The sequence below is a fragment of the Pristiophorus japonicus genome, chromosome 4 (assembly GCF_044704955.1).
Source record: "Pristiophorus japonicus isolate sPriJap1 chromosome 4, sPriJap1.hap1, whole genome shotgun sequence".
In the NCBI taxonomy this organism is placed as follows: Eukaryota; Metazoa; Chordata; class Chondrichthyes; family Pristiophoridae; genus Pristiophorus; species Pristiophorus japonicus.
Window position 1 is genome coordinate 12,996,231 of NC_091980.1, and position 144,179 is coordinate 13,140,409.

At 42.3% G+C, this 144,179-nt stretch overlaps 4 protein-coding genes across 5 annotated transcripts; all 4 read left to right on the plus strand.

The window, feature by feature from the left end:
• Positions 1 to 19,071: 19,071 nt before the first annotated feature.
• Positions 19,072 to 21,567, plus strand: LOC139262419 (protocadherin-10-like). The gene has a single exon (XM_070877614.1). The coding sequence runs from the start codon at positions 19,072 to 19,074 to the stop codon at positions 21,565 to 21,567; it is 2,496 nt and encodes an 831-aa protein (XP_070733715.1).
• A 541-nt stretch (positions 21,568 to 22,108) lies between these two features.
• LOC139262420 (uncharacterized) lies at positions 22,109 to 63,138 on the plus strand. Its single transcript, XM_070877615.1, is given in 8 exon segments — positions 22,109 to 22,164; positions 33,570 to 35,506; positions 35,509 to 36,041; positions 50,112 to 50,156; positions 52,787 to 54,020; positions 54,023 to 54,175; positions 54,178 to 55,379; positions 62,890 to 63,138. Coding segments are annotated over 8 exon segments (5,409 nt in total).
• Positions 63,139 to 71,317: 8,179 nt separating this feature from the next.
• LOC139262421 (protocadherin-10-like) lies at positions 71,318 to 73,955 on the plus strand. The gene has a single exon (XM_070877618.1). It carries the CDS (start codon positions 71,391 to 71,393, stop codon positions 73,953 to 73,955), a length of 2,565 nt encoding a protein of 854 aa, XP_070733719.1. The 5' UTR covers positions 71,318 to 71,390.
• Positions 73,956 to 91,387: 17,432 nt separating this feature from the next.
• Positions 91,388 to 101,783, plus strand: LOC139262842 (protocadherin-10-like). Of its 2 annotated transcripts, XR_011592984.1 has the most exons (3): positions 91,388 to 93,865; positions 97,009 to 98,302; positions 101,450 to 101,783. XR_011592984.1 is itself a non-coding variant. In XM_070878022.1 (2 exons), exons 1-2 carry the CDS (start codon positions 91,400 to 91,402, stop codon positions 97,156 to 97,158), a joined length of 2,616 nt encoding a protein of 871 aa, XP_070734123.1. In that variant the 5' UTR covers positions 91,388 to 91,399; the 3' UTR covers positions 97,159 to 101,783. The 2 variants fall into 2 exon arrangements, 1 of the variants encoding a protein (XP_070734123.1); XM_070878022.1 differs by having other exon boundaries at positions 97,009 to 101,783.
• The last annotated feature ends 42,396 nt before the right edge of the window (positions 101,784 to 144,179 follow it).

The following is a 144,179-nucleotide window of genomic DNA, read 5'->3' on the forward strand; positions in this document are numbered from 1 at the left end:
AGCCAACAAAGTCTTCAGTTGTACCAAATCTTGTGGCACTGAAACGCGGCTTCTGCGGAGGAGAGAGTGGGATCGCCCCTGTGCACCAGCCTTCTCACTTTAAAAGCATCTATGCACAGGTTTGTGCTAACCATCATTCAACACACCAAGTCCTGCGGCGATGGGTGAGGGGCAAAGCGACAGGTGGAGGTCATCACTGCGAGTCGTAGCCTCAAACCTCCACGGAGGCAGCCTGTGGGCAAATGGTCGCTCGACTCTGTATCCAGGGCAGCAGAGGAGCCCGGCAGCACCCCAGGCGCTGAGCAGCCCTCTTTAGGACAGCACTGCTCACCCTTTATAAGGGAGGGGCCTAGAAAAGGTGGCCCAAACATTGCCTGCCCTTCTTTCAACTGGCCAGTATATTTCGGCTGGCAGTTCAACCCATTCTGCGGTCGAAAATACAGCAAGAGTCGAAAACTTCATAACACAAGAAAACTTTTTCTCAGACAACAGGACGTTCGCACACTCTTAGACAGAGCTGACACTACAAGACCGGAAAGAAGGACTGCCCTTATTGCAAGAGAGCTGCAGCGTTATAACATCAATATAGCGGCTCTGAGCGAGACAAGACATGCAGAGTAGGGCTGCGTAAGTGAACTATGTAGCCGCTACACCTTCTATTGGAAAGGCAAGGCAGAGAATGAGAACAGGATCAATGGAGTTGGCATAGCAGTGAAGACATTGCTTGTACAAGAGTTTCCGAATCTGCCTGAAGGGAGTAACGAAAGACTAATGACACTGTGTTTCCCCCTGAATGCCAAGCGCCACATTACCATTATAAGTGCTTATGTATCCACCCTTACAAGCCCCGATGAGATGAAAGAGAGATTCTATGAAGATCTAGACAGACTAGACAGGTCCACAACTGCTGGAGACAAGTTGATCATCCTGGGTGATTTCAACGCACAAGTTGGAAAAGGCAGCAAGCACTGGAAGGGAGTCATTGGACAGCATGGCTCAGGACAATTAAACAGTAATGGTCTCCTCCTCTTGAGTATGTGTGCGGAGAACGACTTGACTATCACAAATACTCTATTCAGGATGGCTGACAAGTAAAAACAACTTGGATGCACCCAGGTCGAAGGCGAGACATTAAGGATGTAAACATCACACGAGCCATGTGGGGACCAGAATGCTGGACAGATCACCGTCTAGTCAGATCCGCCATCCAGCTGCACATTGCTCCACTTCAGCGCAAGCGTCCAAAACCGAGCAGAAGTGCCTTTAAACCTATGCCCCCGAGTTATTGACCCCGTTACTAATTAACATAGGAGCTTTCTACCCACTCTATCCTGGACCCTCATACTTTAATACAACTAAATTAAATCTCGCCTCAGAACCAATGTTCCCAGTAAAACTATCACAGCCTATTTAATAGTTGCTCGTGACGAAATTTCTCCAGTCCTGGCAACATGCTCTTAAATCGGCTCTGTACCTCTCTAGAGAAATCATGTGGTGAGCAGACTTGTACGCAATACTCTAGCTGTGGCCTAAGTGGTGTTTATACAGTTCTACCATAAACTCTCTACTCTTATGTTGTATGTCTCATCTAATAAAGGAAACCCTCCCTTATGCGTTCTTAACCACCTAATCTACCTGTCCTCCTATCTTCAGGGATCTGTGGACATGCAATCAAATGTCCCACTGTTCCTCTACAATTCACAGTATCCTTGTGTATATTGTATATTCCCTTGCCTTTTTAGCCCTCCACAAATGCATTGCCTCATATTTCTCCGCACTGAATTCCATTTGCCACTTTTCTCTCCACCTGACCAGTCCAACTACATAACAATTCAAATCTGGACTATTTCACGAAGAAAGGTCCTGTATATGGCGATTATATAGATTGCATCTAAAGTATAATTGCCTTAAAAATATGCACTAATGATTCTTTAGGATTAATAACGCATTATATTGCAAATCAAAAGGGGAAATAGCACAAAGGAGGAACTGCACTGATATGTTAATGAAGGGTCAATTATTAATGTGTATGAGAGATGGGGTAGAAATAAATTAAGAGAAGGGACAATAAAGTAAATTAGCAAAGTATGCAGACGAATATAACAAGAGGTAAGTAGAAAAGAACGGAGAACAATTAAGAAAAAATTAATAAATAAAGTAAACAAAAAAAGCAAGGAAAATGCGTTGGTCCAGAATAAATCTGTCGATGTTGAAGTGTTTGCACTTCAACGGATGTGCAAAGCATCAGAACTGACGTTGGGTGTTAGTGACACAGTGACACTAATTAGGGTGGCGGGACATTGGTTTATTTCATTTCAAATAGTTTGGCTTCTTCCGCAGAGAGCACGGGACCAAATTTTCAAAGATATCAAATTTTGAGCTTCCAATCACTTAATGATTTTGAGGAAAAAGGCTTATCATACATGTCAACTGTATATTCTATATGTTGCACATAATTCCGTTCTTTCTCAATTTGTACAATTGTCACCAGGGCCAATGCTGTTGTAGAATGTATCAACAGTAATAATCCAATTATTGTGCGTAAAACAGAAAAAAGTTTCAGTAACCATGTTATCAATGCAACTGATATAGAAACATAGAAACATAGAAAATAGGTGCAGGAGTAGGCCATTCGGCCCTTCGAGTCTGTACCACAATTCAATATGACCACGGCTGATGATGAAACTTCAGTACCCCATTCCTGATTTCTCTCCTTGTGCCTTAATCCCTTTAGCTATAAGGGCCACATCTAACGCCCTTTTGAATATATGTAACAAACTGGCATCAACTGTGGTAGGGAATTCCACAGGTTCACATTTCTCTGAGTGAAGAAGTTTCTCCTCATCTCGGTCCTAAATGGCTTACCACTTATCCTTAGATTGTGACCCCTGTTTCTGGACTTCCCCAATATCGGGAACATTCTTCCTGCATCTAACCTGTCCAATCCCGTCAGAATTTTACATGTTTGTATGATATCCCCTCTCATTCTTCTAAATTTTACTGAATATAAACCTAATCGAGCTAGTTTTTCTTCATATGTCAGTCCTGCCATCCCGGGAATCAGTCTGGTGAACTTTCGCTGCAATCTCTAAATATCCTTCCTCAGATTAGGAGACCAAAACGATACACAATATTCAAGGTGTGGTCTCACCAGAGCCCTGGACAACTGCAGTAAGACCTTCCTGCTCTTATACTCAAATCCTGTCACTATGAAGGCCAACATGCAATTTGTCTTCTTTGCAGCCTGCTGTACCTGCATGCCAACTTTCAATGACTGATGTAACATGACACCCATATCTCGTTGCACCACCCCTTTTCCTTATATGTCACCATTGAGATAATATTCTGCCTTCTTGTTTTTGCCACCAAAATGGATAACCTCACATTTATCTACATTATACTGCAACTGCCATGCATTTGCCCACTCACCTAACCTGTCCAAGTCACCCTGCAGCTTATTCCCATCCTCCTCACAGCTCACACTGCCACCCAGCTTAGTGTCATCTGCAAACTTGGAGATATTACATACAATTCCTTCGTCTAACTCAATAATGTAAATTCTAAATAGCTAGCGTCCCAGCATTGAAACTTGCCCTACCCAACTAGTCACTGCTTGCCATTATGAAAAGTACCCGTTTATTCCTACTCTTTGCTTCCTGCCTGCCAACCAGTTCTCTATCGACGTCAAAACACTAACCCCAATACCATGTGCTTTAATTTTGCACACTATTCTCTTGTGAGGACCTTGTTAAGAGCCTTCTGAAAGTCCAAATACACCACATCCACTGGTTCTTCCTTGTCCACTCTACTCTCATAAAATTTTAGAAGATTTGTCAAGCATAATTTCCCTTTCATAAATTCATGCTGACTTGGAACGATCCTGTTACTGCTTTCCAAATGCGCTGCTATAAGGTCTTTAATAATTGATTCGAACATTTTCCCCACTACCGATGTCAGGCGAATCGGTCTATATTTCCCTGTTTTCTCTCTTCCTCCTTTTTTAAAAAGTGGGGTTACATTAGCGACCCTCCATAGGAATTGATCCAGAATATATAGAATGTTTGAACATGACCACCAATGCATCCACTAATTCTAGGGCCACTTCCTTAGTTTCACTGGGATGCAGAATATCAGGCCCTGGGTAATTATCAGCCGTCAATCCCATCAATATTCCTAGATGAATAAGGAATTCCTTCAGTTCCTCCTTCTCGCTAGACCATCGGTCCCCTATTATTTCTGGAAGGTTAACTGTGTCTTCCTTAGTGAATACAGAACCAAAGTATTTGTTCAATTGGTCCGCCATTTCTTTGCTCCCCATTATCAATTCACCTGATTCTGACTGCAAGGGCCCTACATTTGTCTTCACTAAACTTTTTTTCTTCACATATCTATAGAAGCTTTTGCAGTCAGTTTTTATGTTACCTGCAAGCTTACCCTATTTTCCCCCTCCTAACTAAATCCCTTGTCATCCTCTGCTGAATTCTAAATTTCTCCCTGTCCTCAGGTGTGCTGATTTTTCTGGCCAATTTATATGCCTTTCCTTGGTTTTAACACTATTCCTAATTTCCCTTGTTAACCACGGTTGAGCCAGCTTCCCTATTTTCTTTTTACGCCAGATAGGGATGTGCAATTGTTGAAGTTTATCCATGTGATAGTTAAATGTTTGCCATTGCCTATCCACCCATTAAGTATCATTCGCCAGTCTATCCTAGCCAATTCATATCTCATACGTTCGAAGTTACCTTTTTTCAGTTCAGGAGCCTAGTCTCTGAGTTAACTGTGTCACTCTCCATCTTAATGAAGAACTCTACCATATTATGCTCACACTTCCCCAAGAAGATTGTGAATTAATCCTCTCTCATTACCCAACTCCCAGTCTAGGACGGCAAGCTCTCTAGTTGGTTTCTCTACATATTGGTGTCGAAAACCATCCCTTATACACTCCAGGAAATCCTCCTCCACCTTATTGCTACCAGTGTGGTTAGCCAAATTTATATATAGATTAAAATCACCCCCGATAACTTGCTGTACCTTCATTGCACGCATCCCTGTATAATGCTATCCCCAACCTCACTACTACTGTTTGGTGGTCTGTACAGAACTCCCACTAGTGTTTTCTGCCCTTTGGTGCTCCGCAGCTCTACCCGTACAGATTCCACATGATCCAAGCTAGCATCCTTCCTTACTATTGTGTTAATCTCCTCTTCAACCAGAAACGCTACCCCACCTATTTTACCTTTCTGTCTATCCTTCCTGAATATTGAATACCATTTGATGTTGAGTTCACAGCATTGGTCACCCTGAAGCCTTGTCTCCGTAATCCCAATTATATCACATCTGTTGACAGCTTCTGTGCAGTTAATTCAACCACCTTATTACGAATGCTCCTCGCATTGAGACACATAGCCTTCAGGCGTGTTTTTTTTAACACTCTTTGACCTTTTAGAATTATGTTGTAATGTGGCGCTTTTTGTTTTTTAATTTTGGTTTCTCTGCCCTCCACTTTTCCTTAACGCCTTTCTATCTTTTGCTTCTGCCCCCTTTTTACTTCCCTCTATCTCCCGGCATAGATTTCCATCCCCCTGCCATATTAGTTTAAACACTCCCCAACAGCACTAGCAATCACTCCCCTAGGACATCAGTTCTGGTCCTGCTCAGGTGCAGACCGTCCGGTTTGTACTAGTCCCACCACACCCAGAACCGGATCCAATGTTCCAGGAATTTGAATGCTTCCCTTGTGCACCATTCCTCAAGCCACATATTCATCTTAACTGTCTTCCTATTTCTATTCTAACTAGCACGTGACACTGGTAGCAATCGTGAGAGTACTACCTTTGAGATCCTACATTTTAACTTAACTCCTAGCTCCCTAAATTTAGTTTGTAGGAACTTATCCGTTTTTGTACCTATATCATTGGTACCTATATGCACCAGGACAATTTGGCTGTTTACTCTCCCCCTCCAGAATGCCCTGCAGCCGCTCCGAGACATCCTTGACCCTTGCACCCGGGAGGCAACATATCATGCTGGAGTCTCGATTGCGGCCACAGAAACGCCTATCTATTCCTCTTAAAATAGAATCCCCTACCACTATAGCTCTCCCACACTTTCTCCTGCATTCATGTGCAGCAGAGCCACCTATGGTGCCATGAAGGTGGCTGCTGCTGCCTTCCCCTGATGAGCCATCTTCCCCATCGGTATCCAAAGTGGTATATCTGTTTTCGAGGGAGATCACTGCAGGGAATCCACCGAACTACCTTTCTACTCCTGCTGTACCTGTTGTTCACCCATTCCCTATCCACCTTTGTAACCTTTACTTGCGGTGTGTCCAACTCACTAAATGTGCTATTCACAACATCCTCAGCATCGCGGATGCTCCAGAGTGAATTCATGTGCCGCTCCAGTGCCGCAATGTAGTCTGACAGGAGATGCAGCTGGATACACTTGCTGCACATGTAGTAGTCAGGTTCATGGAAGTGTCCCTGATTTCCCACATAACACAGGAGGAGCATGATACAGGTCTGGGCTCTCGTGCCATGACTTAACTCTTAAACTAACTTAATTTGGCAACGATGCCAAAGGTTACCTACTGATAAGGAAATAAAAAGAAAAAGATAAAATATTCGCCAATCCACCAGCCAATCACTTGCCCGCTTGGCTGTGATGTCACACTTCGATTTATTTTTACTTCTTTGTTTACTTTCTGCATCTGCTGCAGCTGGTCTTAGCCCAACTGCTGCTGCTCCAAGCTGCCGTCGCCCCTTGTAGTCCCGCACGTGCTCCACTCTCACGATGATGCCCTCCTCCCGTCTGCCACTGATCTTAGCTGCTGCTGCCCTTGGTACTTCCACACCGGCTCCGCTTTCACGATGCTGGCCTCATCCCGACTGCTGCTGCTCCAAGCTGCCAGCGCCCTTTGTATTCCCGTGCCCACTTCCCTCTCACGATGGCATTTTTATATATTTATATTTATATAGTTATGCAAATTAGACAGTCACTGAAAATATGGAATATTCATAGAAACATAGAAACATAGAAAATGGGTGCAGGAGTAGGCCATTCGGGCCTTCGAGCCTGCACCACCATTCAATAAGATCATGGCTGATCATTAACGTCATCACCCCTTTCCTGCTTTCTCTCCATACCCCTTGATCCCTTTAGCCTTAAGGTCCGTATCTAACTCCCTCTTCAATATATCCAATGAACTGGCACCAATGCATCCACTATTTCTTGGGCTACCTCCTTAAGTACTCTGGGATGCAAACTATCAGGCCCCAGGAATTTATTGGCCTTCAATCCCATCAATTTCGCGAACACAATTTCCTGCCAAATAAGGATTCCTCCTTCTCACTAGACCCTTGGTTCCTTATTATTTCTGGAAGGTTATTTGTGTCTTCCTTCGTGAAGACAGAACCAAATGATTTGTGTAACTGGCCCGCCATTTCTTTGTTCCCCATTATAAATTCACCTGACTCTGACTGCAAGGGACCTACGTTTGACTTCACTAATCTTTTTCTCTTCATATATCTATAGAAGCTTTGGCCATCAGTTTTTATTTTCCCAGCAAGCATCCTCTAATACTCTATTTTCCCTCTCCTAATTTAACCATTTTTCCTGCTCTGCTGTATTATAAAATTCTCCCAGTCCTCAGGTTTGCTGCTTTTTCTGGCCAATTTATATGCCTCTGCCTTTGATTTCCCTTGTTAGCCACGGTTGAGCCATCTTCCCCATTTTAGTTTTACTCCAGACAGAGATGTACAATTGTTGAAGTTCATCCATGTGTTGTTTAAGTGTTTGCCATTGCCTATCCACTGTCAACCCTTTAAGTATCACTCGCCAGTCTATTTTAGCCAACTCACGTCTCATACCATCGAAGTTACCTTTCCCTAAGTTCAGAAGCCTAGTCTCTGAATTAACTGTGTCACTCTCCGTCTTAATAAAAAATTCTAGCATATTATGGTCACTCTTCCCCAAAGAGCCTCGCACAACAAGATTGCTAATTAGTCCTTTATCATTACATATCACCCAGTCTAGGATGGCCAACCCTCTAGTTGGCTGCTGGACATATTGGTCTAGAAATCCGTCCCTAATACACTCCACGAAATCCTCCTCCACCGCATTGCTACCAGTTTGGTTACCCCAATCAATATATAGATTAAAGTCACCCATGATAACTGCTGTACCTTTATTGCACTCATCCCTAATTTCTTGCAACATGCTGTCCCCAACCTCACTACTAATGTTTGGTCGTCTGTACACAACTCCCACTAGCGTTTTCTGCCCTTTGGTATTCCGTAGCTCCACCCATGCCGATTCCACATCATCCAAACTAATGTCATTCCTTACTATTGCATGAATTTCCTCTTTAACCAGCAATGCCACCCCACCTCATTTTCCTTTCTCTCTATCCTTCCTAAATGTTTATGTTTTTAACACCCCTTGCCACTTTAGAATTCTGCTGTAATGTGGACCTTTTTGCTTTTTGCGTTGGGTTTTTCTGCCCTCCTCTTTTACTTTTCATCTTGCTATCTTATGCTTCTGCCCGAGTTCTATTTCCCTCTGGCTCCCTGCATAGGTTCCCATCCCTCTGCCATATTAGTTTAATCACTCCCCAACAGCACTAGCAGACACTTTCTCAAGGACATTGGTTCCAGTCCTGCCCAGGTGCAGACCGTCCGGATTGTACTGGTCCCAGCTCCCCCTGAACCAGTTCCAATGTCCCAGGAATTTGAATCCCTCCCTCCTTCTGCACCACTCCTCAAGCCACGTATTCATCTGAGCTAGCCTGCGATTTCTACTCTGACTAGCACATGGCACAGGTAGCAATCCTGAGATTACTGCTTATGAGGTCCTACTTTTTAATTTAGATCCTAGCTCCCAAAATTCGTCTTGTAGGACCTCATCCCGTTTTCTACCTATATCTTTGATACCTATATGCACCACGACAACTGGCTGTTTACCCTCCCCCTTCAAAATGTCCTGCACCCGCTGTGAGACAACCTTGACCCTTGCACCAGGGAGGCAACATACCATCCTGGAGCCTCGGCTGCAGCCACAGAAACGTCTATCTATTCCCCTTACAATAGAACCCCTATCACTATAGCTCTCCCGTTCTTTTTCCTGCCCTCCTGTGCAACAGAGCCACCCATGGTGCCATGAACTTGGCTGCTGTTGCTCTCCCCTGATGAGTGATCCCCCTCAACAGTACCCAAAGTGGTGTATCTGCTTTGCAGGGGGTTGAATGCATGGGACCTTACTGCCACTGCTTTTCCTGTTGGTCACCCATCCCCTTTCTGGCTGTGTAACCTTTACCTGTCGTTAGACCAACTCACTAAACGTGCTATTCATGTCATCCTCAGCATCCCGGATGCTCCAGAGTAAATCCACCCTCAGCTCCAGTGACACAATGCTGTCTGTCAGGTGCTGCAGGTGGATGCACTTCCCGCACATGTAGTCGTGAGAGACACTGGAAGCGTCCCTGACTTCCCACATAGCACAGGAGGAGCATAACATGTGTTTGAGCTCTCCTGCCATGACTTAACACTTAAAGTAACTTAATTTGGCAACATTAATGCTAAAGGTTACTAACTGACAAAGAAAAGAAAAAGAAAAACTGCTCACCAATCACCAGCCAAAAACTTATCCCTTGGCTGTGAAGTCACCTTTCGATTTCTTTCTACTTCTTTGTTTGCCTTCTGCCCTTGTAGTTGCACTGGCTCGCCTCCCGACTGCCTCCTCGATCTCCCGCTGGGCCTTTATAGGCCTCTCCAAGAATGCTACCCAAATGCCTCCTCCTCGAACTGCCTCTCGACACTGCTGCTGGGCCATTATAAGCCTCTCCGATGATGCTCCCCGACTCCATCCACCTCCGACTGCCTCTCGACGCTGCCGCTGGGCTATTTATAGGCCTCTCCAACGAAGCTCTTCGACTCCCTACTCCTCTGACTGCCTCTCGACGCTGCCACTGGGCCTTTATAGGCCTCTCCAACAAAGCTCCCCGACTCCCTCTTCCGACAACTGCCTCTCGACTCTGCCACTGGGCCTTTATAGGCCTCTCCCACGACTCTCCCCGACTCCATCCTCCTCCTCCTATTCAAGATCACATTTTGAAGAAGATACAGCAATGGCATTAAGTATCAATAATTTATGTTACGAGTAAATTCTAACGATTCTGTTACCTTATTGAAAAATATGAGATACAAGCTGACATTTTGTTAAGGAGCATAACTGATCTGCAGTTACTAATTCGAAAATTTCGAGAGAGTAGATAATTCAGGCAGATATTTGCCATTCAAGTTCTCGAGTAAGTTCTCAGTTAATGCTAATGAAGCAGATAATTTGAGTGCAATGAAGGAACTCATTATTTCCTTTATAACGAGAAACGAAATTCAGAGAAATCAAGACATTGATTATGTAGAATTAATGTATAAAACTGCTCGAGTCTACCTTTTATTATGTTAAAAAGCTGAACATTGTTACAGTCTCTACAATGCTCTGTGATTAATAGGTGGGATTCTGAAAGAGTTGTTTCAAATTTCCTCTCTCTGATATTTCAGCAAAAGTGCTGCTCTCACTGTAGCGCTAAATTGTTGTTCGGGTGTTTAGCAACAACCTAGCTATTGCTCAAAGCAGTGGACAATGTTTCATTGCACTCATAGATTAGCTAGCAATTCCAGATATGTTTATGTATTTAAATTTAATATTTGAAATAGAAATATACTCCAAGGTGCATAGAAGAAAAGGGGCACAGATACTAACAAGTACGAGCAGGAACAAAAAGCTGGTGTAAGGTGATCCTTTTCAGAATTATCTTGACGGATAGTGGAGGTTTTAAGGAATGATGTCCAATGCGTGACAGATAACGCACCATAATCAAAATAATAAAGAATGGCTTTCAAGACTTTGACCAGAGCAGTTTCGATTTCATGGGAGGGTGAAAACCTCATTAGATGGATTCAAACAGAAAGTTCAACATAGATAACTTATGGATTTCAGCGATATTGGCGATAAGAGGGAAATTGGAGATGGGTGCTATTTTTAATAGCAGAGCGTCCATGGCTGGATGTCTTAAGGAGTGGGGCAACACTGGTTACTTTAAAAGTTAAAGCCTTAATGCTTGTGGATAGAGGAACCATTTACAATAACAGCTAAAGGGAGAGCCAAGACGTACAGTGGTTATTTGGTTAGTAGTAAAACGATGGAATTGAATGGAGGAAGCATGAGATGTCGCTGGAAATAAATTAGGTTTCAGCACGGTTGTGTGTAAATGAGAGAAGAAAAATGGACAGATAAATGGTGGCGAGATGTTGAGGAATGTCTGGTTTCGTGGCAGGGGTATGGAGGAAGCCGGACACACAGCTGAAGGGATGGCGTCCATGTTTTTAATTAACATACCCACATGTTCCAGACACTTCCAGTTAGCTGTGAGTTTGTATTTCCATGGCAGATAGGTTTAAGGAGGTTGTTTAGAATTGGCGAATGGAACCAGAGACTGTCCTGACACTCAAAGATGATTCTAGACTACTGCACTTTCGGAATAGGAGATGCAACATATTGGGTTGGATGTGTTGCAGCCATATCTGGTAATGTTTTGCTAATCCACGTTTGTGCCAGACATGCACAGGTTTCCAACCGTTGGACTTGTGGGAGCAAAGATGTATGTAATATCCCGGAGAACGACAGCAATAAGAGTCAATGAGGAATCGTCTGGGGACTATATTGTCTAAACTGCCAGTAAAGGAGTTGTTCAGCAAATCAACAGTTGTGGAGGTGTCGCAATGAGCAAAGGGCCAAAGCTAAGGTAGTTGCGAGTGTGCAGGTGCAGCTGCAAATTACATATATGTAAAGAAGCAGCGTTGAAAGTGACTAGGGTTGTGTAGGTAATAAGCGATATGAGGAAGGGGTTAGGGAGTGTTTCTTCATGGTCAACACAATGGAAGGATATTGGACACGAAATCTGGACATTTCGTGGCCACCTTCAAAGCTTCCTTGATAAAATGCAACATCTCCAATGATACCTGGGAGTCCCTGGTCAAAGAATACCACCCAAGCCACGAGCAAATTTACATAGGTTAAATGAGATCAGAAATATAAACTCGTGGTTCAAAGACTGGTGTGGATGAAAGGTGACCTTATCGAAACGTATAAGATTATGAGGGGACTTGACAAGGTGAATGCAGAGAGGATGTTCCACTGATGGGGGAGATTAGAACTAGAGGGCATGATCTTAGAATAAGGGGCCGCCCATTTAAAACAGAGATGAGGAGAAATTTCTTCTCTGAGGGTTGTAAATCTATGGAATTCGCTGCCTTAGAGAGCTGTGGAAACTGGGACATTGGATAATTTAAGACAGAAATGGACAGTTTCTTAAATATTAAGGGGATAAGGGGTTATGGGGAGCGGGTGGGGAAGTGGAGCTGAGTCCATGATCAGATCGACCATATTTTATTGAATGATGGAGCAGGTTCGAGGGGCCGTATGGCGTACTCCTGCTTCTATTTCTTATGTTCTTATTAAATGGGTTTTGGTTCCTGAGGAACTGACACCAGGCTAAGAGAGAGCTGTTCTGTTGGGACAGAGTCCACTTGGAATGTGCTGGGGCGCAGGTCCTGGCGAACCAAATAACTAGGGATGCAGAGAAAGCTTTACAGCAATTAGTGGGGAGAAGGGTTTAGGTGAACAGAAACCTAAAAGCTCAAGGAACAAGGTGAAGGCAATAGGGCAGGATAGAATTGGGGAAAACGAAAATCAGAGCGTGACAGGAAGGGAAAGAAACTATAACATAAGTATGTTTTAGAAACTGGGGCCATAACAGTAGAAAATGATAAGAAAACACTTTTAAAATGTATTTATCTAAATGCACGCAGCATCCATAACAAATTAGATGAGCTGTCTGCAAAAATAGTTAGAAATGGTTATGATCTGGTAGCAATAACAGAGACGTAGCTAAAAGGTGACCAAGATTGGGAACTCAACATTCAGGGGTACTTGACAATTTGGAAGGACAGACAGAAAGGAAAATGAGGTGGGGTAGCTCTATTGATAAATGATGCAAACACTGCAATTGTGAGAAATGATATTGGCTCATATGATCAGGATGTTGAATCAGATTGGCTGGAGATAAGGAATATTAAGGCAGAAAAGTCACTGGTGGGCGCAGTCTATAGGCCTCCTAACTGTAGCAACTCTGTTGGTCGGAGTATAAATCAAAAAATAGTGGGGGCTTGTAAAAAGGGAACAGCAACAATCATGGGTGATTTTAACCTTCATATGAATTGGAGAAATCAAATTCGTCAGGGTAGCCTTGAGGAAGATTTCATACAGTACATAAGGGACGAGTTCCTTGACCAATATGTAATGGAAACAACAAGGGGGCAGGCTACCTTACATCTGGTCCTGTGTAATGAGATAGGATTAGTAAACAATCTCCTAGTAAAGGCTTTCCTTCGAATGAGTGATCATAGCATTGTTGAATTCAAATTCAGATGGAAGGTGAGAAAGTTGGAACTCAAACCATCGGACTTAGCTTAAATAAAGGAGACTATAAAGGTATGAGGGCAGAGTTGGCAAAGGTGGACTGGGAAAATAGATTAAAGTGTAGAATGGCTGAGCAACAGTCGTGTACATTTAAGGAGATATTTCATAACTCTCAAGAAAAATATATTCCAGTGAGCAGGAAAGGGTGTAAAAGAAAAGATAGCCATCCGTGGCTAACTAAAGAAAGAAAGAGTGGTATCAAATTAAAAACAAGGGCATACAAAGTGGCCAAAACTAATGGGAGGACAGAAAATTGGGAAATTTTAAAAGCCAGCAAAGAATGACTAAAAAAATAATTAAGAAAGAGAAGATAGACTATGAAAGTAGACTAGCACGAAATATAAAAACAGACAGCAAGAGTTTCTACAGGTATATAAAAAGGAAAAGAGTGGGTAAAGTCATTGTTGGTCCCTTAGAGGGTGAGACCAGGGAATTAGTGATGGGAACTTCGAGATGGCAGAAACTCTGAACAAATATGTTGTATCAGTCTTTATGGTAGAGGATATTAAAATATCCCAATGGTGGATAGTCAAGGGGCAATATCGGAGGAGGAACATAACACAATCACAATCACTATGGAGGTGGTATTCAGTAAGCTAATGGGACTAAAGGTGGGTAAATCCCTTGGACTTGATTACTTGCATCCTAGTGGTTAAGAGAAGTAGTGGCAGGGCTAGTGGATGCATTGGTTGTAAATTACTAAAATTTCCTGGATGCTGGTGATTCTGCAGATTGGAAAACTGCAAATGTAATGCCCCTATTCAAAAATGGAGGCAGACAAAAAGCATGAAACAATCGGCCAATTAGTCTAACATCTGTTGATGGGAAAATGTAGGAGTGCATTATTAAAGAAGCAGTAGCAGGACATTTGGAAATGCATAATTCGGTCAGGCACAGTCAGCATGGATTTATGAAGGAGAAATCATGTTTGACAAATTTGTTGGATTTCTTTGAGGATGTAACGAATAGGGTGGAGAAAGGGGTTTCGTGGACCTGGTATATTTGTTCATCCAGAAGGTATTTGACAAGGTTCCACATAAAAGTTTGCTGCAGAAGGTAAAAGTTCACGGCGTTGGGTGGAACTATATTAGCATAAATAGAGGATTGGATAGTTAACAGAAAACTGAGAGTCGGGATAAATAGTTCATTCTCGGGTTGGCAATCAGTAACTAGTGGGGTGCTGCAAGGATCGGTGCTGGGACCCTAACTATTTACATTCTATATTAATGACTTGGATGAAGGAACCCAGTGTCACGTAGCCAACTTTGCTGATGGTACAGAGATGGGAGGAAAATCAAAGGGTGAGGTGGAAACAAAAAACCTGCAAAAGGACATAGACAGGCTAAGTAAGTGGGCAAAAATTTGGCAGATGAAGTATAATGTTGGATAGTGTGAGGTTATGCACTTTGGCAGAAAAATTGAAGAGCAAATTATTATTTAAGTGGAGAAAAATTGCAAAGTGCTGCAATACAGCGGGATGTGGGGGTACTTGTGCATGAAACTCAAAAGATTAGTATGCAGGTAAAGCAATTGTTCAGGAAGGCCAATGGAATCTTGGCCTTTAGTGCAAAGAGGACGGAGAATAAAAGCATGGTAGTCTTGCTACAGTTATACAGGGTATTGGTGAGGCTACACCTGGAATACTGCATACAGTTTTGGCAAGAAAGAATAGTCCTGCTTTGGAGGCAGTTGATTCCGGAGATGAGGATTGATGTTTGATGAAAAGTTCAGTAGGTGGGCATCTACTCATTGGAATTCAGAAGAATGAGAGGTGATCTTATCGAAACATATAAGATTATGAGGGGGCTTGACAAGATGGATGCAAGAGGATGTTTCCACTGAGAGGGTAGGCTAGAACTAGGGGGCATTATCCTAGAATAAGAGGCCGCTCATTTAAAACTGAGGTTCTTTAGCGTTCTGAAGCGTTCTCCAGCGTTTGAGCGGTCCCTCTCTGTCTCTTGCTCCACCAAGACCGACGTGACAAAAACAAGGACCAGCTGAGTGACCGAGACCAACTGCTGAACATGGTTGCGAGTGTCCCAAGCCAGTAACCAGAGCGCCAGGCGAGCTGTGTGGGATGTAAAGGACTCTGAGTTTTCTTTGAAGTGAAGCTTTTCGGGCTATTCTGGCGGGGGAGCTTCAAGCGACTGGGTAATTCGTTTGCAGACTGGGGGGGGGGGGGCGGAGTTAGACTCCACCATAGCAACAAGGAAAATACTGCATGTCTCTACATCTCAGTGTTGTATTGTATGTTGTTTTAACCTGGATCTTATTTTCCACAGCGACAGTGATTTAGTTTAGTACTGCAAGTTTTAGCCAGTGTATGTGTGACCAAATAAATAAGTGCAATTTTTCAACGAAGCATTCCTGATCGTGACTTATTCCATTTACACTCAGAATAATAATCCCCAGATAAAGAATTCTCGTAAGGTGGGGGTGATTCGAACGATCCGTCTAGCCATTGGGCTAGGATCAAAACCGCTTACATCTCACGAGGAAAAGCAATGTGTGAGGAGGAAACAAAGAATGTGCAAAATGACATGGAAAGGCTAAGTGAGTGGGCAAAAATTTGGCAGATGGAGTATAATGTCGGAAAGTGTGAGGTAGAGCGCATTATTTTAGAATAAGGAGCCGCCCATTTAAAACAGAGATGAGGAGAAATTTCTTCTCTCAGAGGGTTGTAAACCTGTGGAATTTGCTGCCTCAGAGAGTTTTGGAAGCTGGGACATAGAATACATTTAAGACAGAAATATGAACATAACAACATAAGAATTAGGAACAGGAGTAGGCTATCTAGCCCCTCGAGCCTGCTCCGCCATTCAATAAGATCATGGCTGATCTGGCCGTGGACTCAGCTCCACTTACCCGCCCTCTCCCCGTAACCCTTAATTCCCTTATTGGTTAAAAATCTATCTATCTGTGCCTTGAATACATTCAATGAGCTAGCCTCAACTGCTTCCTTGGGCAGAGAATTCCACAGATTCACAACCGTCTGGGAGAAGAAATTCCTTCTCAACTCGGTTTCAAATTGGCTCCCCCGAATTTTGAGGCTGTGTCCCCTAGTTCTAGCCTCACCTACCAGTGGAAACAACCTCTGTGCCTCTATCCTGTCGATCCCTTTCATGATTTTAAATGTTTCTGTAAGATCACCCCTCATCCTTCTGTACTCCAACGAGTAAAGACCCAGTCTACTCAATCTATCATCATAAGGTAATCCCCATCATCTCCGGAATCAGCCTAGTGAATCGTCTCTGTACCCCCTCCAAAGCCAGTATATCCTTCCTTAAGTAAGGTGACCAAAACTGCACACAGTACTCCAGGTGCGGCCTTACCAATACCCTATACAGTTACAGCAGGACCTCCCTGCTTTTGTACTCCATCCCTCTCGCAATGAAGGGCAACATTCCATTCGCCTTTCTGATTACCTGCTGCACCTGCAAACTAACTTTTTGGGATTCATGCACAAGAACCCCCAGGTCCCTCTGCATGTCAGCATGTTGTAATTTCTCCCCATTCAAATAATATTCCGTTTTACTGTTTTTCTTTCCTAAGGTGGATGACCTCACACTTTCCAACATTGTATTCCATCTGCCAAACCTTCGCCCATTCGCTTAACCTATCCAAATCTCTTTGCAGCCTCTCTGTTTCCTCTACACAACCCGCTTTCCCACTAATCTTAGTGCCATCTGCAAATTTTGTTACACTACACTCTGTCCCCTCTTCCAGGTCATCTATGTATATTGTAAACAGTTGTGGTCCCAGCATCGATCCCTGTGGCACAGCACTAACCACCGATTTCCAACCCGAAAAGGACCCATTGATCCCGCCTCTCTGCTTTCTGTTCGCCAGCCAATTCTCTATCCATGCTAGACAGTTTATTAAACGATAAGGTGATAAGGGTTTATGGGGAGAGGGCGGGGAAGTGTAGCTGAATCCATGATCAGATCAGCCTTCATCTTATTTAATGGTGAAGCAGGCTCGAGGGGCCGTATGGCCTACTCCTGATCCTATTTCTTATGTTCTTATGTTCTAATGAATTTCGTCTCAGTGGCTTGTAAATCTGTCGACATCGCTGCCTCAGAGAGCTGTGGAAGCTGGGTCATTGAATAAATTTAAAACAGAAATAGACGATTTCTTAATCGATAAGGGTTATGGGGAGCGGGCAGGGAAGTGGGCCTGAGTCCATGATCGGATCAGCCATGATCGTATTAAATGGCGGAGCAGGCTCCAGGGGCCGTATGGCCTACTCCTGCTCTTATTTCTTATATGTTTCTTATATTCAGAGTAAATAGATTTCAGGTCAGTATCTGCAGCCGCAAAGATATTACCATTCCTCGCTCTATGCTGGATCCAATATTCCGGTACATATGCCAGCAGCAATGAGCTGTTGTATTTTTTTTTCCTTTTTGATAGATCTATAATCACCTTGGTTGGTGATGGCAACATGTTCAGTCTCACAGAGACCTGCAGACGCCAAATGTGGAATATAAATTAAAATGCATGAGGTTAGGCAAACATTACCTGGAATGATCTATGTGCAGAATTAATTCGTAATGATGCTTAGCTAGGTAGAATTGAATATTTCAACAACGCATATTACACTGCAGGCTTCAATCGTCGTGTACAAACGAGTAAGTCAGTAGTTCCTGCCCATCGCCAGATGTGCTGTAAAAATTATAGTGGGTCTTTTTCTTGAAATTCTCGTAACGCAAGAGTTGTTATTGTATATAAAACTGCCAAAAGAAAAAATCTGTTTTTACTGATGAATAATTACCTGCTTATTATTTTAAACACCTCCACTATATTTTGTTTAAACTGGTAAAGCAGCCAGTCAGGGAGGATAAACGTTTTACACTAAAAATCTCGCATGCACAGACCGATGTTAAAGTGAAAAAATAAATAAGCCTATAAATCATCTGCCAAAGTAACTCGAAAATATATTTTCATTCACCAGATCGGTTTTAGTTGAAATACTAAATGATGAACAACTTTACTCTAAAGGAATGGTGTTCAGATACGTAAAATATAGTACTAACTATATCACACATTAATGCGGAAGTCACTTAAAGCAAATAATTAATGTTGCAGAGCAACATTAATTAAAGTTGCACAACTTTAAATGCACAAAGCAATTCATCCGGTGCTCGGTAGAGGCAGTATTGCTTTAAGAATGGTTGCTGTTATTATTGGCCGAGTCTCTTTGTGTTGCTGTCAACCAATGAGATGAGGATGTGTGGCTGAGGATCCAGCACCAAACTCCACCCCTACACCACACATTGCGCAGTGTCGCAGAAACAAGAAGCATTCATCTTCCACTCTGTCGATTCGCTTGTAAGAAAGGGCCCGCGAAAATCTAAGAGAATTTGGACGAATTTTCTTGGCTACTTTGTCAAAGATCTCTTGGCGTTGTGCGAAATATAAAGCTTTTCATCTGGATAAACAAGGTAATAAACAATTACGTTCTCGTCGTTACATCAAGCGGCCTAAAATTCATCTGAGAATCTGGCAGTTATATTTGCAATACTTTGATCAAGAATGGCCTTCTTGCTAAACAGCCGAATCTCTCAATGGCTCGTTCTTTCTCTGGTACTCATATATCTTTCCGATTCAGTACGTGGGGACGTTCGCTACTCAATTCCTGAAGAATTAGATCTCGGTGGCTTTGTTGGAAATATAGCTACAGACCTGGGTTTAAATGTTAAACAGTTACGCGTGCGCAGGTTTCGAATGGTAACTGAAAACAAAAAAGAATATCTAGCCGTGAATTTAAAAACGGGAATTTTGTTCATAAAAGAAAAAATAGACAGGGAACAGCTTTGTGAACAAGGCCTCACTTGCGTATTAATCTTAGAGGCTGTGATGGAGAGTCCTTTTAAGATATATCGTATTGAAGTTGAAATTCTAGATATCAATGACAACGCTCCCGCATTCCAGAGAAGCGAGGTTGACCTAGAAATATTAGAATTGACACCAGTCGGAACCACCTTCCCACTCCAGAGTGCTCGGGACCCGGACGCTGGGACCAACAGTGTTCGCTCCTACCAACTGAGCCCAAACGAGCATTTCACTTTAAAATCTTATTCGGACAGCGAAACAACTGGCATCCCAGAACTGTTGCTGGAACGGCCTCTGGACCGAGAGCAACAACCGACTCATCGATTAACACTGACGGCGTTTGATGGTGGAAACCCGGAGAAATTCGGTACTGCCCAGATTATGATCACTGTGCTTGATGTGAACGACAATGCTCCGGTTTGCGAACAAAACATTTATCAAATCACCACTGCCGAAAATGTACCAAAAGACACGTTGATTGTGAAAGTAACTGCGGTGGATATCGACGAAGGCCAAAACGGTGAGGTAATCTATTCGTTTAGCGACCACACCCCTGAGAAAGTGCGTGAGGTATTTAGTTTGGATTCAACAAACGGAGAAATCAGAGTAACCGGCCGTGTGGACTTTGAAGAAGCAGATAATTATCAGATGTCGGTACAAGCTAAGGACAGAGGTCCATATGCAGTGGCAGTATACTGTAAGGTTTTGCTAATGGTAACTGATGTTAATGATAATTATCCTCAAATAATAACAAGTTATACGTCGAGCACCATTCCAGAAGACGCTTCGCCGAACACTGCAGTAGCTGCTTTAAGAGTTACAGACCGTGATTCTGGAAATACAGATGTTGATTGCAGCATCCCCAGAGATATACCTTTTAAACTTAACAGCTCTTCCAATAAATACTACACATTAGTCATCCATGGTGATATAGATCGTGAAAAGGTGTCAGACTACAACATCACCGTTACATGCACGGATACAGGCTCCCCTCCCCTCTCGACCAACAAAAATATCAGAGTTCAAGTCTCAGATATAAATGACAACGCGCCAGGCTTTACGCAGCCTTCCTTCACCATGTATGTGACGGAAAATAATGTTATTGGTGCTTCAATTGGTTCTGTGTCAGCTTTTGATCTAGATTCCAATCAGAATGCGAAACTGACATATTCTATTTTGCAAAGCCTGGTACACGGTTTGCCTGCATCCACACTCGTCTCAATCAACTCGGAAAATGGTGTGCTGTTTGCTCACCACTCATTCGATTATGAGCAACTTGAAACGTTTCAAGTCCATGTCCAAGTCAAGGATGCTGGATCCCCTCCGCTCAGCAGTAATGCAATTGTGAATCTGATCATCGTAGATCAGAATGATAATGCCCCTGTGATCGTGTCACCTTTGCCAAATAAAGGGTCTGCAGCAGAGGACACAATTCCAAGATCTGCGGACTCGGGTTACTTCCTTACAAAAGTGATAGCCACCGATGCCGATTCTGGAGAGAACGCTGAACTTTCCTACCAACTCCGTGAGCCCACTGATGAAAGTTTGTTTACTGTGGCTGGTGAAACTGGGGAAATCTGGACTATTCGGCGCTTTAAGCATAAAGATTCACTGAGGCAAAGCATCGTAATTTTGGTGAGGGACAATGGAACCCCATCCCTTTCATCTACACTCACCTTCACTGTGTCAGTGCAGGATGATACTACAGAAAACGCAAATAATATCGGTATGTTGCGGACCTCTGGCCCATGGAAATATGATTTAAAATTTTACTTAATGGTTGCATTTGGCTCGTCCTCATTCGTGTTACTTGTGGTGATTATAATCCTCGTTATTAAGGTGCAGGGAGATAGAAATGAAATGAATAATTACTGCTGTTGTTGGAACTCCTCATACCTTGCGAGAAAAGACTCGCTCCATGATATTCAAAAGGCTAGTGTGCATCTTCAAATGCCACCCAATTACACAGATGCGTACGATAGCGAGACTCTCCCACAACAATATCGCTATGAAGTATGTCCAGATCCAGCTATGAATGATTTCATGTTTCTAAAGTTACATGATTCGGTCGCACCCATGATTAATATTAAGAATGGCTCATGTATCACCGCAGAACATGGAAAGTCATCACAATCTACGAGAAAAGACACTCCTGGATTTCACGAGGTGAGAGGCATGTTGACTCTAAAAAGTTAAGGAGACATAATGACATATATAAATAGGGAGATCTGGTCTTACAATTTGAAGCAAAATTTCAGGCATGTTGTAAAAAATGTTGGTGGTGGTGCTCAACCAGATTCTGTAAGAAATGTAGAATCTGCTCGGATTATTGACCTGGTTCAAGTATACATTGGTTGCTATCATCATCAAAAACAACATAGCAATTGAAACATTTACATTACGTGGAAGGCACGAACTTGTATCCATAGAAATAATTAGTATAAGTGCCATAACTGCTCAGCTTCATTAAGATTATATACTTTACTGGCCTTAATCTGGCAGTGTCCTGAATACAAACTATAACAATAAATATATAAGTCTAAACGATCCAACTAAATAAAAACAAACTAAATTTAGAGATTGCATTGTTTGAAATTACAACGAATCTGTTGACACAAATACTATTTCAGGACTTCAAATAAAGTTACATGTTAAGTGCACGCACCATTTATAGTAGTGAGAAGGTATAATATTAAAAGAGAAATTAGGAAGGAATAATATTACAAGACAACCTATCATGTCACCGATAGCAGCTGGGTTCAGAATAAGCATTGTAAAGGTTGAGAAGGTAAGGTAAATGAGAGGGATATGGAGGGAGATGGAGAGAGCTGTCTCAGTCAGGTAGGGGAGAGATTAAGGACAATGACTCTGAACAAAGAAATCGGAAACATAAAATGGAAATTTGCTGATGATTCTAAATTGTCAGCATTGAAAGTATTCCTGTGCATGCACAAAGCATGAGACAAAAGTTTGGGGAATCCAAGCATAATTAGAATTAAACAGTTGACAGAAACTTGGTTTTGACAAATAGACTGTGATAGACAGATAGACAGAGAGAATGTATGGATATAAAATGTTGAGAACATATAAAAAAGCAAAAGGTGAGGAAGCGTTGCCATATTAGTTAAAACAAATTTCCAGCCATAAAAGGTAGGGATTTTTTAAATTAACAGCAAAGGTGCTCGGACAAAGTCTGTCCCGTAGGAGTTCACAAATAATCTCGGGTTTCTGGTGATTAGGCAGATATAAACTGCAACAAATAGGTAAAGATAAACGTGTCAATGAGAGGCATATGACAACAAACAAAATTTGTTAGAAATTTTTGCTTTACTTACAGTGCTATATTTCCCAAATAGAATTAAACCGAACTCAAAGACTTCATAGGTTAGGAATTCGTATCACCCCGATTGGGGCATTAAGTTCTGCGAAGTTAACAGGATAGCTCGAGGCACCAATCAATCCCGCTGTCTGCTAAATTGAGTCTCAGCGCTCAAAGAATGGAGTAGAGCACTAAATCATGCGTTAATGGCATTAGTGAGTTGTCTTAGGCTCCAAGCAATAAATAGATGGGGTGTTGTTTAACAAGAGTGAGGTTTGGGGACGGTGCATTCAAGCCATTTAAGGGGAGGATCAATGGAGTCTAAACACCAGCTCCCAATAATCCTGGGAGTGCGGAACAGTGACATGCAGAGGGTTGAATTGTAAAGTCCTTCGATGTCCCGCAACACTCTGGGGACTAAGCAGCCTTTAATTAGCTGCAGAAACATCCTGTACTCTCAGCCACTCATATTATTTTTGGGACCTAAGGTCCTTGACAGCTGAGACGCATCTCTTTAAGTAGCGTCCTGTCAGCTACCAGCCAGCTGATTCAAGCCTCCAGCTCCTGGCGCTGTTGGCATGAGGGAGTAAGGTGGAAGAGGCACCAGTGAAGTTTGAAGGTCGGGTGCACAAGGAGCGTTGTATGCTCGCTGACATTACGATCTGCTTGGCGAAAGTCGCTGAAGTGCTCAGCGTTATCACTGGCGCTACAAGGCCGGCGAATTTGCCATGTGGAATGGGATTTGCACCGCTGCAGTGCAACGTTAGTAGCCTCATCAAGCGCTAACTGGGGGCGCTAAAATGCCGAATTTCTCCTGCCATAATTTTGGCGCATTTGTATATCTTCCCTCTGTTCACTATTTAAATGAAAACATTATCTCAGTAAAATTAATCTGAAAGTGATTGGATTAAAATAACATGTAACATGACATTTTTAAATCTTCGCTCATTGCTTTATTTAAAAAGTCATTTCATGGCGTCTGAGATAGTGACTAATAGCTTCCTGTATGAAGAAAAAGGAATAGTTTTGGTTTGAGTCTTTATTGGGTGACCTCTTCAACATAATTCATGTCAAATTAATTAAGCATATGACGTTTTCCAACCAAACATTCCAATTGTGTAAGCTTGCTGTAAGAGAGGAGAGAAGCTTTATTAAGTTATGTTAGATAACTTTGTGCTTTCTAAGTACAGGACATCTATATTATACTGCCTAGATGTTTATCCTGGTCTTTTCCAAGATCAGTGCTCATTCATTGCCATAATCATTCACTATCATGCGCACATGATTGTGCGAATGTACTTATCAACCTTGCTGTTTCTAATTCGATGAGCTGGTTAAAAATATTGCAGCATTTTAAGGAACCTACATTTTATCTCTATAATGTAAAACATTTCATATTTGCAAAATATATTTTGAAATACCAAAATATTTTGGATTGAATTTAAACCTATTTATAACAACTAACTAATCACACTTTCGAGAACACATGAACATAGATTATAATTATAACAATACAGTGCATATTCATAGAAATATAGAAAATAGATGCAGGAGCAGGCCATTCGGGCCTTCGAGCCTGCACCACCATTCAGTATGATCATGGTTGATCATGCAACTTCAGTACCCCACTCCTGCCTTCTCTCCATACCCCTGATCCCTTTAGCTGTAAGGGCCACATCTAACTCCATTTTGAATATATCAAATGAACTAGACGCAACAACTTTGTATGGTAGAGAATTCCATAGGTTCACAATTCTCTTGGTGAAAATGTTTCTCCTCATCTCGGTCCAAAATGGCTTAACCCATATCCGTAGACTGTGATCCCCTGGGTCCGGACTTCCCCAACATCGGGAATAGTCTTCCTGCATCTAACCTGTCCAATCCCGTCAGAATTTTATCTGCTTCAATAAGATCCCCCCCCCCCCCCCACCATGCTTCTAAATTCTAGTGAATATCAGACTAGTCGATCCAATCTTTCTTCATATGTCAGTCCTGCCATCCCGGGAATCAGTCTGCTGAACTTTCGCTGCACTCCCTCAATAGCAAGAATGTCCTTCCTGAAATTAGGAGACGAAAACAGCACACAATACTCAAGGTGTGGTCTCACCAAGGCCCTGTACAACTGCAGCAAGACTTCCCTGCTCCTATACTCATATTCTCTCGCTACGAAGGCCAGCATGCTTTCTTTATTTCCTGCTGTAGCTGCAATCCTACTTTCAATGACTCATGTACGATGACACCCAGGTCTCGTTGCACATCCCCTTCTAATAAACTGTCACCATTCAGATAATAATTTGCCTTCGTGTTTTTGCCACCAAAGTGGATAACCTCACACTTATGCACATTATACTACATCTGCCATGCATTTGCCCACTCACCTAATCTGTCCTAGTCACCTTGCAGTCCCTAAGCATCCTCCTCACAGCTCACATTGCCACCCAGCTTAGTGTTATCTGCAAACTTGGAGATATTACATTCAATTCCTTTCTTCTAATTCATTAATATATATTGTAAATATCTGGGGTCCCAGCACTGAACCTTGTGGTACTCCACTAGTCACTGCCTGCCATTCTGAAAAGCATCCATTCATTACCTCTCTCTGCTTGCTGTCTGCCAAGCAGTTCTCTATCCACATCAATACACTACCCCAATCCCATTAATTTTGCACACTAATCTCTTGTGTGGGACCTTGTCAAAAGCCTTTTGAAAGTCCAAATAAACCACATCCACTGGTTCTCCCTTATCCACTCTTCTAGTTACATCCTCAAAATATTCTAAAAGATTTGTCAAGCATGATTCCCTTTCAGAAATCCATGCTGACTTGACCGATCCTGTCACTGCTTTCCAGATGCGCTGCTATTCCATCTTTCATAATTGATTCCAGCATTTTTCCCACTACCGATGTCAGGCTAACCGATCTATAATTCTCTGTTTTCTCTCTTCCTTCTTTTTTAAAAAAGTGATGTTACATTAGCTACCCTCCAATCCATAGGAACTGATCCAGAATCCATGGAATGTTGAAAAATGACCACAATGCATCTACTATTTCTTGGGCCATTTCCTTAGGTACTCGGGGATGCAGACTATCAGGCTCTAGAAATTTATCGGTCTTCAATCCCATCAATTTCCCTAATACCATTTCCTGACTAATAAGGATTTCTCTCAGTTCCTACTTCTCGCTACACCCTCGGTCCCCTAGTATTTTCGGAGGTTATTCGTGCCTTCCTTAGTGAATGCAGAACCAAAGTATTTGTTCAATTGGTCTGCATTTCCTTGTTCACAATTATGAATTCACCTGATTCTGACTGCAAGGACCTACATTAGTCTTCACTAATCTTTTTCTCTTCACATATCTATAGATGCTTTTGCAGTCAGTTTTTATTTTCCCTGCAAGCTAACTCTCAAACTCTAATTTTCCCCTCCTAATTAACCCTTTAGTCCTCCTCTGCTGAAATCTTAATTTCTCCCAGTCCTCAGGTTTGCTGCTTTTTCTGGTCAATTTATATGCCTCTTCATTGAATTTAACACTATTCCTAATTTCCCTTGTTAGCCACGGTTGAGCCACCTTCCCTATTTTATTTTTATGCCAGACAGGGATGTACAATTGTTGTCGTTCATCCCTGTGATCTTTAAATGTCTGCCATTGTCTATCTATGGTCAACTCTTTACGTATCATTCGCCAGTCTATCCTAGCCAATTCATGTCCCATACCATCGAAGTTACTTTCTTTAAGTTCAGGACCCTAGTCTCTGAATTAACTGTGTCACTCTCCATCTTAACGAAGAATTCTACCATATTATGGTCACTCTTCTCCAAGGGGCCACGCATGACAAGATTGCTAATTAATCCTCTCACGTTACACAAGACCCAGTCTAGGCCTGGTCACTAGTTGATTCCTTGACCTATTGTTCTAGAAAACCATCCTTTATAAACTCCAGGAAATCCTACTCCACAGTATTGCTACCTGTTTGGTTAGCCCAACCTATATGTAGCCTAAAGTCACCCATGATAACTGCTGTAACTTTATTGCACGCATTCATAATTTCCTGTTTGCTGCCATCCCCAAACTCACGACCACAGTTTGCTGGTCTGTACACAATTCCCACTAAGGTTTTCTGCCCTTTGGTATTTCGTAGCTCTACCCATATAGAATCCACATCATCCAAGCTAATGTCCTGCCTTACTATTCTGTTCATCTCCTCTTTAACCAGTAACGCTACCCACCTCCTTTTCCTTTCTGTCTCCCCTTCCTGAATATTGAATAACGCTGGATGTTGAGTTCCCAGCCTTGGTTAACCTGGAGCCATATCACTGTAATCCCAATTACATCATATCCGTTAACAGCTATCTGCACAGTTAATTCATCCACCTTATTAAGAATGCTCCTTGCATTGAGACTCAGAGCCTTCAGGCTTCCTTTTTTTAACATTCTTTGTCCTTTTAGAATTATGTTGTAATGTGCCACTTTTTGATTTTTGCCCTTGATTTCTCTGCCCTCCTCTCTCTTTTCTCCTTCCTATCTTTTGCTTCTTTCCCCTTTTTATTTCCCTCTGCCTCCCTGCATAGATTGACATCCCCCTGCCGTATGATTTTAAATGCTCCCCAACAGCACTAGCAAACACTCCGCCAAGGACATCGGTTCTGGTCCTGCCCAGGTGCAGATCGCTCAGTTTGTATTGGACCCACCTCCCAGGAATTTGAATCCCATCCCCTCGCACCATTCCTCAAGCCTCATATTCATCTGAACTGTCGTGCTATTCCTACTCTGACTAGCACGTAACACTGGTAGCAATCCTGAGGTCCTACTTTTGAAGTCTTACTTTTTAATTTAACTCCCAGTTCCCTAAATACAGCTTGTAGGACCTCATCCCATTGTTTACCTATATCAGTAGTACCTTTATGCACCACGACAGCTGGCTGTTCACCCTCCCCCTACAGAATGCCCTGCAGCCACTCTGAGACATCCTTGACCCTTGCACCAGGGAGGCACCATACCATCCTGGAGTCTTGTTTGCGGCGGCAGAAATGCCTATCTATTCCCCTTACAATAGAACCCCCTATTACAAGAGCTCACCCACTCTTTTTCCTTCCCTCCTGAGCAGCAGGGTCAACCCTGGTGCCATGTACTTGGCTGCTGATGCCTTTCACTGATGAGCCACCTATCTCAACAGCTCAACAGTATCCAAAACGGTATATCTGTTTTGGAGGGAGACGACCACAGGGGCCCCTGCAATACATTCCTTCCCATGCTCTTCCTGATGGTCACCCATTCCCTATCTGCGTGGGTAACCTTTACCTGCGGTGTGACCAACTCATTAAACGTGCTATCCACGACGTCCTCAGTTTTTCGCATACTCCAGAGTGAATACATGTGCAGCTCCAATGCCGCAATTCTTATAGGTTTTTCAATCAGCCTTTGTATGAGCAATGGTGAGGCGGTTGGGTGGAAGCTTCCAACTGATCGTATGCCCTCTTGACCATCTAGCATTAGTTTTGGCCTCAAATATAATGCTATAAGTGAGGAGCGTTCACGACCCTTCACATAAATGTGGCATCATTTTGGCGATAGAAACGTACTGTGTCCTGCTACACTGGGACGAAGAAAGGAATTAATACTCTGGCTGCGCTAAGAAATATGTATTCACCTATTTAAATTTGCAATGCTTTTAGCGTGTCCTGCGATTGGCAAATTTCTAAGAGCATAAATATGGGGTTTGCTCCCAGTTATGGATATGCAGCGGTTTGCATTCCAATTTGCTACCACTCTTCCCCAATCCCACCGAAAAATTGGCGAGCACATATTATAAATTGGGTTAGTGAAAGGCTAATTGATTCGACAGAACTCTGTGGAGTGTAGATTGTTTTTATTATTAGCAATTGGAAGGAACAAAAGGAATAGCGGAAATTTAGCAGTTGTGATTTGCAAGTAACATGCTGCAGCTGCATCACGATTTTACTTTTGCGAATGTTTGGATTGCAATAGGCCGTTTCGCTATATTATATTTCTGAATGAGAATGCATAATCAGTAAGTTGCGGGAAACCAGTGCTGGGCATTGGAACTACTGTTACAATCCAGTCCCAATCTAACATTATGTTCTCAAGCTACGAGACATGTGCAGTCCCGAGGAAATACACACTGACGGTTCCAGTGCTATCTTTCTTGTGTCGTTAACTAGAAAGAACAGAAGTGTCTAATGTGTGACTCTCAGCTCCCAGCATAGTCTTCCCTGGTGAGCCTTTGGTCTACAAGGTTGAGAGAGCCAATGGTGTAGTACAGTACTCGAGATTGTATCCATTCTTCCTCCATGGCACTGAATCTTAACCATCGAACTATTCCAAATTAATTGTTTGTTGTTTCCACATCAACAAACCAAGTGGTGTGTCACTACGAACCGGCAAGTTTAACTGAACATTCGGTCATCTGTGAGGTTCTGGATTCACCAATATCATTGCAAGTAATTATCATTCAGCTGACAAGAGAGTTAATTTCTTGAACTTGCCTTAGACTAGGTAATTGTATACAGCTTATTCGAACAGTAACTAGTTTGTACACTGAGGGACAGCATCTGATGGCTTAGCAGCTGAAGTCGACATGTCACAACCATATAAAAGTTTTCTTGTTTCCTTTCGCAATTCCTCCTGAATTAACTTTTCTTAGACATGCACTGTGGGAGGTCTCAAACCATTGTGGAAAACCAGCATACCACTTTGCATTCCTTCCGATATCTTATCAATGGTACTCGAGAATTTGTGCATGCAAGGTGAGCTCAACACAGAGCTAGTCGTTGATGAACTCCATCTTCAGTTACTTTGCCAGATCTAAGTTCACACTTGAAGGTTGACACGTTGGCAATATAGCAGTAGACGAGACAATTTCCTTAACTACTTACGCACATGAGTCAGGGACTTCAGAAGCGGGGAGGAAATTGAAGATATTTATATTGGGTTCAATTGCGCCTCCTGTTAATGCCCGCAGGGGCCATAATGGGCAGCAAACGCGTTTGCGACTGCGCATGTTGTGATCAGTGACTCCTGCTATATTCAGCAGGATTTTGTGGGGCGCTACGGCATTGTGCCTATATCTCCTTCACTCGGACATCGTGACAACATCGCTGTGCGCATCGCTCCCGTAGCACCCGGGGCTTGAGATTGTCTTCCGCCGCCTCCCGTAACACCGGGTGAAAACACCGACAGTTGCAAGAGGCATGAATCGAGCAGCCGGCTGCTTTGCGGGGAAATGCTTAAAAGCAAAATGGCCGAGGTAAGTAAAAAAAAAGTAACTTTTCTCTTGCGTTTTTTGAGGAAAATCCTGCCCGCGATCGATCAGGCCAGCACTCTGCTTGAGTTTTGGGCTGGTCGCGCTGCCGTCGTGGTCCAGTTAAGTTGTTTTTTACGTTGCAAGAGCATGCAGCGCTGGCCCTTCTCTTTAAGGGAGGGAAGGTGCCTTTCAACGCGCCCCATACACGGCCCAGATTGCAGTGCTGCTGAACTCACTGCGTCGCCTGCTGCCAAATGCCCTTCAAGGAGGAAGTTGAGTGCTTGGCTTAGCACTCTACTTTCTTCTTGGAGTGCAAACATCGAATGTTTTAACGTTTGAAGTGATTAGCGCCTGGCACTAATTCTTCAAACTTGTAAAAGGTAGCATTCCAAACGAGTCAATACTGAATTTCTCACTTATTATTATACAAAACGTCATTGTAGTTTGTATAATACAACTAAAATGTGAACATCAATTAATACGTCAACCTTTCATGGCGGTTTGGCTAAGCAGGGATATATCAGTTGTAGTGTGAATGCAGCTAGATTTTGAAACAAAAGAAAATATGTTGTAAACAGACAACAGGTCAGTCGGCATGTGTAGAGAGTGCAGATTGGTTTATATTTCAGATGTAACCTTTCTCCAAATTGAAAATTGAACAATTAACAGATATGCTAATATCAGTTTAAGAGGGAAAGAAAGAAGATTTCGTGGTGGAATGGTTACTAACTTGCTTACAACAGTAGAGGAATCGATGACTGCGGTGATCCTTACATAAAATAGTAGAAACACATTAAATGTATTCGAGAACCAACAACAATAACTTGCAGGTATATAGCGCTTTTAACATAGTAAAACTTCCCAAGGTGCTTCATAGGAGTGGAATCAGATGAATATTGGGAGTAGCTTCACGACAAGGACTGCAGCTGTTTAAGAAGACAGCTCACCACCCGCTTCTCTCGGGCAATTAGGAATGGGCAATGAATGCTGGCTTTGCAAACGATGCCCACATCCCAGGAACGAATATTGTTTTTAAAACGGCAAAAGAGATCATATTAGGACAGGTAGCTAAAGGCTTGGTCAAAGTGCTGGATATTAAGCAGCATCTTAAAGAAGGAGAGAGAGGTGGAACGAAGGACAGATTTAGGGATGACATTTCTTAGCATAGGACCTAAACAGCTGCAGTAACATAGAAACATAGAAATTTACAGCACAGAAGGAGGCCATTTCATCCCATCATGTCCGCGCCGGCCGACAAAGAGCTGCACGGCCCTCGGTCAACAGAACTGAAGGTTACATATAATGACCAGCAATAATGGACAAAGTAAGTTAGAGATGTACTGGCGTACATATTTGGGAGAACACACTGTTTTGGGAGTGTACGAGAGCCAGCGGTGGTTACAGTGATATTGACGTGAAGCCTTGGAGGGAGTTGTGCAATGAAGATGATAATTTAAAACCTAAACAAGTCTTATCAAGGTGTTTCTGAACCTGGATCTAATGTAAGTCAATGAGCACTGTGAGCATGGATACGTGGGATGTGATGGAGCAGAGAGGTCGGATGGGGATACTTTCGTGTGGTTGCAGATAATCTTAGGGAAGGAAAAGGACGAGGACATGAATGGATTGAAGCACAACTCTGAGCACTTTAAATGTATTGCGTTAAATGACTGGAAGCTCTGCTAGGCAGCGATGACAGGCAAGCACGATTTGTTGCAGCATAGGTTATAGAGAGCTTTGGATGAGTAAAAGTTTATGCAGGCTGGATGAGAGGAGGCTGGCCATAGAATATCAAGTCTGTAGGTGCCAAAGACATGGATCATGTTTTCAGTAGTTGATAGAGTGAGGCAGGAGTTGAGGCAGGTAATAGTTTGCAGGTGGAAGTAGGTGGCCCTTGTGGAAATGAAAGGAAAACCTGATTATAAAAAATGAATGTCATTATCTGTGTAATACTGCCTGCAATCAGACTATCCCTGATATTCCACAATTACAGTAATCGGTGTAAAATTAAATTCATTATACCAATGTCGTCCGTAATTGAATCCATGTCGAGGACATGTAAAGAAAATGCTCAAATCTTGTGCGCCATGTAGGTCCCTAATGAGTCCGTCTAATTAAATGCATCAGTTTAGGTAACCTTTGTTGTGGATAGTTCTATATTCATAATAATTACGCAGATAGTTAGCAAGATATAACTTGATAATGCATTGATTCTTTTATTAGTTGTAGATAACTATAACTCTCGCTCTAATTTAATACTATGCTTGAAGAATTTTCAGATAGCCTCAGAGAATTAATCCTTGTACGGACAAGTGAAGGCCAGCCATTGAATTGTTCTGATTCTGATTATGCCACAGGCTAAAGTATACAGCCATTAAACCAAAAGAAAATAAATAACTTCTAATTATATAGCACGTTGCACTTCCTCAAGACATTCCAACACGACAATTAGTTACCTTTGAGGTGTAATCATTGTGATAATGCAGCAAAATTTGGCAGCACAACAATTTCCCAAAAACAGCAATCCGATAATCACCAGCCAATCTATTTTCCAATTTCCCTTCATATTCAATGGCATTACCATCAGCCCACTGTGGCTGCAGTGTGTTTTCACAAAGAATCCAATGCAGCATCTTGCCAAGGCTTCGTCGGTAACACCTCGCCCATTTGCTAACTCAACCAACTAGAAGGACAACGGTATCAGGTACATGAGGACACCATCACTTCCAAGTTGCCTTACAAATCACAAACCATCCCGACATGTACATATATCACTATTCTATTTTTGTCGCCTGGTCAAAATCCTAGATTTCTCCAGCCAATTGCACTGTTGGAGTCATCACACGGACTGCAGCTGTTCAATAGCAATGTGTACCATCACCTTTTACAGGATGAATAGGAAAAGGCAATAAATGCTGAACTTGCTAGCGACTATCCGGAAATGTTGTTTTTTTATTCACTTAAACCTGGATGAGCAGTCAGTTAGAACTGTAACCAAATTGTTATCGCCACATATTTACGTTGTATAGAGACAACTAAGTTAAATGAGCTTCAAAACAATATATCAAGGCTAATTGAACAGATGTTTTCTTTCGCAAGATTGTTTTGATTGAACTACCTGAGAATCTAGGAAGCAAATACTGTATAGGTGCATTGGTCAAAAAGAGAGACATCCAGAAACGAGTAATGTTATGCTCATTAATTTTCACACGCAATGAAGAACATAAGAAATGTATAACATAAATATTTCAATTAAAGTTGTTCAACGTTAAATGCACAAAGCCATTCTCGCTGCGTTCAGTGGAGGCACTATAGCTTTAAGAGTGTTTGATGTTATTATTGGCCGAGTCCCTTTGTGTCGCTGTCTACCAATGAGGTGAAGAAATGTGGCTGGAGATCTATCACCACTCCCCCAGCAACAAACGCTGCGCAGTCTCAAAGATACGAACACATTCGTCAATCGATGTTCATCTGTTCACATCAAAGAAGAGGTTTGAAGCATTCCAAGGTCTTTGTGCAATAATCGAGGCGATCTTAACAACACCGCATCTCAGCCCTGTATGTACTATGCAGCTCTTCATTTAGATAAACCAAGGAAATGTGCAATTACGATCTTGAAGCAGCCGTAGAGGCCGTTTAATTTTACGTGGAAACGGACATATATATCAGCAGCACTTTCGCCTAGAATGGCCTACTTGCTATATTGGCGTGTCGCACATTTGCGTTATTCCTTTTTCATATTCACATTTTGTTTTGGATTCAATCTGCGGAGATGTTAATTATTCGATTCCTGAAGAATTAGAGCCTGGTGCCTTTGTTGGAAACATTGGAAAGGATCTGGGGTTAGATGCAAAGCAAGTAGTGGCGCGCAGGTTGCGGATTGTATCTGGGCGGAAAAAGCAATATCTTGATGTGGATTTAAACACCGGAATATTATTCATCAAAGAAAAAATAGACAGGGAGCAGCTTTGCGAACAAAGTCTCACTTGTTCACTGACGTTGGAGGCTGTGATTCAAGAACCGCTAGAGGTGAATCGTGTCGAAGTTGACATTCTCGACATAAATGACAATGCGCCTGTATTTCAAAAAAACGAGTACCGCCTCGAACTTTCGGAAAAGGCTGCGACTGGAGCGCGCTTTTCGCTACAGAGCGCGCATGACCGGGACGCTGGAATCAACAGTGTACGCGCCTACACACTGAGCCAAAGCGAACATTTCACTTTGAATTCACAGTCAGACAGCGATCAAATTGGCATGCCAGAACTCGTGATTGCACGACATCTGGACCGAGAGCAACAACCGACGCACCGGTTAACACTGACGGCCTTTGATGGCGGATATCCGGAGAAATTCGCAACCACCCAGATTATAGTCGCTGTGTTTGATGTGAACGATAATGCTCCGATTTGCGAACGGAACCTCTATCAAATCGTCACTGCCGAAAACGTGCCCACTGGCATTGTGATTGTGAAAGTAACTGCGGTGGATATGGACGAAGGCCTAAATGGTGAAGTAATCTATTCTTTCAGCGATAACACTTCTGAGAGAGTCCGGAAATTATTTAGCTTAGATCCAGCAAACGGAGAAATCAGAGTAACCGGTATCGTGGACTTTGAGGAAGCAGAAAATTATCAGATTTCGGTACAAGCTAAGGACAGAGGTTTAAATGCAGTACCAGTATACTGTCACGTTCTGTTACAAGTTACTGATGTTAATGATAACGCTCCGGAAATAATGATAACTTCAGCATCGAGTTTGATTCCAGAGAACGCCCCTCCAGAAACAATAATCGCCGTTTTGAGAGTTACTGACCGAGATTCCGATGAAATGGGAAATGTCTATTGCCACATCAACAGAGATATCCCCTTTAAACTTGAAACTTCTTTTAATAACTATTACACAATGCTCACTGTTCGCCGTATTGATCGTGAAGAAGTGTCCGAATACAACATTACTGTTACATGTACGGATGCAGGCTCTCCTGCCCTCACTAGCAACAAAACCATCCGAATTCAAGTCTCAGATATAAATGATAACGCGCCACGCTTTACCGAGCCTTCATTAATCATGCATGTGACAGAAAATAACGCTGTTGGTGCTTCTATTGGTTCTGTATCTGCTTTTGACCCAGATTTTAGTCAAAATGCGATTCTTTCTTATTCCATTACGGAAAAGCTCCTTTTTGGCATGCCTGTGTCCACTTTCGTCTCAATTAATTCAGCCAGCGGTGTGATGTTTGCGAAGCGCTCTTTCGATTACGAACATATCAGCAATTTTCAGTTTTCTGTGCAAGCAAAGGATGCTGGATCACCCCCGCTTAGCAGCAACATAACTGTGAACGTGACTATCATCGATCAGAATGATAATGTCCCTGTGATCGTATCGCCTTTATCACCAGCAGAGGAGAACATGCCCAGATCTGCTGATCCGGGTTACTTAGTTGCTAAGGTGACAGCCACAGACGCTGATAGTGGTCAGAACGCCAAAATATTTTACCAACTTGATCGGCCCACCGATAGAAGTCTGTTTACTGTGGCTTCTGAGAGCGGAGAAATTTGGATTTTCGCCGATTTGGGGTCAAGGATTCTCTCAAGCAGAAACTCATAATTTTGGTGAGGGATGATGGAAAACCCTCGCTTTCTACTACAGTCATTTTTAACTTATCGGTGCTGAATGTTGATGCAGAAACTGCATCGAATGTCAGCATATTTGGGAACACTGGAGCATCGACATCCGATTTAAGAATTTATTTAATCATCTCCTTTGGAATAATCTCGTTCGTTTTGTTAATAGCCATTATAATCCTTGCTATTAAGGTCCCTACAAGTGGAAGTGGAATGAAGGGTTACTGTTGCTCTGAGAATACGCTATATGAAACACAGAAGTCCAGTGCGAATATTCAAATACCACCTAATTATATGGAAGCGTACGAAACCGAATCCCGTCCTCAATCATTTCGCTATGGAGTTTATCCAAGTTCAGATTCAGCAATGAATTATTTTATGTTTAGAACATTAAATGATCCTGCCACAACCATGGTTAATGGGACGGCATCACAATGTACGAATAAGGAAGTAATTGAATCCCATCAGGTGAGGCATATGTGTTTTTTTGGGGTTCCCTTACTTGTAATCCACTTGTTACCTCTATTTATAATAGTAACTGCAATCGCTTGAATGTTACAACAAAGTAACAGTCGTGCACAGATTTCTGGCCGTCGGTCATCGAACTTTTATTAACAAGCAGAAAGGCATCAGGCGAATGTTGAAAATCTGAAGTGAAAAGAGGAGCAATTTAAAATGTATCACTGGTCAATAGGATATGAGAAAGAAAGATGGTTTAAATTACCAACGTAATACACTTTCCCAACAATATTGATGATGGATTGTATAGGAAATCTAGAGCGATATAACTTTTCAGATGCTGACCAAGATGCAGTACATAGAAACATAGAAACGTGGAAAATAGGTGCAGGAGCAGGCCATTCGGCCCTTCGAAACTGCACCGCCATTCAATATGATCATAGCTGATCATGGAACCTCAGGACCCTCCGCTGCCTTCTCTCCATGCCTTAGCCGTAAGGGCCACATCTTACTCCCTTTGGAATATGTCCAACGAACTGGACTCAACAACTCTCTGGGTGAAAATGTTTTTCCTCATCTCGGCCCTATATGGATTACCCCTTATCTTTAGACTGTGACCCCTGGTCCTGGACTTCCCCAACATCGGGAACATTCGACCTGCATCTAACCTGTCCAGTCCCGTCAGAATGTTATGTTTCTATGAGAGCCCCTCTCATTCTTCTAAATTCCAGTGAGTATAAGGCTAGCCAATCAACTCTTTCCTCATATGCCAGTCCTGCCATCCAGGAATCAGTATGTTCACCTTCGCTGCACTCCCTCAATAGCAAGCACGTCCTTCCTCAGATTAGGATAACAAAACTGCACACACTACTCACATTGTGGTCTCACCAAGGCTGTGTAAGACCCCCCTGCTCGTATACTCAAAGCCCATTGATATGAAGGTCACTATGCTGCCTTTACTGCCTGCTGTACCTGAATGCCTACCTTCAATGACTGCTGTACCACGGCATCCAGGTCTCTTTGCTCCTACCCTTTTACCAATCTGCCACCATTCAGATAATAATCTGCCTTCCTGTTTTTGCCACCAAAGTGGATAACCTCACATTTATCCACATAATATTACAACTGCCATACATTTGCCCATTCACCTAACCTGTCCAAGTCACCTTGCAGGCTCTTAGCATCCTCATCGCAGCTCGTGCTGCCACCCAGCTTAGTTTCATCTGCAAACCTGTAGATATTACCTTCAATTCCGTCATTTAAATCATTAATGTATATTGTAAATAGCTGTGGTCCCAGCACTGAACCCTGCAGCACTCCATTAGTCACTGCCTGCCATTCTGAAAACAACCCGTTTATTCCCACTCTTTGCTTCCTATCTGCCAACCATGTCTCTATCCACATCAATACATTATCCCCAATACCATGTGCCTTAATTTTGCACAATAATCTCTTGTGTCATCATCATCATCATAGGCAGTCCTTCGAAATCGAGGAAGACATGCTTCCACTCTTGGCTTCAGTTCTTAGGTGGCTGTACAGTCAAATACGAGAACCACAGTCTCTGTCATAGATGGGGCAGATAGTCATTGAGGGAATGGGTGGACAGGGAGCCTGGTTTGCCGCACGTTCCTTCTGCTGCCTGCGCTTGATTTCTGCATGCGCTCAGCGACGATACTCGAGGAGCTCAGCGCCCTGCCGCATGCACTTCCTCCAATTAGGGCGGTCTATGGCCAGGGACTCCCAGTTATCAGTGGGGATGTCACACTTTATCAGCGAGGCTTTGAGGGTGTACTTGTAACATTTCCTCTACCAGCCTTTGGCTCGTTTGCCATGGACGAGTTCCGAGTAGATCGCTTGCTTTGGGAGTCTCGTGTCTGTCATGTGAACTACGTGGCCTGCCTGGCAGAGCTGATCAAGTGTGGTCAGTGCTTCAATGCTGGGGCTGTTGGCCTGGTCGAGGATGCTAACATTTTCGCGTGTCTCCTCTCAGGGGATTTGCAGGATCTTGCGGAGACATCACTGGTGGTATTTCTCCAATGACTTGAGGTGTCTAATGTACATGGTCCACGTCTCTGAGCCATACAGGAGGGCGGGTATTATTACGGCCCCGTAGACCAAGAGCTTGGTGACAGTTTTGATGGACTGGACTTGTGTGGGGCCTTGTCAAACGCCTTTTGAAAGTCCAAATGCACCACATCCACTGGTTCTCCCTTATCTACTCTACTAGTTACATCCTCAAAAAACTCTAGAAGATTTGTCAAGCATGATTTCCTGAATGTACAGAAGAATGTAATCTTACCTGTTTTACACTTTAGGAGTTTTACTGAGCTTATTCATAGAAGGAAAGCAATAATAAAATGGGGCGACTGTTCCAGATTAGAACGTGTTTATAACTAGTAAGTCTGATTTTTGTGGTTTAATTTTCAGTAAATTAGTTTAAACATTCATGTAGAATCAGTTTTTTTCAATTCCTGCTTTACGAATATTGGGAACATAAATAGGCCATTCAGCAGATCAGGCCTGCTCTGCCATTCAATTAGATCATGGCTGATCTACATTCGACTCATTTTCCCGCATTGGCGCATTTGATTCACTTACCTAACAAAAATATATATACCCTCAATGCATAAATCTCAAATTATCCTCGCCTTTTGGGAGTGAAAATTCGAAAGTTGTACTAACATTTGTCTGAAATAGGGCTTTCTAATTTCACAGCTGAATGGCCCAACAATAAATTAAAGACTGTCTCCTTGTTTTGGATTTTCCCACGAGGGAAAATACTTACTCTCTATCTATCCTATCAAATCATTTTACCATTTTAAACACCTCGATCAGATCGCCCGTCAATATCCCATAACCAAGGGAATAAAAGGCAAGTTTAAATCCTCAAAATGTCACATTTTAAGCCCTAGTTTCGTACTGATGAATCTATGCTGCATATCTTCCAAAGCCAATCTATCCTTCCTATCACATATGACAGCTACAATATGCCATCCTTACTGTTTCCTATTTTCATTAAACCAAGTGTTGGTAGTAAACCTGAGGTGATAATTATCAGGTTTAATGTGATAAAATCAGAAGGGTTATTTACAAACAAATATGAGAAAAAAAGAATGGACAAAAGGAAAATGTAAAAAAGGAAAACTATTATATATCAATACATCAATGAAGTTTGGGGAATGGATGTAATATTGTGCAAAATGGTGCAAGAATTGTGAATAACATAGATGCCTTGAAACTTGAACATTGAGTTAACAGTTACAATCCCAACTAATGTAACGCGCAAAGGGAAGCTGATGATGCATTACTAATATAGGGAAAAGGCAACAATACACATTTAATGAACATGCCAACTGTCCTGTTATTGGTTGGGAAAAGCTCGGAGGTAATATTATTTTGCTCAAAATATTGAAAACACTCAGCAGGTCAGGTACCAGTGGAGAGAGGGACAGAGTTAAAGTTTAATTCTGATGCAAGTTCATCGACCTGAAAAGTTAAGTTTGGTTTCTATCTCCACATACACTACTGACCTGCTTCGTGCTTCCAGCATTTCCTGTTTTTATTTAAAATACCCAGCATTCGTAGTATTTTTTTTTGTTCTTTTTGTTTTCAAGATGTTAGTGATACTGGAAAGGCCACATCTATTGTCCATGCCTCGTTGCTCTTAGAGAGTTGGTCTGTTTCTTCTGCTTAAAACACTACCGTTCATGTCATCTCCGATAAGGAGTTGCAGGATAACAACTCAACAATGATTAAAGAACAATGATACCAGTCCAAGTCCTGCTGTATGCTTTGGAGGCGCACTTGGAGGAATTGTTCGCACGATCTTGCTTCTCTTTTTCCTGTCCGTGGTAAATATTGAAGAGGAAAGAGTGATTGTTTTTGCGACCATAGTGTTGCTGCCACTATGTTTCCTGTAGATCGTACAACTTTCATGGACTCAGGGTGCCATTAGTAGTGGTGGTGGCTTTTGAAATTTGTCGCATGAACACTGATCACCGAATTGCTCCATTATTCATGTTTTTGAGATTCTTGAATATTGTTTCGGGTACATCAACCCTGTCTTATGCATTGTAAGCGGTGGTGAGGCTTTGAGTATTCAGGAGTTGTGCCATTTATCACAGAGTGTCTAGCCGCGTCCTTTTTTCTTGTAGCGACCGGATTGATATAAGCCTCTGGTCATTGGTAAATCCCTCCAATGAAGTTCAAGGGGCGTTGGCTGGCATTTCTGCTGTTTAGCATGATCCTTAAATAACCCTCATGTGGCATAAGTGTTACCTGAAACTTCTGAGCCCAGGTAATTATGTTGTCAAGATCTTGCTCTGCGCCACATGGACTGCATTGTTAGTGCAGTGGAACACAGTAGAATCATTAGTAAATATCGCAGTTCATATGTCATGGCGGAAGAAAGAGGATTGCTCAAGTAGCTGATTATGATTGGGCCAAAGAGCTTTCCGATGCGAAGCCTGGGATGATGTCCTGGGGCAATGAATAATAACCTCTGATAACAAGAACCATTTTCCTTGCTGTCAAGTTTCAATCGAGCTATTGGAGTTTGTTCCCTTTGACCCCCCATGAACGTTAGTTTTGATAGGGCTCTTTAGCGCCATACTCAATCGAATGTCAAGGGAATTACTTCACCTCTACCTCTGGCATTTCATTATTATAATTAAGAGGTTTCCAGATATGGTATGTAATTGCTTCAATTATTGCTTTCTACAGTAGGTAGCATGGTTATTCTGAATCTAATATTTAGTAGTAATCATTTTTTGATGGAAGTAGAAGCCCACTTCGAAAACAATGATCATATCATCATTACATATGAAATGTACACGATATTCCGCATATTTCAATTCCATTGCATTATTGCACTATAAATGTCCACTTTAAAGTCTATTAACAAAGGTAATTCTGATCTTTAATAATTACATTATGGAGATCTGGTAAGCAATATCATATGTCTAGTGTTTTAATGCAGGAAAACTGCCGGGTCAACTCATAAATGCAGGGGAGCAGAAATTGAATGTGAACCAGTAGGAGAGATTAGGAGGATTGACCAAAAACCTCATCAGTATGGATTGAGTATGTTCTAGGACACAGAGGGGCCTAGGTGGATAGTTTGGGAAAGATGTTCCAGAGAGTGTGAAATGGGTGGCTGAATCACAGCCGCCAATTATGGAATGAAGGTAGGTTAGGATGCTGAAGTGGCTACAATTAAAAGAATCAAGATTTAGGGAAAGAGATCTAGACCAGAAGTTGGTTAGAGTTATGGATGAGCAAAGCCTTGGCTGGAATAAACAGAAGAGGCCAGGAATTTATATCTGCATTCACCTTGAAACAGACCACAATTTTGGGTTTTGCACATGCACAGACACATGCGGAAATCCTGAAGTTGCGGTCCATTATTCTTTGGTCCCACAAACCCTGTGCTGAGCACAAAGGTACCTCTCCACACACCAACCTCCCCCCGTCCAACCCCTGCACCCGGCCACCTCCACCCAATCTGCAACCCAACACGAAGCTGGCAATCAGCATAATCACTCAAATCAGTGAAAATGAGAAAAACCTCGGATTTTCCGCAGTAATTACGCTGTTGAATAGCCATTAAAAGTTAGATCCAAAGGGTGTATTTGTGACTGGGGTAGTAACAACGTATTTACTTCTAAACAAAGGATACAGTCATGAAAAAGTAACATAGAAACATAGAAACATAGAAAATAGGTGCAGGAGTAGGCCATTCAGCTCTTCTAGCATGCACCACCATTCAATGAGTTCATGGCTGAACATGCAATTTCAGCACCCCCTTCCTGCTTTCTCGCCATACCCCTTGATCCCCCGAGTAGTAAGGACTTCATCTAACTCCCTTTTGAATATATTTAGCGAATTGGCCTCAACTACTTTCTGTGGTAGAGAATTCCACAGGTTCAGCACTCTCTGGTTGAAGAAGTTTCTCCTCATCTCGGTCCTAAATGGCTTACCCCTTATCCTTAGACTGTGACCCCTGGTTCTGGACTTCCCCAACATCGGGAACATTCTTCCTGCATCTAACCTGTCTAAACCCATCAGAATTTTAAACGTTTCTATGAGGTCCCCTCTCATTCTTCTGAACTCCAGTGAATACAAGCCCAGTTGATCCAGTCTTTCTTGATAGGTCAGTCCCACCATCCCGGGAATCAGTCTGATGAATCTTCGCTGCACTCCCTCAATAGCAATAATGTCCTTCCTCAAGTTAGGAGACCAAAACTGTACACAATACTCCAGGTGTGGCCTCACCAAGGCTCTGTACAACTGTAGCAACACCTCCCTGCCCCTGTACTCAAATCCCCTCGCTATGAAGGCCAACATGCCAGTTGCTTTCTTAACCGCCTGCTGTACCTGCATGCCAACCTTCAATGACGGATGTACCAGGACACCCAGGTATCGTTGCACCTCCCCTTTTCCTAATCTGTCACCATTCAGATAATAGTCTGTCTCTCTGTTTTTACCACCAAAAATGGATAACCTCACATTTATCCACGTTATACTTCATCTGCCATGTAATTTTAATTTTATACACTTTGAACTTCATCCATTTTAAAAATAAATAATATATTTTAAAAACTTTTTAAAAATTATATATTTTAAGGTTTGTTTATTATAATGTAAGGTATATTTTTTCCAGATGTGAGAGCGCCAATCTTTATTATGCTCTCGCTATCACATTTTAAATGTTGGATTTTTAAGAGCTCACTTGTTCGCTGTCTGTGAAAATTCTGCCTTTTGCCTGGCTGCTTAGAAAGCTTGTTGATGTCAAAGCAGCTCGCACAAGGGCACCCCCACTATACTCCATTGATTTGAATTGAATGTTGGAAAGCCAGAACTTTCATACACAGAGCACGCAAGGCCTTTGTGCGACGCGCAATTCTGCAACAGCAGCAAATAGAAACATAGAAACATACAAAATAGGTGCAGGAGTAGGCCAATCGGCCGTTCGAGCCTGCACCGCCATTCAATTAGTTCATGGTTGAACATGCAACTTCAGTACCCCATTCCTGCTTTCTCACCATACCCCTTGATCCCACTAGTTGTAAGAACTACATCTAACTCCTTTTTGAATATATTTAGTGAATTGGCCTCAACAACTTTCTGTGGTAGCGAATTCCACAGGTTCACCACTCGCTGGGTGAAGAAGTTCCTTCTCATCTCGGTCCTAAATGGCTTACCCCTTATCCTTAGACTGTGACTCCTGCTTCTGGACTTCCCCAACATTGGGCACATTCTTCCTGCCTCTAACCTGTCTAAACCCATCAGAATTTTAAACGTTTCTATGAGATCCCCTCTCATTCTTCTGAACTCCGGTGAATTCAAGCCCAGTCGATCCAGTCTTTCTTGATATGTCAGTCCCGCCATCCCGGGAATCAGTCTGTTGAACCTTCGCTGCACTCCCTCAATAGCAATAATGTCCTTCCTCAAGTTAGGAGACCAAAACTGTTCACAATACTCCAGGTGTGGCCTCACCAAGGCCCTGTACAACTGTGGTAAAACCTCCTTGCCCCTGTACTCAAATCCTCTCGTTTACTATTGACTAACAAATTCCGGGCTGATAAATTTAAATTAAGGGACTGAGATCAAATGTAGATGTCCCCCATGTAGGAAGCATGGTTGAATAGGACTTGGTGCAGGGTAGAGTATGAGTGGAAGAGTCTTAGATGAGTGGGAGCTCGTGGTGCGCTGACAAAAAAGAGGTTGCCCAGAATTGTAAACTGGAATAGTCGAGTTCAGTTGTGAATCTGGTATAGATCATTAAAGTATATAATAGCACAGAACTGATGGACGCCATGCGGCCCATCGAGTCAGTATCGGGTCTTTCGAAGAGCAATCCAGTTAGTCCCACTCCCCAGCTTTTCCCCCATATCCGTGCATTTTGTTCTCCTTCAAGTATTTATCCAATTCCCTTTTGAAGGCTACTATTGAATCTGTATCCACCAGATTATGAGGCAATGCACTCCAAATCCTGACCACTCATTGTGTAAATCTGTTTTTTTTTTTTGCTCCTGTCGCCTCTGGGTTTTTTTTAACCGATCATCATAACTCTGTGTCCTCTGGTTATCAACCTTTCTGCCATTGGAAACCAGTTATCTTTGTTCACTCTATCTAAACCCTTCATGAATTGAAACACCTTTATCACATTTCTATTTTACCTTCTGTGCTCGAAGGAGAGCAATTCAGCTTCTCCACTCTATCTACGTAACAATCATTCATCCTTGGAACCATTCTAGTAAATATCTTATGTACCCCCTCCATAACCTCACATCCTTTCTAAAGACAAAATACCCGAACTAGTACTTTATATAAGTTCAGCATAGATTTCTGGCTTTTGTAATCTAAACCTCTATGTGTAAATTCCAGAATCTCACAAGCTATGTTGTATGCTTTGTTAAACTTTGCTGCCCCCATCAAAGATTTGTTCACAAACACCCACAGATGTTTTCTTCCACCAGTTTAAAATTGTACCTTTTTGCATGTATTGTCTCTACTCATTCTGCCAGCAAAATTTAAAACCTCACAATTCTCTTCATTGAATTTCATCTGCCAAGTGTCCGGTCATTCCTGTCTGCATACTGTTGAAATCTATTACTATCTTCCTCAGGATTTATGAGACTTCCAAATTTCGTGTTATCCTCAAATTTCGAAATTGTGCACTGTGCGTCCAGGTCCAAGTCATTAATTTACATCACAAATTGCAGTGTTCCTGATATGGAACATTGGCAAATCCACTGTATACCTCCCTACAGTCTGAAAAACAACCATTCACCTCAACCCTCTGGTTTTAACTCTTAGACAACTTTGTATCAAAGTATAATAAAAAAGCAAGCATTAAAGCTCGGTGCCTCAAGGCAAGGAGTGTTCGGAACCCAGGAGAGGGCTCTGAGCTAGTTAGAGTGGGTGAGAGCTCAGATGAACAGGACCCCAAGAAAGAATGCAAAAGGCAGGAGGCAGCAGAGCAGAGTAGCACTGGGGTAAGTGTAAACCACAAGGTGATAGGAAGGGACAATATGTATGAATATAAAGGGGCTCCAGGAGGGGTGAAACCAAAAATCTTGGTTTAGAAACTAGAATTAAAACACTCGACCTAAACGCACGCAGCATTCAAAATAAAGTAAATGAGTTGATGGCTCAAATCAATACAAATGGGTATGATTTGGTGGTAATTACAGAAACCTGGTTGCAGGGTGGCCAAGACTTGGAATTAAACACACAGGGGTATCTGACAATTCGGAAAGATAGACAAGAAGGGAAAGGAGGTGGGGTAGCTCTGTTAATAAAAGGATGATATCAGGGCAGATGTGAGAGACGATATTGGCTCTAATGAACAAAATGTTGAATCATTGTGGGTGGAGATTAGAGATAGTAAGCGGAAAAAATCACTGGTGGGCGTAGTTTATAGGCCCGCAAATAATAACTTCACGGTAGGTCAGGCAATAATTAAGGGAATAATGGAGGCATGTGAAAAAGGAACGGCAGTAATCATGGGGGATTTTAACCTACATATCGATTGGTCAAATCAAATAGCACGGGGTAGCCTTGAGGAGGAATTCATAGAATGCATACGGGATTGTTTCTTTGAACAGTATGTTACAGACCCTACAAGGGAGCAAGCTATCTTAGATCTGGTCCTGTGTAATGAGAGAGGAATCATAAATGATCTCCGAGGAAAAGATCCTCTCGGAATGGTTGGTGGCCAAGGTTAGTGGGAAACTAGCAGATTGGGAAAGTTTTAAACAACAGCAAAGAATGACTAAGAAAGCAATAAAGAAAGGAAAGATAGATTACGAAAGTAAACTTGCGCAAAACATAAATAGCTTTTACCGATATATAAAATGGAAAAGATTGACTAAAGTAAATGTTGGTTCCTTAGAAGCTGAGAAGGGGGATTCAATAATGGGAAATGTAGAAATGGCTGAGACCTTAAACAATTATTTTGCTTCGGTCTTCAGAGTGGAAGACACAAAAACCATGCTAAAAATTGCTGGTCACGGGAATGTGGGAATGGATGACCTTGAGATAATTACTATCACTAGGGGGTAGTGCTGGACAGGCGAATGGGACTCAAGGTAGACAAGTCCCCTGGTCCTGATGAAAAGCATCCTAAGGTATTAAAAGAGATGGTGGAGGTTATAGCAGATGCATTCGTTATAATCTACCAAAAATTTGTGGGAGAGCGGGTTGTGTAGAGGACAGAGAGGCTGCAAAGAGATTTAGATAGGTTAAGCGAATGGGCTCAGGTTTGGCAGATGGAATACATTGTCGGAAAATGTGAGGTCATCCACCTTGGAAAAAAAATCAGTCAACGCGAATATTATTTGAATGGGGAGAAATTACAACATGCTGCGGTGCAGAGGGACCTGGGGATCCTTGTGCATGTATCCCAAAAAGTTAGTTTGCAGGTGCAGCAGGTAATCAGGACGGCGAATGGAATGTTGGCCTTCATTGCGAGCGGGCTGGAGTACAAAAGCAGCGAGGTCCTGCTGCAACTGTGTAGGGTATTGGTGAGGCCGCACCTGGAATACTGCTTGCAGTTTTGGTCACCTTAATTAAGGAAGGATATACCAGCTTTGGAGGGGATACAGAGACGATTCACTAGGCTGATTCCGAAGATGAGGGGGTTACCTTATGAAGATAAAATGAGTAGACTGGGTCTTTACTCTTTGGAGTTCAGAAGGATGATGGGTGATCTTATAGAAACATTTAAAATAATGAAAGGGATAGACAAGATCGAAGCAGAGAGGTTATTTCCACTGGTCGGGGAGACTAGAACTAGGAGGCACAGCCTCAAAATATGGGGCAGCCAATTTAAAACCGAGTTGAGAAGGAATTTATTCTCCCAGAGGGTTGTGAATCTCTGGAATTCTCTGCCCAAGGAAGCAGTTGAAGCTAGCTCATTGAATGTATTCAAATCACAGAGAGATAGATTTTTAACCATTAAGAGAATTAAGGGTTACGGGGAGCTGAGTCGACGGCCAGATCAGCCATGATCTTGTTCAAAGGCGGAGCAGGCTCCAGGGGCTAGATGGCCTACTCCTGTTCCTAATTCTTATGTTCTTATGTTCTTTTGTATGCATGTTGCTACTGCGCCTTTTATTCCTTGCGCTTTAAGATTCAGGACACATCTAATTTGTGGTACTTTATCAAACATCATTTTGAAGTTCATATACACAATACCAACTGAACTAACCTGATCCACCCTATTAGTTAAACTTTCAAAAAAATCTAGCTATTTTGTCAAACAAAATTTTCCCTCAACAAGTCCGTGTTGGCTCTCCTTCATTATTCCAGGCCTGTCCAAGTGGCTGTTAATTTGCTCCCCGGTTATTATTTCATAAAGCTGCCCCATCACTGACATTAAACTGACTGGCAGGTTAATAGGCTGAAATGTAATGGAGAAATGGGCTGTATTCAAATAGGAGAAGGTTCAGGTACAATCTACGCACTTCAAAAGGGGAAACGGAAGGCAGCCAACGTCAGCACTTCCTGGCTGCTCGCAGAATTAGACGCTAGAATGAAGGAAAAAATGGGTAGTATGACAGAAGTCAATGTGTTAATATAAGGAGAATCAGGGTGAATATAAAACGTACAGAGGAGATGCAAAACGAAATAAGAGGGACAAAGAGACTGTAAAAAATAGATTGAGTGTTAGATTTATCCTTTGTCCCTCTTTGGAACAAGTGTGTAACATTTGCAATCTTCCAATCATTTGGCACCACAACTGCATGTAACGAAAACTGGAATATTGAGACCAGCACCTCTGCAATTTCTACCCTTACATTCCTCAGCAATCTATGATGCATCCCATTCGGACAGGCTGACATTTTTATTTCCTCCACAGGATTTGGGTGTCGCTGGCAAGGCCAGCATTTATTGCTCATCCCTAACTGCCCTTGATTTATCCAGGTTAAGTACTGCCAGCCTTTCGTTTACCTTCTCTTTCTCTATTTTAACTCATCCAGCATGCCGGCAACCTCCTCGTTTACAATAGGTTTGAAAAAGTCCTCCTACATACTAAATAAACACTGATGCAAAGTACTAAGTTAATACCTCACCCATGCTGTTTACTTCCACGAATAGGTCTCCACTTTCCTCCCTAATTGGCCCACCGTTCCTGACAACCAATTTACTGTTAATATGCCTACGGAACACATTTGGATTCACATTTATGTTAATCATCAATCTATTTTTTAATGTCTCTTTGCCCTTCTTATTTCGTTTCGCATCTCCTCAGTACATTTGATATTCACCCTGATTTTCCTTGTATTAACAAATTGACTTCTGTCATACTACCCATTTTCTGCTTCATTCTACCGTCTAATTCTGCTAGCATCCAGGAAGTGCTGACGTTGGCTGCCTTCCGTTTCCCCTTTTGGAGTGCGTAGATTGTACCTGAACCTTCTCCTATTTGAATACAGCCCATTTCTCCATTACATTTCTGCCTGTTAGCCATTGAATCCAATTTACCCGTGCCAGATTCCTCCACAATTCGCCGTTATTAGCCCTCCTGCAGTTAACTATTCATATTGTAGAAAGCTTCTTCTCCTTCTCCATCACTAATCTAAAGCTTATGATACTATGATCATTATTTTCTGCATGCTCTCCTGACTGTGACACTCTACACTTGATCCCATTCATTCCCGAGTACTATATCCAGAAATGCTCCTTCCTCCTTGGACAGGAATCATGCTGACAAAGATATTTCAATTCAAGAGACTTTAGAACTTCCTTCCTCTCCCTTCCCTTAACAACATCGCTGGCGCATTAAATATTGGGTAGTTAATGTCTCCCAAAATCAATAGTCTAAACGTCTTCCACCTCTCAGTAATGTCTTTACAAATCTGCCCCTTTCTCTCATTCCCACTATTTGGTGGTCTATAACATACACCAAGTAGCGTAATATCTTCTTTAAGTGTTTTATTTCAACCAAATAGATCTGCCTTTGACCGCTAAAGGATATTACCTTTTTAACACTGACATTTTTTTGTTAATCAACAGTGCTATAGCTCTTCCTTTTTTCTTGCCCTATCATTCCTGAATACCTTGTACTGTACTCAGCATTGAATCCTCCTATTTCTAAAGCCAGGTCTCGGTTTTCGACACTACGTCATATTGCCACATAGTTAGTTGCACCTGCAGCTCACCGACCTTCGTATCAACACATCATATATTTACACATATGTACTCCCAAAGTAACTTAAATCTATTTGTATTTCTTTGTATTCCCACCAAATTCTGTGTTACTTTTAACTTAAACTGTGTCTCCCACTTCTCTGCACATCTCGTTTATAGGTTTGGATCCTACATCATGGTGCCCAGCCTCTGGAAAATTACTTTAAACACTTCCCCACAGCACTAGTAACGTGCCCGCAAGTACATTGCCCCCATTTGCGTTCAGGTGCAATATTTCCATCTTGAACAGTTGTCTCCTGCTGCAGAATTGGTCATAATGTCCCCGAACTCTAAATCCCTCCCTCCTGCACCATATGTCTCGCCACGCACTAAACTGCCACGTCATTTTATTTCTACTCTCACCAGCGAGTAGCACTGAGACTAATCCACAGATTACAGCCTTCAAGATTATGTTTTTTAACATCCTCCCTAGCTAATTAAATTCTGGCTGCAGAACCTCAACCCTTTTCCTCTTTATGCTGTTTGTTCCAATAAAGACTACGACTTCTATATTTTTCATTTCCCAGCAGAATCTTGTGTCCCTCTCCATGATACCCCTTACCCTTGCACAAAGGAGGCAACATAGCATACTGGTTTCACGTCGATGGTAGCAGATTATCTGTCTGTCTCGCTGACTATGTAATCTCCAATTACTACTGCTTTCCTAAACGTCGATGTGCTCCCCTGTGCAGTCATTTAGCGAGCAGTGCAGGGCTCGGGATTAAATTCCTTCCAGTTATCGTCACCCTCACCGGTTTTAAATGTTGAATATCCGGTTGATAGTGCCACACTCCTGGAGGATTCCTACACTGCTGCTTCTTCCTGAACCAGTTTACCACCCATTTATTATTCAAATCTCTATTTGTGTGATGCTTTCAGCATCAGGTGACCTACGTGGACTTGTATGTTCCTGCAGAGTTGGAGGTACGTGGTCTTTGTGATGGAGAAGCTATGGAATCACAGGCTTATATCAGGGCCAAACTTACTGAGCATTCAAATTACCTGGATTAGGCTGATACAGTGAACACAAAGAAACCTGGAGTCAGTGCCAAGATTGTCGAGTTGAAGAAGTGGTTTGTATTCGATTGCTTCAGTCTTCCTAAAGATTCGAGGGCATAGGTTCTAGCTAACGTAACATTGAATGTTGGACACAGAGTATGACTGCCCAGAAGCTGTCGAAGGAGCGAGGCACATAGTGAAAAGTTGGGTCTGGGTTACAGTGGTGTGCATGGAAAAACTGACTGCAGGTCTGTCACTGACGCCATCAAACGACAACATGCAGATCAGGAAAAGAATGGGGGCCATAGATCTTTCCTTGGGAGAGATCCTTTGGTTATAATCATATAGGCTGAAGTGGAACCACAGGGAAGTGCGCAGTTAAGGAGCAAAGTCATAAAGTCATAATACGACAATGTGGGCGGGGTTATAAATGTGTTTATTCGAAAAGTAGAACATTTGGGATGATCAGATTGATGTTTTGACGTTTACCAAGGGAATCGAAACCATTTTATTGAGGAATTTAGTGGACCGGTTAAAAGTTCTGCTAAGCAAGGAATAAGTAGAATGTTTGGGGTGAGAAGAGAAATATAATGAAATATTTGCACGAATTGAATTGTGGAATATACTTCTTGAGAACGCTGGATAAGCAAAAATTATAAATGAGATCAAGAAGCAATTGGGTGCGTTACTGGAAAGATAAATGATTACAGAAATAGGGAGCAGGCGGCACTGAGAGATTGATTTGTGAAAAAGACCAACCGTTTCTATGATGTTGTTTGGAGGTTTTATGAATTCTTACACGGGATGTAGCTGTCGTCAGCAAGGCCAGAATTATTCTCATCCCTACATTCCCTCGACAATGTGGTGGTGAGCCATTCTTGAATGAGTGGCATTTCAGAAGGCAGTTAAGAATCGACCACTTGCTGTGGGTCTTGAGTGAAATATAGACCCGACCAGGTAAACGGTAAATTTCCTTCCTTGAAGGTCATTAGTGAACCAGTTGGGATTTTATGACAATCCGGTAGGTTCATGGTCAACGTTGCTGATACGATCTCTCTATGCGAGATTTTGCTCAATTGAAGGTAAATTCCCCAATTACCGTGATAGGATTTGAATTCATGTCTCCAGATCATTCGTCCAAGCCTCTGGATTACGAGTCCAGAAATATAACCACTATATTAACCTTAGTCAGGTTATACAAATGGCTAAAACGAAACATGCAATTTGACACGAGTAGAATTTATTTTTATTTTCTGTAGTATAATTGTTAAATTCCATAAATCGGTCTCAACACATTATATTTTGAACTGACTCCAGGTCACGTTTATTTTAGTTGTATGAATTAAAATCATTGTGCGAAAAGAGCCTGCAATCCAGACTGTTAATAGAAAAACAAGCCCTGTGATGGTCCGACGTTCAGAACAAATATTCAAATCTTTACCTAGTTGTAAGTTATATCGCCAATTATTTAATCTGGCTGTCGTAAAAGGAACACTTATTTTCAATGCTAAGGTTTCTTACTGGAACATGCATATGATCTCACATTTTCATTTCTTGTGGAAAAAAAACAATTTTCTGATTTAGATTTATAGGAAGTTGAAGACTACCGCTCGTTAAACAGTACTATGTTACGTTTGATCATTTTCCCATAAAAATGTGAATATTATAACAATAGGGATGCGCTTTGTTCTGATTAGAAATACAACAGTTATTGAGAAGTGTTCTGCTCCAGTTGACGTCAGGCAGAACATATAATTGTGGAAACTTACGATAAAAACACACAGTTAATTTATATCATAGGCTGCATCGTTCTTTCGGGCATGCTCTTAAGCAAGGCAAAAATAAATGCATGCCATTACTGAACAATAATTCTCAGAATTATTCCAAACAAATATACGAAACTGTATTTACTGTTGGTTAAGCATCCACTTAGCACAGGAAATATTATGTTATCTTTGTCAGAGGTATAACTGAACGTTAAAGTTAATGCTGCCGGTTGAATAACAAGAAATATATGTACGCCATAAAATCATGTTCACAATTATCGACGCAACATACACAATTTTTTTTTGTGCAGAAGGAATTATTCATTCTCTCCTAAACCTAGCAGAAATTAGATTAAACATACGGAGCATGAATATTTTTTATACCTAAGAACTATGAGCAGAAGATTCCAGTCAAAGTCAGGGTAAGTTACAGGAGGAGCAGCAATGTCGCAGAATTATTAAATCATGAAATAGAAAACCAACGACAATTAAAGTTGCACAATGTTAAATGCACAGAGCAATACTTCTGGCCTTCATTAGAGGCATTGTTGCTTTAAGAATGCTGTGATTATTGGTCGGGTCTCTTTGTGTCGCTGTCAACCAATGAGGTGAAGATATGTGGCTGGAGATCCAGCGCCACGCCCCCTACGCCACACACTGCTCAGTATCGAGGAAAGAAGCAGCACTCGTCAATCCACGGCCTCCATTCAACTCCGAGAAAGGGTCGCCGAAATTAAACGGTATGTCTACAATATTTCTCGGCGATTTTGCCAAAGAAAATCATCTCAGCGCCGCAGGCAAAACATACGTCCTCATCTGCAAAACCAAAGAAATGAAGAAATCCGTTCCAAACACAGCAAACTTCGTATAATTACTCGGAGAATCCGGCACTTAGATTTGCAGTACGTTCCTCCAGAAATGGCCCACACGCTACACCACCATGTGTCGCAGTGGCACGTCCTTTATGTAATGCTGATCTACACCTCGGATTTAGTTTGTGGGAACAGTCGTTACTCAATTTCTGAAGAATTGGAGCTGGGTGCCGTTGTCGGAAACCTTGCTAAGGACCTGGGTTTAGATGCGAGGCTGCTTTCAGCGCGACGGTTTCGGATTGTAACGGAGTACAAAAGGCAATATCTAGACATCAATTTAAAGACCGGGATATTGTTCATGAAAGAGAAATTAGACAGGAAACAGCTTTGTGAACAACGCCTCACGTGTGTACTGATTTTGGAGGCTGTGATCGAAAATCCATTAAAGCTCTATCGCGTGGAAGTTGAGGTCGTCGACATAAATGACAATCCACCCATCTTTCAGAGTAAGGAGTTACACTTAGAAATTTCCGAATTTTTGCAGCCTGGAGCAGAATTCCAACTCCAGAGCGCGCATGATCCCGACGCAGGAACAAACGGTGTCCGGAGCTACCGACTGAGCGAAAATGAGCACTTTATTTTAGAACTAAAAACAGGCAATAAAGAAAATGTCACCCCGGTATTAGTACTTCAACGGTCACTCGACAGAGAGCAGCAGGCAATTCATCAGTTAACGCTGACTGCAATTGATGGTGGGAACCCTGAGAAATCCGGAACCACCCAAATTATTATCAGTGTATCTGATGTGAACGATAATGCTCCTGTCTTTGAACAAACCGTGTATGAGATCATTACAACAGAAAACGTACAGAACGGTTCTTCAATAGCGAAGATAAACGCCATTGACACAGATGAAGGCCTAAACGGTGAGATAATCTATTCACTCAGCGACAGAACTCCAGAGCGAGTGCGTCGCCTGTTAAGGGTAAACCCCCAAAATGGGGAAATCCGTGTCGCTGGTATTGTGGACTTTGAAGAGGCAAATGCTTATGAAATATCGGTACAAGCGACTGACAGAGGTCCACATGCTGCGCCAGTTTACTGTACCGTCCTGATAAAGGTCATGGATATTAATGATAACGCTCCTGAAATAACTGTAACTTCTAATTCCAGCCCGATCCCAGAGGATACTCCTTTAAAAACGGCAGTGGCTCTTTAAAAATAACAGATCAGGATTCTGAAGAAAGGGGAAAAGTTCACTGTTATATCACGAAAAACATACCCTTTAATCTTGACAACTCATACAATAACTATTACACAGTGATGGTTGCTGGTCACATAGACCGTGAAAATGTGCCTGAGTACAATTTACAATCACATGCAGGGATGGAGGCTCCCCTCCGCTCTCTAACCACAAAATGATCCGAGTTCAAGTCTCAGATGTAAATGATAACCCGCCACGCTTTACGCAGCCTTCCTTTACTATGTATGTGACAGAGAATAACCGTATCGGTGTTTCTATTGGATCCGTGTTAGCCTTTGATCCAGATTTCGGTGAAAATGCCAATCTGTCTTATTCCATTTTGGACAGCCTAATACATGTCTTGCCTGAGTCTACTTTCGTCTCTATAAATTCAGCAAGTGGGCTGCTGTATGCTCAGCGATCGTATGATTACGAACAACTGAAGCATTTTCAGCTTTCTGTGCAAGTAAAGGATACTGGTTCCCCTCCGCTCAGCGGCAACGTAACACTCAATGTGATCATCGTAGATCAGAACGATAATGCCCCTTTGATCTTATCACCCTTGGCAAATAGAGGATCGGAAACAGAGGAGACAATGCCCAGATCCGCTGATCCGGGTTACTTAGTTGCTAAGATCACGGCCACCGATGCACACTCCGGGCAGAACGCGCAGCTTTTTTATCAACTTCATCAGCCGACTGATGAAAGCCTGTTTACTGTATCCCCGGATACAGGTGACATCTGGACCATCCGACGTTTTGCATTCAAAGATTCATCCAAGCAAAAACTCGTAATCTTGGTCAGGGACAATGGAAAGCCATCTCTTTCATCCACAGTCTGTATCAACTTATCAGTGTTGGAGAGTAATACTGAGAATGCATCAACTATCGGCAGGTTGGGGGATTCCGAACCATGGACGTCCGATTTAAAACGTTACTTGATTATCTCGTTTGCTGCCATCTCGTTAGTTTTTCTAATGGCTATTATAATCCTCGCAATTAAGGTCCACAAAGGCCGAAATGGACTGAATGATTGCAGTTGTTCTTGGCCCGCGGTGTTGCAGATGGATTCGCGACATGGAATGCATAAGGCTGGTGTGAATCTTCAGGCACCACCATCACATTTAGCAGGTGTCTTCGAGAGTGACACCCTCCCTCAAGCGTTTCGCTACGAATTATGCCCAGATCCAACCATGAATGATTTTATGTTTCTAAAATTGGACGGCGCTGCTGCACGGACGATTAATATCAAGACGGGGTCCTTGGTCGCGCAAGAAAATGGAAAGACGCAGCATTCTGCAATTAAGGGAAGTATGGAATCGGCTGAGGTGAGACATGTTTTTAACCGTTTCCGAATCAATGACCGTATTCATACTATTAACTAAACATGGCACTATTGTTGATCTTAATGAAAAACTTCAGATTGTATTGTTCAACTAAGTCGTTACAACCAAAAATTTATATTGCCTGATTGCATCGATTGAATTAGGAAAGTAGTTAAAACGTAAATCATTTTTATTTACACAAGAACTAAAGACCCAGCATGTTATCACGTGTAACATTTTATTATTATACTTTTCATGTTTGACATTTGAACGATTGTAGCCTTCCAGAGCCAAAACGACAAATTTTCCATCACGGCAAAGGAAATTGCTTTAGAAAATTGATGCTGAAAATTCTGCTTACTGTCAAATAATTACGCAATTCCTCTTGTTCATTGCAATTTCAAAGAATTATAGAATGAAACAGCACAGATGGAGACCATTTGGCATATCGCGCCATTTCTTTTAAAGAGCTATACAATTTGCCCTGCTCTCCTGCTCGTTCCCCATAGAGCACTGCAGTTTTCCCCATTCAAATATGTATTTAATTTGCCTTTGAAATTTACTATTAAATCCATATCCATCAGGCTTTCAGTCAGTGAATTCCAGATCATAACAACTCATTGTGAAATTGTTTTTTCCTGATATCGCCACTGTTACTTTTGCAAATCTCCTTAAAACTTTGTCCTCTGGTTACCGACCCTTCTACCACTGGAAACAGTTTTTCATTTACTCTATCAAAACTTAACAAGATTTACATGAAATTTTTAATATTTGGCTATAAATTGCGCCAGAAAATTAAAACTGTTTAATATAGTATTTTTATGTAAAGACGTTCATGGGAAATCCTGATCTTACAGATATAGTTTGCTTTAAAGAGTGCAGTAGATTGTGTGGAAATCATACTAACACAAAACAATGCTCAGATTAAACTGTAGAAATGCAATTTATTCTAAAGTAGGAAATGAATGTCATGACGCAAAATAAAGTACATTCTAACAATGAACATTAAGTATAAAAAAATCAATCGCCCATTATGCTCATCCCTGTACTACTCTCGCTCCATAACCAATATACAACTGTATTTTGAAAACCCCTGATTGTGATAATTAACCGCCTTTTACAGGCAGAATGTTCAAAACATTTATGTTTTTTTAGATTAAAACAGTTATAACTCGGAATTAAATACACTAATTTTCATTTATACACTAATTGTCCTACTAATCTGAATTATTGTCTGGTAATGTTCTGAGTTAATATATGTATGCAATTTAATATTAGGTAAACGTCAGTTATGTTCTAATCGTCATCACTTTGCAGCTAGTTTTACGTTCCTCTAAAATATACCAGTTAAATCACACAGAAAATGACAACACGGAAACAGATCATTTGAACATAAGAAAATAGGAAAATAAGAAATAAGAGCATGAGGATACAATTTGGCCCTTCTAGCCTGCTCCGTCATTTAATCAGATCATGGCTGATCTGATGATGGAATCAGCTCCACTTCCCTGCCCGCTCTCGATAACCCTTTATTTCCTTATGCTTAAAAATCAGTCTCTCTCCACATTAAATATATTCAGTAACCTAGCCTCCACAACCGTCTGGGGCATAGAATTCTACAGATTTACAACCCTCTGAGAGAAAAAATTCCTCCTCAAATCAGTTTAAAATGAACAGCCCATTATTCCGAGACTATGCCCACTTGATCTCGTTTCCCCTATTAATGGCAATGGACTCACTGCATCCACCTTGTCGAGCCCCCCCATTTTCTTCAATTTTTCGATAAGATCACCTCTCATTCTTCTGATCTACAATGAGTATAGGCCACAACCTACTCAACCTATAAGTCAACGACCACATCTCCGTAATCAACCTATTGAACCTTCTCCGAACTGCATCTGAATCACATACATCTTTTCTTAAGTACGGAGATCCAAACTGTATGCTGTACTCTAGGTGTGGCCTCACCAACACCGTCTCCTATTGTAGTAGGAAATATCTGTTTTTATACTCCATTCCCTTGCAATAAAGGCCAACATTCCATTTGCCTTCCTGATTACTGGCTGTACCTGCAAACTAACATTTTGTCTTTCATGCACAAGGACACCCACGTCCCTCTGTACTGCAGCACATTGGAATTTTACTCCATTTGAACAATAATTTGCTTTTATATTCATTCTACCAAGTTGCATAACCTCACATTTTGCCACGTTATACTTCATCTGCAACTTTTTTACCACTCACTTAGTTTTCTATATTCCTTTGCAGATTTTTTGTGTCCTCCTCACAGTTTGCTTTCCCACCGATCTTTGTTTCATCAGCAAACTTGGCTACATTACACTCGGTCTCTTCATCCAAGTAGATTGTAAATCATTGAGGCCCTAGCACTGATCCCTGCGGCACCACACTGGTTACTGTTTGCCAAGCAGAAAATAACCCATTTATCTCTGTTAGTTAGCCAATCCTCTATCCATGCTAATATATTCCCCACAACCCCGTGTCCATTTATCTTGTGCAGTAAACTTTTATTTGGCAGCATATCGAATGCCTTATAGAAATCCAAATACACCACGTCCACTGGTTCTCCTTTAACCATCCTGCTCGTTACATCCTCAAAGAATTCCAGCAAATTTGTTAAACATGATTTCCCTTTGATAAAACCATGCGGAGTCTGCTCGATTGAACTATGCTTTTCCAAATGTCCTGCTACTGCTTTATAAAAATTGACTCCAGCATTTCCCAACTACAACTGTTAGGCTGACTGCTCTGTAAATTTGTCCTTTCTCTCTGCCTCGGTTTTTAAACAGGGGTGTTACATTTGCTGTTTTCCAATCCGCTGAGACCTCCCCAGAATCAAAGGAATGTTGGTAAATTACAAACAATGCATCCACTACCTCTGCAGCCACTTATTTTAAGACCCTAGAATGCAAACCATCAGGTCCACGGGACTTCTCCACCATTAATCCCATTATTTTGCCCTGTACTGCTTTTTTAATGAAAGTGATTGTTTTAAGTTCTTCCTTCCCTATAGCCCCTGATAAACCACTATTGAGGATGTTTCAGTGTCTTCTACCGTGAAGACCGATACAAAAAGGAAAAGAGTGGCTACAGTAAATCTTGGTGCCTTACTGGATGAGACCGGGAAATTAGTAATCGGGTACATGGAGATGGCAGAAATTCAGAACAAATATTTTGCAACAGTCTTTAAGGTAGAGGGCACTCCCAATGTTGCAACAGTGGATAGTCAAGGGGTATATAGGACGAGGAACTTAACACAATCACAATCACTAAGGGGGTGGTACTGAGTAAGATAAAGGGACTAAAGGCAGATAAATCCCCGAGGCCTGATGGCTTGCATCCTAGGGTCGTAAGAGAAGTAGCAGCATGGATTGTGGATATTTTGCTTGTAATTTGCCAAAATTCCCTGGATTCTGGGGAGGGCCCAGCAGATTGGAAAACTGCAAATGTAACACCCTTATTCTAAGCAGGAGGCAGACAAAAAGCAGGAAACTATAGACCAGTTAGCCTAACATCTGTGTTTGGGAAAATGTTGCAGTCCGTTATTAAAGAACAGTAGCAGGACATTTGCAAAAGCAAAAATCGGTCAGGCAGTGTAAGCAGGAATTTATGAAGGTGAAGTCATGTTTGACAAATTTGCTGGAATTCTTTGAGGATGTAACAAACAGGGTCAATAAAGGGGAACCAGTGGTGCAACATAAAAGGTTACACCACAAGAGATCAGTTCACGGGGTTGGTGGTAATATATTAGCATGGATAGAGGATTGGCTAACTAACAGAGAACAGAGAGTCGGGATAAATGGTTTATTCTCTGATTAGCAACCAGTAATTGGTGGGCTGCCGCAGGGATCAGTGCTGGGTACCCAACTATTTACAATCTATATTAACGAATTGTAAAAAGGGGCTAAGTATAACGTAGCCATGTTTGCTGACGATACAAAGCTGGGAGGAAAAGCAAAGTGTGAGGAGGATACAAAATATCTGCAAAAGGACATAGACAGGCTAATTGAGTTGGCAGAAATTGGCATATGGAGTATAACGTTGGAAACTGTGAGGTCATGAACTTTGGCAGAAAAATCAAAGAGCAAGTTAATGGAGAAAGATTGCAAACTGCTGTAGCAAAGCAGGACCTGGGGGTACTTGTGCATGCAACACAAATGGATAGTATGCAGGTACAGCAAGTGATCAGGAAGGCCAATGGAATCTTGGCTTTTATTGCAAAGGGGATGGAGTATAAAACCAGGGAAGTTTTGCTACAGCTATACAGCATACAGTTGGTGGGGCCAAACTTGGAATACAGCGTGCAGTTTTGGTTTCCATATTTACGAAAGGATATAATTGCTTTGGAAGCAGTTCAGAGAAAGTTCACTAGGTTGATTCCAGGGATGAGGGGTTTGACTTATGAGGAAAGGTTGAGTAGGTTGGGCCTCTACTCAGTGGAATTCAGAAGACTGAGAGGTGATCCTTTCGAAACATAAGATTATGAGGGGGCTTAACAAGGTGGATGCAGAGAGGATGTTTCCACTGATGGGGGAGACTGGAACTAGAGGGCATGAGCTTAGAATAAGGGGCCGCCCATTTAAAAGAGAGATGACGAAAAATTTCGTTTCTCAGAGGGTTGTAAATCTGTGGAATTTGCTGCCTCAAGGATCTGTGGAAACTGGGACATTGAATAAATTTAAGGCAGAAATAGACAGTTTCTTAAACGATAAGGGGATAAGGGGTTATGCGTAGCGGGCAGTGAAGTGTAGCTGAGTCCATGATCAGACCAGCCATGATCTTAATGAATGGCAGAGCAGGCTAGAGGGGCAGTATGGCCTACTCCTGCTCCTATTTCTTATGTTCTTATGCTCTTAAAATCTTGGTTCAAAGTCTCTGCCATTTCCCTGCTCCCCATTATTTATTGCCCCGTCTCATCCTCTTTGGGACATACATTTGCTTTCGCCACTCTTTTCCTTCTTATATACATGTAGAAACGTTTACTATCTGATTTTATATTTCGTAGTCGATTACTTTCAAAATCTATCTTCCATTTCCTTTTTATTGTTTTAATCGTTTTTTGGGCATAAATTTCTTTCCAATACTCTGGCTACTTTGTATGCCATTGTTTTCAATTAGATACCCTCCTTTATTTCCTTAGTTAGCTAGGGATGGTTATCCCTTCTCTTACAGTCCTTACTTTTCATTTGAATATATTTTTGTTGAGAGTTATGAAATATCTCCTTAAATGTATGCCACTGCTCATCAGCTGTCCCACACTTTAATCTATTTTCCCAGTCCTCTTACGCAACTCTGCCTTCATAGCTTTGCAGTCTCCTTTATTTAAGCTTAGGACACTGGTTTGAGATCCAAATTTCTAAGCCTCCAAATGAATTTCAAATTCAATCATGCTATGTTCACTCATTCCAATAGGATCCTTTACTAGGAGATCATTTATTAATCGTTTCTCACTACACAGTACCAGACCGAAGATAGCCTGCTCCTTGTTTGGTTCGCAAAATTATGTTCAAGGAAACTATCCCGGATACAATTAATGAAATCCTTCTCAAGACTACCCTGGCTAATTTTAATTGTCTAATAAATATGAAGGTTAAAATCGCCCATGAATAATGCCATGCATTTTTTACAATGCTCCATTATTTCTTGATTTATTCTCCGTCCAACAGTGTAGCTACTTTTAGGGGCTTATAGACTAAGCCGAACAATGAATTTTTCCCTTTATTATTTATCATCTCCACCCAAACTGATGCAACATCATTCTGTTTTGAGCCAATATCGTTTAACACTATCACACTGATCTTATCCTTTACTAACAAAGCTGCCCTCCCTCCTTTTCCTTTCTGTCTGTCCTTCTGAATTGTCAAATATGCCTGAATATTTAGTTCCCAGTCTTGGTCACCTTGCAGTCACGCCTCTTAAATGGCTATCAGAGCATACCCATTTGTAACTAATTATGCCATCAACTCTTCTATATTCTTATGAATGCTGCGTCTATTAAGATAAAGAGTTTTACATTTGAATTTTTTATCATTTATTCCTGCATTGACATCACTTTCTAATACAATTTTATATTTATGCATTCTGTCCCTTCCTGTCATGTTCTGGTTTCCATTCCCCCCAGTGTTACCCTCCTCTATTGCCTTCTTCTTATTCTTTGACTTTTTAAATTTCTGCTCACATGAACCCACCCTCCCCTTCCCCCCATGCACCCCCACCCCCACCACCATTATTTACTTTAAAGCCCTATAGCCCTAGTTATTTGATTCACCAGGACCCTCGCCATAGCACGTTCTAAATGGAGCCCTTCCTAACGGAACTGCTCCCTCTTATCCCAGTACTGGTGCCAGTGCCCCATGAACCAAAACCATTTCTTCCACACCAGACTTTGTGCCACGTGTTTAACTCCTAGGTCTTATTTAGTCTATGCAAATTTTCTCACGACTCAGGAACTAATCCATAGATTATTATCTTTGTATCTCTGCTTTTTAATTTGGCCCCAAGCTGCTCAAATTCCAGCAGCAGAACTTATTTTGTGCTATCTGTGTCGTTGGTGCCCACATCCTCCATGACAACTGGGTCTTACCCCTCACACTCCAAGTTCCTCTCAATCCCAGAGGAGATGTATATAGCCTGGCACTTGTCAGGAAACACAGCCTTCACGACTCATGCTCTCGGCTGCAGAGAAGGTTATCTATCCCCCTAATGATACTGTTCCCTACCACTACAACATTTCTTTTCACTCCTCCCACTTGAATGATGCCCTGTGTCACGGCGATGTTGTCAGTTTGCTCATCCTCCCTTCAGCCCCACATTTATTGAATCTATGCTAGTGCTTCCTCCGCCATGTTATTACTACCCCACTCTCCTGGTCGTTCTCTATAACCTTTAGGATTCCAGGTCTGCAAGAAACTATATAATGCTTTTTCAAAATAGTGAGAACTCGACTTCAATAAAGTTGTTGCAGGGAATGCAATTTCCTCAGCAGAGGCTTTGACCATCATTTTCGAATCCTCTCTAGCTTGAGGTATGGTGCCAGAGGACTGGAGGACTGCTAATATGGTACCTCTGTTTAACAAGGAAGAAATGGAATGGACAAATTAATTTCAGGCCAAGTCAGCCTAACCTCGCTGGTGGGAAAATTATTGGAAAAAATTCTGAAGGACAGGAGCAACATTCATTTCGAAAAACATGGATTAATCAAGGAGAGTTAGCATGGATTTGTTGAAGGAAGGTCATGTCTGACTAACTTGATTGCATTTTTTGAGGAGGTAACAAGGAGGGTCGATGAGTGTAGCGTGTTTGATGTAGTGTGTATGGATTTCTGCAACGTTTTGAAAAGGTTGCACATGGCAGACTGGTCACGAAAATACAAGCACATGGAATCCATGGCAAAGTGGAAAATTGTATCCAAAATTGGCTCAATGGTAGGAAGCAGAGAGCAATGGTTGACAGGTGCTTTTGTGACTGGAAGGCAGGTTCCAGTGGGGTTCCATAGGGCTCATCTCAAGTTTCCTTGCTTTTTGTGGTATACGTCAATGATCGGGACTTGAATATAAAGTGTATGGTTAAGAACTTTGGAGATGATACTAAAATCGGCTGTGTGGTTGATAAAGAAGAAGAAAGCTATAGACTTCAGGAAGATATCAATCAACTGGTCGGCTTGGCAAAACAGTGGAAAATGGAATTTAATCCAGAGAAGTGTGAAGTAATGCATTTAGGGAGAGCTAACAAGGAAATGGAATAAACATTAAATGGTAAGGTACTGAGAAGTGTAGAGAAAAAAAGGGACATTGAGTACATCACCACTGATCCTTGAAGGTAGCAGGCCAGGAACATAAGATGATTAAGAAGGCATACAGAATGTTTGCCTTTATTAGCCGAGGCACAGAATACAAGAGCAGCTGAGTTAAGCTTGAACTATATAACACACTAGTTAGGCCACAGCTAGAGTACTGCGTGCAGTTCTGGTCACCACAGTACAGAAAGCATGTCATTGCACTGGAAAGGGTACAGATGAGATTTACAAGGATGTTGCCGCAAGTGGAGAATCTTAGCTATGAGGAAAGGTTGGATAGGCTGTGTTTGCTTTTCTTGAAACAGACAATGCTGAAGGGAGACGGCATTGAGGTGTATAAAATTATGAGCGGCCCAGATAAATGGATAGAAGGGTCTATTTCCCTAGAATAAGGGTCCACAACTAGGAGATAGACAGCTAAAGTAATTCATAGAAAGTTTGGAGGGGGTTTTAGGGGATATTTCTTTACCCAAAGGGTTGTGGGGATCTGGGATTCACTGCCTGAAAGGGATTTAGAGGCAGACACCGTCACCACATTTAAAAAGAACTTGGAAGTGCTCTGGAAGTGCTGTAACCTGCAGGTCTATGGACCTAGAGCTGGAAAGTGGGATTCGGCTGGATAGCCTCTAGTTGGCTGGTATGCACATGATGTGCTGAAATGTGTTCCTTCCGTGCTGTAGCTTTCTATGATTCTATGCTATTTAGTTAAATTATTTCTAACTTCCTTTAAATTTGTGTGCTCTTATTATGATCTGTCCTCCAATAGAAAAAGGTCCTCACTGTTTTCCTTATCATGACCCTTCATAATCATGACGACTTTGATTGCATCATGCTCATGACAATCTACCCCATTCTAGGGCAAGACAACCCCTACTTGTCCAATCTATTTTTTAAACCACAACCATTCATCCGCAGTAGCATTTAATTTACAAATGCAATGGCTCCCATTTTTGTTCACCCTAATAAATACACATCCTCTTTTTCTAGCCTGGTGAATATTTCACATATCACTGCAGTTGTCATTCAGCTAGTATAGTGTAACACTTAAAATTAAAGTTGTAGAATTTACCAGTTCCAACCCCCTGCGCATTGCAAAATTCTAGTAGCATTGAAGCATTGATGACAGCAGATCCTTTTCACTGTTAGTGTCTGTGGTTACTGCCCTAAAAAGATTAGTATTGCTGGTGTACTCTTCATCTTAACTTTACAGTATTGGATGAATTGGTTCACTCATCAAGTTGAGGTATGGCGATGCTGGAGAAATGCCAGTGTTTCCAGTTTGGCCCCAGTACATGACGCAGTCCCAGATCAGCAACACTGCAGCCAGGTGTAGAATGAATCTTTTTCCACTTTGTTACTGCAAAAAAACCTTACATTCAAACCAAAAAGAAACAAACACTTTAATAACATTCCTCATCTGTTAAGAAGATTACAGCTCATTATATAACCTGTGCTTTATCCACATGGATAAACATTTGATGTTGCAATATATATAATGGTGGTAAATGTAGGAAAATCCGATTGCAAAACATGAATCAGTGATGTTCCTACATGCGCTTATCTGAAATGTATGTTTTTACTACAACTATACGGCTGCTTTCCTAAGGTTCTGCATCGTTTGTGAAACGTTGTCGAATGATAGCAATGCAATATTGGCCAGGATTTTCCAACCCTTTGATGGATCATGTACATGCCTTGTTAAAGGACTCGCAAGTTCCGGGTTTCAATATACTTTGCACATTCCGCAAAAAACTAGAAATTTTTATCGGTCAAGGTATGCCTTGACAGATCATATGAACTGACCCAAAAGCCAATTTTGCTGCCACTTACCTAACTTCTGCCAAGCAAATGCCAACAAAACCCTAGTAAAAGCAGTGTAAGGGCTAATATAAATGTTAAAATTTTTAACCTAAAAAATCGTACTCACACATTTAAAATTATTTTATGTAAATTTTGGTCTGGATTAAAATGTTTTATATTATTTTTCAAAAAAATTAAATTTTTATTGTAAACACTTCGGTAAAGAGACTTTTAACTAAATTTGATTATGGGAACCTTTTTGTTATTTCAAGTTATGTAAATGTGTTAAATAATTCGGGATTGAGGTCATGCTTATGAGGATTCCATCATTAAATGTAATTCCCATAAGCATATGAGGAATCCTCATTTCTGCTAGGAGGACCTGGCCCATGTGATCCCAGGGACGATTCCGAACAGCCTACATTCCTGGGATCTGTGAGCCATTACACTGGCATGTGCCTGCCGGCCCAGGACACAAAGTCTCAGAAGCCTGGGAGCCACCAAGTAGGTGCAGATGTTTTTTTATTCACTTGGAAGCATACGCCAGAGGTACCCATCCAAACCCAAATTCCAGCAGTTTATATTTGCTGAGAACCCAAATCTTTGTGGGTAAATTACAGAGGAAAAGAGATTAATATTATTGAGAGAATCTTAGCCCAATTAGTCAGCAAGCTTGAGAAGTGGTAGTCTGAATTTAATATAGGTAAATGTAAGGTTCTGCCAATAAAAACAATAAGTTAAAAACGTGTTTAGCAATAATGGGCCCTATGTTAAACAATATCCTATATCTGTCACCACTCTCCGCTTGGTGCACGTAGTAGAACACATGCTGTAACTCCACCGTCAATATAAACAAGATATGTTGACAGAAGAAATGCAGCTTTGCCTGTGAGATAGCCATATTGTATAGAGCTCAGAACCAAATTGAACACAAAGCCATCATACGATCTGTAACAAGAATGGACCCTAATTTACAGGGAAATCACTCAAACCTGGGAAACTGTCAAAAACATTGTCTTTCCATTTTAAATTCCCACTAAATGTTCGAGCCAAAGAAATTATATGTAACTCGGGTTTTAACTGTGTATTTACTGTTAAACAAAGATTACGGTCCTGCAAAAGTAAGTTCAATCTTGTACGGTGTGAAATGTATCAATTTTAATTAAAAAAATATATTTTTTAAAAGCATTTACAAAATTATAATTATGTCAGGTTTGTTCATCTTTATTTAATGTATGCATTTCCCCATGTGAGAGCCCGACTATTTATTATGCTCCCTGAAACATATTGTAAAAGTTTTAATTTTAAGTGTTTGTTTGTTCGATGTTCCTGCGAAATTTGCCTTTTGATTGGCTGCTTAGAAAGCTTGTTGATGTCACAGCAGCTCACACAAGATGACCGCTATTATACTCCACTGATTTGAATTAAATGTCTGAAAGCCCCAACTTCTAGATGCAGAGATTGTGAGATCTTTGTGCGAAGTGTAGTTCGGGGCGAACAGCAAATGCCTTTCCTTTGCCGGCAACTATAAATTCCAGGCACGATAAATTTAATTTAGGGGAATTAGATCCAATGTATAAAACATTAGTGAGCAGGACTTGTTGCAGGATAGAGTGTGAGTGGAAGCGTTTTGGATTAGTGGAAGCTCATATTGGGTGAACAACAAGAGGTTGGCCAGAATGGTAAATTGCAATAGTCGAGTTCAGTGAGAATATGGTATAGAATAAGAAAATCATAGAATAGTAGAGCACAGAAGGAGGTCATTCGGCCCATCGAGTCAAAACCAGCTCTTTCAAAGAGCAACCGAGTTAGCCCCGCTACCCTGCTTTGTCTCCATATCGCTGCAATTTTTTCACCTCCTGGTATTTAAGCAATTCCTCTTTTAAGGCTACTATTGAATCTTTATCCACTGTGGTATTAGGCAATGCATTCCGAATCCTAACCACTCATTGCGTAAAAAGTTTTTTGCTCATGTCGCCTCTGATTCTTTTACCAATCACCCTAACTATGTGTCCTCCGGTGATCAATCTTTTTACCATTGGACCAGTTTTACTTTATTCACTCTATCTAAAGTCTTCATGAATTCAAACACCTTATTGAATTTCCTCTTAGCCTTCTCTGTTCTAAGGAGAGCAATCTCACGTTCCACAGTTTATTTACATAAATGTAATCATTAAATCCTGGAACTATTCTCGTAAATATCTTTCTACCCTTTACAAAGGCTCAAGTCCTTTCTAAAGGAAACAATACTCTAGCTGGGACCAAACTAGTGTTTTATATAGATTCAGAATAGATTTCTGGCTTTTTAATCTAAGCCACTAAGTGTGACTTACTTGATCCGAACGGCTATAATGTGTGAAATATTAACATCCTGCCTCGTTCAAAGATTTGTACATAAACACTCCCAGGGGTCTTCTTCTATCTACTTTAAAGTTGTACCATTTTGCATGTAATGGCCCTGAAATTCCGTTTTGGCCTACCCGCGGGCATGTTGGAGAAAAAATATGCTCCTACCTTAAGCTGCTGGCCATGTTCGACTTTCCGATGCTGAGGACTCCTCTGACTGTCAGTCGCAGCGCGTGCACGTTGAAGCATGCACAGGCCTACAGCTGGAGTCACATGGCTCTGGGCAGCCAATTCGGTAATGTATCATAGTAATTGGAGTTCTGCAGGGTCCAGAAATTTGACAGATCAGAAATGACGGTTTCAAGCGCATGCGCATTGCGCGCTGGAAACCAGCATTTCCGATGCCTTCCCCGGTCTGTAGGAACTCTGTACGGACCTGGGGAGGCCGGAAATGTTGGCCCATTGTCTCTCCTCGTTCATTCTACTATCATATAACACCTCACATTTTTTCTGCATTGAATTTCATCTTCCAATTTCCAGCCATTCATTTTGCCTGTCTAAATACTCTTGAAGTCTATTACTATATTGCTGAGTATTAATTACACTTCCAAATTTTGCGTCATCTGCAAATTCCGAAATCTTGTCTCGTATCCCAATCCAAGTCATTAATTTACATCAAAAACTGCTGTGGTCCTGCTATTGAACATTGCACAAATCCAATATGTACCTCCCTCCAGACCGAAAAACAGCCATTCACCTCAAACCTCCGTTTTGAACACTTAGCTAATTGTGTCTGCATGCTGCTCCTGCGCCTTTTATTCCTTGTGCTTTAAGTATTCTGATATCTCTAATATGTGATACTTTATCAAACACGTTTTTGAACTTCATATATACAACAACAACTGCACTCTCTCGCCCACTCTCTCTGTTAAACCTTCAACAATATCTATCAATTTTGCCAAACACAGTTTGCCCTCTACAAATCTGTGACGGCTCTCTTTTATTATTCGATGCAAGTCCAAGTGACTGTTAATTTATCCTGGATTCTTATTTCTCAAAGCTTTTCCACCATCGACATTAAACTGCATGGCATATAGTTGCAAGGTTTATCCTTTCCTCCTATTTGCAATCCTCCAGTCCTTTGGCAACACTTCTGCTTCGAAGGAATATTGGATGATTGATAACAGCACCTCCACAATTTCGACTCTTACATTCCTCAGCAAACTAACATGTATCCCATCCGGACCGGCTGACATTCTTTATTCATTCACGGGATCTCTTTGTCGCTGGCAAGGCCAACATTTATTGCCCTCCCCTAATTGCCTTGATTTATCCAATTTAAGTAATTCCAGCCTGTCTCATACCTCCTCTATCTATTTTAACTCATCCAGCATCCTGGCAACTTCCTTGTTTAACATAGCTTTGTGAAAGTCCCCTTACTTGCTAAACATGATGCAAAGTACGAAGTTACTACCTCAGCCATGCCATCTGCCTCCACCAATAGGTGTCCACTTCTGTCCCAAATAGGCCCAGTGCTTCTCTCACCTCAATTATTATTAACTTGTCCACAGGTGTTTGTATTCCCTTTTATATTAGTCACCGATCTTATCTTGTACTGTCCCTTTGCCCCTGTTATTTCGTTTTGCAATTCTCCTCTTTACTTTTTTAATATTCAGCCTGATTCTCCCCAATTTAACAACTGATTTCTGTCATATTCCCCATTTTTCTGCTTCATTTAGTCTCTAACTCTTCCATCATCTAGGAAGCTCTGGCATTGGTTGCCCTTCCTTGCCCCTTTTCGAATTGTACCGAGACTTTATCCGAACCATCTCCTGTTTGAAGGCAGCCCATTTGTCCATTACAATTCTGCCTGCTAGACTTTCAATTCAGTTTATCCGTGCCAGATCCCTCCATAATTGGCTGAAATTAGCCCTTCTCCACTTAAGTATTGATATTCTAGATTTGTCTTATCCTTCTCCATAACTAAACTAAAGCTTACCCTACTATATTCATTATATCCGGGATTCTCCGACTGTGACATTCTACACTTGACCCACTTCATTCCCCATGACTAGATCCAGAAGTGCCACATTCCTCGTTGAACAGAAAACATACTGATCAAGAAGGTTCTCCTGAACACACTTCAGAAATTCCTCCCCTTCGCTGTCCTTAACACAATCACAGGCCCATTCAATATTGGGGTAGTAAACGTCTCCCATTATCAATACACAAAACATCTTCCACCTGTCAGTAATGTCTCTGAAAATCTGCTCCTTTATTTCCTTCTCATTATTTGATGGCCTATATAATGCAGGAAGTTGCATAATAGCGTCTTCATTGTGTGTTATATCCAAACCATTTGATTCTGCCGTTGACCCCTCAAGGATATTCTCTCTTTTTAACACCATAATATTTTCCTTAATCAAAAGTGGTATCGTTTCTCCCTATCTTTCCTGAATACCATGTAGCAAGGAATATTTAGCATTCAATCCTTTTTTTTAACCAGGTCACAGTTTTCTATGCAAAACGCCAAACCGGCATGTCATTCCTCAGAAAATTATTTTCTGTCTCTGATGTTACTTGGAGGGAGATTATATAAATGGCAAAAACGATGGATGATATTTCACATGAGTAGAATTTTGTTTAATTTTCTCTAGTATGATTGTTCAATAATGTAAAAACGATCTCACAACATTATAGTTCGAAAGTACCTCTGGTCAGATATATTTTTAATTCTAAGATACAATATGATTGTGACAAAAGAGGTCGTAATCCTGCCTGTTAACAAAAAAATGACGCCACTCAACCTGGCCCTGTGAAGGTCCGACGTATAAATAATTATTCAGATCTTTAGCTGGTTGTAAATTATTTATTCAATTATTTAATGTGGCTGTAGTGTACTGTAACCACTGCTTTCAATTCTAAGCTTTATTAGTGGGGTATGCTTGTGATCTCAGAAAGTTTCCTTTTTATTGGAAATAGTTATATTTTCTGAATTTATACATATCAGATGTTGGAGACAACTGCTCATTAAATGCTGCCAAGTTATGGTTGATTATTATTCCAATGAAAATGTGAACTTTATTACCAATAAACGAGCACGTTGTTCTGATTAGCAATACTATGTTACAGGAGAAGTCTTCTGCTGCAGTTCACGTTCAGCATAACATATACTTGTAGAAACATAAAATAAATGCACAGTTAACTTATATCATAGAATGTACCCTCCGTTCCGGTGTCTTATAAAGCCAAGCAAAAAAATCGAATGCCATTACTGAACAACAATTGCACTAATTATTCAAAGGAAACATACAAAACTGTATTTATTTCTGGGTAAGCATCCACTTAGCTCAGGTAATATTATACATTGTTGTTGTCAGGGATATAAATTAACGCTAACTTTACTGCTGATTGTTTTAATAACAAGAAATATAAATACGTCATGAAAGCATCGTAATTAATTAACGACACAAATTAAACAGTTATTTGTGCAGAAGGAATTTTTTTTCTACTGGACCTGCCAGACGTTAGATGAAGGATATGCTCCGTGATTTTTTTCTTCAACAAAGCATGTGCCAGTCAAATTCAAGGTAAGTTAAAGGAGCCAGCAGCAACGTCGCAGCAGTAGTACATCAGGAAATAGAATAACAACAACAATTAAAGTTGCACGACTTTAAATGCAGCGTAATTCCTCCTGCCTTCAATGGAAGCACTGTTGCTTTAAGAGTGGTTGCTGTGATTATTGGCCGAGCCTCTTTGTGTCGCTGTCGACCAATGAGGTGAAGATATGTGGCTGGAGATCCAGCGCCACTGCCCCTACACCATACACTGCGCAGTATCGAGGAAAGGAGAAGCACTCGTCAATCCACGGTCTCCATTCATCTCCGAGAAAGGGTCGGCGAAATTATAAGTTATTTGTACACATTTTTCTCGGCGATTTTGCCAAAGCAAATCATCTCGTCGAACGCACGTACAACTTAATTCTTCATTTACAAAATCAAAAAAATGAACAAATCCGTTCTAAGCACACAAAGCTTGGTACAATTATTCGGAGAATGCGGCAATTAAATTTGCAGTACGTTCGTCCAGAAATGGCCTACACGCTAAACCACCGTCTGTCGCATTGGTATGTCCTTTATTTAATGTTGGTCTACATCACGGATTCAGTATGGGGGAATAGTCATTACTCGATTCCTGAAGAATTAGAGCTGGGTGCTGCTGTCGGAAATCTTGCTAAGGACCTGGGCTTAGATGCGCGGCAGCTTTCAGCGCGCCGGTTTCGGATTGTATCGGAGAATAAAAGCCAATATCTAGACGTCAATTTAAACACCGGGATGTTGTTCATAAAAGAGAACTTAGATAGGGAACAGCTTTGTGAACAAAGGCTCACGTGTGTACTGATGTTGGAGGCTGTGATGGAAAACCCATTAAAGCTCTATCGCGTGGAAGTTGAAGTACTCGACATAAATGACAATCCACCCGTCTTCCATAGAAAGGAGTTCCACTTAGAAATCCCCGAAATTGTGTCAGCCGGAGCGCGATTCCAACTCCAGAGCGCGCATGATCCCGACGCTGGAAGCAACAGTGTTCGGACCTACAGACTGAGCACAAATGAGCACTTCACTTTAGAATTAAACACGGATAATAACCATGATATCACCCCAGAGTTAATACTTCGACGTTCTCTGGACCGAGAGCAGCAGGCAATTCATCAGTTAACGCTGACGGCAATTGATGGTGGGAATCCTGAGAAATCCGGAACCAGCCAAATTATTATCAGTGTATCTGATGTGAACGATAATGCTCCTGTCTTTGAACAGACCGTGTATGAGATCACAACTGCAGAAAACGTACCGAACGGTTCTTTAATAGCGAAGGTAACCGCCATTGACACAGATGAGGGCCTAAACGGCGAGATAATTTATTCTCTCAGCCATCGAACGCCAGAAAGAGTTCGTCGCCTGTTTCAGGTAAATTCCAGAAATGGGGAAATTACAGTCGTTGGTATTGTGGACTTTGAAGAGGCAAAGGATTATCGGATGTCGGTACAAGCTACTGACAGAGGTTCACATGCTGTGCCAGTACACTGTACCGTCTTGATTAAGATTATGGATGTTAATGATAACGTTCCGGAAATAACTGTAACTTCTAATTCCAGTCCGATCCCAGAGCATTCTTCTTTAGAAACTGCAGTGGCTCTTTTAAAAACAATAGATCTGGATTCAGAAGAAAGGGGAACTGTTCACTGTTATATCGCGAAAAACATTCCATTTCGTCTTGACAACTCTTTCAATAACTATTACACAGTGGTGCTTGCTGGTCACATAGACCGGGAAAATGTGGCAGAGTACAACATTACAATCACATGCAGGGATGGAGGCTCCCCTCCACTAACTAACCACAAAACGATCCGAGTTCAAGTCTCAGATGTAAATGATAACCCGCCACGCTTTACGCAGCCTTCCTTCACCATGTATGTGACAGAGAATAACCGTATCGGTGCTTCTATTGGATCCGTGTCAGCCGTTGATCCAGATTTCGGTGAAAATTCCAACCTGTCTTATTCCATTTTGGACAGTCTGTTACATGGCTTGCCTGCATCCACTTTCCTTTCAATAAATTCAGCCAGTGGGGTGATGTTTGCTCACCGCTCGTTTGATTACGAACAACTAAAGCTTTTTCAGCTTTCTGTGCAAGTAAAGGATGCTGGTTCTCCTCCGCTCAGTGGCAACGTAACAGTCAATGTGATCATCGTAGATCAGAACGATAATGCCCCTGTGATCCTATCACCCTTGCCAAACAGAGGTTCGGAAACAGAGGAGACAATGCCCAGATCCGCTGATCCGGGTTACTTAGTTGCTCGGATCACGGCCACTGATGCAGATTCTGGGCAGAACGCACACCTTTTCTATCAACTTCTTCAGCCTACTGAGGAAAGCCTGTTTACTGTATCACCGGATACAGGTGACATCTGGACCATCCGACGTTTTGGAGTCAAAGATGCACCCAAGCAAAAACTCGTAATCTTGGTCAGGGACAATGGAAAGCTGTCTCTTTCATCCACAGTCCGCATCAATTTATCAGTGTTGGAAAGTAATACTGTGAATGCAGCAACTATCGGCAGGTTGGATTCCGAACCGTGGACCTCCGACTTAAGACGTGATTTGATTATCTCCTTTGCTGCCATCTCGTTAGTTTTTCTAATGGCTATTATAATCCTCGCAATTAAGGTCCACAAAGGCCGGAATGGACTGAATGATTGCAGTTCTTCTTGGCCCGAGTTGATGCAGAAGGATTCGCGATATGGAATGCATAAGGCTGCTGTGAATCTTCAGGCACCACCAGCACATTTTACAGGTGTCTACGAGAGCGAAACCCTCCCTCAAGCGTTTCGCTACGAAGAATGCCCAGTTCCAACTATGAATGATATGTTTCTAAAATTGGATGGCCCTGCTGCACCGATGATTAATATCAAGACGGCGTCGTGCGTCGGGCAAGAAAATGGAAAGATTCAGAATTCTGCAATTAAGGGAACTATGGAATCGGCAGAGGTGAGATGTGTTTTTAATCGTTTCCGAATCCATGACCATATGCATACTTATACCAAAACCTGCTACTAACCCCTGCTGATCTTAATGCAAATGTTCAGATTGCATTGTTCAACTAAGTCGTAACAATCAATAAGTTATGTTGCCTGATTGCATAGATTGAATTAGGAAGGTAGTTAAAACCTAAAACATTTTTATTTACAGGAGAACTAAATACCCAGTTTGTTTTCAAGTGTAACATTTTCTTATTATACATTTCATCTTTGACATTTGTATGATTATAATCTTCCAGAGCCAAAACGACAAAATGTCCATCACGGCAAAGGAAATTGCTTCAGAAAATTGATGCTGAAAATTCTGCTTGCTGTCAAATAATTACGCAATTCCTCTTGTTCACTGCAATTTCAAAGAATAATAGAATGAAACAGTACAGATGGAGAACATTTGCCATATTGCGCCATTTTTTTTAAAGAGCTAGACAATTTGCCCTGCTCACCTGCTCGCTCCCCATAGAGCTCTGCAGCTTTCCCTATTCAAATATGTTTTTAATTTGCCTTTGAAATTTACTATTAAATCCATATCCATCAATCTTTCCGGCAGTGAATTCCAGATCATAAAACTCATTGTGAAATTCTGTTTTCCTGATATCGCCATTGCTACTTTTACAAATCTTCTTAAAACTTTGTCCTCTGGTTACCGACCCTTCTGCCACTGGAATCAGTTTTCCATTTACTCTATCAAAACCCAAAAAGATTTACATGAAATTTGTAACATTTGGCTACAAATTGCGTCAGAAAATTGAAAATGTTTAGTATGGTATTTTTATGTAAAGACGTTCATGGAAAATCCTGATCTTACAGATATAGTTTGCTTTAAAGAGTGCAATAGATTGTGTGGAAATCATACTAACACAAAACAATGTTCAGATTAAACTGTAGAAATGCAACTCATTCTAAAGTAGGAAATGAGCATCATGACGCAAAATAAAGCACATTCTAAAAATGAACATTTAGTATAAAAAAATCAATCACCATTATGCTCATCCCTGTACTACTCTCGCTCCGTGACGAACATTCAACTCTATTTTTAACACCCCGGAATATGCTAATTCATCGAATTTAACAGGCAGTCTGTTCCAAACATTTATGTTTTTTTTGATTAAAACAGTTATAATTCGGATTTAAATACACTAATTTTCATTTGTGTAATTGTCCTACTAATCTGAATTGTTGTCGGGTAATATTCTGAGTTATTATATGTATGCAATTTAACATTATATAAACGTCAGTTATGTTCTAAACGTCATCACTTTGCTGCTGGTTTTACGTTCCTCTAAAATATACCAGTTAAATCACACAGAACATCACAGCACGGAAACAGGTCATTTGAACAAAAGAAAATAAGAAAATAAGAAATAGGAGCACGAGGAGGCCATTTGGCCCTTCTAGCCTGCTCCGTCATTTAATAAGATCATGGCCGATCTGATCATGAAATAAGCTCCACTTCCTTTCCCGCTTCTGATAACCCTTTATTTCTTTATCGCTTAAAATTATGTCTCTCTCCACATTAACTATATTCAATAACTCAGCCTCCACAACCGTCTAGGACAGAGAATTCCACAGATTTACAACGCTCTGAGGGAAGAAATTCCTCCAAAACTCAGTTTTTAATGGGCGGCCCATTATTCTGAGACTATGCCCAGAAGATCTACTTTCGCTTTTAATTGAGTGAAATATCCTCACTGCATCCACCTTGTCGAGCCCCCTCATTAGCTTATATTTTTCGATAAGATCACCTCTCATGCTGCTGAACTCCAATGGGAATAGGCCCAACCTACTCAACCTATAAGTCAACGCCCACATCTCTGGCATCAACCTAGTGAACCTTCTCTGCACTGCATCCTATTCAACTACCTCCCTTCTTCAGTACGGGGACCAAAACTGCATGCAGTTTTCTCGGTGTGGTCTCACCAATAGCCTCTACCATTGTAGCAGGAATTTTCTTCTGTTGTACTCCATCCCCCTTGCAACAAAGGCCAACATTCCAGTTGCCTTCCAGATTACTTGCTGTAACATTTTCTGTTTCATGCACAAGGACACCCACGTCCCTCTGGCCTGCAGCACTTTGCAATTTCTCTCCATTTAAAAAAAATTTGCTTTTATATTCATTCTGTCAAAGTGCCGAAACTCACATTTTCCACATTAACCTTCATCTGCCAACGTTGTGCCCACTCGCTTAGCATGTTTATATTCCTTTGCAGATTTTTTGTGTCCTCCTCACAATTTGCTTTCCCACCTATCTTTGTTTCATCAGCAAACTTGGCTACATTACACTCGGTCTCTTCATCCAAGTCATTAATGTATATTGTAAATAGTTGAGGCCCTAGCACTGATCCCTGCAGCACCACACTAGTTACAGTTTGCCAAAAAGAAATTGACCCATTTATCCCGGCTCTCTGTTATCTTTTGTTAGCCAATCCTCTATCCATGCTAATATATTACCCCCATCCCCGTGAAATGTTATCTTGTGCAGTAAACTTTTATGTGGCAGCTTACCAAATGCCTTCTAGAAATCCAAATACATCACGTCCACTGGTTCCCCTTTAACCATCCTGATCGTTACATCCTCAAAGAATTCCAGAAAATTTGGGAAACATGATTTTCCTTTGATTGAACCATGCTTTTCCAAATGGCCTGCTTCTGCTTCATAAAAATTGACTCCAGCATTTTCCCAACTACAGCTGTTAGGCTGACTGGTCTGTAAATTCTTCCTTTCGGTCTGCCTCGGTTTTAAACAGGGGTGTTACATTTGCTGTTTTCCAATCCGCTGGAACCTCCCCAGAATCAAAGGAACACTGGTAAATTACAAAAAATGCATCCACTATCTCTGCAGCCGCTTCGTTTAAGACCATAGAATGCAAACCATGAGGTCCAGGGGACTTCTCCACCTTTAGTCCCATTATTTTGCCTCCTACTAATTCTTTAATGATGGTGATTGGTTTAAGTTCCTCCTTCCCTATAGCCCCTGATGATCCACTATTGGGGATATTTTTAGTGTCTTCTACCTTGAAGACCGATACGAAAAGGAAAAGAATGGGTAAAGTAAATGATGGTCCCTTAGTGGACGAGACCAGGGAATTAGTAATGGGGAACATGGAGATGGCACAAACTCTGAATAAATACTTTGTATCAGTCTTTAAGGTAGAGGACACAAACAATATTCCAATAGTGGATAGTCAAGTGGCTATAGTGGGTGAGGAACATAACACCATCACAATTACTAAGGGGGTGGTACTCGGTAAGATAATGGGACTAAAGACAGATAAATCCCCTAGACCTGATGCCTTGCATCCTAGGGTCATTAGAGGAGTATCGGTAGGGATTGTGGATGCATTGGTTGTTATTTACCAAAATTCCCTGGATTTGCACATTTAAAAACTGCAAATGTAACGCTCCTATATTAAAAAGGAGTCAGACAAAAAGCATTAAACGATAGACCAATTAGCCTAACATCTGTGGTTGGGAAAATGTTGGAGTCCATTATTAAAAAAGCAGTTACATGACATTTGGAAAACCAAAATTCGATCAGGCAGAGTCAGCATGCATTTATAAAGGGGAAGCTTGACAAATTTGCTGGAATTCTTTGAGGATGCAACGAACAGGGTGGATAAGGGGAACCAGTGGATGTGACGTATTTGCACTTCCGGAAGGCATTTGACAAGGTGCCACATAAAAGCTTACTGCACCAGATAAAAGGTCATGGGGTTGGAGTTAATATATTAGCATGGATAGAGGATTGGCTAACTAACAGAGAACAGAGAGGCGGGATAAATGGTTCATTCTCTCGTTGGCAACCAGTAGCTAGTGGTATGCCGCAGGGATCATTGCTGTAACCTCAACTATTTACAATCTATATTAACGAATTAGGAAAAGGGACTGAGTGTAACGTAGCCAAGTTTGTTAATGATACAAAGATGGGAGGAAAAGCAATGTGTGAGGAAGACACAAAGTATCTGCAAAAGGACATAGACAGGCTAAATGAGTGGGCAGAAATTTGGCAGATGGAGTATAATGTTGGAAAGAGTGAGGTCATGCACTTTGGCAGAAAAATCAAAGAGCAAAGATATTATTTCAATGGAGAAAGATTGCAAAGTTCTGCAGTACAGTGGGACCTGGGTTACTTGTGCAATTAAGACAGAAGGATAGTATGCAGGTACATCAAGTGATTAGGAAGGCCAATGGAATCTTGATCTTTATTGCAAAGGGGTTGGAGTATAAAAGCAGGGAAGTCCTGCTACAGCTAGACAGGGTATTGTTGAGGCCACACTTGGAATATTGCGTGCAGTTTTGGTTTCTATATTTACGAAAGGATATACTTGATTTCGAGGTTCACTACGTTGATTCCGGGGATGAGGGGTTTGACTTATGAGGAGAGGTTGAGTGGGTTGGGCCTCTACTCATTGGAATTCAGAAGAATGAGAGGGGATGTTATCGAAACGTATAAGATTATGAGGGTGGCGTGAAAAAGTGGATCCAGAGAGGATGCTTCCATTGATGGGGAAACTACAACTAGAGGGCATGATCTTAGAATAAGGAGCCGCCCATTTAAAACAGAGATGAGGATAAATTTCTTCTGTCAGAGGGTTTAAAATCTGTGGAATTCATTGCCTGAGGGAGCAGTGGAAGCTAGGATATTGAATAAATTTAAGGCAGAAATAGACAGTTTCTTAAACGATAAGGGGATAAGGGGGTATAGGTAGCACGCAGGGAAGTGAAGCTGAGTCCATCATCTTTCGAGCCATGATCTTATTGAATGGCGGAGCAGGCTCATTGGGCCATATGGCCTACTCCTCTTCCTATTTCTTATGTTCTTATGCTCTTAAAATCTTTGTTTGCTATCTCTGCTATTTCCCTGTTCCCCATTATTTATTGCCCCGTCTCATCCTCTTTGGGACCTACATTTGCTTTAGCCACTCTTTTACTTTTTATATATCTGTAGAAATATTTCCTATCTGTTTTTATATTTCGTGCTAGTATACGTTCATAATCTATCTTCCCTTTCCTTGTTATTGTTTTAATCGTTTTTTGGCTTAATTTTTTTCCCGATACGCTGGCTACTTTATATGCCATTGTTTTCAATTAGATACCCCCTTTATTTCCTTAGTTAGCCAGGGATGGTTATCCCTTCTCTTACAGTCCTTCTTTTTCATTGGAATATATTTTTGTTGAGAATTATGAAATATCTCCTTTAATGTACGCTACTGCTTATCAACTGTCCCACACTTTAATCAATTTTCCCAGTCCCCTTATGCAACTCTGCCTTCATACCTTTGTAGTCTCCTTTATTTATGCTTAGGACTCTGGTTTGAGATCCAACTTTCTATCCTTCCAACTGAATTTGAAATTCAATCGTGCTATGCTCACTCATTCCGAGATGATCATTTACTTGGAGATCATTTATTAATCGTGGCTCATTATATAGTACCAGACCTAAGATAGCCTGCTCCTTGTTTGGTTCCACAAAATAATGTTCAAGGAAACTATCCCGGATAAAGTCTATGACCTCTTTTTCAAGTCGACCCTGGCCAATTTGAATTGTCTAATAAATATGAAGGTTAAAATCGCACATGATTATTGCCATGCATTTTTTACAAGGCTCCATTATTTCTTCATTTATATTCCGTCCAACACTGTAGCTACTTTTAGGGGACCTATAGAATACACCTAAAAATGCATTTTTCCGATTATTATTCCTCATCTCCACCAAACCTGATGCAACATCTTGCTGTTTTGAGCCAATATCATTTAACATTATCGCATTGATCTTAGCCTTTACTAACAGAGCTATCCTCCCTCCTTTTCATTTCCGTCTGTCCTTTTGAATTCTCAAATATCCCTGAGTATTTAGTTCCCAGTCTTGGTCACCTTGCAGCCAAGCCTCTGAAATGCCTATCAGAGCATACCCATTTATAACTAATTAAACCATCAACTCATATCTTTTGTTACAAATGCTGCGTGCATTAAGATAAAGAGAATTTAAATGTGATTTTTTTTACCATTTATTCCTGCATTGACATCACTTTCTGAAACAAATTTATGTTTATACATTTTGTCCATTCCTATCATGCTCTGGTTTCCATTTCCCTCAATGCTACCCTCCTCTATTTGCTTCTCCTTATTCTTTGACTTTTTTCATTTCTGCTCACATGAATCCCCCCTCCACCTCCCCCATTATTTGGTTCAAAGCCCTACAGCCCAAATTATTCAATTCGCCAGGACCCTCTTCGCAGTACGTTATAAGTGTACCCGGCACAATGGAACAGCTCGCTCTTATCTGAGTACTGGTGCCAGTGCCCCATGAACCAAAACCAATTCCTCCCACACTAGTCTTTGAGCCACGTGCTTAACTCCCTGATCTTATTTATCCTATGCAAATTTGCTCGGGGCTCAGGAAGTAATTCATAGATTATTACCTTTGTGTTTCTGGTATTTAATTTGGTCCCAAGCTGCTCAGAATCCATCAGCAGAACTTCTTTTTTTTGGCCTATCTATGCTGTTGGTGCCCACGTTGACCAGAACAACTGGACCTTCCCCCTCCAAATCTTCCTGTCCAGCCCAGAAGAGATATACTTAACCATGGAGCTTGCCAGGCAACACAGCCTTCGGTACTCACGCTATAGGCTGCAGAGAACCTTATCTATCCCCCTAATGTTACTGTCACCTACCACTACAACATTTCTTTTCACTCCCTACACTTGAATGGTCCCCTGTATCAATACGCTGCGGTCAGTCTGCTCATCCTCCCTTCAGTCCGACAGTTACTAAATCTGTGCTGGTGCTTTCTCCGCCATGTTATTATAACCCCACTCTCCTGGTCGTTCTCTATAACCTTTACTATTCCAGCTCTGCAAAAAAATATATAATGCTCTTTCAAAATAGTGAGAACTCGACTTCAATAAACAGTTGTTGCACGGAATGCCATTTCCTAAGCAGAGGCTTTGACCTTTATTTTCCAATCCTCTCTGCCTTCAGGTATGGTGCCAGAGGACTGGAGGATTGCTAATGTGGTACCTCTGTTTAAGAAGGGAGAAAGGGATGGGCCATGTATAACACGCCAGTCAGCCTTAACTCGGTGGTGGGAAAAATATTGGACAAAATTCTGAAGGGCAGGATAAATATTCATTTAGAAAGACACGGATTAATCAAGGACAGTTAGGGTGGATTTGTTGAGGGAAATTCGTGTCTGACTAACATGATTGAATTTTTTTGAGGCAGTAACACGGAGGGTCGATGAATGTAGAGTGTTTCATGTAGTGTATATGGATTTCAGCAAGGCTTTTAATAAGGTCCCACATGGCAGACTGGCCATGAAAATATATACACATGGAATCCAGGGCAAAGTGTCAAGTTGGACTCAAAATTGGCTCAAAGGCAGGAAGCAGAGAGTAATGGTTGATGGGTATTTCTGTGACTGGAAGGCAGCTTCTAGTGGGATTCAGCACTAATCCCCTTGCTTTTTGTGGTATACATCAATGATCTGGACCTGAATAGTATATGATTAAGAAGTTTGCAGATGGTGCTCAAATCGGCTGTGCAGTTGATAAAGGAGAAGAAGGCTATAGACTGCAGGAAAATATCAATCAACTAGCCTGGTGAGCAGAACAGTGGCAAATGGAATTTATTACACAGAAGTGTGAAGTAATGCACTTGGGGAGGGATAACAAGGAAATGGAATACACATTAAAAGGTAGGGTGCTGAGAAGTGTAAGGGAACAAAACGACATTGAAGTGCATGTCCACAGATCCTTGAAGGTAGCAGGCCACGAACATAAGGTGTTTGAGAACGCATTCGGAATGCTTGCCTTTATTAGCCGAGACTTAGAATACAAGAGCAGCTGAGTTGTGTTTTAACTGTACAAAACACTAGTTAGGCTACAGCTAGGGAACTGCTTGCAGTTCTGGTCACCAAAGTACAGGAAGGATGTGATTGCACTAGAAAGTGTGCAGAGGAGACTTACAAGGATTCTGCTGGGAATGGAGAATCTTAGCCATGAGGACAGACTGGATAGACTGTGTTTGTTTTCATTGAAGCAGAGGAGGCTGAGAGGAGACCTCATTGAGGGGTATAAAATTATGAGGATCCTAGATGCAGTGGATATATAGGGTCTATTTCCCTTACCATATTGATCCACAACTAGGAGATATACATTTACCGCAATTGATAGAAGGTTTGGGCGGGACTTAAGGGGAAGTACAGTGGGGGTCCGGGACTCACTGCCTGAAATCGAGTTGGAGGCAGAAGCCGTCACCACATTTAAAAGTACTTGGATGTGCTCTTGAAGTGCTGTAACATTTACAGTATTGGATGAATTGGTTCAATTGTCAAGTTGAGGTATGGCGAAGCTGGAGAAATGCCGGTGTTTCCATTTTGACCCCAGTACATTATGCGGTCCCAGATCAGCAATACTGCAGCCAGGTTTAGAATGAATCTCTTTCCACGTTGTTCATGCAAAAAAAAAGCCTTACATTCAATCCAAAAAGAAAATAACATTCCTCATGTTGGTCTCTTAGAGAAGATTACAGCTCATGTTTTAACCTGTGCATTATCCAGATGGGTAAACAATTGATGTTGCAATATATATAATGGCGGTAAATGAGATGAAATCCAATTGCAAAACATGCATCAGTGATGTTCCACTATGTGCTTACGTGAAATGCATGTTTTTCTTAAAAGTATGCCACTGCATTACTATGCTTCTACACCGTTTGGGAAACGTTGTAGAACGAGAGTAATGCATTATTGTCCAGAAATTTCTGTCCCTTTGATGGTTCATGCACATGCCTTGTTAAAGGACCCGCAAGTTCCCGGTTCCGATATACATTGCGCATTCTGCAAAGAACTGGAGATTTTGATCTGTCCATGTAGGCATTGACAGATCATATCAACTGAACCAAAACCCACATTTACTGCCAAAGAATTGGGCTACTTACTTAACTTCTGCCCAGAAAATGCAAATGAAACCCTAGTAACAGCAATGTAAGGGGTACTATATATGGTAAACTAAAAATTTAAAACTAAAAATCATATTCTCACGCATTTAAATTTAATTTATGTAAATTGTGGCATGGATTCAAATGTTTGATATTATATTTCAAAAAATTAATATTTTATTGTCAATACTTCGTTAAAGAGACTTTTAATGAAGTAAGATAATGGGAACCTTTTTGTTAATTCAAGTTGTGTAAATGTATTAAATATTTTGGCATTGAGGTCATGCTAATGAGGATTCTGTCATTAAATGGAATTCACATAAACATATGAGGAATCTTCATTTCTGATACGAGAACCTGGCTCATGGTATGCCAGGGATGATTCAAAACCGCCTGCATCCCTGGGATCTATGAGCCATGACACTCGCATATGCCTGCCGGTTCAAAAACCAAAATATCAGAAGCCTCGGTGCCAGCAAGTAGATGCAGATGTTTTTTTTTATCCGCTTGGATGCAGATATAAGAACATACGAACATAAGAATTAGGAACAGGAGTAGTCTATCTAGCCCCTCGAGCCTGCTCCGCCATTCAACAAGATCATGGCTGATCTGGCCATGGACTCAGCTCCATTTACCCGCCCGCTCCCCGTAACCCGTAATTCCCTTATTGGTTAAAAACCTATCTATCTGTGATTTGAATACATTCAATGAGCTAGCCTCAACTGCTTCCTTGGGCAGAGAATTCCACAGATTCACAACCCTCTGGGAGAAGAAATTCCTTCTCAACTCGGTTTTAAATTGGCTCCCCCGTATTTTGAGGCTGTGCCCCCTAGTTCGAGTCTCCCTGACCAGTGGAAACAACCTCTCTGCCTCGATCTTGTCTATCCCTTTCATGATTTTAAATGTTTCTATAAGGTCACCTCTCATCCTTCTGAACTCCAACGAGTAAAGACCCAGTCTACTCAATCTATCATCATAAGTTAACCCTCTCATCTCCGGAATCAGCCTAGTGAATCGTCTCTGTACCCCCTTCAAAGCTAGTATATCCTTCATTAAGAAAGGTGACCAAAACTGCACGCAGTACTCCAGGTGCGGCCTCACCAATACCCTATACAGTTGCAGGAGGACCTCCCTGCTTTTGTACTGCACCCTCTTGCAATGAAGGCTAACATTCCATTCGCCTTCCTGATTACCTGCTGCACCTGCAAACTAACTATTTAGGATTAATGCACAAGGACCCCCAGGTCCCCCTGCACCGCAGCATGTAGTAATTTCTCCCCATTCAAATAATGTTCCCTTTTACTGTTTTTTTCCCCCAAGATAGATGACCTCACACTTTCTGACATTGTATTCCATCTGCCAAACCTTAGCCCATTCGCTTAACCTATCTAAATCTCTTTGGAGGCTCTCTGTGTCCTCTACACAACCTGCTTTCCAACTAATCTTTGTGTCATCTGCAAATTTTGTTACACTACACTCTGTCCGCTCTTCCAGGTCATCTATGTATATTGTAAACAGTTGTGGTCCCAGCACCGATCCCTGTGGCACACCACTAACCACCGATTTCCAACCTGAAAAGGACCTATTTATCCCGACTCTTTGCTTTCTGTTAGCTAGCCAATTCTCTATCCATGCTAATATATTTCCTCTGACTCCGCGTACCTTTATCTTCTGCAGTAACCTTTTGTGTGGCACCTTATTGAATGCCTTTTGGAAATCTAAATACACCACATCCATCGGTACACCTCTATCCACCATGCTCGTTATATCCTCAAAGATTTCCAGTAAATTAGTTAAGCATGATTTCCCCTTCATCAATCCATGTTGCGTCTGCTTAATTGCACTATTCATATCTAGATGTCCCGCTATTTCTTCCTTAATGATAGCTTCAAGCATTTTCCCCACTACAGATGTTAAACCAACTGGCCTATAGTTACCTGCCTTTTGTCTGCCCCTTTTTTTAAACAGAGGCGTTACATTAGCTGCTTTTCAATCTGCTGGTACCTCCCCAGAATCAAGAGAATTTTGGAAGATTATAACGAATGCATCTGCAATAACTTCCGCCATCTCTTTGAATACCCTGGGATGAATTTCATCAGGACCAGGGGACTTGTCTACCTTGAGTCCCATTAGCCTATTCAGCACTACCCCCACAGTGATAGTGATTATCTCAAGGTCTTCCCTTCCCACATTCCCGTAACCAGCAATGTTTGGCATGGTTTTTGTGTCTTCCACTGTGAAGACCGAAGCAAAATAATTGTTTAAGGCCTCAGCCATTTCCACATTTCCCATTATTAAGTCCCTCTTCTCATCTTCTAAGGGACCAACATTTACTTTAGCCAATCTTTCACATTTTATATATCATTAAAAGCTTTTACTATCTGTTTTTATGTTTTGCGCAAGTTTACTTTCGTAATCTATCTTTCCTTTCTTTATTGCTTTCTTAGTCATTCTTTGCTGTCATTTAAAATTTTCCCAATCTGCTAGTTTCCCACCAACCTTGGCCACCTTATACGCATTGGTTTTTAATTTGATACTCTTCTTTATTTCCTTTGTTATCCACGGCTGGTTTTCGCTTCTCTTGCCGCCCTTCTTTTTCACTGGAATATATTTTTGTTGAGCACTATGAAAGAGCTCCTTAAAAGTCCTCAACTGTTCCTCAATTGTGCCACCATTTAGTCTGTGTTTCCAGTCTACTTTAGCCAACTCTGCCCTCATCCCACTGTAGTCTCCTTTGTTTATGCATTGTACGCTCGTTTGAGACACTACTTCCTCACTCTCAATCTGTATTACAAATTCAACCATACTGTGATCACTCATTCCAAGGGGATGTTTTACTAGAAGATCGTTTATTATTCCTCTCTCATTACACAGGACCAGATCTAAGATAGCTTGCTCCCTTGTAGGATCTCTAAAATACTGTTCTAAGAAACAATCCCGTATGCATTCTATGAATTCCTCCTCAAGGCTACCCCGTGCAATTTGTTTTGACCAATCGATATGTAGGTTAAAATCCCCCATAATTACTGCCGTTCCTTTTTCACATGCCTCCGTTATTCCATTGACTCCGGAGATAAGCATCCAACCACAAATTTCAGCTCTTTATACTTGCTGCGAACATAAAGATTTGATTGTAGTTTACAGAAGAAAACAGGTTAATATTATTGAGAGCATTTTAGCCCAATTAGTCAGCTGGCTTGATAAGTGGCAGTTTGAATTAAACATAGATAAATGTAAGGTTCTGCCTATAAAAATAAAAATAAGTTAAAAACGTGTTTAACAATAATGGGCCTATGATAAACAATATCATAAGTCTGTCACCTCCCTTCCCTCCCTCCTTTGCTGCAGGTAGTAGAACACATGCTGTGCCTCTGCCGTCAATCTAACCAAGATATGTTGACAGTAGAAATGCAGCATTTCATTTAGGATCTTCCTGTATAGGGCTCAGAACAAAACCTAGTGGCATAACAAAGCCATCATGCAACTATAACAAGAATCGATCCTAATTTACAGGGAAATCATTCAAATCTGGGAAACTGAAAAAAACGTTGTGTTTTCCACTGTTAAATTCCCACTAAAGGTTCGAGCTAAAGTAATTATATGTAACTCGGGTTTTAATCGTGCATTGACTGCTAGACAAAGATTACGGTCATGAAAAAGTAAGTTTAATTTTGTGCGGTGTGAAATTTATCCATTTTAATAAAAAATAATATTTTTTTAGAAATGTTTTAAAAATTATATTTTTGCACGGTTTCTTCCTCTTTATTTAAGGTATGCACCCACCCCCCACCCATCCCGCACCATGCGAGCCTGACTCTTTATTAAATTCTCTGAAACATATTTTAAACATTTCAATTTTAAGAGTTTACTTGTTTGCTGTGTCTAAACATTCTGCCTTTTGATTGGCTGCATAGAAAGCTTTTTTGATGTCACAGCAGCTCACACAAGGGGATCAACACTCTACTCCACTGAATTGAATTAAATGTCGGAAAGACTCAAATTCTGGATGCAGAGATTGCAAGATCTTTGTGCGAAGCATACTTTGGGGCGAGCAGCACATGCCTTTGCTTTGCCACCAACCGCAAATTCCAGGCTGATAAATTTAAATTATTGGATTTGGATCCAATGTATGAAGCATGAGTGAGCAGGACTTGCTGCAGGATAGATTATGAGTGAACGAGTTCCGGCTGACTGGAAGCTCATAGTGGGTCGACAACAAGAGGTTGGCCAGAATGGTCAATTGGAATAGTCGAGTTCAGTGCAGAATATGGTATAGATTAAGAAGATCATAGAATAGTACAGCACAGAAGCAGGCCAGTCGGCCCGTCGAGTCAGCACCGGCTGTTTCGAAGAGCAATCGAGTTATTCCCACTGCCCGGCTTTTTCTCCATATCGCTGCAATCATTTCACCTTCTGCTTTTACACAAGTCCCTACTTAAGGCTACTATTGAATCAGTATCCACCACACTGCCAGGCAGTGCATTCCGAATCCTAACCACTCGTTGCATAAAACAGTTTTTTCTCATGTCGCCTCTGATTCTTTTACCAGTCACCTTCGATCTGTGTCCTTCCATTATCAATCTTTCAGCCTTTATACCAATTTCACTTTATTCACACTATCTAAACTCTTCGAGTTCAAACAACGTTATTACATTTCCTCTTAGTCTTCTCTGCACTAACGAGAACAACCCCAGGTTCTAAACTTTATTGACATAACTGAAATCATTCAACCCTGGAACCATTCTAGGAAATATCTTCTGTACATTCTACAAAGCCTTAAGTCCTCTCTAAAGGAAAAGATACGCCAGCTGGAGCCGAACTAGTGTTTTATATAGGTTCAGCATAGATTTCTGGCTTTATACTCTTTGTCACTGTGTGTAAATTCTAGGATTCCACAAGCTATATTGTGTGAAATGTTAACATCCTGCCTCGTTCAAAGATTTGTGTACAAACACTCTCAGGTGTCTTCTTCCATCTGCTTTAAAATTGTACCATTTTGCATGTATTGTCTCTCCTCATTCAGTCTACCAACATATAACACCTCAGAATTTTCTGCATTGAACTTCATCTTCCAAATGCCCGGTCATTCAATTAGCCTGTCTACATACTCCTGAAGTCTATTACTATATTTTTCAGCATTTATTACACTTCCAAATTTTGCGTCATCTGAAAATTCTAAAATCATGTCCCGTATCCCCAATCCAAGTAATTAATTTATTTCAAAATCTGCACTGGTTAGCTATTGAACATTGGGCAAATCGACCGTTTACCTCCCTCCAGTAAGAAAAACAACCATTCACCTCAAACCTCAGTTTTTGAACACTTAGTCAATTGTATATGCATGCTGCTCCTGCGCCTTGTATTCCATGTGCTTTAACTTTTATGACAGCTTTAATATGTGAAACTTTATCAAACAACTTTTGGAATTACACATACACGACAACAACTGCACAACACACATCCACCCTCTCTGTTAAACCTTCAACAATATCTATCAATGTTGCCAAACACAGTTTGTCGTTAACAATTTTTTTCTGGCTATCTTTTATTATTCGATGCCAGTCCAAGCGGCTGTTAACATGCCCGGACTTATCTTTCTCAAAGATTTCCCACCACCGACATTAAACTGCCTGGCCTGCAGTTGCAAGGTTTTCTCCTATTTGGAACAAGTTTGTGACATTTGCAATCTTCCAGTTCTTTAACAACACTCCTGCTTCTAAGGAATATTGGAAGATTGAGAGCAGCACCTCCGCAATTTCTACCCTTATATTCCTGAGCAAACTAGGATGCATCCCATCTGGACCGGATGACATTTTTTATTCATTCACGGGATATGGTTGTTGCTGGCAAGGCTAACATTTATTGCCCACATTTATTGCCCTTCATTTATCCAATTCAAGTATGGCCAGCCTTTCTCGTATCTCATCTATATCTATTTTAACTCATCCAGCTTGCCGGCGACTTACCCGTTTACCAAAGCTTTGAAAAAGTTCTCTTACTTGCTAAACATGATGCAAAGTAGGAAGTTAGCACATCAACCACGCCGTCTGCCTCCACCAATAGAAGTCCACGTTTGGCCCAAATAGGTCCAGTGCTTCTGACACCTGAGTTATTTTTAATATGCCGACAGGCGTATGTATGCTCTTTTATATTATTCACCAATCGATCCTTGTACTGCCTCTTTGTCCGTTATTTCTTTTTCCAATTCTTCTCTGTACTTTTTTAATATTCAGTCTGGTTCTCCCTGTATTAACAAACTTATTGCTGTCATATTCCTCATTTTTCTGCTTGATTTATTATCTAACTCTTCCCTCATCCAGGAAGCTTTGGCATTCGTTGCCTTCCCTTTTCCCTTTTGGAAATATACCTCGACTGTATCCGAACCATCTATCTTTGGAGACAGCCCATTTCTCCATTGCATTTTTGCCCGCTCGCCTTTCAAACCAGTTTATCCATGCCAGATCCCTCCATAATTCGCGGAAATTAGCGGCTTCCCCAGTTAAGTATTGATGTTCTAAATTCTTCTTGTCCTTCTCCATAACTAATCTAAAGCGTACGATACTATATTCATTATATCCAGGATGCTCCCAGAATGTGACATTCTACACTTGACCCACTTCAGTCCCCATGACTAGATTCAGAAATGCCACCTTCCACATTGGACAGAAAACATACTGATCAAGAACGTTCTCCTGAACACACTTAAGAAATTCCTCGCCTTCTCTGCCGTTAACACAATCGTAGGCCTTTACAATATTGGGGTAGTAAAAGTCTCCCATTGTCAATACACAAAACTTCTTCCACCTGTCAGTAATTTCTTTGCAAATCTGCTCCTCTATTTCCTTACCATTATTTGCCGGCCTATGAAATGCACAACGTTGCATAATAGATTCTTCATTGTGGTTACATCCAAATAGATTCTGCCATTGACCCCTCAAGGATATTTTCTCTTTTTAATAATGTAATATTTTCCTTAATCAAAAATGCTATCGTTCCCCCCTATCTTTCCTGAATACTTTGTACCCAAGAATATTTAGCATTCAATCTTCCTTTTTGTAACCAGGACTCACTTTTCTATGCAAAACGCGAAACTGGCATTTTTTCCTCAGAATGTATAAATGGCAAAAAGGATGGATGAATTTTCACACGAGTAGAATATGTTCTAATTTTTTCGAGAGTAATTGTTAAATAACGTAAAAACGGTCTCAGAACGTCACAGTTGGAAATCACCCATGATCAGATATAGGTTTAATTGTAGGAATCAATACCATTGTGCCAAAACAGGGCGTAATCCAGCCTGTTAATTGAAAAAAACGCCACTAGAACTGGTCTTGGGATGGCCTGACGTTAAGTGTAAATATTCAGATCTTTAGCTGGTTTTAAATTCTTTATTCTATTATTTTCATATGGTTGTAGTGTAGGGTAACCATTGTTCTCAATTATAATCTTTATTAGTGGGGTATGCGTGTGATCTCAGAAAGTTTTCTTTTTTAGTGGAAATAGATATATTTTCTGAAATTTATATCTGTCAGAATTTGGAGACAACTGCTCATTAAATACTGCTATTCATGTTTGATCATTATTCCATGAAAATGTTAATTTTATTAACAGTTCGCGAGCACTTTGTTCTGATTAGGAATACTACAATACAGAAGACGTCTTCTGCTCCAGTTGACGTTCAGATTGAAATATACTTGTGGAAAATTAAAATAAATACACACAGTTAACTTATGTTATCGAAAGTATGGTGTTTTTGAATACCTTATAAAGCAGATAACATTGCACATTATCTTAGTTAGAGTTATAAATGAACGTTAAATTTAGTGCTGTTAGTTTTAATAACAAGAAAGATAAACGCTTCAAAAAAGTATCTCAATTAATTATCAACGCAAATTAAACATTTTTTTTCTGCAGAAGGAATTACGTTTTTTTCTAGTAGACCTGCCAGACATTAAATTAAGGATATGCACCCAGATTATATTTTTTTCAACAAGGAATTATGCGCAGAAGATCACAGTCAAATTGTAAGTTACAGGAGCCAGCAGCAGCGTCGCCGAATTAATAAAAAAGGAAAAAGAACAGCAACAACAATTAAAGTTGCACAACTTTAAATATGCAGAGCTATTCTGCCGGCCTTCAATCGGGGCATTGTTGCTTTAAGGGAATGTGCTGCGATTATTGGCCGAGTGTCTTTGTGTCGCTGTCCACAAATGAGGTGAAGATATGTGGTTGGAGATCTAGCATCGCTCTCCCTGCACCACACACTGCGCAGTATCGAGGAAAGGAGCAGCACTCGTCACTCCACGGTCTCCGTGCAGCTCCGAGAAAGGGTCGGCGAAACTATCAGGTATATGAACATATTTTTCGCGAAAATTTTGCCAAAGCAAAACGTTTCGGCGTCGCACGCAACACATAAGTCTTCATCTGCAAAACCAAAAAAATGAACAAATCATATATAAATACAGTAAATGCTGTACAATTACTCGGATAATCCGGCACTTAGATTTGCAGTACGTTCGTCCAGAAATGGCCTTCACGCTAAACCACAGTGTGTCGCAGTGGCACGTCCTTTATTTAATGCTGGTCTATGTCTCGGATTTAGTTTGTGGGAATAGTCGTTACTCAATTCCTGAAGAATTAGAGCTGGGTGCTGTTGTTGGAAACCTTGCTGAGGACCTGGGCTTAGATGCGAAGCAGCTTTCCATCCGCCGGTTTCGGATTGTATCGGATTACAAAAGGCAATATCTAGACGTCAATGTAAACACCGGGATGTTGTTCATAAAAGAGAAAATGGACAGGGAGCAGCTTTGTGAACAAAACCTCACGTGTGTGCTGAAGTTGGAGGCTGTGATGGAAAATCCATTTAACCTCTATCGCGTGGATGTTGAGGTCCTCGACATAAATGACAATCCACCCGTCTTCCGGAGAAATGAATTACATGTAGAAATCCCCGAATATTTGTCGGCTGGAGCGCGATTCCAAATCCAGAGCGCGCACGATCCGGACGTTGGAACCAACGGTGTGCGGACCTACCGACTGAGCGAAAGTGAGCACTTTATTTTAGAACTAAAAACAGGCAATAAGCAAACTGTCACCCCGGAATTAGTACTTCAACGATCTCTCGACCGAGAGCAGCAGGCAATTCATCAGTTAACACTGACTGCATTTGATGGTGGGAATCCTGAGAAATCCGGAACCAGCCAAATTATTATCAGTGTATCTGATGTGAACGATAATGCTCCGGTCTTTGAACAGACCCTGTATGAGATCATTACTGCAGAAAACGTGCCGAACGGTTCCTTAATAGCGAAGATAAAAGCCATTGACACAGATGAAGGCCTAAACGGTGAGATAATTTATTCTCTCAGCGACGAAACTCCAGAGAGAGTGGGTCGCCTGTTTAGGATAAACCCCCAAAATGGGGAAATCCGTGTCGCTGATATTGTGGACTTTGAAGAGGCAAATGCTTATGAAATGTCGGTAGAAGCTACTGACAGAGGTCCACATGCTGTGCCAGTACACTCTACCGTCTTGATAAAGATTATGGATGTTAATGATAACGCTCCTGAAATAACTGTAACTTCTAACTCCAGTACGATCCCAGAGGATTCTCCTTTAAAAACGGCAGTAGCTCTTTTAAAAATAACAGATCGGGATTCTGAAGAAAGGGGAAATGTTCACTGTTATATCGCTAAAAACATTCCCTTTAATCTTGACAACTCATTCAATAACTATTACACAGTAGTGGTTGCTGGTCACATAGACCGTGAAAATGTGCCTGAGTACAACATTACAATCACATGCAGAGATCGAGGCTCGCCTCCCCTATCTAAACACAAAACGATCCGAGTTCAAATCTCAGATGTAAATGATAACCCGCCGCGCTTTACGCAGCCTTCCTTCACCATGTATGTGACAGAGAATAACCGTATCGGTGCTTCTATTGGTTCCGTGTCAGCCTTTGATCCAGATTTCGGTGAAAATTCAAATCTGTCTTATTCCATTTTGGACAGCCCAATACATGGCTTGCCTGCGTCCACTTTCATCTCAATAAATTCAGCCAGTGGGGTGATGTTTGCTCACCGCTCGTTTGATTACGAACAACTGAAGCATTTTCAGCTTTCTGTGCAAGTAAAGGATGCTGGATCCCCTCCGCTCAGCTGCAATGTAACAGTCAATGTGATCATCGTAGATCAGAACGATAATGCCCCTGTGATCCTATCGCCTTTGGCAAATAGAGGTTCGGAAACAGAGGAGACAATGCCCCGATCCGCTGATCCGGGTTACTTAGTTGCTAGGATCACGGCCACTGATGCAGATTCTGGGCAGAACGCACACCTTTTCTATCAACTTCTTCAGCCTACTGAGGAAAGCCTGTTTACTGTATCCCCGGATACAGGTGACCTCTGGACCATTCGACGTTTTGCATTCAAAGATTCACCCAACCAAAAACTCGTAATCTTGGTCAGGGACAATGGAAAGCCATCTCTTTCATCCACAGTCCGCATCAATTTATCAGTGTTGGAGATTAATACTGAAAACGCATCAACTATCGGCAGGTTGGGTGATACCGAACCATGGACGTCCGATTTAAGACGTTATTTGATTATCTCCTTTGCTGCCATCTCGTTAGTTTTTCTAATGGCTATTATAGTCCTCGCAATTAAGGTCCACAAAGGCCGGAATGGACTGAATGATTGCAGTTGTTCTTGGCCCGCGGTGATGCAGAAGGATTCACGGCATGGAATGCATAAGGCTGGTGTGAATCTTCAGGCACCGCCACCACATTTCACAGGTGTCTACGAGAGCGACACCCTCCGTCAAGCGTTTCGTTACGAAGTGTGCCCCGATGCAACCATGAATGATTTGATGTTTCTAAAATTGGACGGCCCTGCTGCACCGATGATTAATATCAAGACGGGGTCCTGCATCCCGCAAGGAAATGAAAACACGCAGCATTCTGCAATTAAGGGAAGTATGGATGCGGCGGAGGTGAGACGTGTTTTCAAACGTTTCCGAATCCATGATCGTATTCATACTAATAACTAAACCTGGCACTATTGGTGATATTAATGAAAAGCTTCAGATTGTATTGTTCACATATAATCGCGACAACCAAAAATGTTTGCACAAATTAAATTAGGAAAGAACTTTAAACCTAAAACATTTTTTTATTTGCAAGAGTAGGACGCACTCAGGTGTTATCACTCTTTTAACATCAACGTATAAAATTTGATTAGTATACTTTTCATCGTTGTCATTTTAACGACTCTAGCCTTGCAGAGCCATTGTAATAAATACAACAAAATATTAATCACAGCAAAGGAAGTTCATTTGAAGCTGAATTTCTGCTTGCTGTCAAATAATTACGCAGCTCCTCCTTTGCATTGCAATGTCAAACATTCATACAATGACATAGCATAGACGGAGGCCATTCGGCCCAGCGCGCCGGCTCTTAAAAATAGCTATCCAATTAGTCCCGCTCGCTGGCTTTTTCCCCATAGAACTCTGCAATATTTCCCCTCAAGTATTTTTTAATTTCCTTTTGAAAGTTACTTTTGACTCCGCTTCCATCAACCTTTCAGGCAGTGCTTTCCAGATCTCAACAACTCGTTGTCTAATTTTGCTTTCCTCATATTGCCACTGGTTCTTTTGCCAATAATCTTAAATGTGTGTGGCCTGTTTCCTGACCCTTCTGCCACTGGAAGCAGTTGCTGCTTATTTACTCTATCAAAACCCTTCAAAATTTACACAAATTGTTAAATATTTGTCAGACAATTACTTCATATAAATGAAAATGTTTAGCACAGTATTTTATGTAAAGAGGCTTATGGAAAATCCTGATCTTACAGTTATACTTTGCTTTAAACATTGCACTCGATTATGTGGAAAACATACTAACAGCAACAATGGTCAGATTAATTTCTCCAGATGCAATTTATTCTATCGTAGGAAATGAGAGTTATGATGCAATGTACAGCACAACCCAATAACAAACAAGTAGTATAAGAAAGTCAACCGCCCATTATGCACATCCATTCCTATTTTCTGTCGGGTAATATTTCAAGTCTATTATATAAATACAATGTAAAATGTTCTTACCTCAGTGATGTTATAAACATCATCTCTTGAGGCTGTTGCCCTTACGTTTCTCGAATATATAACAACTAAATCACACAGAAGATCACAGTACAAAAACAGGTCATTTCAATTATCAAGTCTATGCTGATGCTTTCTCCACTGTGTCATTATAATCCCACACTCCAGGTCGCTCTCTATAACCTTTAATGTTCCAGGTTTGCAAGATAGTGGAAACTTTACTTCAACAACCGATTGCTACAGAGAATTCCATAACCTCACCATGCTCTTTACTTAAGTAGTTTCTAACTGCGTTTAAATTATTTCTTCCATTATCTTAAATGCGTGTGCTCTTGTTACGATATGGCATCCAATCTTAAATATCTTGATTAAATCACCCTCGCCACAATCTGCCCCACTCTAGGGCACGATAACCCCAACTAGTCTGATCCCTCTTCCGAACAACATCCAATAATCGGCAGTAGCATTCGAATGTAGCTCAGCCTCTTTCCAATTGTAATGGCTCTCTTTATACCCAACCTTAGATATACCATCATTTGTTTCTAATCAGTTGAATGATATTTCGCATACCACTGCAGTTGTCATCCAGGCAGTGAACTGTAATACTTGAAATTAAAATTGTGGTCTTTACCAGTGACAGCCAACTGGGTATTGCAGCATTCCATTAGCATTCAAGTATTGACGACTGCAGATCAAAGTCTGTTGTTAATGCCCTGATTAAAGATGTACTGGCACTATATTATTTGTCTTAATAGCACAATTTTGGATGAATTAGTTCACTCATCAAGTTGAGGGATGGCGATACTGGAAAAATGGTGATGTTTCCATTTTGGCCCCAGTATATTACGCATTCCAAGTTCAGCTATATTGCAGCCAAATGCAAAATGCATCTTTCTTCACTTTGCCACGACAAAAAATTCATACATTCAATCCGAAAAGTATAAGCACTATGATAACATTCCTCATATAAATCTGTTGTAGACGAGTGCAGCTCAAGGTTTAACCTGTGCATTATCCAAATGGGTTAACAATTGGTGTTGCAATAGATGATGTTGGTAAGTGAGGAAAAAAATCTGCTTGGGAAACATGAATCAATGATGTTACATTGGGAGCTTACCTGAAACGCATGTTTTTCCAAAAAGTATGACACTGCATTAATATCCTTCTCCACAGCTTGTGAAACTGTGGAGAACGATACTAATGCAGTGTTATTGCATTTGCTGAGAACGTAAATCCTTGTGAGTAGATTACTGAAGAAAATAGAATAATATTATGGAGAGGACTTTACGTCAAATGATCAGCTGGCTTGAAAGTGGCAGGTTGATTTTGATATAGATAAATGTAAGACACTGTGTATTTAAAAACAAAAAAAGTTAAAACCGTGTTTAGCTATAATGGATCCAATATTAAACAACATCCAACATCTGTCACCCAGCCGCCCTCCCGCCTGCCCGCCTGCCACCTGCTTTGCTGCAAAAGTAGTAGAGGAAATGTTGTGTCTCGACTGTCAACCTAATCATGATCTGCTGAATCAGCAGTGCATGATCGTATACTGGAGCACTATATTTTGTGCAATGAATATGATATGGCAATTGATACCAGGAGGTCATTGTCCATATGAATATATAAAAGGTCAGTACCACAGAAGGTAAGAGGGTCAAATCCCATTGAACATTAACACAACCAGTTACAGTTCCATGCCGAATAATGAACAGTTGCTGTGCTGAATGGCCTGCACCATTTATGAAACAGGTTTCCAACAACTAGAAAATATTTCAGGCAATAAAATATTGTTAAGTAGAAATGCAAGATGCAATTAATTACTATGTCCATTGCAATTTTAGGTACATTTTGAAGCCAAATAGTGACGAAGATAAAATAATTAAATATGCTTTAGTGCAACGTTTCCCATGCCAATCTAATTATGCACTAATAAGTGTGAATACAACCCGTGTTATTCGCACAGTAATGTTACCTGAATAGGTGTCTATGCTAAATTAAATATCTAAAGCTTGGTTTCTCGTTTCTCTTTTCAGATATATGGAAACCGGCAGTGGGATTTGGAGCAATCTTCAATTGATAGTTGCTCTCCAGGACAATACGGGGTAGGGATGGTCACTGCGGTTAAAAGCGAGGTGGAACCTGACCCCAGAAGACTCGTGGAGATACATTCACATGCCTTATAGGAGCTCTGAATGGCTACATAACGGATCGAAGTTCTGACTTTTCTATTAATGTGGAGAGCACGTTGAAGGAAGTGTCTATGTGTTCTGCACACTCTGCCCAATTTAACTGAGTAACATTACACAAGTACCCAACTCGATATTTTTAAAGATACTACAACTCAGTACAGTCCAATTGCATGTTTTCCAAATGAGCCACTTCAGAATTATCCCATATATAGTTATATATATAGACATCAATCAGAGGCATTACCCATAATATGAGTTTGCAGATACCTAGCCTTCTCCAAAATCCTTTGGCATGTTGAGGGGGAAGAATGTCACCTGCCTAATTTACCTGATATGCCTCATATTCTGATAGTACGAGTCATTTTAAATATTTAATGCATTTCAGGACACGATTGTCTCTAACTCCAAAATAATTGATAGATTTCCCAGTTCTCCGCTAGAAGATTCTGCATTTACCGTGTTGGAATATAACTCTAATTTCCGGTGAATACTTCAACCTCTAGTTCTGATCAATGCGTGCAGAAGTAGTTTTGGATGCATGGAACAACAGCTGAAAGGAGACGATGGCTGAACATAGAAACATAGTAACATAGAAAATAGGTGCAGGAGTAAGCCATTCGGCCCTTCGAGACTTCACCGCCATTCAATAAGATCATGGCTGATAATTGCTTCAGTATCCCTTTCCTGCTTTCTCTCCATACCCCTTGATCCCCTTAACCGTAAGGGCCATATCTAACTCCCTCTTGAATATATCCAGTGAACTGGCATCAACAACTCTCTGTGGCACGAAATTCCACAGGTTAACAACTCTCTGAGTGAAGAAGTTTCTCCTCATCGCAGTCCTAAATGGCCTAGCCCTTAACCTAAGATTATGCCCCCTGGTTCTGGACTTTCCCAACATCGGGAACATTCTTCCCGCATCTATCCTGTGGAGTCCCGTCAGAAACTTAAATGTTTCTATGAGATCCCCTCTCATTCTTCTAAACTCCAGTGAATAAAGGCCCAATTGATCCAGTCTCTCCTCATATGACAGTCCAGCCATCCCTGGAATCAGTCTGTTGAACCTTCGCTGCACTCCCTCAATAGCAAGAACGTCCTTCCTCAGATTAGGAGACCAAGACTGAACACAATATTCCAGGTGAGGCCTCACTAAGGCCCTGTACAGCTGCATTAATACCTCCCTGCTTCTATATTCAAATCCTCTCGCTATGAAGGCCAACATACCATTTGCCTTCTTTACCGCCTGCTGTACCTGCGTGCCCACTCTCAGTGACTGATGAACCATGATACCCAGGTCTCGTTGCACCTCCCCTTTTCCTAGTCTGCTGCCATTCAGATAATATTCTGCCTTCGTGATTTTGCCCCCAAAATGGATAACTTCACATTTATCCACATTATACTGCATTTACCATGTATTTGCCCACTCACCTAACCTGTCCAGGTCACCCTGCAGCCTCTTAGCGTACTCCTCACAGCTCACACCGCCACCCAGTTTAGTGTCATCCACAAACTTGCAGATATTACACTCTATTCCTTCATCTAAATCGTTAATGTACATTGTAAAGAGCTGGGGTCTAGCACTGAGCCCTGCGGCACTCCACTAGTCACTGCCTGCCATTCTGAAAAGGAACCGTTTATCCTGACTCCTTGTCCTGTCTGCCAACCAGTTCCCTATTCATGACAGTATATAACCCCCAATTCCATGTGCTTTGATGTTGCACACCAATCTCGTGTGTGGGACATTGTCTAAAGCCTTTTGAAAGTACAAATACACCACATTCACTGGTTCTCCCTTGACCACTCCGCTAGTTACATCCTCAAAAAATTCCAGAAGATTCGTCAAGCATGATTTCCCTTTCATAAATCCATGCTGACTTGGTCCGATCCTGTCACTGCTTTACAAATGCGCTGCTATTTCATCCTTAATGATTGATTCCAAAATTTTTCCCACTATTGATGTCAGGCTAACCGGTCTATAATTAGCCGTTTTCTCTCTCCCTCCTTTTTAAAAAAGTGGTGTTATATTAGCTACTGTCCAGTCCATAGGAACTGATCCAGAGTCGATTGACTGTTGGAAAATGATCACCAATGCATCCACTATTTCTCGGGCCACTTCTGTGAGTACTCTGGGATGCAGACTATAAGGCCCCGGGGATTTATCGGCCTTCAATCCCATCAATTTCCCGAACACAATTTCCCACCTAATAAGGATGTCCTTCAGTTCCTGCTTCTCACCAGATCCACTGTCTCCCTAGTACATCCGGAAGGTTATTTGTATCTTCCTTCGTAAAGACAGAACCGAAGTATTGGTTCAATTGGTCTGCCATTTCTTTGTTCCCCATTATAAATTCACCTGAATCCAGCTACAAGGGACCTATGTTTGTCTTTACTAATCTTTTTCAATTCACATATTTATAGAAACTTTTGCAATCAGTTTTTATGTTCCCTGCAAGCTTCCTCTCATACTCTATTCCCCCCTCCTAATTAAACCCTTCGTTCTCCTATGCTGAATTCTAAATTTCTACCAGTCCTCAGGTTTGTTGCTTTTTCTAGCCAATTTATATGCCTCTTCCTTGGCTTTAACACTAGCCTCAATTTTCTTTGTTTCCCATGGTTGAGCCAGCTTCCCAGTTTCATTTTTACTCCAGACAGGGATGTACAATTGTTGAAGTTCATCCATATGTTCTTTAAAGGTTTGCCACTGCTTATCCACCGGCAACCCTTTGAGTATCCTTTGCCAGTCTATTCTAGCCAATTTACACCTCATACCATCGAAGTTACCATTCCCTAAGTTCAGGTTCTTGGTTTCCGAGTTAACTTTGTCACTGTCTATCTTACTAAGGAATTCTACCATATTATGCTCCATCCTCCCCAAGGGGCCTCGCACAACAAGATTGCTAATTAGTCCCTTCACATTACACATCACCCAGTCTAGGATGGCCAGCTCCCTGGTTGGTACCTTGACATATTGCTCCAGAAAACCATCCCTAATACAATCCAGGAATTCCTCCTCCACCACATTCCTGGCAGTTAGGCTGGCCCAATCAATATGTAGATTAAAATCACTCTTGATTCATGCTGTTCCTTAATTGCACACATCCTTTATTTCTTGTTTGATGTTGTCCCCAACCTCACTACTACTGTTTTGTGGTCTATACACAACTCCCACCAGCGTTTTCTGACCGTTAAAATTCCGCAGCTCCACGCATGCCGATTCAACATCATCCAGGCTAATGTCCTTCATTACAATTGCATTGATTTCTTCTTTAACCAGTAACACCACCCACCTCCTTTTCCCTTCTGTCTATCCTTCCTAAATGCGGAATACCCTTGGATGTTGAGTTCCGATCCTTGGTCACCCTGGACCCATGTCTCCATGATGCCAATCACATCGTATCTGTTAACTGCTATCTGCGCAGTTAATTCATCCATCTTATTCCGAATATTCCTCGCATTGAGGCACAGAGCCTTCAGGCTTGTTTTTCTAACACACTTTGCCCCTTTAGAATTTTGCTGTCATGTGGCCCTTTTTGTTTTTTGCCTTGGGTTTCTCTGCCCTCCACTTCTACTATTCTTCTTTCTATATTTTGTTTCTGACTCCATTTTACGTGCCTCAGTCTCCTTGCATAGGTTCCCATCCCCCTGACATATTAGTTTAACTCCTCCTCAACAGCACTAGCAAACTCGCGCCCTAGGACACTGGTTCCGGTCCTGCATATGTGCAGACCATCTGGTCTGTACTGGTCCCACCTCCCCTGAACCAGTTCCAACGTCCCTGGAATTTGAATCCCTCCCGTCTGCACCATTCCTCAAGCCACGTATTCATCTTAGCTATTCTGCGATTCCTACTCTCACCAGCATGTGGCATTGGTAGCAATCCTGAGATTACTACTTTTGAGGTCCTACTTTTTAATTTAACTCCTGGCTCCCTAAATTCATCTTGTAGGACCTCATCCTTTTTCTTACCTATGTCATTGGTACCTATATGCACCACTACAACTGGCTGTTCACCCTCCCTTTTCAGAATGTCCTGCACCCGCTCCAAGACATCCTTGACCCTTGCACCAGGGAGGCAACATACCATCCTGGAGTCTCGGTTGCGGCCGCAGAAACGTCTGTCTATTCGCTTTAAAATAGAATCCCCTATCACTTTTGCTCTCCCACTTTTTTTCCTGCCCTCCTGTGCAGCAGAGCCAGCCATGGTGCCATGAACTTGGCTGCTGCTGCCCTCCCCTGTTGAGTCATCCCCCTCAACAGTACTCAAAGCGGTGTATCTGTTTTGCAGGGGGACAGAACCAGAGAATGGAGAGTTGCAGACATACTTTGGAAGAGACTTTCAGATCCAAAGGGAAGGGCAACAGTGGACTATTAGGAAAGAATGTTGACTGCATTGGAGACTTCAAAGGCTGCTATCGTCCTGCTTGTGCACTCAAATTCGTTTTTGTTTGGAGCAATTTTAAGCTTTTAAGTGGGTTGTGTTAGGTCCGTTAAGCTTTCTATGTTACTTTACTCAATATCATGATCTATGTGTAGGAGCCTTTCTAAGGCGCAATTAGCACTGACTCTGTTCTGAAAAGTACATCTTGATGTTCATGAATCTGCTTTACTTAAATAAACAATTCTGGTTCAAAAAAAGTAGGTCTTCTCGTATCCTCATGCGCTCAATTAAAGGCTGGGAACAGGATATTAAAGCACGTTAAATTTTATTTCAATTCTTGAACGTACGTTAAAATACGGGATGCATTTCGATGAGGCAATGCATTTAATTGTGGTTAATTTGAAAATCGCAATATATCACCATTTAATTGCCTAAAATGACAAACTCCAAATTTGTGACATATAACCCACATTCTTCAAGTAAGAATCTAACTATAAGTACATATGAAATGGATAAAAGTAAATCTAAAAAGTACATAGCATTTGCTGGCCCATAATGCGTTGCACTGTAAGTTATACCACTGCTCTTTTATCTCAGGGATCTGCGCTGGAAACCAAAGTCACCGAAAGACGGTTACTCTATCTCTCGATTAATTGAATTGAGCTTGAAAGAATTTCAGCTCAATTTAGCATAGGTACTCCATGCCTCTCATAAAATTGCTCATGATTATACAAAAATGATACTAAATTTACCGTGATAATAAATCACAGTAATAAATGCCAAAAGGTTCGTTGTTTTCGTAAATGATGGAAACATTATTTCACACAGGTCTAATAATATAACATATATTTATCTAACTAAAACCTTTTTCGGTCGGTGCCACTTGGACTTCAGGAAGTGACAATGGGCACCGCAATAAGAAGACAGTAAGGGTTTTATTGATACAAAAAAATTAAAGACAGATTTGAGGTCTAATTGAGCAGATCTACAGTTGAAGATATATCGTGGTGAATGAAAGGTCAAAGGCTAGATGGTTGGGCGTTTGAAAGCATATCTGTAAGTGAATTGGGGAACACTGCATTTCAAGAGCAAATGCAAAAGGGTGGTATTTGGAAGGGTGAATGGGGAATATACGTTTGAGGGATACAAGGAATTGATTAGCTTTGACCTTGTCTGCGATTGAGACAGTGAGAATAGAGATGCCACTTGAGATGGCAAGGTTGATTGATGGTAATGAATGTGGGTGAGAGATTTTCAATTAAGGGAAGGCAGGACGACAATAAATACAAAGGAGCGAGAGCTAGGTGAGCTGCAGTGAAGCTTCCAATCATCGGGGATGAGGAGTCACAGTGCATAGGCTGAGCGAGGAGAGGCGTGAGGGCATCTCAGTGATAAATTTGGAATAGGGCTTGGGTGACCACTGGAGAAGGACGATTTTAAACAACAGAAAATAGCGGTGGAACAAGATGAAGTACTTAAATGAGCAGAATGCACCGAAGGAACAGAATGAGATAAGAATGTGAAATGTGGTTAATAGGTCTACACAACCACTGCAATAGTTTGGGCAGCTTAGGTGGAATAGGCAGGTCAGAGGATCCGGGGAGGGGAGCTAGAACGTCACCAATGATTTCTATCAAGGGCATGATGATAATGCAATCATCCACAATACGATACAACGGATAACAAAGGTCTTCTTCCAAGAGAACAGACATTGTGGAGGGAGTTCGGGAGACGGCTGTAAATTGTTGATTTTCAGGTAGATCATCGGTGGGAAAGGTGAGAAAGATACGATGTAGGTTGGCAAGATTAGCTCAGTCAGAACACTGGCCAGGAAGGTTGGCAAGACTGGAACATTTTGTATTGGATTTGCTGATGATAAGTAGATGTCAATGAATGCGTTGGTTGGAACTTCAGCAAATGCAGAGGGAGGCATCGAGCGTTTACCCTTCTACAAGAGGGATTTCATTCATTAATCATACCGTGGCATGTTTTATGAAATCAGCTGGTACTACAGAAGTAACTGAGAATTGGGATACTCGAGGCCTATGACGACAACATCACAATCATCGAATGTGGAATGTGGTCTCCTCGTCTCTTCACTCATAAAATCATATTGGCTAGGTTTGTAGCAATAATGAAAACTTGCCAAGATTTCAGCAGACTTTATTGACAGTCCAGGTGAAAGGGAAAACATTATCAGTGCGTTCAGCTTCATATTGAGAGCGTTGGACCCTGATTCGGTTCGAAAAGCTCTTCTGACCTACGCAGCTATGGACATACTCAAAGTACTGCAGCCTGCATTCGCATTTACTTTACTTAAATATGTCAAAATTTACGCATAACGTTCTTTTGATAAGGAGCATCTTAAAGTGTTCTGATTTCGGGTCATCATTCGGCAACCACGCGACTGTTAACATAATTGTTCAGGAGCAGAACAATAATGCGCTGTGACCTTATCACACTTGTTAAAGAAAGGTGGTGGCTAAAGTTGGAAAAACGCTGGAATCGTTATCATGCTAAATATATGCCAAGGAACAGGACAAATCTTTAATCTCCTGGCATTTCTCAACAATCAGGGAGCGCCTGGTGTTCTATTGCCCAGATTGATGTTCGGGAGTGAGTTATGCCGTAGTTCTCCCGCCGACCTGCCGTAACATTAGCCAGTTTGGATTAAATTTAAGTCCTCGCTTGCAGCCCTTGCTGACGATACCTGTAAGCTACTGCGTGACTTAATTAACTCTTGCCGAATCAGTGAAGACAGAGTCATACAACTGGTCATGCACTATATATCTACTTATATCTAAAATCACAAGTTAATGATAAATTCGGCTTTACAAACACTTAATTTAGAAAAGTGGTGAATGTTATCTGCCAGTTTGAATCGCCATTTTTAATGGAGAGAATGGTTTTTCAAAATGAGTAGTGTAGATTACCCAGACAATTTACTTTATCAATGTAAATGTGTATAATTGAAGCTGCTAAACATTAGTAGCGATCCCACAATCAACAGATCAGATCAAAGCTCTTTAGTCCTGCCATATCCAGTCGTGAAAGGTTTTGGATAATTAAACAACAAATGGATGGAGATGGCTACATGAATATCCCCATCCTCAATGATAGCGGAGCCCAGCACACTAGTGCAAAAAACATGACTGAAGCTTTCACAACCATCATCAGCCAGAAGTGGCGAGTGATGATACAGGACAGTTCCCTCCGCTCAACCATCTTCAGCTCCTTCGTCAAAGATATTGCCTCCATCATAAGGTCAGAATCGGATGTTCGCTATGGATTGAACATTGTTCAGTTACATTCACTATTCCTCAGTAAATGAAGCAGCCCATGCCCGTATGCAGCAAGACCGGGACGATACTAAGGTTTGGATAAACAACAAGTAATATTCGCACCACACAAATGGCAGGCAATGACCATCTCCAACAAGGGAGAGCCCAACCAGCGACTGCCACACCATCCAGGTCCTAGGGGTCAATATTGACCAGAAAATTAACTGGGGCCAGCCATGTAAATATTGTGGCAAAAGGAGCAAGTCCGAGGCTGGGTATTCTGTCTCACCTCCTAATTCCCCAAAATATTTCCACTATCTAGAAGGTGGACGTCAGCAGTATGTTGGAATAATCTCCATTTGCCTGGATGAGTGCAGCTCCAAAGCACTCAAGAAGCGAGACACCATTTAGATTTAAGCAACCCGCTTCACTGGCACTTCCTCCACGTGATTAAACCGTCACTCCCTTCACCACCAGCTCATCATGGCTGCAGTGTGTACCATCTACAGGATGCACTGCAACATGCAAATGCTTCTTCGGTAGCACCTCCCAATCCTTCGAACTCTACCACCTAGAAGGACAACGGGAGCAGGCGCATGGAAACATGATCACCTCTAAATCACACAGCATCCTGAATTGGAAATAGATCGCCGATCCTTCATCACTGGGTCAAAATACTGAACTCCCTCCCGAATACTTTCACCACATTGTCTGCAGCGGTTGAAGAAAGCAGCTCACCACCATCTTCTCAGGGGAAGTTAGGAATGCGCAACAAATCCTGGCCTTGCTAGCGTCGCCGGCATCATAGGAACAAATAGAAGTAAGAAACGAGCGTGCGATCATTGCATTTGTTGGAGTTACGATAAAATCCCCTGTTAGCTAAGAATCAACAGCTTTGGATCGCCACTCTACTAGGTGTATTATACTGTGGGTACTGTTATCTAACAATGTTTTGGAGCTCAAACGACCTCTTCTTTGTGTATGGTTTTATATAATAATCCTCCAACCTTCATTGGAAAGTAGATATTAGCTTCGGGCGTGTTGAGTCGATGTCCACTTCTTCAACTGCATTCATAACACCTGTGTTAATGAAACATTCCGTGCTCGACTACAGCAGCACGTGGACAACGTCCACGCTTGAGCAGATAACATTTAAGCTGCATAAATGGTAGGCAATGCCCATATTCAAGAAGGCATACCCAACCAACATACTCCGAATTTTAGTGGTACGATTATCTCTAATCGCCAGCCGATCATCATCTTAACTAAAGCTTAACTTTAATACTTATATGTAGGTTACTAGTGCAGAGCAAAGGCTCCAGACTCTGTGCTGAGCGGCTAACTTGCAGAGCCTGCAATTATACAACATCTAAAATGCTCATCACCCATCTGGAGGGGTGCCAGCGCAACAATATCCACAGGTATGGCTCCTGTTGCATGGGGATTGCATTACATGACTTTGCTGGAAGTGCATGATGTTACCAGTGTTAGCTGTAGCTCAGTGGGTAGCACACTCGCGTCTGAGTCAGAAGATTGTCAGTTTACTTCCCCTGCACAGACTTGAACACATACATCTAAGCAAACACACTCAGTGCTGAGGGGGTGATGCACTGTCAGAGGTGCGGTCTTTCGGATGAGATGTTACATCGAGGCCCCATCTCCCCTCTCAGGCGGACGTAAATGATCCCACGGCACTATTTGGAAGAAGAGCAGGGGAGTTATCCCCGTTGTCCTCGCCAATATTTATCCCTCAATCAAAATAACAAAGAAACAGATTGTCTGGCTGCCGTGTTTCCCACATTACAACAGTGACTAATATACAAAAGTATTGCTTTGTTTGTAAAGCGCTTTGGGACGTCCGGTGGTCGTAAAAGGCAGTATATAAATCCAAGTTTTTATTTTTATCACTGTTAACTCCTTGATCATAAGATAGCGTGTCTCGTGGTATAGTAATGCAATTTTAATAATGTTTTCATTGGTTTCATCTCTTTGGCATCAGCTGAGCTGGCGGTTTTGTGTTTGCTTAGTTACAAGAGTCAACAGTTGTGTTGCCTGATTGTTGCCAACTTGAACCGTGTTGCAGTTGACAAACACTTAAAGCGTGTTAAATGTCACGCAATCAGGAAGAACACTTCGCCAAACCGAGCGAGAATACAGCAAAATGGCTTTTGCTTCTCTTGTGGCTGCCAGTAGGTTTTCCATGTAATATAGACTGGAAAATAACAGTGTTAAGTGAAATGACTGACAACAAATCATGAAATGTGTGTAAGAGAACTTGCTTGATCAGTATGTTTCCAGTGCAATGAGGAATCAAGCAGTGATGCTTCTCGATATGAGGAATGAAGTCGGGCAAGTGGACCAAATTCAGTGGCCGAGCATTTGTGAAACAGTGCTTAGAATATCATCAGTTTTAGAGTAGTTATAGAACAGGTTGAAGAACAATGAAAAGTGAAAATACTCAATTGGCGGATTGCAATTTTCAGAGTTTTAACGGGGTTCTCGCCCAGGTAATTAGAATCAAAAAGTGGCTGGTAAACGCAATAAAATAGCAATGGAAGAATTTCAAAAAGTCGATGGTCAGGGTACAAACTAGATACATTCCCACGCGGGGGAATGGAAGAGCGTCCATTGCTAGACCTCCCTGGGTGAGTAAAGATATAGACCTAGAAATGTGTCTCGGGCGGTGGCGGAAAACGTGTGGTATCGGACCGGCTGCCCATTAAAAAGAGCGCATAATATTCCATGCCATTGACTGCCACCACCCAAGATAGGTTTTTCAGCCATAGAGATTAAAATGGAACAGCAAATGAGAATCATGACAAACATCAAGCTGATAATACAATAGAAATCATTGCCGAATACAGAATGTGCAGCAAAGAATTAAAAATAGAAATAACAGGAGCCAAGAGAATGTATGAAAATAGATTCCAGGGTTAATTGAAAGGGAACTAAAATACATTTTATGAACATAAATAGTAAAGGGATAGTCAAAGAAAGGTCGGGCAGATTAGGGATAAAAATATAATCTTGTGGAGGCAGAGAGCATGGCTGAGATACCACATAAGTAATTTGTGTCTATAATCAGAAATGCAAATGGTGATGTCAATATCACAGTGAAAGAAGAGGTAGTTGAGACATTGTATAGGATAAAAATAAAGAGGAGGTACCTAAAAGGTTGTCATCACTAAACGCAGAAATATCACGTGATCCAGATTGAATGCATCATGGGTTGTTGAGGGCCGTAACTGTGGAAATATCAGAGATCCTGGTGACAATCTTTCAATTCTTCTCAGATATGGGAGCGGTGCTGGAGTACTGGAGGACTGTACATATTACATCCCTGTTCAAAAAATGGGAAAGGGATAACCCAGGAAACTACCAGGATATTCCAGTCAGCCTCATGCCTGTGTTGGAGAAATATTTACAGACAATAATCCAAAACAAAATTAAGAGGCACTTATAACAATTTGGATTAATAAATGACATCTAGCATTGATTTGTTAAAGGCAAAACATTTTTGATGATCTTGATTGAGTTCTTTGATGAAGTAATGGAGAAGGTTGATGAAGGTAGTGTGGGAGATATTGTGTATATGGACTCCCGGATGTGCCAAACATAAGAACATAAGAATTAGGAACAGGAGTAGGCCATCTAGCCCCTCGAGCCTGTTCCGCCATTCAACAAGATCATGACTGATCTGGCCGTGGATTCAGCTCCACTTACCCGCCCGCTCCCCGTAACCCTTAATTCCCTTATTGGTTAAAAGAATATCTATCTGTGATTTGAATACATTCAATGAGCTAGCCTCAACTGCTTCCTTGGGCAGAGAATTCCACAGATTCACAACCCTCTGGGAGAAAAAATTCCTTCTGAACTCGCTTTTAAATTGGCTTCTCCGTATTTTGAGGCGGTCCCCCTAGTTCTAGTCTCCCCGACCAGTGGAAACAACCTTTCTGCCTCGATCTTGTCTATCCCTTTCATTATTTTAAATGTTTCTATAAGATCACCCCTCATCCTTCTGAGCTCCAACAAGTAAAGACCCAGTCTGCTCAATCTATCATCATAAGGTAACCCTCTCATCTCCGCAATCATCCTAGTGAATCGTCTCTGTACCCCCTCCAAAGCTATTTTTTCCTTCCTTAAGTAAGGTGACCAAAACTGCACGCGGTACTCCAGGTGCGGCCTCACTAATACCCTATACAGTTGCAGCAGAGCCTCCCTGCTTTTGTACTCCATCCCTCTCGCAATGAAGGCCAACATTCCATTCGCCTTCCTGATTACCTGCTGCACCTGCAAATTAACTTTTAGGATTCATGAACAAGGACCCCCAGGTCCCTCTGCACCGCAGCATGTTGTAATTTCTCCCCATTCAAATAATGTTCCCTTTTACTGTTTTTTTTTCCATGGTGGATGACCTCACACTTTCTGACATTGTATTTCATCTGCCAAATCTTAGCCCATTCTCTTAACCTATCTAAATCTCTTTGCAGCCTCTCTGTGTCCTCTACACAACCCGTTTTCCAACTAATCTTTGTGTCATCTGCAAATTTTGTTACACTACATTCTGACCACTTTTCCAGGTCATCTATGTACATTGTAAACAGTTATGGTCCCAGCACCGATCCCTGTGGCACACCACTAACCACCGATTTCCAACCCGAAAACGACCCATTTATCCCGACTCACTGCTATCTGTTAGCCAGCCAATTCTCGATCCATGCTAATACATTTCCTCTGACTCCGCATACCTTTATCTTCTGCAGTAACATTTTTGTGTGGCACCTTATCGAATGCCTTTTGGAAATCTAAATACACCACATCCATCAGTACACCTCTATCCACCTGCTCGTTATATCCTCAAAGAATTCCAGTAAATTAGTTAAACTTGATTTCCCCTTCATGAATCCATGTTGCGTCTGCTTGATTGCACTATTCCTATCTAGATGTCCCGCTATTTCTTCCTTAATGATAGCTTCTAGCATTTTCCCCACTACAGATGTTAAACTAACTGGCCGAAAGTTACCTGCCTTTTGTCTGCTCGCTTTTTTAATCAGAGGCGTTACATTAGCTGCTTTCCAATCCGCTGGTACCTCCACAGAGTCCAGAGAATGTTGGTAGATTATAACGAATGCATCTGCTATAACTTCCGCCATCTCTTTTAATACCCTGAGATGCATTTCATCCAGACCAGGGGACTTGTCTACCTTGAGTCCCATTAGCCTATCCACCACTAAGCCCCTAGTGATAGTGATTATCTCAAGGTCCTCCCTTCCCCCATTCCCGTGACCAGCAATTTTTGGCATGGTTTTTGTGTCTTCCACTGTGAAGACCGAAGCAAAATAATTGTTTAAGCTCTCAGCTATTTCCACATTTCCCATTATTAAATCCCCCTTCTCATCTTCTAAGGGACCAATATTTACTTTAGCCACTCTTTTCCGTTTTATATATCGGTAAAAGCTTTTACTATCTGTTTTTGTGTTTTGCGCAAGTTTACTTTTGTAATCTATCTTTCCTTTCTTTATTGCTTTCTTAGTCATTCTTTGCTGTCATTTAAAATTTTCCTAATCTTCTAGTTTCCTACTAACCTTGGCCACCTTATACGCATTGGTTTTTAATTTGATACTCTCCCTTATTTCCTTGGTTATCCGCGGCTTGTTATCCCTTCTCTTACCGCCCTTCTTTTTCACTGGAATGTATTTTTGTTGAGCACTATGAAAGAGCTCCTTATAAGTCCTCCACTGTTCCTCAATTGTGCCACCGTTTAGTCTGTATTTCTGGTCTATTTTGCCAACTCTGCCCTCATCGCACTGTATTCCTCTTTGTTTAAGCATAGTACGCTCGTTTGAGACACTACTTCCTCACCCTCAATCTGTATTACAAATTCAACCATACTGTGATCACTCATTCCGAGAGGATCTTTTACTAGGAGATCGTTTATTATTCCTCTCTCATTACACAGGACCAGATCTAAGTTAGCTTGCTCCCTTGTAGGTTCTGTAACATACTGTTCTAAGAAACAATCCCATATGCATTCTATGAATTCCTCCTCAAGGTTACCCCATGCGATTTGATTTGACCAATCGATATGTAGGTTAAAATCCCCCATGATTGCTGCCGTTCCTTTTTCACATGGCTCCATTATTCCCTTGATTATTGCCCGCCCCACCATGACGTTATTATTTGGGGGCCTATAAGCTACGCCCACCAGTGACTTTTTCCCCTTACTATCTCTAATCTCATTCACAATGATTCAACATTTTGTTCATTAGAGCCAATATCGTCTCTCACAACTGCCCTGATATCATCCTTTATGAACAGAGCTACCCCATCTCCTTTCCCTTCATGTCTATCTTTCCGAATTGTCAGATACCCCTGTATGTTTAATTCCCAGTCTTGGCTCCCCCTGCAACCACGGTTCTGTAATCCCCACCAAATCATAACCATTTGTAATGATTTGTGCCGTGAACTCATTTACTTTATTTCGAATGCTGCATGCGTTTAGGTAGAGTGTTTTAATACTCGTTTTTAAACCATGATTTTTAGTTTTGACCCCTCCTGCAGCCCATTTATATTCATACATATTGTCCCTTCCTGTCACCTTGTGGTTTACACTTACTCCAGTGCTACTCTGCTCTGTTGCCTCCTGCCTTTTGCAATCTTTCTTGGGGTCCTGTTCATCTGAGTTCTCACCCACTCTAACTAGCTCAGAGCCCTCTCCTGGGTTCCGAATACTCCTCGCCTTGAGGCACCGAGCTTTCAGGCTTACCTTTGTATTACACTGTGACCCTTTAGAATTTTGCTGTACAGTGGCCCTTTTTGTTTTTTGCCTTGGGTTTCTCTGCCCTCCACTTTTACTCATCTCCTTTCTGTCTTTTGCTTTTGTCTCCATTTTGTTTCCCTCTGTCTCCCTGCATTGCTTCCCATCCCCCTGCCATATTAGTTTAACTCCTCCCTAACAGCAATAGTAAACACTCCCCCCTCGGACATTGGTTCCGGTCCTGCCCAGGTGCAGACCATCTGGTTTATACTGGTCCCACCTCCCCCAGAACCGGTTCCAATGCCCCCAGAATTTGAATCCCTCCCTGCTGCACCACTGCTCAAACCACGTATTCATCTGAGCTATCCTGCGATTTCTACTCTGACTAGCTCGTGGCACTGGTAGCAATCCTGAGATTACTACTTTTGAGGTCCTGCGTTTAAATTTAGCTCCTAGCTCCTTAAATTCGTCTCGTAGGGCCTCATCCCTTTTTTTTACCTATATCGTTGGTACCAATGAGCACTACGACAACTGGCTGTTCACCCTCCCTTTTTAGAATGTCTTGCACCCGCTCCGAGACATCCTTAACCCTTGCACAAGGGAGGCAACATAACATCCTGGAGTCTCGGTTGCAGCCGCAGAAATGCCTATCTATTCCCCTTATGCTTGAATCCCCAATTACTATTGCTCTGCCACTATTTTTCCTGCCCTCCTGTGCAGCAGAGCCAGCCACGGTGCCATGAACTTGGCTGCTGCTGCTCTCCCCTGATGAGTCATCCCCCTTAACAGTACTCAAAGCCGTGTATCTGTTTTGCATGGGGGATGACAGCAGGGGACCCCTGCATTACCTTCCTTGCACTGCTCTTCCTGTTGGTCTTCCATTCCCTAGCTGGCTGTGGACCCTTCACCTGCGGTACGACCAACTTGCTACAGTGCTACTCACGTCATTCTCAGCATCGTGTATGCTCCAGCGTGAATCCACCCTCAGCTCCAATTCCGCAATGCCCAAATAATAGACTTGTTAGCAAATTTGAAGCAAAGCGATAAGATGCCAGTCGTAGCATGGATATGAAATTGGCTAAGAGCCACAAGCAGAAAATAGCGTGAACAGTAGTTTTTCTGACTCGAAGGAAAGATACAGTGGAGACCGCCAGGAATTCGTTTGATATATTTGATATTTTTGATATATATTAATGACCTGGAAGTGCGTATACAGGGCATCATTTCAAAGTTTTCAAATGAGACAAAACTCGTAAATGTAGTTAAAAGTGAGGAGGTTACTAACAGAGTTCAGGAGGATTTAGAAAGGCTGGCTAAATTGGAAGACATGTGAAAAATTCAATTCACTGCAATGAAGATTGAGTAGACGCATTTTGGTGGGAAGAATGAAGAAAGGCAATATAAATTATATTCTACAATTTCAAAGGAGGTAGAATGAACAGAGATACTTGGTCTGTATGTACACAAATCTTTGAAGTTAGTAGTACAAGTTGAGAATGCTCTTAAAAAGGCATATGGGATCCTTGGCTTTATAGAGACGCATAAATTACAAAAGCAAGGAAGCTGTGCTAAATATTTATAAATCACTGGTTATACCGCAACTGCCCTGTTGTGTACGATTGTGGGCACAGCAATTTCGCAACAATGTCACGGCCTTGAATAGGATGCAAATGAGAATTATTAGATTGTCAGCAGGGCTTCGGGACTTCAGTAACAGAAAGAGAATAGAGGATTTTCTGCTTAGACCAGAGAATGTTAAAGGGAAATATAATTAGCCTGAGGCTTTCCACAGCTGGATTCCTCTGAACCATAATAATTCGATGATGGGCCTGATTTCATTGAAACTCACGCTCCTAGGCCTTTACACTTTATCCTGCATTGAGGTCCAAATATCCGACGGGTGCATGTGGTTCGCAAGCGCACCTTGGAGCAGGTAGGCCACGCTAACAAGCAGAAAAGGGATTCCCATTGTACTGATGGGGATTCCGGTATAGAATCGGTTAATCTCACTAGGAATCACCCGAAAAATACACAACCTGGTAATTAAAAAGAATCATTAGATGTTTCAAATTAATTAAAATACATTTCATTAAACATTTCAAACAAAAATGTAATTTTTTGAAAAATAAATGTAAACGTTTCCATGGTGCCAAAAATAACAAAAAGTTAATGTACAGCTTTTTGAAAGTTCAAATGATTTTTAAAGTTTTATTTTAATATTTATTTTCACCCTTATGTTTTTACATTCTGTTGCAAGTTCCAGTTTTCACACATGTGCAAACCCGTATATCACAAGACATTTATGGCTGTGTACGCACTGCGACGTGTTCATTGGCCATGGAAAATTTGTGCCAATATATCTGTTCAAAATCAGGTTTTGATAGCTGAAATAAGTAAAAATATTTTCCAGTGGCCTAGGGGGAAATTTTCCGGGGGACAGCGGGCAAGATCGGCGAAGGATCGGATAGGAAATGTTTTTCTTTTGGCAGCGGGTCAGAACCACGATGTCAACCCATGACCACTTGTGGTTACCAAATGTCATGAGCAGACTCGACATGCAGTGGTGGGAGAGACAATTGAAATTATTAGTGGCTTGTTTACAGCCAATTAATAATGCTTTTTGTCCTGCTTTTTGAAATTTTCAGGTTGTCCACCAGTTTCCCGCTGTGACGATGAGGTGGCAGGTCACTTACCAATGTTTAAGCTGATCAGGTGACAGCTTCAAATGTCAAGTGAAATCTCCCAGCTGATTGAGAAATGTGCCCTTAACTACTAGCTTCTGTCATCTCTACTTCAAATGACATCTATTCCATTAGCAGCGGTGCACGTTATCATAATATCCCTCGGAATCGAGGAAAACTTGCCTCCACTCATATAATGATTCCTTAGATGGCTGAACAGTCCAATACGAGAGCCACATTCCGTGCCACAGGTGGGACAGACAGACGTTGAGGGTGAGGGAGGGTGGGACAGGTTTGCTGCATGTTCTTTCCACTGCCTGCGCTTGTTTTCTGCATGCACTCGGCGATGCGACTCGAGGCGCTCAGCGCCCTCCCGGATGCACTTCCTCCACTTAGGACAGTCTTTGGCTAGACATTCCTAGGTGTCGGTGGGAATGTTGCACTTTATCAGGGAGGCCTTGAGGGTGTCCTTTTAACGTTTTCTTTGTCCACCTTTGGCTCGTTTGCCATGAAGGAGTTCCGAGTAGAGGAATTGCTTTGGGAATTTCCTGTCTGGCATGCAAACATGTGGCCTGCCCAGCGGAGCTGATCAAGTGTGGTCAGTGCTTCAAAGCTGGGGATGTTGGCCTGGATGAGGACACTAATTTGGTTCGTCTTTCCTCCCAGGCGATTTGTAGGATAGAAACATAGAAACATAGAAAAATAGGTGAAGGAGTAGGCCATTCGGCCCGTCGAGCCTACACCGCAATTCAATAAGATCATGGCCGATCATTCCTTCAGTAACCCTTGCCTGCTTTCTCTCCATACCCCTTGATCCCCTTAACCGCAAGAGCCACATCTAACTCCCTCTTGAATGTAGCCAGTGAATTGGCATCAACAACTCTCTGCGGCAAGGCATTCCATAGGTTAACAAGTCTCTGAATGAAGACGTTTCTCTAAATGGCCTACCCCTTACCATAAGACTATGTCCCCTGGTTCTGGACTTCCCCAACATCGCGAACCTTCTTCCTGCATCTAACCTGTCCAGTCCTGTCAGAATTTTATATGTTTCTATGAGATCCCCACTCATCCTTCTAAACTCCAGTCAATAAAGGCCCAGTTGATCCAGTTTCTCCTCATATGACAGACCAGCCATCCCAGGAATCAATCTGGTGAACCTTCGCTGCACTCCCTCAATAGCAAGAACGTTCTTCCTCAGACTATGAGACCAAAACTGAGCACAATATTCGAGGGTGAGGCCTCACTAAGGCCCTGTGCAACTGCAGGAAGACGCCCTGCTTCTATATTCAAATCCCCTAGCTATGAAGGCCAACATACCATTTGCCTTCTTTACTATCTGCTGTACCTACGTGCCCACTTTCAGTGACTGTTGAACCATGACACCCAAGTCTCATTGCACCTCCCCTTTTCCTAGTCTGCCGCCATTCAGATAATATACTGCCTTCGTGGTTTTGCCCCAAAAATGGATAACTTCACATTTATCCACATTATACTGCATCTGCCATGCATTTGCCCACTCACCTAATCTGTCCAAGTCACCCTGCAGCCTCTTAGCGTCCTCCTCACAGCTCACACCGCCACCCAGTTTAGTGCCATCTGCAAACTTGGAGATATTACAATTCTATTCCTTCATCCAAATCGTTTATATATATTGTAAAGTGCAGGAGTCCCAGCACTGAGCCCTGTGGCACTCCAATAGTCACTGCCTGCCATTCTGAAAAGGACCCGTTTATGCTGACTCTATGCTTCCTGTCCAGTTCTCTATCCACGTCAGTATATTACCCCCAATGCCATGTGCTTTGATTTTGCGCAACAATCTATTGTGCAGGACCTTGTCAAAAGCCGTTTGAAAGTCCAAATACACCACATCCACTGGTTCTCCATTGTCCACTCTGCTAGTTACATCTTCAAAAAATTCCAGAAGATTCGTCAAGCATGATTTCCCTTTCATAAATCCATGATGATGTGATCCGATCCTGTCACTGCTTTCCAAATGCGTTGCTATTTCGTCCTTCATGATCGATTGCAAAAGCTAACCGGTCTATAATTAATCGTTATCTCTCTACCTCCTTTTTTTAAAAAGTGGTGTTGCATTAGCTACCCTCCGGTCCATGGGAACTAATCCAGATTCGATAGACTGTTGGGAAATTATCACCAATGCATCCACAATTTCTAGGGCCACTTCCTTGAGCACTCTGGGATGCAGACTAAAAGGCCCCGGGGATTTATCGGCCTTCAATCCCATAAATTTCCCGAACACAATTTCCCATCTAATAAGGATATCCTTCAGTTCCTCCTTCTCACTAGACCCACTGTCCCCTAGTACCTTCGGAAGGTTATTTGTATCTTCCTTCGTGAAGACAGAACTGAAGTATTGGTTCAATTGGTCTGCCATTTCTTTGTTCCCCATTATAATTTCACCTGAATCCGACTGCAAGGGAACTATGATTGTCTTTACTAATCTTTTTCCTTCACATATTAATCGAAGCTTTTGCAGTCAGTTTTTATATTCCCTGCAAGCTTCATCTCGTACTCTATTTTCCCCCTCTAAATTAAACCCTTAGTCCTCCTCTGTTGAATTCTAAATTTCTCCTAGTCCTCAGATTTGTTGCTTTCTCTAGCCACCAGAGGCGTCCCTGATTTCCCACCTAGTACAGGAGGAGCATAAAATGTAGAGGCAAAGTTGGTGGTATTTCTCCAGCGACTTGAGGTGTCTACTGTACATGTTGCATGTCTCTGAGCCATACAGGAGGGCAGCTATTACTCCAGCCCTGTAGACCATGAGCTTGGTGGTAGATTTGAGAGCCTGGTCTTTGAACACGCTTTTCCTCAGGCAGCCAAAGGCTATGCTGGTGGACTGGAGGCGGTGTTGAATCTCTTCATCAAAGTGTGCATTTGTTCATAAAAGGCTCCCGAGGTATGGGAAATGGTTCACGTTGTCCAGGGCCGCACTTTATACTCTCTCCTTGACTATCAGAATTCCATGACACCAGCAGCACCAGCCACACCACCAACACCAATAACAGCATCAACATTCACTGCAATTAACTGATGCTGTACAGGACAAGACATTAGCACGCGATCATTTTGCTGCCCGGTACGCCACGGATGGGCTCAGCATAGCCAGATTTACTTCACTTTATGCTGCGCACCCTACTTGCCATATTATGCGCCACATCGGCACCATCCCACATCAACACCAAAAAGCATCCCTACAACTTCCAAGTCATTACTGTCATATCAAACGAATGTGGCATTAAGCAGCCATCGTAATAATTAATCCATGGGAATCGGGGAAAACTCCCTACTGGCTGGAGTCATACATAGCATCACGGATGATAGTTCCATTCTTGGAGGCCATTCACTTAAGCCCCGAATCATTGCCACAGGTGTTCCTGAGGGCAGCATCCTAGGCCCAACTACCTTGAGCTGCTTCATCAATGACCTTCCCTCCATCATAATGTCAGAAGGTGTAGTGTGTCTGGACTTTAACAAAGCTTTTGATTATGTCCCACATGGTAGATTGATTATGAAGATGAAAGCTCATGGGATCCAGGGAAAAGTGACAAGTTGGATACAAAATTGACTTGGAAGTCGGAAGCAAAGGGTAATGGTTGATGGATGTTTTTTTACTGGAAGGAAGTTCCAGTGGGGTTCCACAGGGTTCAGTTCTGGGTCCCGTGCTTTTTATGGTATATATCAACGATTTAGATTTGAATATAGTGAGTATGATTAAGAACTTCGACAACAAAATTAAATTTGGCTGTGTGGTTGATAATGAAGTGCAAATTCACTGGCTGCAGGAGGATATCAACCTAATTATCAGGTGGGCAGAGCAGTGGCAAGTGGAATTTAATTCAGAGAAGTGTGAGGTGATGCACTTTGGGAGGGCTAATAAGGAAAGGGTATACACATTAATCGGTAGGCCACTTGATAGTGTAGATGAACAAAGGGACCTTGGAGTGCTTGTCCACAGAACTCTTTTGGGAGAAAAATAAAACATTAAATTACAAAATGGTGTCCCCCCGATCTGGGGGGCGCAACAAACATTTCCAAGGCCCTTTTTTTGTGTTTTATTTTTTTTTAAAGTTCTTTTTTGGGCACTAAAATCTTATTATTTCCTCCAAGTTCCCCCTAAAAAAGGGGAGGGGGACACTAAAAACACCAGCAATTAAAACAAATTAAACATCAAAACATAAAATCAAATTGAAATTCGGTTGACGGGCGTGACGATGCACTCCAGTCCCTCCGGTGTCCACCTCTCGCGGATTGCCGCGAGCGTACAGGTGGACACCGCGTGCTCCATCTCCAAGGACACCCTGACGTGGATGTACACACAGAAGAGAAGCAGGCAGTCAGGTTGAACGACCCCCTCGACCACCCGCTGCCTGGACCGGCTGATGGCACCCTTGGCCGTGCCCAGGAGCAGTCCTACGAGGAGGCCCTCGGACCTACCCGCTCCCCTCCACACAGGGTGCCCAAAGATCAGGAGTGTGGGACTGAAGTGCAGCCAGAATTTCAGGAGCAGCCCCTTTAAATAATAAAACAGAGGCTGCAACCTCGTGCATTCCATAAAAACATGGAACACGGACTCTTCCAGACCGCAGAAATTGCAAGCGGCCTGGGAGCCCGTGAAACGGCTTAAAAATTTATTGCACGGGACTGCTCCATGCACCACCCTCCAGGCCAAATCCCCGATAAATACTGGGAGGACTCCCGCATAGAGTGCCCTCCATTGGGGACCCCCGCTTCCTCCGGACGGCAAGATGGTACGCCATTGCGTGTCTGGACGGCAGGCGAGAATGGCAAAGTTGAGAGTGTGCAGGAGCAGCCCGTACAGGAAACCCCTCCACGCGGAACTGAAAGGCACGGAGGGGATTGCCTCGAGGCGGCTCAAGTTGTGAGGCGCCGGCTCCCGAGGGAGATTCCGGGGTTTGGCGCCGATGAGGAATTCCGTCCGGACGGGGGTCATTTCGGACGGGATCTCCCCACGTGCTTGAGCCTCCTTGATGCACCTAACGGAGTCAGGGCCCAGAGCTGTTTTTAGCGACTCGATGGCATCGGTCGCGCGGCGGACGTTGGCGGAATTTAGGCACCACGCCAGCGTGTCTGGCGCCATCCAGCCCGCTCCTTCGCCATCGAGCAGGTCCCTGACCCTGGTCACCTCACCAGCCACAGTCCTCTCGTCCGACCACCACCTAAAACCTCGGTCGTGGAGGTACGGATTCCCGAGCAGTGCATCCTGCAGGACAGCCGCCACTCCAGCCGCTGGAGAGCTGCGCTTGGTGGAGACTTTGTTCCAGACCCTGGTGAGTTCCTTGTAAAAGACAGGCAGCTCCTGGAAGGCGGTCCTGACGCCCCCCAAGCTCACAAACAGGAGCTGCATGTCGTAGTTGAGGCCGTGCTGCTGCCGGAAGAAATACGCCACCAGAGCACGCCACCTAGGAAGGGGCTCGACGTAAAGGTATCTCTGCAGGGTCTGAAGACGGAAAGTCACGAGCTGGGTGCTGACGCACACCAACGACTGACTGCCCTCCCCAAGCGGGAGACTCAAGACCGCGGCAGAGACCCAGTGCTTCCTGTTGTTCCAGAAGAAGTCCACCAGCTTCTTCTGTATCTTGGTGACAAACGCAGGGGGAGGGGTCAAAGTGTCCAGCCGGTACCACAACATGGCGGCCACCAGCTGGTTTATGACTAGCGTTCGACCCCTGTAGGACAGCACTCGGAGCAGTCCTGTCCAGCGCCCTAGGCGAGCGGCGACCTTGGCCTCCAGCTCTTGCCAGTTCGCCGGCCATGCTTCCTCGTCGGGACGAAGGTAGACTCCCAGATAGAGGAGATGGATCGTGCTCCAGGCAAAAGGCCTGAGCTCCTCCAGCAGGGAGTCCACCCACCACTGACCCATCAGGAGTCCGGAACATTTCTCCCAGTTGATCCTGGCAGAGGTTGCGGCCGAGCAAATCTCCTGGCACTCATGCATCCTCCGCAGGTCAGCGGGATCCTCTACCGCGAGGAGCACGTCATCGGCGTAAGCCGAGAGGACGACCTCCACGCCCAGCCCTTGCAGAGCCAGTCCCGTCAACCTCGTCTGCAGCAGGCGCAGGAAAGGCTCCACGTAGATGGTATATAACTGGCCGGATATGGGGCATCCCTGGCGCACCCCTCTCCCAAAGCGAAGGGATGCCATCAAGGACCCGTTAACCTTTATCAGACACTCCGCGGCGGCGTACAAAAGTTGGATCCGGGTGACGAAATGCGTCCCGAACCAGAAAGCGCGCCGAGTTCCGAACAGATAGTCATGATCCACCCTGTCGAACGCCTTCTCTTGGTCGAGAGATAGGAAGGCGACCGACAGACCAGCCTCCTGGGAATGATGGATGAGGTCCCGGACCAGATGGATGTTATCGTGGATTGTCCGGCCCGGGACCATGTAGGACTGGTCGGGGTGGATCATGTGGTCCAGCACGGCGCCAAGGCGAGCAGACATCGCCCTGGCGAAGATTTTGTAGTCCGTGCTGAGGCGGGAGACCAGGCGCCAGTTCTTAAGGAGGCGGAGATCGCCCTTCTTAGGCAGCAGGACGATGACTGCCCTGCGCCAAGAGAGGAGCATCTCCCCGGTCACCAGACTTTCCCCCAGGACCCGCGCGTAGTCGCCCCCCAGGACGTCCCAGAACACCCTATGGAACTCCACGGTCAGCCCGTCCAGCCCCGGGGCTTTTCCCCTCGAAAGCCGGGCGAGGGCGCCGGTCAGCTCCGCCAGTCTTAGCGGAGCTTCCAGATTTTCGGCGCCCTCCGGGCCGACCCTCGGCAGATCCTCCCACAAAACTCTACACGCTTCCTCGCTGGATGGCTCTGGAGAGAACAGAGCCCCGTAATATTCACTGGCCCTGTTGTTGACGCCCTCCGGATCCGAGCAGCGTCAAGAGCTGCTTACGGACACTCTGTCTTTTTTCCAGCGAGTAGAAGAAGTGGGAGCTGCGGTCCAGATCCCGCAGGAACCGGATCCGCGGCCTCACGAACACGCCTCGGAACCCGACGAGCTGCATGTCCTTCTGCGCGGCCTTCTTCGCTTCGTACACCATCCGCAGGGCCGGGTCCTCGACGACTTGACCGAGACGGGACTCCAGTTCGAGCAACTCTTTTTCTAGGCGCCCGACCCTGGCAGCCCGCCTCTTGGTCAACCCCCTCATGTACTCGTGACAGAAGACGCGGACGTGAGCCTTGCCCACGTCCCACCATAGTCTCAAGGAGGTGAAGCCCACCTGCTTCCTTCTCCAGTCGGCCCAGAAACGACGGAACCAGTCCTGGAACCGCACGTCCTCCAGCAGCTGGTTGTTAAAATGCCAGTACGCGGACCCCGTCCTCGCGCGGAGCGAACCGAGCTCCGCCCACACCAGGTGGTGGTCCGCACATGGCACCGGTCGCATGGAGGCCGCCGGGACACAGGAAAAGTATGTCAGAGACACGTAAAGGCGGTCGACTCTGGACTATCCTACTCCAGGCCTCACCCAAGTAAAGGCGCTGGAGTCGGGATGGAGATTTCGCCAGACATCCACCAAGTTGAAGGACCCGACCAGGTCCCTCAACTTCTCCATCACCGTCATGCTCTGCGGGGCACCGGAGTGGTCCCTCGCCTCGAGGGTGCAGTTAAAATCCCCCCCGAGGACAATGCAGTCGCCGACGTCGACGGAGCCAAGAAGAGCGGACACCTCTTCGAAGAAGCGCGTTTGCTGCAGTCTGGGCTGAGTGGCGTACACATTCACGGGATGGAGCGGCACGTCCCCCAGGCAAACCGTCACGTGCAGCACGCGGCCTGGCATGGGCTCCTCGACCCGCAAGATCTCCGGCTGAAAATGCGGGGCCAACAAGATGGCCACCCCAAAAGAAGTGGTAGTGAGGTGCCTCATGCGGACCTCTCCTTGCCATTCCAGGAGCCACGTGGCTTTGTCTCCCGGAACGGTGTGGGTTTCTTGCTGGAAGCACACCGCATATTTCCCCTCCCACAGGAGCGAAAACTTGTTAAATCTACGGGTTGCCTCTCTGCCGCCGTTGATGTTGAGGCTGGCTATGTTTATCTTGTTGTGCCACGTTTCCTACATTGCAACAGTGACTTCATTTCAAAAGTATTTCATAGGCTGTAAAAGCGCTTTGCGATGTCCGGTGTCGGTCAAATGAGCAATAGAAATGCAAGTGTTTCTTTCATTTTTTAAAAATCGTTCCAATATAAAACGCCACGGGAATTATTGGTTGAATAGCTGTCTACTGTACTGGCTTTTTGGACTTCATCTTGAGACACGAGGCGAGGTGCAGTTTTGCAGTGACAAGTTTGTAACACTCCACGCCAGTTTATTTATATGTCCTAATTTCGTTGGAGTTTTATTTTCCCTTGTATGAATGCTAGACAGCTTCTCAAATCTTGATAAACACCCCAGTTTATTTCGACCACTCAATATGTTATTCCAGCGAGTTGAAGATTGTTAACATTTATTCACCAACGAATGCAGCATGTCCCAATAAACGTAAACAACTTCCCTTAGCCAATCTAGAGAAAATAACCAGTTTAGTTGCAGAAGAAAAATACACAATCGACTCTTTCACGTTTGTACCTTCATAAAGTCAGATTTTAGCCAGAACAATATTCTAATGGAACCTATTGTTAAGGGCAAACCACAGATGACTATTATTGTATAATTTTGTTGCACCTGGACGCTTGGCTTCTACAAATCTCAACTGTTGCGCTTTAATCTATCAGATTCCTTCTGAAAGCTTCGCAGTTATACAGTGAAGTGAAAGGCATGTAAACAGCTGTAAAATAAATGCAATTTAAGTCCCAATATAAGGAAAGGCTTCTGGATCATGTCCCATGTATATCATATGCCTGCAGTATAATCTTTACTGTACTGAAGAATCTATTATTCTCAGGTATTTCTCCCATTTCTGTCAGGGAGATGCAGCCTTTCCCCCTATATGGAACAAATATAGGTGAATAGATGTGAGGCATATATCAGGCATCATTTAATTAAATTGTGCAACAGCTTATTCCAGTTCTAATTTCCATCTGTTCTTCTTACACACCAAATTGGAATCAAATAGATAATTGTCTGGACATAGCCTCAATGCGTTCCGTCTGCCTGGATTGGCTGCATGCTAGGTTATGGGGACGAGCCACAGCTTACCCTTATGCATCATTAACTTTGCATTCTACCCACTAAGTTTTGCAGAAAGCAGGACAATGGATAAAACATTGGAAATTGCATCACCTGAAGCACATAATTAGGGTGGCAATGTAAGTTTACTACGTTGCTTTAAAATGTAGTTTAAGGCACAGAACAAGCAAATATTGATTACATCCATTTATTATCACCCATTATTTTACTTTATTCTTGGGACTAAATAATCCTCCGCTGTGTTATGGCTATTTTTATGGGAAAGTGGCTAATTAAAATCTATATAATGAGCATCATTCGTTTAGATTATTCCAGCAAAGCTTTCGGAAGTTCGCTGGTAGATTAAGATGCGCCAAAACCCAACAGGTTTGATTCGTGGAAACATACCGTCCACGTACAACACAATTGTATAATAATAGTCATCTGTCTTGCACTGTTAATGTTTCCTTGCGATCTGATGGGTTCCCATTGCAAATCAAATGCCAGAAGAAGCAACGGAGGCGCCAAGTAAGGCACTTCTGTTGGGTGTATCAGCACAGATAAAAAGTAGAACTGGCATTAATAATAACTACTGCAGAGGATTTACTGCACAAGGCATATACGAATTAAAACGAGAACAGAAGCCAAATTCATCAACTGAATCGAAGACAATTGTTCAAAATTGATCTAATATTAAACAACATGCCTCCGGATACAAATGCTGCATATAGATTTAGTAACTTTATTACATACTGCAATTGTCAGCATTTTATGAATTGCACTTTGATATAAAAACGATCCAATATGTTCCATATCGTACTATGTCTATCCTGTCCAATATGTCAAGGGAAAAAGAAAGAAGGACTTACATTTATATAGCGTCTTTCATGACCACCGGACGTCTCAAAGCGCTTTACAGCCAATGAAGCAGTTTTTGAAGTTTAGTCACTGTCGTAATGTACGAATGTAGGGACCTTGATCTAGTGTCAGTCTCTGCATTACACCCTGTCTTTTCTAATATATATCCGTACTTAAAGATAATAATAGATTATGTTACAATTTACAGAATACGATAGGATACCCATGCACCCCATATTGCCCCAAAAGAGCTTCCTCTTTATCCAGGCGTGAAACTCGCTTCACCTTATCCTCCTGCTAAAAACGGAAAATGAATACGTGCCTTAACTAACCATTCCTTAACAGAACGAATGCATTCCTATGTTTAGAAAAATGATCCAAATGTCCCATTTAACAGAACTTCCATGTTTGTGCAATAATTTGAATTAACATGTACCCCACAAAGCTCTTCATCAGATGCAATCGATAAAATTAAATAACTAAATACATTATATTGAAACAACGTTCGGGAACTTGGGTTGTGCAGTAAATTAAATACCCTCCGTTTTAAATTGGTACTTGGACTAGAGTCTATTACGCAGTAGTACTTGGCTTAGACTCTATTATGCAGCAATACTATGAAAGTCTCCTCTTCAATATGAATGAGCGATCTCTTGCTGAAATATTCGTGGCCAGTCTGACTTTAATACATGAGATTCCACAGCACAGACTGCCAATAATTATGCCCTGACGATGAGATAAAATGCGATGAAAGTACGTGCTTTAATTGACAATCAAATACAGGAACTTAATGCCAACACTAGTGGACCACTTAATTCTGTTTCCAGGCTGAGTTTTAAGTGGATTATTCATACAATCACTTGCGCCAAACGGAGTTATATCCAAATTAATGGTAGTTAATGACGTGCGCAAAAAGTGAAAAAGTTCTGTTTTTCACCACGATATTTCGCATTCAACCACTGAGTTTAATTAGATAATAAAAAAATAAACCAGTTTCCTGAAACCCTGAATGTAAATGTTTCGATAAATATCAAATGAAATAATTTTCTAAGTTGAAATATAGAAAAGTGCTTGATGGCCAAGCATAATTCGATGTACAAGAGAGAAAAAAACGATTGAATAAAGTTAGAGGAGAAACTGCGCTTTTAGACTGTAAATGATATTTTTCTTGCAAACGTAATTTTAAAATCTACACTTTCAGGTCGAGTGCATGTTTAAATGATATTTAATTCCACCAAAATTGACACATATAACTATTGCTTCAGGAGGAACAGCGTATATTTGAAAAAGGCTTGCAGCTGTCCTCTAATTCATCAGTAACGTTCAACAAATTATTTTAGCCACGAATATGAATAATATTGTGTACGATTAAACGATATAAGCAGCACATTCTACAAAATGTTTGAACACACAATATAGCAAAATTAAAAATGCATTTAAGAAACGGAAGTCTTCAATTTGAATACTGATTACTAATTGGTTTCTTCTTCGACCAAAACTTCATTATTGTTTATGAGAAATCGGAGATCCCGCAAAGCACCCCATGAAGACTTCACCTTTTGTGTTTACAGGTTGCAATATGTGATTTCCTCAATTAAAAACGTAGGAACAAAACAAATAGGAACAGGAGTGGGTTATTCGACTCTTCGAGGCTGCTCCGCCATTCAATAAGATCTGACTGATCTTCTACCTCAACTCCACCTTCCCTGTTATCACCATATCCATTAATATCCAAAATCCATCGATCTTTCTTTAACATACTCAACGATTGAGTATATCCACAGGACTCTTAGCTAGAGAATTCCAAACATTCACAACCAGTTCAGTTGAAGAAATTGCTCTTCATCTGTGTCCTTAATACTGAGTCTGTGACGCTTAGTTCCTGAGACACGAGAATCCCGAGCCAGTGGAAACATGATACTAGCATCTACCTTGTCAAGCCTTGCAACAATTGTATATATTTCAAAGAGATCACTTCTCATTCTTTTAATGTCTAGGGGCGATAGGCTTAGTCCACAATCACCAATGCCCCAACTCATTGCTCCACATTGGATAATTGAGTGGAGCTTATAGAAATATAGACACATCGAAAATAGGTGCAGGAGTAGGCTATTCGGCCCTTCGAGCCCGCAGCACCATTCAATAAGATAATGACTGATCATTCCATCAGGACCACTTTCCTGCTTTCTCTCCATACACCTTGATCCCTTTAGCTATGTTATGTTACTGGAAGAAACAAAATAAATAAGAACAAACAAAAGCAAATAATAAAACCGAATTCAATGAATCTGGTGATTTCTGGGCTAGCGCCAAAATAGCCGTAAGATATATTAAATTGCTGTAAAAACAGAAATGTTTAAAAAACGACATTGAGGTAAGGTCACTCCTACTCAATCTGATCTATTTGCTGCTTTAGACCTAAGCTACACGTTTGAATCTGAATGCCCTTGACACAATAAATACTGCATTTTCGTCATCAGTCACATCCTAAGAAAAATGTGGCAAATATATCTAATTTGTTATGCCTCACTACTAAAAACGATTGGATCATTAATCATATAACAGGCGAAAAAGTACAGACAATTCAATCTGTATGGATAAATGCAAGTGAATACATAATTAACTTCTTATTAATATTATTACGAATCCCTATAAAAGAGCGCTGTTTTTGTGGATTGAAGGATTGACTTTAACAGTAGAGTAGAGATCATGGATGTAAAAGCTACACTTAATGGAAGAGGAAAAATCCACTGCTCCTGTTCTGCCCGGCAGAAATACATTTTTACTTCCAATTCATCTAATCGATGTCCTTGAGAGTACAATTGTTCTGTGCTTTCCGTATTAAAATAGGTATGTGGTGATCGGAATGATAGTAAAACAAAAGCTAAATTTTAAAATTCCGAATAGTCAAATAGACAGTTCGAAATGATTTTTGAATGCACAACCATATATGGAAGAGGTGTGCTGCTATTTACAGATCAAGCCAGCTTTAAGAAATGCGAAACGGTGATTGGTTAAATGACACTGTGCTTCCATCCATCGAGCAACGGCTGAAATGCTCAAGGAGATCCAATCCACCGCCCTTCATCTTCACAATCAGACGCAGTGGAGAATCAGAATGACCGCCGTACAACACTGTGTTCGTGTTATGCTTGGAAACGAGGATTATTCTCCGAGAAATAAGCAAATATTTCAGAAATCATCTCAGCGATTCAAGTGAGCATACACGTATTTTTCAAATGTCTTCCGGTGAGAGACAAATTGTAAAATAACTTATTGCTGAACAATACAGGCTCGCGCTGCTGCAAATGTAATTGGTCGTTGTGGAAATGGTCTTTGTTAAAATGAATTGGTGGATAAAATGGCAACTACTATACTTCATAATACCGTCGTGAGACGTAATTTCTGGACAGATTCGTTATTCAGTTCCCGAGCAACTGCGACTCGGTGCCTTTGTCGGAAATATCGCTAACGATTTGGGAATAGATGCAAAGAAGCTGTCTGCTCGCAGTTTTCGAATTGTATCGAGAGCGAAGAAGCAATATTTAGATGTAAACATAGACAAAGGGATATTGTACGTGAACGACAACATTGAAAGGGAACAGCTTTGTGGGCCGAGTATCACTTGAATATTATCTTTGCAGGGCCTGATTCAAAATCCATTGAATTTATACCGTGTGGAAGTGGAGATTCGAGACGTGAATGACAGTGCGCCCAGTTTTTCACAGAAGCAGTTCCGATTGGAAATATCTGAGCTGGCGGCGCCAGGATCGCGCTTCCGGCTCGAGAGCGCGCACCATCCGGACGTTGGAACTAACTCCCTGCAAACCTACCAGCTGGCTGTAGATGGGCTTTTTATCCTGGATATAAAGATGCGTAGTGGGGATGGCAAACTACCAGTTCTGGTGCTGCACGATTCACTGGATAGAGAGAAACAAGCAATCCACAATTTAGTCCTAATTGCCAAAGACGGCGGTGTACCGCAGAGGACTGGTACTGCTGATATTATGATCATAGTAAAGGATGTTAATGACAATGCGCCTATTTTTACTCAGTCCGTTTATAGGGTCCGCCTGTTAGAAAATGCTCCGCTAGGGACAGTGGTAATCAAACTAAATGCATCTGACGTGGACGAAGGTTCAAACGGAGAGACCTTGTACTCTTTTAGCGGCCATGTTTCTATTTGAGGCTGTGAACTGTTTACCAAAGATACCAATAATAACATAAGAACATAAGAATTAGGAACAGGAGTAGGCCAACTAGCCCCTCGAGCCTGCTCCGCCATTCAATAAGATCATGGCTGATCTGGCCGTGGACTCAGCTCCACTTACCCGCCCTCTCCCCGTAACCCTTAATTCCCTTATTGGTTAAAAATATATCGATCTGTGACTTGAATACATTCAATGAGCTAGCCTCAACTGCTTCCTTGGGCAGAGAATTCCACAGATTCACAACCCTCTGGGAGAAGAAATTCCTTCTCAACTCGGTTTTAAATTGGCTCCCCCGTCTTTTGAGGCTGTACCCCCTAGTTCTAGCCTCCCCTACCAGTGGAAATAACCTCTCTGCCTCTATCTTGTCTAACCCTTTCATGATTTTAAATGTTTCTATAAAATCACCCCTCATCCTTCTGAACTCCAACGAGTAAAGACCCAGTCTACTCAATCTATCATCATAAGGTAACCCCCTCATCTCCGGAATCAGCCTAGTGAATCGTCTCTGTACCCCCTCCAATGCCAGTATATCATTCCTTAAATAAGGTGACCAAACAGGGAGAAAATAAAGTTAAAGGACATTTAGATTACGAAGAAGCTGCTGCTTATCAGGTTAACGTGCAGGCTGTGGACCGGGGTACACTGGCAGTGCCTGCCTATTGTGATGTTCTGGTGGCGATTGTAGATGTGAATGACAACGCCCCTGAGGTGATAGTGACAACTTTGTCCAGTCCTGTCCGCGAAGATGCACCAACGAGGATAGTGATAGCGCTGATGACTGTAACGGATGCCTATTCTGGATAATCGCTGCCACGTTGCAAATAACGTGCCCTTCAAACTCGACTCTTCCTTTGACAACCACTACAGACTGGTTACTGACCAGCTGCTCGACTGCGAAGCTGCCTCGGAGTACAATGTCACAATCATATGCAGTGACGCTGGCGCTCGACCTCTCTACGCACAAATGCATTATAGTGCAGATTTCAGATATAAATGATAACGCACCACGCTTTTCGCAGTCTTTATATACCATATACGTGACTGAAAATAATGTCATCGGCACATCTATATGTTCGATCACAGCCCAGGATCGGGACCAAAACTCTCGCCCGTCCCATTCTATTTTGGCGCACCTGGTTCAATGTAATCCCGTGTCCAATTATGTTAAAATAAATTTGGAAGGTGGCGTCATATTCGCTGAACGCTCTTTTGATTACGAGCAGCTCAAAACTTTTCAGATCCAAGTACAAACCCAGGATACTGGTTCACCGCCACATAAAGGCAACGTGATCGTGGAGGTGATTATTCTGGATTAGAATGACAATAGCCCGGTGATCGTGTCCCCACAAGCCGAATATGGGTCAACAGTAGTTGAGACGATCTCGGGCTCCACCGAATCAGGATCTCCAGTAGCTAAGGTGGCAGCAGTCGACGTTGATGCTGGCCAGAATGCCCGCCTCTCTTATCAGCTGTTGCAATCTACCAGCGCTGGTCTTTTCACGATTGCGCCGTACACGGGGGAAATCTGGACAATCCGCATTCTGGACATTCGAATAAGCAACGGTTGGTTATCCTGGTGAAGGACAATGGTAAACCATCACTTTCGGCCACAATCACCCTCCTCTTAACAGTGACGGATATTGCTACATAAAGGTTTTCGGATGTCTCTGGTTTATCGAAGATCCGGCTTTTGCTTCTGATCTGAGTCTTTACTTCGTTATATCTTTGGCGGAAACGTCGTCAATAATTTTTGTGGTTGTAATTATTCGCATCGCTAAAGTGTACAGACACAGAATTGGATGCAACACCCACAACTGTGCACATTGCTGCTTCGAGCCAAGTATCGCTCTAGATGGATTCCAAAAAGACAACAGAAATTTACACATTCCTGCGAATTATGTCGAAGTATTTCGTGGTGATCCTCTGATTCAGCGCTTCCGCTATGAGCCCTACTCGACTTTCGGTTCCATCCACAGAGACTTCATATCTGCCAAAGCATCCAGCTTGGCGAAAAATCAGATTGCAGTGAAGGCTGAAATCGGTGTGACACTAGGGAAAGTGAAAACGGCGAATTCCGTCCAAAAAACGAGTGAGATGAGACACGTGGCACATATCGGTCAGATTTAGGTCACAACTGTTCACTGATCAATTAGAATATTAATGGATTGTGTTACTCGCCTGTACACTTCTCTGATACTTCAATTTTTGTTAAGCTCCGTCACAAGAAGCTCGCACAGAATCCTAATGGGAAAAAGGATTGCAGACAACCGTGGCAGTAATGCGAAGAGCTTTCTTAGTTGTGTGAAGCGTCGAATAACTATCAAAGAGTGTATTGGGCCACGGAAATGTTTTCAAAGACAGGTTACAAAGGACTCACTAAGTATAGTGGAAACAGTAAATGAGTACTTTGCACCCTTGAAGAGGATGCTCGAATATTAGAAGTTAATAATACTAGTCGTGCTAAAAAAAATTAGCATAGATAAGCATATTGATTTAGAAATAATCAAGAAATTGAAAATAGATAGAGCAGCCGGGCCAGATGATTTTCAACCGAGGATCCACCGGGAGATGGGACATGTGCTGTGCGAGCCCCTGGCTTGTATTGCATTCGCTCATTGCACTTTGGAATGGTTCCCACAGATTGCAAGGAGGCTAATGTCGTTCCCATGTTTTAAAAAGGAGAAAAGGCGGACCCATGTAACTATCAGCCCATCAGTTTAACATCATTACTAGGTAACATGATTGAAGGAATCGTAAGGGATGCAATGTATCAAAAATTGGATAGGGAAGGGACATATTATGCACACAACAAGTGTCCATAATATGTCCCGCAAGTTATGTCTCGCAAGTCTGATTTTATTTTTTAATAGAGTTACAAAGTTGGCGGATGCGGGAAGCCCAGTAGACATGGTCTACTTAGATTTCCAAAAACCTTACGACAAACTACTGAATAAGAGGCTTCCCTATAAGATCGGAGCCTCTGGTCTTCGTGGAAACATATTGAGTTGGATTCAGAACTGGCTGTCAGGACTCAGGCCGAGAGATAGATTTGGATTTTTTTGGAGGCCGCTCACCAATGGTGCCCCGCAGGGATCAATGTTGGGACTGTTCTTCTTTACTATTTTTATTAATGATATGGATTTGGGGGGTTGGGCATAAATTGCAAATTTGCAGATGATACCAAAATCTGCGCGAGTGTTCCAACTGTAGACGATGTTCCTCTGCTTCAGGCAGATCTTAATGTCTTGAAGGATTGGGCTCAAGACGGAAAATGTTGCATAACTTAGATAAGTGCAGTGTTAGGCATGTGTGCAGGGCACTGCTCAACATTCATACACCCTCCAGGGAAAGACAATAACAATGGTGGAGATAGAAAGAGATTTGGGCATTCTAGTGCATATATCATTAAAGATACATGAGCAAGGCCATGCAGTGATAGCTGGAGCAAATAGAGTGGTGGGGTGTATCCATAGGACAATAAGACGAGCTATACTCTTTTGTCCTTGTAAAAAACATTGGTGAGAGTGCATTTGGAATACTGCGTGCAGTTTTGCTTGCCTCATATTGAAGCTCCAGAAAGGTCAGAAGATGGCAACAAGACTAATTCCAAGCCTAAAGCATTTGTGTTATCAAGATAGGCTAAAAGAGGTGAGACTCTATATATTGGAGCAACGTAGATTAAGGGGGATATGATTGAGGCTTATATGATATTGAAGGGAAATACCGTGTTCTAGATGACAGCTGATTAAAATTAGGTTAGGCAGCACCACGGGACAAAGATTTACGTTGTATAGAGCTACATCGAGGATAGACGGTAGGAGGTGGATATTTTCCCAGGGAATAGAAGACCTCTGAAACAAGCTGCCGTTTCATGTGGTGGATGCAGACTCGCTGAATCCCTTCAAGCAGAAGCTGGATTTGTTTTTGGCTGTGGCAGAGATCACCTCTTATAGAAGGTAGGTACAGCAGGGAATTCAAGGCCAGACTGGTGTCCTGGCCTCGTTTCGATCAGATGTGTGCAAGAAGAATTTCACAGATTTGTTTTTCCCAAAAAGGCCTGGGTTTTTTATCTGTTTTTTTGCCTCTCGCAGGAGATCACATAGGGGCAGAAGTTCCGAGGAGGACTTCCCATGGGCAAATCAATAAAGAGTAGAAATAAACTGCGCACTGACCTGAAGCTACTGCACCTGCTGGAACTCCAATCCACAGGCATCCTCTCCCTGCCACGCACATTGCGAGCATGTCAGGACGTCCGCAGGAGTCATGTGTGCCTGGACACTCAATCACAGGTAAGTATGTTCTCAGTCATTATAATAGGAGTTTGGTAAGTTATTACAGTGAATGAGAAAAATGCCAAAACTCTCATAAAAACATAAAACATTTGAAAAACTACTCACACGATAAATGATTAGAAATTAAAAATGTTACACATATTTTTTAAAGAAAAAAATATTGACGATTTTTTAAAAAAGTTAGAGTTAGGTTTTAAAATAATATTATCTGTGTGGGTAGGGTTTTAATATAAATGTTTTTTTTTTAATTTTTATTTTAATCATGTTTTTTTCCATGTTTTTAAACTCTTTTGCCTGTAAAAGAAGACTATGCGCCTGGTTTTTCAGGCGCAAGAGTTTTGAGGACATTTGCTATGCAAGGTATGGATAAATAACCCAAAGTTCCACATACAAATGCCCTCGCTCTCGATCTGTGGATGATTTGTCAAGCTCCAGCTTGACCGACCAGAAAAGTTGATTTTCACTGCATGCTCATTGTGCGCTGAACACCAGCTTTTCCAATGCCTTGCTGGGTCCATAGAAACTACGTACAGGCCCGGGATGTCGGAAATTCTTCCCCATAGTTTTGGGTGGGGTGTAGTGTATATGTTGTGATACACAAGGTATCGCAATATTGTGGGACAGGCTCCACAGGCCAGATGGGTTTTACCCGTCTATCATTGTCCATATGTACGAATATTCAAGCAGTGCACGTAGATACAGAGAAAAGCAATTCCTTTTTCGCAATGATGTACCTCAATCCTTTTCTTAAAGGATTGCAACCAAACCAGCTGGACATATTTCATTAAAACTTCCTTTGGCTTCTCTGGGTGATATTTCCAATATAATGACAAAAGGTTCTTAATTGAGCAAAGATTAATTGATGCTGCTCGACAGTTAATTTCACATTGCAACTTTATAAACCTTATGTTCTGAGGGCTCACGTGCGTTCTATTTAAGAAAGGTTAAAATCGAAGTCTCATGGAGCAGAAACCACTCTGCTTACGCTCTCTGCTACCCAGTCTCTCATTATTCGAAATAGAAAAATAAGCACTGACTTGATTTAGATAACAAGCAAGGTGAAAGAAGGTTATTTCAAGATAGGCAGAACAGCTTTATTTTTTTCTTTATTCACAGGATGTGGGCATCGCTGACGAATCTAACTTATAACCAGACTTGTCCATAAATGTAATATTCATTTTTTTTACCGACTTCGAGAAATAGGCAGTCAGTTGGGGAATATTTTCCGGTATTTGTATGAGCGTATTCTACACTGATTTATGAATGTAGCTAATTTGTTTCTGAGCCTACTAGATCATGGTAGCCCCAAACTGTGTGGCATAAAGATATTGTATAAGAAGAGCACCAGGATAAGGATGCATATTGTAAACATATGTTTGTTTGTCTTTGTGGAACAGGGATTACTTATGAAAATACTATCTGCAAAATATCATCTGTTGTATATTTTCAGCAGCAAGAAAAAGTATGATGGCCAGAAGAGCTGTGTCTAGTTGCATGCTTCCTTCAAATGGTCTTAAGAAATATCTTACCTATTTTTCATAATTGATAAAAACTAGTTTAGTGAACAATATCCTTATGCTTCCATTGTAAGTGCACTCCGCAATATGGATCTGAGCAAGAGAGTCTAGAAATGAACCAGCTTCAATACTTTACATTAAGCCAGGCACTTTCATCATGACAATTGGCTTGAGTCTATAGAGACCTCCACTATAGTCAAGACTTGACTTTAGTTACGATAACCTGCGACACTCACTACCGACATTTGCGTATGAAGATCGAATGCTTGAACGAGGTACTGGCCTCCGTTGCTTCTGGAATTCTAGATGTTCAGAAGAGTAATAAGAAATTTGGAGAGGGCTGTTCATAAATACAGGTTGCACCCTTTTTTGAAATCTGTCAATGAGTTATTCAGATATGTTCACGGCACTAATACGACTGATTACACATTTGTTTGCTCTTGGCGCAGAATAACATTTGTGGCAACGCTAATTGAAAAACTGAAGATATGCTTTACCGGATTTTCCACCCATTTGCATTAGTGGATAGAAATTCAGACACCATTGTCTGAAAGTGGTTAAAAAAGTATACGGGACGCTGGGCTTCATAAATAGAGGCATAGACTACAAAATGAAGGAAGTTATGATGAATCTTTATAAAACACTGGTTCGGTCTCAAACTGGAGTATTGTATCCAATTTTGTGCACCATATGTAACGACGGTTATGAAGGCCTCAGAGAGGGTACAGAAACGATTTACGGGAATGATTCTAGGGATGAGAGACTTCATTTACATGAATAGACGAGAGAAGCTGGGGTCCATAGAGCATAGAGGAGATTTGATAGAGTTATTCCAAATCATGATTGCCTAGACAACGCACATAGAGAGAAGCTGTTTCCATTGGCAGCAGTATCGAGAACCAGAGGACACAGATTCAAGGTGATTGGCAAAAGAACCAGAGGTGACTTGAGCAAAAACTTGTTTTATGCAGTGAGTGGTTATGATCTGGATTGAACTGCCTGAAAGGATGCTGGAGGCAGATTCAATTGTGGATTTCAAAAAGGAATTAGATTAGTACCTAAAGGAAACAAATGCAGCGCTATAAGGAAAGGGAAGGGGAGTGGAACTAGTTGAAGTGCTCTTGCCAGCACGGGCACGACGGTAAAAATGGCCTTCTGCTGTGCGGTAATAATTCTGTGATGCTATGTTATCCCTGCCAATGAACTTTGTGAGGTCTCTTGCAGCTGAGACTGTCCAATTGGGAAAATCAACCATACATATTTTCCTATTTGTAACTAAATTATCCTCCAACTTTCGCTCTCGATTGAAGGCCATTGAAGGTGCACAGTAGAACTCTAGCGTTAGGACCCTACCCGACTCTGGAGCGCACTAAGTCAAAGAGACATCCTCAAGAGCTTATCTCTTGCCAGTTGGTATTGATACTGCGGGGAACATGAAATTAAGTGATGTGAAGCTGCGTAATAAAGGTAGAAATTCAAATTGGTAGCGCCCGGTTTCTCGGCGCTACGGGTGGCTTTTTGTGTCCCAAATAGCGCGTGCTGAATTCTGGCGCTGGCCGCACGGACGCCATCTTGTTAAAGACCAAGCAAGAGGCGACCTTTACCGCGTATGAAGCACCCGTTAGGACATTAATAAATGCAAATAAGGTGGATAACGCCTGCTCTGCTCTTCACATTCAACATTGCTTTGTGATTAGGCATCGGCCACAAGTGCTGATTGTTTCCGGAAAAAACGACACGAGCTGCACGCAATTTAAAAACTGGTAAATATTCATCGCACTCCTGGTCCCAAGCTCTCCGACTTGACTCCGATCTCCAAGCTCCCCAGATCTCCCCCTGGCTCCGGGCCCAACCTCATACCGCCGCCCCGACAGCATTCCCGACACCGCCCCCCACCCCCCACAAAATACTCCAGGCCAAAGTGATCTTCTTCCCCGATCTCCGAAAACCATCTGATTACTGTCCCTGGCCCAGCCGTTCCTCCTCCAGGCACCCGCCACCTTACCGAACAATTATCTGGAAATGTATACACGAACCTGTTTGGGCTACTGCCGCGGCGCCATCTTACATCATAATGAGTTACAAGACCCAAAATTCTCGGCCCTCCGCATTTGAGCGTGGGCTGTTAGCACTCTGCGAAAAAAGGCGCCCCAAAATGGACCCGACCGAATTTCTAGGCCAAAGTTCCTAGATGATTATTTCGATTTCCCGGGCATGTCATACATTTACTAGTGGCACGGCTGCCTGTAAGTGTGAGGAATGTTCGATCATGGGCCAATACATATCAAGCACATAAGCTAGATTCTTACATCGGCGCAATACAGAGGAGTACTGCTTTTCAAATGTTATACCGAGGCAGAATCTGCTTGCTTGTTGAAGGTAAAATGTCGAAAAATGCTTTTCGAGGTCGAGCATAATCTTAATTTCTGAATCAACGAACAGCGCCAATACACGGCCAATCCGCATAGTTTGCCGTGCGCAAAATTGATTGCAGATTGCCTCCACAAAAGCATTTCAACCAGTAGTAATCCATCGCGTCTATTGCGTTTTGAAACGTCATGATGATGTGATGACATTTTATAAATAAAAGTTAATTTTTAATTGCTGAAACTCGTCAATGGATTTTTGCAACACCAATATTAAAATAAATACCCGGGGAGAGCATAGATCATCAACGGGTCGCTGCCCAACTGGACAGATGTGATTCACGGTCAGCAACAGTCCACATTATAATATTAACTGTTGTCAGCATACTTGATCACTCCAAAGCTTTTGCTTTCTGACCGTCGTAATAAGGCCAAGCTCACACAATTTTCCCATAACTATAACTTGTTTTGTACGAATAGTGATAAACTTCAAAAAGATAGTGATAGACATAGACAGGCTTGCGGAATGGACTGACACGTGGCAGATGACATTTAAAGTAGAAAAGTGCGAAGTGATATCTTGGCAGTAAGAGCGAGGAGAGGCAATCTAAACTAAAGGTCACAATTATAAAATGGGTGCATGAACAGAGAGTCCTGGAGTATATATGCACAAATCATTGACGGTGCCAGCGCCGATTGATATAACGGTTAAAAAAGCATGCGGGATCCTGGGCTTCATCAAAAAAACTTTGGCCGCAACTTTTCTCAACGTGGCTGGGCGGTGGCGGGCGACGTCGGTGGCTGGTCCCGACTCCGATGCTCTCTCTATCCCCTGTGTGAAAGGAATTTCCCTTCATTGGGCTTGTTAAGCCCAGCCAAGAATTTCCTGGCCAAATAGAGGAAGCGAGTCTGGTGATGTAATTTGCTGACTCGTCGTCAGCCGGTTTCCTTAAAGGGACCTTGTCCAAATTTATTTTGACATTTGTGCTGCCAGATTTCGACAGGAATTAGTTGATGGTAACAGTGAAATGACTTCACAGTGATACAGGGCTGCAGCCACCTTCTCCATGACTCCCTGCATATGGTTATGGAGGAAGTCACAGTTCGCAAGGAGCCCTCTATCCTTGCCATGGGGAAAGAGGCCTCGTCAGGAGACCAACACATCCTGGTGACACATAGAAGAGCAGGATGCACACAGGGATGTGATCAGGACCTGGGTGCTTTGCCACAATCCTTTCAATTATCTTTGTCGATCAAGAAACGTTAGTAAAAAGCCACACTCAACCTGTGCCTCTCATCATATCCCCATCATTCTGCCTTCCCTACCATAATCCTGCACATCCTTACACACAACAAATTAACTTGGACCTCCACCTATCTCTCTATCTATCTTATCATATCTTCATCTCAGTAGACACCGCTGACACTCACACTCATCCTAGTGCAATCATGCCAACAACAACAAACAAAGGTAGAGTGCTTCTTGCAATGTTCAAAAATGTTTCTGTTAATGTGATGTCAAACACTGAAACCTTTATTGTCAACACTTTCCCTTATTGGATAGATCTGTGTGCTCCTTTGGAAGTGGCTTAGTAAGTTGTGATGAATAGTTAGAACATAATGGTTCACCCCGCAATAGTGACGCGTGTGAAGGGAAAGGTTTTTCATTGTGGGATGCTTCATGTTTTTGGTGTCGAGTCATGCCAATCTGCTACCTCCTATGGCAGCCACAGTGTGAAGCGACAAGTGAAGTAAATCTGGCCATGGAGAGGCCATCCTATGCATTCCAGGCAGTAATGTGTGTTGTGTTCCTAACACAGATGAGACTGCACACAGGGAGATTAAAGTAACAGTGACCTCAGTCTAATTAAGACACTCCAAATTGAGGAACAGGCCTTACGGGCCAGCATATATACAGTGCTCCCAAGGGATGCTGAGACCCCTTGGGACTTCAAGGGATGCGCTCAATGGTGGCGGAACATGGGAGTGCATGCTTTACAGATACAGAACACCAATTCCACCCCAAGTCAAAGTGAAAACTATTTACAAGGTGAGGCGGTCGGGAGCCTTTCTTTACCTGGTGGACCGCCTTGATACAAATGTCTGTTCTGGTGTGTTGGCTGTGTCCTCGCTGGGCTGGTGTGTTGTTGGTCCTGCTGGGCTGCTGGGTGAGCCTGGCCTTGCTGGGCTGTTGGGCGTGATGGGTTCGATTTCCTGGTCCGGGGTGGTGTCGATGATCCTTTGGGTGTGTGTTGTGGGCTCGAAAAAGGTGGTTTCTGCTGTGGGTTGTTCAGGGCAGTCTGTGAACCGCAGCCTCGTTTGGTCCAGGTGCTTTCTGAAAATTTGTCCATTGGCAAGTTTGACTACAAGCACCCTAGTCACTTCTTTAGCTATCACCGTGCCCGATATCCACTTGGGACCATGTCCATAGTTTAGCAAATACACAGGTTCATTCAGATCAATTTCCCATGACACACTGGCGCGACCATCGTTGATATTTTGTTGCTACTGCCTGCTCTCTACCTGATCATGCAGGTTGGGGTGAACCAGTGAGAGTCTTGTTTTAAGTGTCCTTTTCATGAGTCGCTCAGCTGGGGGCATCCCTGTGAGCGAGTTGGGTGTCGTGCATTAGCTGAGCAGTACTCGGGACAGGCGGGTTTGGAGTGAGCCTCCTGTGACTTGTTTGAGGCTCTGTTTGATTGTTTGTACTGCCCGCTCTGCCTGCAAAATGGAGGCTGGTTTAAACAGGGCCGAGGTGACATGTTTGATCCCATTGCGGGTCATGAATCCTTTAAATTCGGCATTGGTGAAACATGGCCCGTTATCACTAACCTATTGTCAGGCAGGCCGTGGATGGCAAACATGGCCCTTCGGCTTTCAATGGTGGCGATGGCGATGCTTCCCGAAATTATTTCACGTTCAATCCATTTTGAAAAATCATCCACCACCACCAGGAACATTTATCAAAAAACGGGCCCGCATATGCAACATGGATCCTCGACCATGGTCTCGAGGGCCAAGATCACAAACTTAGTGATGCCTCTCTGGGCGCGATGCTCAACTGAGCACGCACACTGCTTTGTCGTACACAGGACTCAAAGTCATAGTCGATACCAGGCCACTACACGTAGGATCTGGCTATTGCTTTCATCATTACTATACCCGAGTGTGTGCTGTGGAGATCCAAGATGAACGTCTCCCTGCCCTTTTTCGGTAGCACTACGTGGTTACCCCACAATAGACAGTCTGCCTGAATGGACAGCTCGTCCTTTCGACGCTGGAACAGCTTGATTAGCACTTGCATTTCAAGGGGGATGCTGGCCCAGCTCCCATGCAGTCAACAGCTTTTTACTAGGGACAGCAGAGGATCTTGGCTGGTCCAAGTCCTAATCTAGCTGGCCGTGACAGGTGTTTTATCATTTGCAAACACTTCCATGACCAGCAACAAGTCTGCGAGGTGGGCCACTATTAACAAGTGGTGGGCAATGGTAGCTGACTGAGAGCATCCACACAGTTCTTGGTGCCTGGCCTGTGGCAGATCGTATAGTTATACACGGATAGCGTGAGTGCCCACCTTTGTATGCGGGCTGAGGCATTAGTATTTATCCTCTTGTTTTCAGTGAACAGGGATATGAGGGGCTTGTGATCGGTTTCCAGCTCAAATTTGAGGCCAAACACGTACTCATGCATTTTCTTTACCCCGAACACACACGCTAATGCATCTTTCTCAATCATGCTGTAGGCCCTCTCAGCCTTAGACAAGCTGCTGGAGGCATATGCAACAGGTTGCAACTTCCCCGCAACGTTAACTTGTTGTAATACACGCCCGACTCCGTACGATGATGCATCACATGCTAGCACAAGTCTTTTACAAGGGTTATACAATACAAGCAGCTTTTGGAGCATAAAATGTTTCTGGCTTTCTCAAAAGCAATTACTTGTTTTTTTCCCCATAGTCAGTTCTCACCTTTACGCAATAACACACGGAGGGGCTCTAAGAGGGTGCTTAACCCCGGTAGGAAATTACCAAAATAGTTGAGGAGTCCCAGGAACAACCGCAGCTCCATGACATTCTGTGGCCCAGGCGCCTCTGATCGCCTCTGTCTAGGCGTCTGTGGGTGGAATGCCGTCCGCCATGGGATCTTTCTCCCCAAAACTACACTTGTGTTGCCATGAAGACGCATTTCGACCTCTTCAGCCATAGCTCTACGCGATCCAGTTGCTGGAGCACCTCCTCCAGGTTTTGTAGGTGCTCGACGGTGTCCCGTCCCGTGACCAATATATTGCCCTGAAAAGCCACCGTGCATGGTACTGACTTGAGTCGGCTGACCATGTTTCTCTGGAAGATCGCTGCAGCCGACCGAATTCTAAACGGGTATCTGCTGTAGATGAACAGTCCCTTGTGTGTGTTGATGCAGGTGATGCCCTTTGAAGACTCCTCCAGCTTCTGCTTCATGTAGGCCGAAGTCAGCTTGAGCTTGGTGACCATCTTGCCTCCTGCCAGCGTCAAAAATAGGTTGTCTGCCTTAGGTAGCAGGTATTGGTATTGTAGCGAGAAACGATTAATAGTTACTTTATAATCGCTGCAAATCCTGATCATGCCATCAATTTTGAGTGTTGGAACAATCGGGCTGGCCCACTCACTGAATTCCACTGGGAAATTATGCCCTCGCGTTGCAGCCTGTCCAGCTCGATTTCCACTCTCTCCCTCATCATGTGAGGTACTGCTCGCACCTTGTGGTGAATGGGTCGTGCCTCTGGGACCAATTGGATCCGCACCTTCGCCCCGGAAAAGTTTCCAATGCCTGGCTCAAAAAGGGAAGGAAATTTGTTAAGAACCTGGGTACATGAGGCCTCATCGATATGTGATAGCGTTGGGATGTCATCCAAGTTCCAGCAGATTTTGCCCAGCCAGCTCCTTCCAAGTAGTGTGGGGCCATCGCCCAGGACAATCCAAAGTGGCAGTTCACGCACCATGCCCTCGTAGGTGACCTTGACCATGGTGCTGCCCAGGACAGTTATAAGCTCTTTGGTCTACGTTCTCAGTTTTGTGTGGATGGGGCTCAGGGCTGATCTGAGTGCCTTGTTGCAACACAGTCTCTCAAACATTTTTTTACTCATGATGGATTGGCTAGCGCCAGTGTCCAGTTCCATGGCTGCAGTTAAGCCATACAATTTTACATTTAGCATTATAGGTGGACATTTCATCGAAAATGTGTGCATCCTGTGTACTTCAGCATCTGCCTCCTCTCTCTGAGGTTCGAGATTGCTTTGATTCACCATGGACCTATTTTCCTCTGCCACATGGTGGTTAGCAGGTTTTGCAGAGCTTGCAGCTCGTCTACAAGCTCGTTGGAGGTGCCCCATTGTTCCACAGCTCTTGCAAACATATCCTTTGAAGCGGCATGAATAGGCTGAATGGAAGCCTTCACAACATCAACAAGGTGTGAATTTCCTTGCATTCATCCTTTCTTGCGGACTCTGAGTCATCTGCATCACCCGAGCTGTGCTGGTAGTTGCAGACTCGTGGTTCTGCCCTGTACATTTCTGCTCGCAAACACAGTTCCAGTTAATTTATAAACATTGCTAGCACTTGAGTACTGAGAGATTTGTTTGGTGTTTTCACTGGTGGACATAAACGCCTGTGCTACCGCAATGGCATTACTGAGGGTCGGTGTCTCTACAGTCAAATGTTTTCATCGGATGGTCTCCTGGCCAACGCCCAGTACAAAAACGTCTCTGAGCATTTGCTCCAGGTAGACATCAAACTCACATTGTCCTGCAAGTCGCCTTCGCTCGGTGATGTAGCTTGCCATTTCCTGACCTTCAGATCGCTGGCACATGTAGAACCGATACGTCGCCATCAGCACGCTCTCCCTCGGGTTAAGATGCTCGCGAACCAGTGTACACAGCTCCTCATATGACTGATCAGTGGGTTTCACTGCAGCCAGAAGATTCTTCGTGAGGCTGTAGGGCGGTGCCCCACAGATCGTGAGGATGACCGCTCTCCTTTTTGCAGTGCTTCCTTCTCCGTCCAGCTCATTGGCTACAAAGTACTGATCTAGCCATTCAACATAGGCTTCCAGTCCTCTCCCTCCGAGAACTTCTCCATGATGCCCACAGTTTGCTGTATCTTTGCGTTGGACTCGTATACTCGTCACCAGTTGTTGTGTTCCTAACACAGATGAGACTGCATACACGTAGGTTAAAGTAACAGTGACCTCAGTCTTTATTAAGACACTCCAGTGTGAGGAACAGGGCTTAGGGGCCGGCTTATGTACAGTGCTCCCAAGGGATGCTGTGATCCCTTGGGACCTCAGGGGATACGCTCCCCGATGGCAGAACATGGGAGTGCATGCTTTACAGATACACAATATCGTGGATATGTGTTGATATCCTGTGTCCTGTCCAGCATCAGGTGACTGCAGAGACATTTGTTGTTGTTCTTGACATTACTCGTGTGTCTGGTGATTTTGTTGTTGGGGCTGATCGTGGTGGGACTCCGAGGCCCAACGTGAGATTTTTTTTCAAGGGCACCAATGCTGATGTAATAGATGGCAGGTGAGCTTGTGATGACAGAAGCGATCTGCAACGGTGAGATAGGTTATTTCAAGGAGGTGACAGTGGATATTAAGTACTCTCCAAACACTTCCATACGTATAAATCTCAAAACTGTAAAACAAATCCTGAAAGCTCCAGCTCCAATCATTAAAAAGTGAACAGCTGTGAAATAGTAGCTTTTAAACCAGATTTGCAGCTGTCACCTATTCAAATCAATAGAGATTCACTGAACGCCCGACGTACTTACCTGACGTTTTCAGGAGCCTCGTGAAATAGTTGGAAAAATATACAGTAGCTTGTAAATTACTTCTTAGTTATTTGAATTGACACACACACCGCTTAGTGCCAGGTCTGTAAGATGCAAACAGAGCCTCCACTTGCAAAACTTACATGGAGGCGGTGTCAAAGCGCAATTAAACTTTTAGATTTTGACAGTGGACCCGCCTCCAAATCCGCCCTCTGAGCACCAGAAAAATCAGTATGTCCAATTCTGGGCACCACACTTTAGAGACAGGTCTTAGAGACAGCGCAGGAAAGATTTTCGAGAATGGATCCAGGAATGAGGGACTTCAGTTATGTAAATATACTAGAGAAGTTGGTATTGTGATCCTTGGAGCAGAGAAGTATGAGTGGAGCTTTGATAGAGGCGTTCAAAATCCTGATGTGGCTAGACAGAGTTGACAGAGTGAAACTGTTCCTATTGGTGGAAGGCTGTAGAACCAGAGGACACATATTTAAGCTGATTGGCAAAAGAGGTGACAAACAAATTAAACAGTGAGTGGTTAGCATTTAGAACGCACTGCTTGAAAGGGTGGAGGACGCAGATTCAATCGTGTCTTTTAAAAGTGGAATTGGATAAATACCCGATGGAAATAAAATTGCAGAGCAACTGGGAATAGCGGGGATTGGGAATAGCTGAATTGCTCTTGCAGAGAACTGACACCGGCTCGTTGGGCCGAATGGCCTCATT

Excerpts from the sequence above, each read along its gene's own strand:
- LOC139262419 (XM_070877614.1), top strand. The coding sequence starts at position 19,072 with ATGGCCTTCTTGCTAAACAGCCGAATCTCTCAATGGCTCGTTCTTTCT.
- LOC139262421 (XM_070877618.1), top strand. The coding sequence starts at position 71,391 with ATGCGGCAATTAAATTTGCAGTACGTTCGTCCAGAAATGGCCTACACG.
- LOC139262842 (XM_070878022.1), top strand. The coding sequence starts at position 91,400 with ATGGCCTTCACGCTAAACCACAGTGTGTCGCAGTGGCACGTCCTTTAT. Across the intron at positions 93,866-97,008 it reads GAAGTATGGATGCGGCGGAG|ATATATGGAAACCGGCAGTG; the intron begins GTGAGACGTGTT and ends TTCTCTTTTCAG.